Genomic DNA, 121,896 nt, shown 5'->3' on the forward strand with positions numbered 1-121,896 from the left:
TGCACTTCTAGGCTTTTCAGCTCAGCTGTCGTTATAATTGGGGCATTTTGTTAATTGACAATGTCACCCCGACATTCCTTTATAGTGTTCAAGGTCGTTGCGCCGGAACACAAAGTGTTTTAATGAACATTCCAAAATTTAGTTTGGAACTCACAAGTTCCAGTTTCTTCATATAAATACAACATTCTATGACTTTAACCCTTTAATGGGTCATAAAAATATTAGGGACATCACTAGAAACCCTGAACCATAAATATTAATTTGTATCTATTGGCATACAGCCATATTTGAATGTGCACGATGGGGATGTAGGCAAATTAATTGTTGAGGCTAAAGCTGTGTGATGTCAGAATCCAAAACGTGACTTCACAGAATAAGAAGATGAAAATGCATTATATTTGTACTATAAGATGTTTTACAATATTTTATTTTAGATTAAGCTTTTTTGTTAACAGGTCAAAGTGAGAGGCAGGAGGGGACGCGAATCCCTTGGGCAAACAGAGAGTTACTCTGTAGCCATAAAGACATTATTTTAAACACTCTCTTACTAAGGCAAGCAAAGGCTCTTGTGAGCACAAGGAGACAGGCATTCAATTTAGTCTGATATATGGTTCCTGTGTACTGTGTTAGCTATGACCCTCCACCTAGTGGCCACATAAATTAAGACTTGAATATCTGTTTGTACAACGCACCACAAGCACTTTCATTATGATATTGCTATCATATTACATTAGTTTATATAAAACAGCATACACAAGGACATTTTTATATATGCTTTATTAAAGGAGACCTGTTGCCGACAAAGTATTTTGTGTTCTGATAAATAATAAACAAAAAACCCTTGAAAAAAAATTTAAAAAAAAAAATAAATAAATAAATAAATAATAATAAAAAAAATATATATATGAAAGTGGTAGCCATGGCACTTTGAGGTAGCTGCCTAATTACCTAAGTACGGGCAACTCCTGGATATGACAGGTCGCATGTTATGTTTTGATGCTCCTGTTGAAGCGACATATCAGGTGAGTTGGCCACAAGCTCACTGGGCATTTTCCCAGTACACCAGATGGCCAGTTGGGACCACCTTTATTTTTCTACCTCTTTAGGGTGTTTTTTGACTCACGTTACCAGTTTGTTACACACATGCCCCACTCACAATGCCTTTCATTTTCATTCTATTGTCAGGTCACAGGAAGTATTTGTATGTGAGGCACCTGGGATGGAATGGAAATAGATACATCAAAGTATCTTTAAGAGTCCTGGAGAGATGTTAAAAATGGGCGAGGAACCTGTATAATCCAAAACGGTGGTTACTGCTTCCACAATCTTTGTCACTTCCAATGATTAAGAAGAGATGCTTCAGCAGTTATTTGTTGTAAGTGCAGTGACAGATCTATCTATGTAATCAGTGCTCAAGTGCGATTGTTGCCCTTGGATTAGAATAAGAACCTTATCAGTTAACAGGTAACACTTTACACACAGCCCCGGAGCCTCCAGATTTAACAGCTAATTACTCCAGGCCCATGATCTCTCGGCCCCTCTTGTCACTGTAGTATGAGGCCCCAATAAATTAAATACATTAGACATAATGGAATCAAAACATTTTCTACTGCAAACATTTTTAGATGAAAAAGTTCCATTTTATTCAGTGGAACAAAACAGTGATCACATTATTCTTCACGATATTCTTGTAAGAAACTTTTATTTCTTTATTAGTTCATGTAAACTATTTTTTCATATTTAATAAAAGCTATGATTGAGACATTTTTTGGTTTTTATTTCCTTTTATTTGCCAACCTACCCCCCCCCCCCAGTTATGCACATCTGCCCCAGGCTTGCCACTCTGCCCCCTGATATGCCTTTTAACCCCCTATATGCCCTTCTGCCTCCAGAAATGCCTTATAGCCCCTATATGCCCCTCTGCCATATAGGGGGTTAAAAGGCATATCATGGGACAGAGTGGCATATAGGGGGTATAAGGTATTTCTGGAGGCAGAGTGGCATATAGGGGGTTAAAAGGCATTTATAGAGGCAGAGTGGCATATAGGGGGTTAAAAGGCATTTATCGAGGCAGAGTGGCATATAGGGGGTTAAAAGGCATTTCTGGAGACAGAGTGGCATAAAGGGGGTTAAAAGGCATATCATGGGCCACTCTGCCTCCAGAAAAGCCTTATACCCCCCCATATGCCACTCTGCCTCCCTGATATGCCTTATACCCTCCTATGTGCCACTCTGCCCCATGATATGCTATAAGGCATTTCTGGAGGCAGAGTGGCATATAGGAGGGTATATGGCATATCAGGGAGGCAGAGTGGCATATAGGGGGGCATAAGGCTTTTACATAAAACTATTATACAGTTTGTTCAAAAAATAAATTAGTTTACTGACCTTCTACTTCTTGCACTTTGGGCCTTTTTCATCTTGTCCTCCGTCCTCTGGTAGCTGCAGACTTCCCTTCTCTATGCTGACAGGAAGTCACTAAACCGACATCCGGTGCTCCAGCAGTCTGAGTGCGAGGGGGCGGAGCTTCCACCCCTCACGCTGCTCCCATCACTATGCGGCCATCAGATTGCTGAAAATCTAATCTAAACGGGCGTTGCGTGCTGATGCCGCCAGCCGGAGCTGTTTTAATACTTTTTTTTTTAAAATTTAATATGCCGGATCGGCTTGCCATATTAAGTTAAAAAAAAAATAAAAAAAATATTAAAATAGCTCCGGCCGGCGGCATCAGCACGCATTGGCCGTTTGGATTAGATTTGATAGTGATGGGAGCAACGTGCGGGGTGAAAGGTCCGTGCGAGGGGGCGGAGCTTTCACCCCTTACGCTGCTCCCATCACTAGGCGGCCATCGCACACGGCGGCTGGGTGCTGATGCGGCCGGACGGCACTACTTTAACACTTTTTTAAAAAATTTAATATGGCTTGCCATATTAAATAAAAAAAAAAAAAAGAATTAAAGTAGCGCCGGCCGGCCGCATCAGCACCCAGCGAGGATGAGGAGGCTTCCAATCCAGCTTGCAGCCGCTCAGCGGCTGTTTTCAATGTAAGTTTGCCAGCCGCCAGGCCCACGGATCTGCCTGCCCACCGGGAAATTTCCCGGTATCCCCGTGGGCCAGTCTAGCCCTGCTTCGAATGTTTAATGACTTTACAGAAAACATCAAATCTTTTGCAAGTTTCTGATCCCTGCAAATGTTTGGCTCCTTATACTTGGCACCAAAATGTCTGCAATAACTGCGCACATTCAATTTCTCTATATAACTACTGTTTTATTTTGTTTTTAATGTCTAATCTCTGGTTGTGATTTTTATTAGTAAAATTGTTGCCATAGACAAGTTGCTGATAGGTTGAAGACCGTTGTTGCTGTAGCAGGAGAACATAATAAATAAAAAATATATATTTATTTATATTTATATAGTTATTTTACACATTTAAAACAAGGGGAAAAAGAAATCTAGGATGTGGGGTGTTGCACATATTACAGAATTTTTAAAAAATGTTTCATATGGGTGCAGTAGGATTCCGGAGTATTACAAAACAAAGCGAAAAAAGTTATTTCTCCTAAAAAACACAAATTTAAAGACTAGGATACATAACTCCTCAGAACTACAGCAATTCATCAAGAGAGATCAATACATATGGCAGATTCTTTTGAGAGCATAACGCAATCAGGTGAGCATTCAGTACTTAGAAATCATAATTAGAATAAGAGAGCGCTCCAAGAATCCTGATCAACGCCGCACGGATCTGAGAAAGGTTTAAAATAGGATCAAACTTCCATCTAAAACCTTCTGGGACGTCGACTACAAGAAAATACCGGCGCCCTGGATTACAATAAATGTTTATTAACAGAGTGGATGCGAGGCTTGAAAGCAAAAGAGGCAAGCAGCCAAATGATGAGGCTCTTCAAGACCAATACATCATTGTCATGGAGCATGATCTGACATATCTGCATTTATAAGAACAATAACTATTACATATACAGACATTGTTTCATGTGTATCTGATCTTAATATTTTTATTTAAATCTTCCACTGTTCCAAATATAAACATAAAAAAATATGCAGAAATAGAATATATATTTATATAATTATATAAATATATAATTTCTAATTTATATATCTATATATATATATAAAAAAAAAAAGATATATTTAAGAAATCTGTGGGTAATGGGCACTCACTCTTTATAGAGCATAAATTATGCTTATAGAGCTACTCATAAATTCCACCTCAAGATAAGACCCTTAGAGTAACTATTTCTACATAAAAGGACCAGATTCTCACGTTTGTCATTCAAAAAAGGGAGAAAAAGTTCTGGCAATAATAAAAGACATATTTATTATAATAAATACATAGTGTGAATCTATGATGCTCATATTATTTGAAGTTAGAGTCCCCATGTTCCTCTCCGATGACACTACGCGCCTCACCCTCCATTGGGCTTCCTCAGGTGTAAAATCTTATTTTTATTCTATACCTATGTAGGGTATATATCTGAACCATTTATTTTAGTGGTGCTGCACTATAACCGCTTAGGTGGCCCCAAGAACTAGGCCAAGTATTACTTCAAGGCCCTGATACCTTCTCCACAAGACCCTCATACCTTCTCCACAAGACCCTCATACCTTCTCCACAAGACCCTCATACCTTCTCCACAAGACCCTCATACCTTCTCCACAAGACCCTCATACCTTCTCCACAAGGCCCTGATGTCTTCTCCATCATGCGTAATGCAAGTTAAAGCACTTTGTAAGTACTTTAAATATGTCAGTGGTGTCCAAGTTTTTTCTGCAGTGGGCCACTTCATCAGAATTGTATCCGTGCGAGGGCCGCACTCATTTTTCACTGTGAGAAAATATAGCCTTTAATAAAATATGCAGATTGAAATAAAGTAAATGACACAAAACCTTTACTTTTCCTCTCACTGATTTCTGGGCCTAGACATTTTTGTGACTATAAATTCAGCATTCTGGATAAGTAAAAATGAAATAGTTCTCTTTATCCTAGGGATGCACCAAAATAAAAATTCTGGACCGAAAGCGAAAATTCAGGGTTCACTTAGCCGAAAATGACCCTCCACCTTTAAAAATAATTAAAAAATCTCACACTTTTAATAAAAGTAAGTTACACACCAAAATTGTACAAAAAAATTAACAATGTTAATAACAATCATAATATATATATATATATATATATATATTATGATTGTTAACAGCAATCTCAGGCATACCCAGATTCCCGCATGTACTGGTTGGCTGGGCCTGATAGGAGTGTGATTGCTGTCAGCAATCATATTGTCTGTGGTCTGATGGCAGTAGCGGAGTTAGACAGGGCCTGATGCAGGGCGACCGCACTCTCCAGGGTGTCGAGCACCTAGGGTTGTGCAGCCACATACCAGCGCCCTGACATATCAGCGGATGTTATCCAGTTCAAACCAAAGTAATAACTGCAGGCACCCTGGAGCAGGTATGAGACATCACAGAACATAGAGATGGGCAGGATGCTGCAGGCTGGGAGCATGGAAGCCAAGCAAAGGATATAGCAGAAACATAGCAAGCAAGGGGGACAGAGCGAGCAAGATACAGTGAGAGCAAGGAGGACATAGCAAGGAACAGAGAGACCAAGCAAGAAACATAACAGACAAGATATACATGATACAGGGCACAAGACAAGGAATAAACATAACCAGACAAGACATCCATAATACAGGGCACAACAGGGAACAAGACAGGACACCCCGCTGCCGGGGATACAAGACAAGTTACATCAGACTGACACACATAAATACAGGAACTAGCCTAGGACTGTTTGGTAACTATTGGAGATTCCGTCACATCTTATGGCCATAGTATGCTTAGCCCACCACTACGCCAAAGTACTCCAATGACGGTGGGTCCTAACGCTAATCCCTGCTGACAGTGATACGAAACAAACTAAACATGAAACCCAAACACATAGCAATGAGAGACATACCTGTAGACTGCAGCCTGAGACAAACAGAACACACAGGTGGGGCACACCTTATAAAGGAAACAGAGCTGAAGCAAAGACCAAGACTGGAAGCAAGGAATCAAAGGTACAAGACAGAGAATAGGGAAATCCAGGAATGGATTACTGCAAAGGGAGGAAAACCGTAGCAAGACTAGAGAAACTATAGCAAGGCAAGGTAAACTAAAGACATGCAGCTCCGCAGCCCGGATGGGGCCTGACACATATATAAATTAATATTGTTAATTTAAACAATATGGCTTGGCATGATAGGAGTGTGGTTGCTGTTAGCAATCACACTCCTATCATGCCAAGTCTGCCAGTACATGCTGAAACCTGGCTAGCTGCCACCCTTGTGTATTGATGCTGCCAGCAGTATGGGGTCTGCACATCACTTACAGCCACACTGTGCCATGCCCCCCCCCACTTACACATCCATGCTATCACACACACACACACACACACACACACACACTCATTCATTCATATACTCATTCATTCACAGATTCTTTCCCTCAATCACGCATACTCATTCAAACATCATCCCCTACCCCCTTACCTGCACTGCAGTTCTTTCAATGGCGCTCACAGACGTCCGCAGGGGGCGCGGCCTCCCTGTGGGTTGTTTGCATTCAGTGCGGAACCCAGCAGAGTCACGTGAATGTACGTGACATCACATGACTCTGCTCCATTCCTGCTTCCTCTGTGCAGTACAAAAGACCCTCCCACAGGTAAGCAGCAGGGGCCTTGTGATAGCGGTTGCCCTGGTTGCCGATTTCATGTGGGCCGCACCTCGAGGTCCAACGGGGCCGCATTTGGCCCGCGGGCTGCATGTTGGACGCCCCAGAAACATGTATTTATTAAAGGTGGAAAAGAAAAAAAAAAACTTTCTATAAGGTGAAGCTGCAGCTCCAGAGCTACAAAGGAGTGCCTCCCCTGTGGTCTGATTTTTCATGCCACTGATTGGCTCCTGGAAATGTAAAAAATAAACCAAAAAAATATGAACCTAAGCCGATGCATTGTACCAATACAGGTTTATAAATATGTACATGTGCATGTCCCTAGAACACTTGTGTACCCAGAATGCATCATATCAGGGACGTGTAGATTGCACATGTGTGCACCATGTAGTAGAAGAACATGAAAAAAATGTTTCAAGCTTTGTTTTTTTGTTATTGGAGGAGAAATAAATGCTTTTAAAATGATATGTCTGGAGAACATTCAGACAATAAGGATCAGACAGGGGGATGTTCATATTTGTATAGTAAATAATTATATATAATTAGCATTACATTGTTACAAAACTAGAGCCCTTCTAATTATATGTTTTTGGATACACTGGGTGTCTCTTTGCACAAATGATGGATAATGGTATACTTTGATAACTAGCTTATCAATAATAAGAATTCATATTAAACGTTAGGGGGTTCTATGCGCTTAACGATCATTTTTTATAATTTTTAATTACAATGAAACATAGACTGTGTTTTTTGCATTTAGATGAAATTTTTATAAAAAAAACCCCCTTTATTTAACTAGCAGAAGTAACTCAAAAGACCATTTAAACGTGAATTCTTCTAGGGAACAAACACAAAGCACATTAGTTATTCCAGAGAATAGTAAAAGTTCCCCTAGAGAAACCCTGACATCCACAGTTTAAAATTCCCTCTAATCAGCATTAGAATGGAAAAACTTGTATATAATTATTTCCATTAATCCCCGTCTCTGTAAAAGTGATTCCAATCTTTTAACCCCTTAAGGACAGTGGGTGGTCTTAAAACCCATTGAAAACAGTGCATTTTGAGCCCGTACATGTACGGGCTTTGTCATTAAGGGGTTAAGACATGTCGTTTGCTTTGGCCGAACATGCCTAGACGAGCCATGGATTCCAAGTTGCAATATATATGCATTTAATTACTTTACTCAAACTACAATTGTTAGCAATCGGCTAAAGTTCCAATTGGTTAGCAGAAATCCATCTTGTAGCTTCATGATTAATTAATTATTTCAATTTAAGGTAAAATATACCTGCTTCTATTACCCAAAAGGCATTCGTTTACTGTTGTCTATTTCTTTGGAGGAATTATGTACGAAAAGGCGATTGTAGTTTTTTTTAATGTTATCACCATGGCAACCACTGGACTACCTGATTTAGCAGATGCAATCAATTTGGTTGCTATGGCGATAACACTTTTCACTATGAACCATAAGGAAAGGCATATTTTTTAATGATGCCCACTTTCCCATTTAATGTATTTTCTGTTATTTTATTTATTTTTCTAACCCCCCCCCCCACAATTAGAATTTATAAACTATTTTCGTTAATGGGACGCCCCGGTATCCCTGAGAGCTTTGTGAACAAATAATGTATATTAAAGGACTTTAATATGCATTTCTTAAAAAAAAAATAAAAAAAAATAAACCACTCAGCTTTGGGAGAAGCTGCAGCCCCATAGCTGCAGCGGAATGACTACTCTCTGTAGGAACATTTCCTGCTACTGATTGGCTGGTTGATCGGAGGCAAATGAGCTCCTATCAAAATCAGCGGAGGGGGGGGGTCTTGTTGGATCCCCTAAACGCTGGCCCATGTAGGTATATTATGTTGCACAGCATATTGTAGCCAGAGGAGCAGCGTTAATGTTAGTGGTACCTTACAGCTATGGTGAGGTTTATGTGTTATATATAATTTATTTGGGGGGTCATTGTCTATGTGTTGACATGTGGGGAATGTGTGAGGGGTTATATTGTATGTTATCTGTTGTGGACAATGACTTATTGTTTGGTATGTTGCATATATGTTTATATCATATATATAGATGTTATATTTTTATCATGTTATGGTTGTAATAAAACTGTGGACAATTATTTTCCCACATATTGGTGTGGTCTCTGTTTATTGGGTTTATGGTAGAGGAAAAGTTTATGGCGGTTTTTCTTATGCCCTATCTTTCCGATGCGCCTGTCAAGCTAGGTGAGGGGCAATTGCGTATGCCCAATCCCCCCCAATGCATTTGCAAGGGTGGGCACCATGGAAATTTAAAGGGACGTCTCATCTGTCACATGCAATAAACAGGATGGGATGGCTGGACTGTCTCTTTAACTGTTAATATTAAACAGGTAGATTTCATCCCAATGATGAACCCACATAAACCACCGAAACCTTCGACACAAGCAATAATCGCCTGTATAATGCGCGCGTTCTGATTCTTTGGCCATTTCTGTTTTGCCGGGTTTAGTAATTGGGAGGAGTAATTTTCAGGCAATTATTTAGAAGTCAGGTCAGGGGCATGTGAATATATTTTACCACCCACATCTTTCTACCTCTTTTTATAATTAATTGCATGCAGCTTGTTCTAAAGCTAATGTGCCTTCGTTTAATAAGGTTATTTCAATGCAAATTGTGAGGCAATTACCATGTGTTATTTAAAAGTTTCATGCCCAAGTTTGTTAGTTTAAATAAAATGACTAGGACATTTATGTATAATGTATTCCAGGATGCTAGACTGGATTCCATATAACCCAATATATATATAATATTATATATATATATATATATATATATATAGTTTACTGATGTGGAATATTTTGTCTCCTGCTTTTTGAAGAATCCATTACTTCCCATGAGTCCCACCGAGATTTTCCACCAAATGGTTCGAATAATAATTATACTTGTAAACCACATCTTGTGAAAGCAGACATCTCAACCGTGAAATACCAGACAGCAAACGAAAGGTTTGCAGTGAGGATTGTTCATTGAGTTAGAGTGACATTAAAAATACCCTCATCTGCATGCAATAACCACGCATTATATAGGGCCAACTCGGCCCCCCCTTGCCGAAAAAAAATCCACATCGAAATATTGAATCGAAATTACAAAAAATTATGAAATGTAAAAAAAAAAAAAAAGAGTAATACAATAAAACACAATAAAATGGGTGATCTGTTAACAAAAAAGAGAGGAAAAACAATAATGCAATACAATTTGTGTGGGTTGGTTTGCGGAGTTTTAATTGTGCTATTAGTATTAATTATTTAGTTCTGAAGTTGCATGGTTATACTTAAAATATTAGTGTTTCATTTTAATATCTTTATCTATTTTATTTGGGTTCTTTATTGTTGCTGCCCAATTGTATTTTTTTTTTTAAATATTAATCTGGTGTTATAATTATATATTATATTTTTATTGATAGTACCATTTTGCGGTATTTGGGACCACTATACCTGTTCCAGTTGAATACAAAAAAATCCAACCCAATAACAAAAATACAATTTAAATATCTTCATATGTGCGTTAAAAAAGAATAACCATGAATATGGTAGAACTTGTGTATTTTTTTCTAGCATCATGAAAAAATACGTTTTTTCTAAATTACATGTGTTCAAAGATATTTCAGGACCTCTATAATTAGGCGGGCTGGTGGAAGGAATTTCAGATTCATTAGGTCAACTTTAATGGATTCCTCATTAAAAGTTTTGCTGTTAAGAGGATAGGCTACATACCCTTTAATTCTTTGCCCATCTCAATCAAGTCAGTTTTTTTTTTTAATTACTTTAAAAAGGATTTTAAATGAAAATTCCAAAGCCCCAAGCAACGCTGATTGACCAGAGAGTCTAGAAAAATACTAGCCTTCATTTGATGGACTGAGTGTATGTTGCTTGAAAGGTCATTCCTGATTATAGGTGGTCACAAAAATAACCTTAATGCATTTTACTCTGGGGTCCATGCTGGTCCTTTGAGTGGGATTACATTTTGGTGTATTATAGTACTTTGCTTTCATGGACACCTAACATTTTTTATCGATCCATACATAAGGGCTGATTGTTGGATAGAAGTTAAAATTGCATTAATACCCTTGGTCCAAAAGCCTACATGTATCTCTTATAAGGGTATATGGATGTTTCCAAGCACAAAACATTATTTGGCAGCATCAATGTGTATACTTAGACATACCACTTATCCCAGTATATATCCGGCAATGTTCTGTTACGTTAGAAGGCATCCAGAGCTCTAAAGTGTTTGGGAGAATTAACGTGTAGGGTAGTTTTATCTGGAAGGCCAACTGGAATGGGTGGTGGGTGGTAAGTGTTGTCATCATGAGTGTGGGTCATTACCAATCGACCCATAAATGTTGCGGAATTTAGACTACATCAGTTAGACGCAAAGTAGCTGACACTCATTCTCCATGGAAATAGATATTTTGGGAAGAAAGCAGCTGGTAGCTAAGTGGTTTATTCGCAATGTGCTATCATTATACTGTTAACTGGAAGATATTCAACAATCATCAACATTCTAAGGCTGGCCTGACCATCCTCTGATATGACGAGCTGCCACTTGACTTTTGAATCAAGACACATTTTTAATGCACCACGAACCCCTACTCTATCCCTGCTGACATAGTGATGTTGATTTTGGAAATCATTGATACATTTTTATGCTATGCCTTTAATAGCTTTCATTTCACAGTATTTGGAGAGATCTACACTAAGTACATACTTGAACGCTAAACGGAGAGATAAATGAGAAGTGCCACATTTTCTCTGCTTTTGTGGATATCAATATGGATTCATCGCTATTCTACCCACCCCGACGGGACCTTTTAGAGTAAGGCTGGTAAAATAGACATAAAAAGGTATAATTGGTTATCCAACTTTATTATTTATATATTCAGGATTTTGACCATTACTTGATCATTATCCCAGAATATCTTTTTTTATATACCCAAAGTTACAGTAAAGCGGAACCCCAGTAGTAGAACCTTTAATGTCAATGTGTTTGTGGTTCAACTGAAGTATCCAATAGGACGGTTCAGTTTTTCCGTAGACGTGAGATGTTTGATGGGTCTTGAATTGTCTTGCCTATAAGGAAACCCTGCCTGTGTTGGTATCTAGTTAATAAGCACAAGCCCCCGATTGGTACATAAAGTCAGAGGCTATGAAAGATCCTTAGTTCAGAGTAGAAGTCATACGTTTTGAGTATATTGTGGTCTTAAGGAGACATTGATCACACAATGGATATTTTGGGAAGATTTAGAGTACTCAAAGTCCTATGGGCATCCACAGGAACTTTTACAAGGGGGGGCCAAATTGTAGCCCTGCCCAAGGAGTGGGGCATGGACAGGATAAGCTGGAGCGTGGGTGGGAGCGTGCTTTCAGACGAATCTCAAGATTCTGCCGGCATGTCGAACGTGGTTTTCAAATGAATTTGTAAGCAGGAGAGCTTGAAATAGATTTTTTCCTGCCGCTGTGCAGGTTGTCCGGAACCATCTCTGCTCAGTTAGATAGACGAGTGAATTATTAAAAATTCCTCTGCCTTTTTTTGCCCCGATCGATGGATGAAATTTAAGTCAGAACATTTCAAGGTGGGGGCAAGTGCCCTCTCTTGCTCCCCCCTGCGGAGCCGATGCTACGTCCAGAGCCACTCCATTTTCCAGGACTCTTCCAACACATTATTGTATGTTTTAGAGAATGTAATAAATTAATTTATGCGGCAATAATTAATTGCAGACGTATCCTATTTATGTGTCATGGGGCCCTTAGGATGTTACAAAACAAGCTACAGTTTTCCCTTTATGAGCACCAAAGGGGCTTCCTCACGCCAGGAGCCTTGGTGGCAACTAATCTTATGCTCAGTAGTTCCTCTACCCTACGGCATGCATAGAAAGCTCGCTGTCAGTCATTATTTCATAAAAACAGATGTTTCTGCAGTTTTATCCGTAACGGCTATATTACTGAGCTTGCACAAAATAAGCAGGATAGTGTTACAAAGCTGTCACTTTGTGGGGATCAGTTTTGATCCTTTAAACCCACGATAACGTGGCGACATTTTCCAAGGTTACAATGTAACGCTTGTGTACTACACCGTGCATAATCAGGAAATTTCCTTTTCAGCCAATTAGCTTTGAACTTTCCGGGGGTCCAGAACACAACCGCCGCGTTCACATCATAGACGTGTCACGGTATAGCTCGGAAAACCTTTATGCTACATATGCAACGTATGCAGAAATTTCCGCCGCGTTAGCAAAGTCTAGGACTTTCTCGGGCAAATAACTGTCCTTGTGTAATGAGTGATATTATAAATACATTGCCTGTATGTTGTACCTGGAGAGGTCATAGCTGTATTTTGTGTTTGGGGCATCTGTTTCTTTTCACACAACTGCTCTTAAATATTTGTCCTTCCAAACAGTATGTTTGAACTACAAAAAAAAAAAAAAAAAAAAAAAGATTTATTTTCGCCATCCGGGCGTCTGGTCGGCCTGCGCTGCGGGGCATGGTTCTTTTTGCTGGTACTCGAAGGGTTAAAAATGAAAAGCATAAAAAAGAGTTATTAATCTACTGTTTCCCATTTATGGTCATTCTTCCAAGATCGTAAGTAGAAAGCGGGTGAAAGGCTATATGACTTTTAAATAAATGCAGAATGGTTTACAATAGCACATATTTCACAGCTGTGCATATGACAGAAGTATTTAACCGGCCCCTAATATATGGTATAGTAGGTCGTACTGTAAGATCTGGATTTTATATTAATTCCCCAGAAAAATGTTGTGGTTTTAAGGCAGTGGACAAACTAGACATGCATATCGCTCATAGACACATCATTATTACATGGATGCTATGTGTAGGTAGGTTCGCCTATATATAATAATGCTACCCAAACTGAAAATCAGATTAATAATTGATCTTTAAGTATTTATAATGTATTAATATGATTTTTTGTATTACGCATCTTGTGAAACTGAATGCCAAAATGTCCCAAGAGATGCAAGGTGATACCCTCAAGTGACTAAAGGTATAGAAACTTTGTCCAATAATTAGCAGCTTCAAAATACAATAAAGGGAAAATATATATGTGACGTAGAAAAATTTAGAGATAATTATTATGATAATCTAAAACAGAGGAGAATGATCTAGGTGGTATACTCTATAAATATAAATACTCTATAAACTGCTCTTTGACAGTCAACACGAGGAGGAGACATACCAATAGGTGAAGTGCCAGGTACAAGAGATGGCTTACCAGAATTAGATGTTTCGAAAGTAGAGTATACAGTAATGCTGTCATGCCCTTCTCACCCTTACCTACTCTCCCCAGCTGTCCTCTGTCACTGCCAAAAGCGGAGTAGGCTGTAGCCGTGGTCTGTAGTAGCGGCGCCTACCCGCGATCGTGTTCGCAGTAGCACGGTAGGCCAAAACCGCGGCCTACCAGGACTTCCAGGTGTTGCCCAGATATCAGCATAATGTTGCACACCTGTAGAGGGGAGGTGAAGCCTGCCTCCACCATCAACTATCCACCAATAATGTTCACACACAGAAACAGTGAACCAGGTGCTGTGGAATCCTCTCTGGCAACCAATCCAGTGAGGAGCTTCTTCAGCACAGGGAGGAGAAGATACCTGCAGCACTATAATAACTCCTCCGACTGTGACCACTTTACTCCAGTGTTCCAGAACTTTGGTTCCTGTACGTCCTTGGACTACAGATTACTGTTCTTCTCTGCTCACCTTGCTACAGACCTTCCATTGGATTCTCCGTTACTTGACCTTTGGCTTTCCTATTGGACAATTCCCCCGCTTGTCTGTTTCCTGACCCTAGCTTGGACTACCATTTTCTCTGCTCACCTCACCTATTGGACTGTTGTTTTGGACTATCCTCTACTCTTACGCTCCTAACCCAATCCTGACAAATGTAGATAAGCATTGACAATAAACTCCCTTTATCTGCAGACCTGGAGGCCGCCATTGTTGTCAGTCATGTGATATTCCGTGTGACTTTTTGTGTTCAAACTCCACACTGAGCTGATTCTTCATGGCGATACTAATGAAGTCGATTCTTCTAAAGACTTTCATCAGTCAAAGTCTTAGGCTGAGCAACTGTTTGTGTATTCGGATTCATACAAATCAATTTTAAATAAATGTGCCATTTTTTTTCACTCTCACTCTTCCTCACACTCAGTCTCTCTCACACTCTTTCACGTGCTCTCTCACACTCTCTCAATGTTTCCCTACCTTCTCTGCCGTGTCCCTGTCTCCTTTCCCGCAGCTCCGCTTTTTTTCTTTACTGTTCTTGTTCTTCTGTCTTTTTTTTGTTCTGTCTTCTTTCTTCGTCTACTTCTCTCCATGTCTTCTTTCTTCATCCCCTTCTCCGCGAACTAATTCTCCTGGTGAACTTGAATCATTTTTGGTCCATTTGCATATGTCTAGTGATTAAGATTGTGCCATTCTATTGCTTCCCACGGGCAGCATCATAAGAAGTCAGTGTAAATGTCTAGTAGATTGGGTCTCTGATAACAGAGCAAGAACTCATACAAATGGCTAATATGTTGCGTACCTACCTAGCTTTTCCACATACATTTACCAAATTATAGACATTTTCGCCACTATTCCAGAAAAGATGGAAAAGGGCACTGTCTATTATAATCTTTTAATAGGTAAATGGTTGGATTTTTATTAAATTTGTACTTGCTGACCTGCTGACCTGTTACACTAGACATCCACAATCCCACGCAAGAGTTCGCTATTACACCCAAATCCCTTCTACTGACAAACATTTATGAAAACTGTCAAGACAAATTGTAACAGGGATTTTAGGTTTATTTTGTGTCTTTCCTTTAAAGCACCAGATGTTGAGTCTGATTCTAAACAGTCTGAGGGTGTTTATATGACCCTAAAGCAATAAATTTGATAATACTGCTGAGGGCAATAAATAAATTCAATATTTATTCTTGTTAAAGTAATTTAAAGCAATTGGCTTTTTTTACTAATGAATTTTGTTATTTAATCTGCTTCCTTTTGTTATTAAAGCACCCGGCTTTGAAATATGTAATCAATTGAACTTAATATTCTCCTGCTAAATAGGAATCATATTTACGCGGGCGACTGCAATAATTGCGAATGCTGCACAGCTATTAAAAAGCGAATAACCAAAAATTGAACAATCACAGCATTAAAGTTTATTACTGGACATAATTTAGGAAACAGTTGCTACAACTTTTAAAGGAACATTATCATGACATTTTTACTGCACTTTATTAAGGGCGATTTTGTAAATTTTAAATATGTATCAGTTTTAATAAAATTGTTACTCTTGTATCAAATAGAAATTCTTTATAATTTTTGATTCTTTTCTTATACACTTTCTCCCGGGGAAACTTATTAGGATCTAATATTACTGTTTCGTATAAACAATAGAATTCCTGGGTCTATTTAGAAATTGGAATACATTAATATTTAACATGAGCTGTCCAAAGATTCATTAATGACCTGGACATAATTGTCCTACAAGTTACAACATTACCCTATAAAACCCTTCAACGTACAATATTACGGCATTACAATGTATATTATGGAACAATAGCAAATACAAAAAAATTCCATGCTTTCATTTTACCCTAGAAAAAGCCATTTTTTTTTTAACCAAAATGTTTTCTTATACCTTTTTTTTTTCCAGAAGTGATATGTATTCAGCTGCTGTCATGTGTCGGTGTCAGCCTGAGATAAGCCTGATGTGCCATTAGCGGTGATACATAGAGCACAGGCTGAGCGGCTGCATTATACCACAGCGGTAACTCCAAGAGTTAAGAACAGATGCCATCATCATTTCAGTAAAAGCTCACATTCTCACAACTAATTCTGCTTTTCCATCTTACTCTGACAACCCCCCCCTCTTGCTAGCATTTGCAGTAGGGCACTTTTACAGACCAAAATAACATTATTCTTTCAAATTCTATTTCCTATTTTTCATTATTTTTATTTCTATCATTCCAGTGTCCATCCATCTGTCTATATATCATTGTAATCCCATCCTACCACCTCTATCTATCTATCCATTTATCTATGTCTATGAATATTCTCCGTCTGATCACCTGTCTTTTATCCTTCTTTCTCTCCATTTCTATACCCATGGGGCATGTGGATGGAGAGCCACATGTATTGCCACCAATACATGTGGCTCTCCATCCACATGCCCCTTGGATAAAGAAATGGAAGTGACTTAATGGTAGCCTTGCTTGTTGCCTTCAAGAAGTGGCCCCTTATGTTAACCTCATGCCGCATCAATTTTATTTATTTATTGAAAATTTATTTTGTAAAGCATGGGGTGTCTGTTCTCTGTCCCTAGAGGACACCCGGAAAGAGGACCCAGCTCTCCACTCCACCTCTTGGATCCTGGACAAGAAGCTGGCCATCAGATGTCTTCTTGCAGCATGGATGGTCATGAAAATATCATCATAGATAATAACAATCATTCTACTGGATATTTTCCATATGTTCAAAGAGAAATCTGGCCACCATAATGTTGGTTTTAGGTTGATACAAGTTTCACCCTTTTCCCAGCTTTACGAGTGCTTCCAGGAGCTTTATGAGGCTGGTGGATTACATAGATCTTGCCTACCTGCATGGGACCACTATGGATAAGGCACCCATCTATAACCATTAAAAAGAGGCAATACAAAAGGGTATTACTGGAGAGTGAGGCCAGATCTCCTTGAGCAAAAGGCGAAGAGTGGATAGGACATTGACATTGGAGAGTGAGATAGTGAATCAGTTACATAGAGAAGAGACAAAATGGACCTGGAAAGGTCCCACTAAAAAAATATTTTTTTTATATATATATATATATATATATATATATATATAATATACAGTATATGATGAGAGCAGCTAGTTTCATATGCACTTAACCATACCATATATTTTCATGCTTTATATTCTCTGTAGCAAGGACCATGCATTTTATTGCTTATTGAACGGGTTTATGTCCTCCAATCGTTATTACTGCCACACTTTTAGCAGAATTGCTTTTGTGCTATATGATGATACTCGTGTTTTATCATCACTATCATAAGAGGAATCTAAAATGAACCTAGTGAGAAAGAATGCATTTCTGTATTCCACACCAGAGATTAAATTCCGCCTTCATATAGCTATATTTCGATGTATGTATAATCCACTTATCTTCAGAAACACTTTCTGAAATGCTTGTTGTTTCTTTGGCTCTGAACATAAAAGGTCTAATAGGTGAAACTCTATTCCTTCCATTACTCATTAGACAAGAAAATCTAGATAAATCAGATTTGTAATCTGAGATTAACTTTCGTAGTTTCATCTGTCGTTAATCATTTGAGAGGGGGAAAAAAAAGGCTGGGATATTCACATATGGGAAAGCATTACAACATTTATCGACTTATTTTATTTCCATTTTAAAACCATTTCGGTCGTTTATAAGGATGAAGAGCAGGCACATTAGTACGCCAATCATTAAATATTATTGTATAAGTAGAATTATAGAAATGCCACTGGACAGGAAGAACAGTCTCTGTACCTCTGACGCTGTAGGTAAAACTGGGGGAAATTATTTGGCCCTCAACGGAGATTAACGCCAGAAAGAGCCTTATTGCATATAAATTTACCTAAATCCTCAAAATGTATCATTTTTGCTACATCTCCTGATGGCAATTAAGACAGTCCTGGCCAGAAATTGGAGAACTTCAGACCCAATTTTGTGGGTAAAGATAAAACCCCAAATACTACACCAATGATTTTGACTCATGATATTTGGAATAATAAAAGAAATGAATCCTGGGAATATTGGATTAAAACCCTTTCAGAGGGTAAATCAGACTGGTAATATTCAGGAATTTTTACAACAAATTTTTCTGATCATTCTGAAAGAAATAGTAGCAAAAATGATACCTCATATGAGTCAGTAACTAATTTAGAGCGGTTACTAATTGGTCACGCACTGGTCAATGGAATCCCAATATTGTGTTGTCTGTAAATGTCGATGTTTTAAATGTATTAATGTATTTTTCTATGTCTTTTGTACCTTTGTATAAAATAAAATTGAAAAAAAAATTAAAAATAAAAAAAAAAACCTGGGGAAAATATATTTTTTATTTTATTGGTAAAATGGTGGTTGCAGAATTCTTGTTGATTTATCTAGATATTATTATTATATAAGAAGGAGCAACAGGGGAGGAAAAAGGGGAACAGGTGCTGCCACACACTTCCTGGTGCACCCAATTTAATTGCCCCCAGGTTGCTGGTTGTAATGTCTCGTTCTAGGAGAGGTCCTAGTTAAACATTCCAGTATGACAGAGACTCGTGTGTCTAACTTTTCCTGGAGTGCTTTTTTTGGAGATATAGGAGACAGTGGACAATATCCATGTAGTCAAGACAGATGTGAGGGTGGCAGGTTGTTAACTGGGTGAATCTATACTTTAACCACCGCTCATGGACTAAAAGCTTAGTATTTCAATTTATACCCTCCATATATCTTAGAGTGACATGTTATTGTAGGTAGCAGAATTACAGGATGTCATAAAACCATGAGTGGACATTTGTAGGAATTAGCCCCAAACGTGGTGAAGTAAATTGGCCCTCGGGGCTCTGTAGGCTCCTAATTAATTACTCAATTCTCTGAGTTGAAGTAGGCGAAGGCCTGAAAACCCTACTGGGAAATCTAGCTGGAGAAACCTACAAATAAGTCAAAATAAATATATCGTATTGCTTTGAGTTAAAAATATGTAATATTCAATGTCTGGGAAATCAAAAGGCGGTGGAAAGAGGTCAAGTTTCCTGATCTCCGCTGCCCCAGAAGCATGTTAGAAATACACATTTATTAAGAAATTTGAAGACATCAAAAAAATGTACATTAATAAAAACTATGTTTTCAACATACAAATCGGTGTTTGTTCAATCAGTTTTTTTTGTTATTGACTTCCAAATCAAAAGCCAACATCAATGCTGAGAGATGAAACAGTCTTGCTGTTGACTTTCGAATATACATCCCTCTTAATAAGGTATTTTGATTTGGAGATATTATATCTTCGTTTTCTTGTATTTCAATATCCAGTTGACAGAACAAAATATGCACTATTAGGATCCTTTATATACAGCAAGGCTACAATTTTTTAAATATTTGAGTTTTGACGTTACTTTTTCTTTACTTTTGCAACAATTAAACGATTGCATGGCCCCTATTCTTGCCAAACAAAAAATAAAGTGGGAAGAGGCCATTAAGTTTTTTTGGGGGGCTGTTGATATATTTCGATTATTTTTATTAACAGTACAATGAAAAATGCAAAATGAATCATTTTAAAAAGAAACAAAATATTGTTCGTCTCCAACGTTCACTTGTTCAGTGTTGCTTAATGACTCTTGTACCATCAACCGACTGGTATATATTAATGGTTACTGGTCACCCAGTGAACTGTCTTTTAGAATGCATGTAACAATGTGTCTTATTGATATGAATGAACATTGCTCATTTCAATGACAAACACGTGTTCCAAGACTATACCATTAGAAGGAGTTGCTTTTGCAAACAAAATTAAATGCTTGGACAACGAATAAAACACATTTTTCCATTAAGCGTATAAAATGTACCAGTGTGGACATAGCTCTACTGGATTTATTTAAATGTTAATGAGAAAGGCTTTTCAAATAATGAATCTACTAATGAAGTAGTCCCAAAGAAACCACTTTTCCCTATTCAGTCGTTTTATGACGCAATACAGCCCACCATCTGCAGGGCCAGCTATAAGGGTCCACTATTTGCTAATAGACAATGTTCTGCTCTCTGTACCAGCCACACATTTGAATGATTCATTTCTTGGTGAAAAGGTCTTGGGTTTTTTTTATTGGAATGAATCAAATACATTTCACATTGAGCAATTCTCGGACTACTTTACCGTATTATATTCATAGGACGGAGCACATAAAAATTCTGTTGAAATTCTCTGATTCACCAACAGGGGGCGCATTATGTTATCCTCATTGCCTTGGCCTACTTTTTGGTTTAGTAACAAGTACTACTTAAATATAACTATATAGTTAAATGCACTATTTATTTTCTCTCTAAAAATAGAATTTTTGCATTTTTTTTAGGTAACAACATTTAATTGACTTTCACAGTAGATGTTGGGGTCGCTTCAGGAGTGTGAAGAAGCATGGTAATCTAGTCCCCAAGGACTATGATATTTGAATGAATGCTATCGTCAGATATGACATCATATCTGTCATATTTATTCTCTGTAGCACATGACGAGTGAGGAAAGTGGTCTCCATGATCTTTCACAGGGGGCAACCAATGGATGTCTATCTGTCCTCATCCCCTCATCTCAGAAAGGCACGCAAGGATGGTTGTGAGCAATATGATGAAATGGAAGATCCCAGAATATTCAAGGTCCTCCTGCCTCTTCCTTTAGCCGCTAGGTGCTCCCTCTAAAAAATGATTATTATTTTTGTGTTAAATGTCTGTTTAACTTGCTTGCATGGCCGTGATCTTAGTCCATCTGGATTTTCTCCCTTATAATCTAAAGATTCTGTTTACTGAGCTGCAGAATCTCCAATGTCCTGGACAGTTAGTATACACACAGTAACTTCTTATTAAGAAAACATTTCATCGTAGGGTATCAGGAGGTCATATTTTAGACCAAACCAGTCCAAAAAAAAACTGGGCAAAAAAGCCATAAAAAAAGACATCATGAGTCCTCCAGAAAATGAAATACAACTAAAACAAAGGACAATAGCATTATAAACAATAAGTAAAAGTAGATAACCTTAGCAGTAGCTATAATTTCACAGATGACTAACCCTGCCACTTACAATACATCCAGTGAGTCATTTACACTTATTTTTACCATTTCCAGAAAACGGATTGACGTTTTTGACGTCAGATTATTTTCCCCTGGTTTTTTTAAAGAAATTTACTGTAAAACCGTATGATTATTCTTTGACCATTGAAGTCTAACATTGTAACAGCATGAAAATTGTAAACTCTGATTTATTTATTTTATAGGACAAAATAATTTACTATGTTTATCCGATTAAATTGAAATCACCTCAATGTCTGTTTTGGTGTTCATTCTTAGATCAATCATTTTGTTTGATCTGCTTCTTTTTTCCGATACATTATACCCAAGACTTGCTTAATATCCCAGGACCAAAAAGGTCCAAAAGATATTGAGTCTCTCCAATGCCCTAACAAATAAATTTACAAGTGGAAACGCACATTGGTTGGTGGCAGGGCAGGACTGGGCATGGCGAGGTGGTGCTGGCACTTTAAGTTCAGCCATTTAAGTTCAGATGGCCAGTCCAGGCCAGGTTGGCAGAACATAGAAGAAGAGGAGTGGATTGTACAAACGGGTGAGGTTTTAAGACACAAAAAAGTGTCCTAAATTGAGTAGAATATGGATGGATACATTTTGTGGGGTGGTTTCTAGGCACGTGATTAGTGGTTTGAGGGTTGTGGTTTATAATGTTGCACATTCTGGAAATAAGATACGAGAACTTTTCTAGGATCAGTCAACACTTGAGGATGAGCCAAGTAAAATCTGTTTATTCTTTGCATTGTTCTTTGGAATCGGGACTTTAAAACAAATCCTAGGGTCTACAATCAGGGAAGTCCAGAAGCCAGTCACCCACTGCCAACTGTCCCATTCGTTCTTGATATAGCATTTTAGATTTATTATGTTATGTACCTACGTTTTCATAAGCAGATAACTATGAAGCGCCCTGCCTTTCTCGAATTTACGATCTGTCTCAGCTGCTGTTGAATGGCAAAAAAGGACATGAAAAATGGTTATTTTGCCTGTCAGTCAATAATGAGGGGAATGACAAATATTACAGCTGTGGTTTGTCATGCATTAGGTTACTAGTATGAAGAAGCTATTTTTACTTCTAGGATTTCCTAGGAATTTCCTTGTCTAAGTTATAGGGATCTCTACATTAAAAAAGGAAGAGAAATAAAGAGAACAGAAGAAGTAGAAGATAAAAGGAGAGTAATCTAAGAAAAGCAAAGAAAAAAAGAATAAAAGCCATAAAACTGAAGCAACATTTTTATAAAAGTCAAAAAAAGACTCCAAACTGAAATTCCTGTCCTCATTTTTCTGTACAATTTTCTATTTAAAATGAAAGTTTGGTTCATATCAGATCCCTTTCAGAAAATCAATAAAATGTCCACAACGAAAGAGCTCTTCCATGATGTGAGACCTCGCTAACCCGCACAAGATGTCTGTGATGTACATATTAGTACCAAGGGCAGCAGGTCCAAGGGGGCAGTAGTCCCAGGGGTAGACTGCACTTTTGGGTGATCAGGAACACCAGTATCCCACTGCACAATGGGCTGATTGCAATGGACATCTTTGATCTCCCCACCCGGCCCATTTACATTCAGCATAGGGGCAATGCCCTCAGAGGGCGGTGGTGGCGACATTGTTGGTGGGGCTAGCTCCAGCGGCTTTATATTTGTATGGGGGTGGAAGAGGGAAAATGATCATGGAGCATGGCATGTCAAAATGCCGCCCCCATATCCTGGAGATTTGGGGCCACGACCTGGAAATCCAGAAAAGCAGTGCCTCACCCAAAGTCTCTGAGCAAAACCTGGAGATTTCCCATGTATGATGATGTCACATCCCTGCACCCTGTGTCTTAAAGAAACAATGAGAGTGCCTACCATGGAAAAGGCAGCTGGTGGCCCTTTCCTGGGTCCAGCCTAGGTCAACCCCAAAGGTAAATACACCACTGGACAGGACATTTTCAGTTCCACCCATTGGCAGCAACACTTGAGACTGCTTACAAAATACCGTCCTCAGTCTCTTCCTCTCTCTCTAAATTTTATCCACAATTCTGATGCTCAGCCATATCGTAGAACCATCCAAGGGGCTGACTGCGCGGCGGAGACAAAGACCCAAGTCTTTGTTAAAAAGACCGTGATGAGATATCTATTTAGAAAACGAGGAGAGAGTTAAACCACTTAAGGGGCTATAAAAATTCTAGCTGTGTTCATGGCTCAACAAATTGAGAGAAAATTCAGAGCCAAATGACAGGTAGACTAATTTCAATCATGTCTCTTCCTGTGTGTGAGTGTCAGTGAGTGATTGCGCCTATAATTTCATCAAATGTGCAACTATTGCTTTCCGTGAAGATTTACATGGCTGTTCTAAGCCCTAAAGGGAAAAGTTCCTGAAAATTGGTTTGGAAATGTTCTTTTCATTAAATTTGAAGCTATTTTTTCCCTTGAAATAAAGGGCCAATTGTCAACGAGTGAACATCTGACTGACAAAGTCAGCCGAAAAAAAAGTAGATAAGGTTTTTTGGAGCTCAGAAAAGAAAACAAATCATGGTTTTTCCTGAACCGGTTCAATTACCTTACTGCTTAAACATCTTTGAATGTCGTAGTGTTGAGGAGACAAGAAAAGGTTAATTGTGTGCTGAATATAATTAAAAACGATTAAAAATAGAAAAAAAAAATATAAAGGAAACTTTATTGACTACGGTATTAAAGTTTTGATGACTATAATAACAAAGCAAATGTTTGTTTTCTGAGAAGGGACACTTTTTAAAATTGTGGAAGTTTAATTCAATTATAAAATTGCGTGAGATTTAGTTCTGCAAATATATTGACCCCTTAAAGACAATGCATTGGGAGCCCGTACATGTACGGGTTTTGTTGTGAAGGGGTTAAAAACAGGGATATATTAATTTTGTTTTGGCAATGTAATGCTTAATTTTTAATCTACCAGGAATAAATGTTCATCATTTACAAAATAAAATAAAATGTTATTGTGAGAATATGTCATTTTACGTAAACATTCATGCAATTTGGAGATAAGGCAATTTATATTTTTTTTTTTATATTTTTTAGTTATATTTACAAGTTAATAGCAAGAGTCAAACTGTACCAGAAATGTCATTCAGATAAAAAAAGGAATCTACAGCAGTCGTTAATGTTATCAAGACCCTATTCTACAGAGCTGGACAACAGTCACAAATGATAAAATTAGAATTAGACTATTCCTACTATAGTAGTCATCTCGTGTCTCGTGGGGAACCAACTAAGTGGCAAATTCGTGTACCTTAAATGGGAACACCCACCAAAATTTTGTATTATTGATGTGAGATAAAAATATGCTTTCAGAAGAATTGTGCTGTTTTGGGGTTTTAAAGAGTTCAAGTTTTTCTATACTGTTTTCAGCAAGATACATATTTGGCTTTTTTATGTGTTCTAGCTCTATTATTTGAGCCCACGTTACTAGACCAAAGGTCTTCAAGCTATGGCCCGTGGGCTTTATCGAGCAGCACCTTGCCCATGCACTACTGGCCTACCGTCATACCACAAAATTTCCCCGGTAGGCCGTCTCACCTGAGTCTGGTATGGCATATGTTAAGCAATGAAAGAAAGATAGTCCAAACAGATGATTGAAAGGGCCCAGCGCGCCTGAAGATTGTATGCAGGAGTCACAGTGCAGTAGTGGAGATGGAAAGGGCCTGGTTGCAGGGTGACCACACTCACCCAGGTGTTGTGCACCTAGGGTTGTGCAGCCAAACACCAGCGCCCTGATATGGCAGCGGATGTAGTCCAGAATGAAGTGAAGTGATATCCTGCAGGCACCCTGGAGCAGGCATGAAGCAGATCACTAGAATCACGTGCAGGATGCTGCAGGCTAGGAGTATGGAAGCTAAGCAAAGGGTATAGGAGAAACATAACAAGCAAGGGACAGGGAGACCAGGCACGAAACATAACCAAACAAGATATACATGTTACAGGGCACTACAGTGAACCAGACAAGGAATAAACATTACTAGACAAGATATACATGATACAGGGCACAACAAAGGACAGGGAACAAGGCAAGGAACACAGGGGAAGGAGTGAGGAGCCGGAATCCTCGGACGCTTCTCCTTTAAGCAAGGATAGGCCATATTGACTAGGACAAAGGGAGAGGAGAGAGGAACCTCAGATGATACAAGGAAGAAGGGCAAAGGTACATAAGAGACAAACAAACATGAATACAGAACCTAGCCTAAGACTGCTTGATAACAATTGGAGATTCCGTCACATGTTATGGCCATAGTATGCTTAGCCCACCACTACGCCAAAGTACTCCAATGACGGTGAGTCCTAACGCTAATCCCTGCTGACAGAGGTACGAAACAAACCAAAGATGTAATCCAAACACACAGCACTGAGACATACCTTTAGACTGAAGACTGAGACAAACAGAACACACGGGTGGGGCACACCTTATAAAGGATACAAAGCAAAAGCAAAGAGCTGAAGCAGAAGCAAGGAATGGAAGATCAGAACAAAGCAAAAGGAAATCCAGGAATGGATCGAAGCAAAACAGGGAAACTGAAACAAGACAGATATGCAGCTCCGCAGCCTGGGCAGAACGTGACACAGGGAAGATGAAGTAGGGAATTATGGATACGATTTACATGATCACTGCTTTTGATTAGAAAATCCTTTTATTTCTAGAAACAAAATCGAGCAAAGTGTAAGAAAAAATTAAGCTGGTCTTAAAAGGCCAAAAGCGTGGTGGAAAATCGAGGACAAACTCAACATGAGAGGTTCCAGAATGTAGAGGAGTTAATTAAGTAAAAGAGTGATGCACAAGCGTGTTCTGTAAATTAACAGAAGAGATTTTAAGGATTAGGGAGGGCAGAGAGACAAAAAAGCAGACAGGTGAACATGTTGAGAGGAACACAAGGGAGAAAAAAGCTACAGAGGGAAGCGGCAGCTGTGAGATACATTCATCCGACGCAACCAGCTGAGTGGCATTGACAAGACTGAAAGACAAACCTACGAGCAGAAAAGTAGAACAATATGTGATGACAGATAAGAGGTTCGAGTGAATCCAAGATAAGAACAGTGAGGGTATATAATCCAGTGGTTTACCGGGCAGTAAAAGGACTCTCGAGAAAGCAAACTGTAAGGCTTAGAGGAACGTTGGGGGGATTGTAGGTGCAAAATGTATGTTTTGTGCGTGCAAATTAAAAATCAATAGAGTATTAAGGTTATCTGTGGTTTTTATAAAAGAATGACAGTCGGTTATTGGAAATGAGATTTTGGATGAAGCGTCCTTTGGCTGAATCAATGCTGGTCTAGTAAATAAACGTACTTAGAAACAAGAGCCTGGTAGTTGATATATGAAATGTATTTTTAGCAGAAGGAGGGGACACTGAAACACAAAAAATATTTATTTTTATAAAGATGTAACATATATAATATAAATGTAAATTATCCATAAGACTCCAAGCATTTCGTTTGGCAAAGGAGAATGTTTAAGAGTACATACATGGAATAGTATAAGTGCATTCTAGAGTGTGTGTGTGTCTGAGAATTGGTGAGTGTATGTGTAAGTGTGTGTTAATGTGAGTGTGTGTATGCTTTATAGTGGGTGTGTGTACTAGTGTGTATGTTAGTTATGGGGGACAAAGGGGACAAGGTCAAGGTGTCAAAAGGTGCCAGCAATCCCCTGAATCGAAGACCCACAATATTCACCCTGCTGGGGTTAAAATTACAATATTGATAATATTAATAAGTCAAGATCCATCACCAATAATAGTAATAATTCAGGATCCATTTCACATATCACAAAAAGCACTCATTTATTATTAAGATGTTAGAATGTTCTGTACTCAACGAAACTATTGCATTTACAATCCAATATTCAGCTAAAATAATCTTTCCTGTAGAGACCACATAAAGTGCAGATAGAGTTTGGAACGCCTTGTGAACAGAGCTGTACATCTTTATGTTTACAACAGCCCATCCAATTTTCAATGCAAGGAAGCTATTCTAAATTCTAAATTTTAATATTTTAATATAACTGTACTCATAGAAACAGGATGACAACACAGACACGAGACAAGCGTCTCATCACGATGAATCATGTAGACGTTTTACTGTGATTCCAATGGAAATGGAAATTTATCGCCATTGCCTTGGATGTTATTTAATCTGTTCCTTTATTCTTCCTTGCCTTTAAAATAATGCGTGTCTGTGATTAAGCATGAGCACTCCACAGTTCAAAGATTCATTGTCACCCGGAGAGATGTATATTAAACTACAATTGTGGCAAAAACATGCGCATCAAGCTTTTGATATCTACATACTGAATATTCAGTTGTATAATGTCAAAGTGGATTCAATCACAATAATAACCTCTGGCATATCTACGCGCCCTATTACTTATCTTAACAGTTGCACTTGGCTCCCGTTCATACTTAATCACTAAGGTCCATTATGTTTTAATGCACTCAGACTAATGCTAAATGATGTTGACTTGACTGTGAGTTAATGTGGCGTTCGACGCTATGACAGCCTCCGTTAAACACGACTTGGTAGGGAGACAGAAACGAGAATGAAGTCACTGTCCTCCAAGGTACAGGTTAGATCCACATTTTCTTTATTTCTTTCCAATGTCTGTTCAAATTCCCTCATTGCATTAGCCTCCGCCACTTCTGCTGGGAGACCATTTATCTACTACCCTCCCATTGCCTCTAAGCCTCTAACACTCTAGTTTTAGATTATGACCTCTTGTTCTGACATTGCTCTTCCTTTTATAGAAGCTGGCTTCCTCCAGTACTTTGTTAAATACCTTTAAGTATCTAAATGTTTCCATCCCAATCCTTCTCTTCTTTTTCTCCAAGGTATGTATCTTAAAATCCCTTAGACGTTCCCGATAATCTTGGAAACCTCTCGCCATTTTTGTAGCCCATCTCTCCAATGTGTCAATATCCTTCTGGAGATGAGGTCTCCAGAACTGTACACAATACTCTAGGTGACACCTAACCAGAGATCTGTAAAGCGGCAGAACCTCTTCCCTCTTCCCAAGTGCATTATTTTACATTTTTCAACATTAAACTGCAACTACCACACTTGTGAGCATTCTTCTAAGTTACTTAACTAATTTACCATTTGACTTGTTCCACCTGGAAGTCTACCCTGTTGCACACCTTTGTATCATCTGCAAACAATACATCGTTTCCCATTAAGATCTTCTATAATATCACTAATAAAAATATTAAAAAGTACGGGCCCTAATACTGATCCCTGAGATACCCCACCAATGGAAAGTCCTTCCTCTGAATATACACCATTAACCCCAAACTATATGGCTATCCTGTATAAGACAAGACCAAGGACCAGGTAAGGATTTCATGAAGTTCTATGATTCTATGTCTAAGACACAATGGGTTTTCCAGATACATTATCGGATGTGAAGTACAGCAAATGCCCAATAACCCCAATATTAATTGCGTGAGTTTATATTAATTGAAGATGTTCCTACCATCTGGGAAGATTGAGAGCTCTGGGGCTTACAAAATGAACATGTCTATTTCGGATTATTATTTCTAACCTTGGAAGCAGTTCTGAACATGGTGCATTGTAAAAAAAAAAAAGATAACAATAAAAGCTAAAATTGCTCCCGACAAAAGCTATGCATTTCAAAAAAGCCAGAATTATGTATTTAAAGGGATGAATTTTCCATCCTAAATTGAACCTTGAAGTAAGTTGCTTTGAAAGGAAACCACATTTGAGATTGAATTGTTATAAAGTATTACATCTTATAAATAATGTTTTTTTCTATTCCTCTCTCTCTTCGATCCTATTTAGGTAGCTATTCCTTATTCGATTCCCATTATCAGCCATGCACTCAGTTCAGCCTTTCAGCCTTTGGAGAATCCATTGCTACCCTGCGCAGAATATCCAAAATGGAAAAGGGAGAATGCAAGCTATTTATTAAAAGGTAAATCAGGCATTGCACAGAACAGATGCAAATCCCCATCTATGTCAGATGCAAGGAATCGATGTACCGAGGCACAAAGGTGTTAAAAATTAAAACCTACACATGCTTCCCATTGGAGGATTTAATAGCGCATACGACGGAGATTATCTAGGGCTTCCACTGTAGGGAAAGATAGTTACAGCTGAACAGTATGTGAGACACAGCTGCATGTAATTCCGCGAATGCTAACTCTCAGCATTACCACTCGGACCACCTATTCACACACCGTCTAGATAATCAGGGATCTAGATCAATTCCATTTCCAAAGAGGCTAAAACCTATACACCGAGCTAGCGTAAATTGCCCTTAACTGGCCAATGAGCTGGAAAAAATCCCCAGTGGTAAATTAACATTTTCTGCCCATTTCAGAGCAATTTTACAACACATTTCCGCTTAGTGCTTGAACGCGTGCTTAAAGTGAAGCACTTTGCTCATTCACTGCCTTATATCAACATGTTTTCCAATAAACAGAGTTCCCACTGTGTTTGTATATAAGTCAGGTGGCAGGATAAGCTGAACATATCCTTTACACTAAAAAAAATATTTAGTATTTGCCTGTACTTATAAAGTGGACACTTGCCAATGCAGAACCATCAGCCAACCATCATTGGTCTGGGACCATGCACCAATGTTGCCTAAGGTGGACCCAAGTGGGGCTTGCCAGACACAGAAGTCCCAGGTAGGCTCTGGGTCGGCTCATGGTGAATGCAGCCCAAATAATTGAGAAATACTCTACAGAGCAGAGCTGTAACGAGGAAACTCGAGCCTTGGGCAAGATCAGAGGTTGCTCTTGGACTCTTCAACAAGGCATTACTGCCGGGCCGCTCAAGTGCGCCCTTCGCTTTGTGGCACCTAGGGCAGTTGCCCTTCTTGCCCCATAAAACCTACGATACTGCTGAAAAGCCCATGAGCCTTCTGCGATCCACCACATTAGCCTTAATCTAATAGACACATCTTCTGAAGATATATATGTGTATGTTAAATGATATATATCTATGCAGCTCAAGGGGCAAATAAATCGCACTATATTTGGAGGAGAATATCATGCAGAAAAGCTTCGAGGTTTGTGGAATTTAGATGTTTTCTTCTTTTCCATCAACAGAAACTTAAGCAATTTGCGAAAGAGTGTACATGATGAGCATGTCCTCTGTTATAACCCTTGATATTAAGTTTCCATCTACTGGGTGTTCTCAAGGATCTGACAGCTCTGTGCAGCTAGTCATTGAAAACTCACACTGAACACAATAATAGATGCCTGGACTCTGTATCTTGACAGGTTCTATCAAGAACATTTTTGTTATACGTTATATATGTTTAGATGGGTAGATGTGTCCTAGTAAATGCCAGGTTTATTTTTTATACATTTTATTTTGTTGTAATGTGTATTATAGCAACTCATTTTGCTCGTAAGAGATTTTTTCCGCCTCAACCTCGTGAAAGCATCCAAGGTGCGAGCGATTTTGTAATGTTATTTTCTTGTCAACATAATTGAATTATTTCTATCCCTTTCAAGACCTTTTCAACATTATCAGGCTAAGTAAAAATACCGTAGCCATTTTTCATTGTTGATGGCGGTAAACCGAAAAACCACGCAAACTGGCAGAGATATTAGAAAATCATAGAGCCATATTATATATATATATATATATATATATGTAAACATGATGATAAGAAGATGAAGGGTCCAGTGAGTAATAATGACGCTAAATAGAAGGCTAATAATATTAATAATAATAATTATTATTATTATTATTATTGTTGTTGTTCAGTGAGTAACAATGACGCTAAATAGAAGGCTAATAATAATAATAATTATTATTATTATTATTATATTTATTTTACTTTTTATATTATTATAATTAAAGAGATAGGGTTTCATAATTAAGACAATAACCCAAAGCATAACATAAAAAAAAAATCAAGTTTATTGCCAATACACTATGTTTTGGGATATATTTATTTATATTTTCACCTGTATCTACAGTAGTAAAATCATTTTTATATATTTTTTATTTTGCTGTTATTTCTGTATTGAAAATCAGCTCTAGTCTTTATGCACTGATAATATAAGCTGTCATAAAGAAGTCTAAGCCCATTTTTTTTATATATATATATATATATATATATTTTAATGGCCAGATTTATGTGAAGCCTAATAAATCGGGTAAGAGGTTTAACGAATACGCAGGTATATCCTCAAATACTACAAATCTTCTGCCAAAGGAAATAAGCGGTAGGAAAAGCTGATTTCAGAAACAGTTGTTGCTATAGATAGCCGAGTAAGCCTCTGTAATCTTAGTGCTGGAAGCTGGGACACCACAGGTTTTAAATGGCTCCAGGCAGAAATGAAGTATAGTTTTAAGCCAACACTATGTGTCCCTTCTAAACCAGTTTCCAAGTCAATGAAGTGGGAGCTACAAAAAGCAGTTCAGTCGCCAGATTCCACTATCAAGCAGATGGCATCCGTTGGAAGTCGGCAGTGCTGATTCTGGTCAATGAAACTTTACGGTCAGAGCTCACAAATATGAATAAACGTCTTCGGAATCCCTAATTAAAACGACTCTTTTTATTAGTTAAGACCATCTGTTAAACACATAGACTTTGGTGGAACCCGGAGACTGCGGTAGTTAAGGTAAAGGTTATTGTCAAATGTGCTTTTTTTTTCCCCACTCTTCAGAGGTGTAAATGTAGAGTGAAAATGGAGTGACGAAGAAATTGTAAGCCGCAGATATTTTCGTGCAACCACAAAAAAAAAAAAAAAAAAAAAAAAAAAGGAAAGAAAGAAAACAAAAAAAAAAATATTACAATAAAAATGAATTAACCTTAATGAGCTAAAAAAAAAGGAAATTTTTTTTTAAAAAAAAAATTATTAAAAAATATGAATAACCTGAGACCTAGTACTTTAAATAATTTCAAATACCAATAATACAAATAAAATGGGAAGATTTATTTGCTTCCGCAAAAATTAGATTTTTTTTAACAAATATATATATATCCAGAAAAAAAAAATGTAGATGAAGTGAGATTTTGTTTCTGCACTAAATAACATACATGGGGTAGGAGAGGTGAGAAATGCCCCTGCACCCACTTTCCTTTCCAGAAAAGGGGATTTTATGTCAGTGAGGAGCGGGACGTCCCAAGCTCAAAGAGCCCTGGGTCCAGCACTAAGTGGACACCTTTAGTAATGATCTTTTTTTCCATTATATTCTACATTATTCAGTCTTAGAACCCTTATTATTATGGGTGGGTTCCCAAATTTTCACACCTGTTTGGGTTTTTTTTGGGTAGTAGGTGAATTTCCACCTGATCAGAAGCTCTGACCACAAGGATTCCAGAGGACTTCTACTGGAGATGCCATTTTTTGCATGTGTTACCCTTCCATTGTGTGTTAAGGTGGAAAAACATAAGAGAAATCAAATTTGTTTTATTTGTTTTTTAGTTTTGGGATTTTTTTGGTAAACCTTCTACAAATTTGACCACTGGAAAAATTTCCAGAAAGCAGGAAAAGCCATTTTAGTCTGGAAAACATTATCTATCCCTAACAGCTAAGACTAAAAGGTCAATGATCTTCAGTTTACTATTCAATAGTTGTGGCTTCCTGAAATCCACAATATACTTTTTTTAAATTATTTTCTTATGTTTTCACTTACCAAAATTGACTTCAATTCGCTTCCTATGTTATAAGAATCCTCAGAACTTAAAAAAGAGAAGAATAACAAAACGTACATAATTAACTCAGACTAGAGCCTTAATTCACAATTAAAAAAAAAAAAGTAAAAATAAAGTAGATTTCAATTAAAAAAAACTAAATAAAAAGATATTATTAAAATTTCCTAGCAAGGGATATTTTGGATACATTTATCATAACACAATGATAAAAAAAAAGTAAAAATGATTTATGTTATGGTATGTTTTTCCGGTAAATGTAATGTAAACATGTGATATTAAAGTGCAGGATAAACACATTGCAGATTAGCTGTTGGCTTCATTCCATGTCTAGCACCAGACAATGATCCTAGTCAATTAGAATGGCTGGTCGCCAGACAACATGCAAATTCAAAAGGCCCAGAGCTTCATGAATAAACCAGAAAAAAAAAGCCAAATCTCACGTTAAATCCCTGCCCATACCATTACCCACAGGGTTTTTTCACCTTCTGACCATCCGTTAATTTGGTAGAACACTTAAATACCCTGGACAGAAAGGAACGCACGGCACGGAAGCCTGCCTTTTAGCCAAAGCAAATATGTATTCAGGAAGGATCTCATTCTTAATCCGAGCCAAGATGCTCGACTCGTTTGCGTTATCCAGCACGTTTTCACACTTCCACCTTTGAAGCCGGGCTGAATGAGAAGAGAAATCAGCTCAGCCTCCTCTGAGAATGAACATGTCAAGTCGGTAAGCCTCTGACATTTACACTTGTCAAGGTACTATGTTGGCAGTTCGACGTTCCCAAAAACACCGAAGATTGCTTTAAAAATTTGTTATAAAAGCTTATAACCCGTCCAGCTCCCTTTATAGCTGAAAATGAATAAACGTTGAATGTGTATATTATTCACATATTTATATAATGTCTACTAAGTGGCTTTCATGCTCGCTATGTATACGTTGCTTCCGCCATATTGGATTTATCAAGGGAAGCAAAATATTTATATACATAACCCATGAGTTCCTCCCTTCTGTTTGATCTCTCATCCTGTTTGCTTTGAGATCAAATCCAGCTTACTTTATGGAAAGAACCACAGCCAAAACAAATTTTTTAACATAAAATTGAGCTGAACGCTCTAAAAAAAATCAAACAGACCAAAGTTTGTTCCTCTACAAAGGTTACGTTTTTTGTTTTTTTTGCCTATATATATTGAATTTTTTCACAGTATGTGTTCTGAAACTTTAGACATCAAAGGAAAGCTGTGAAAATATTGCTGTATTTTCTGTTTATGTACTGAAAACACAGCCTAGGTTTGCACTCTGATAGCGTTGGGCTATCATAGTCCAGAGTGATGTAAATTAAGGTAACAAGAGTCAGTACTGGGCGATGGAATATACGATTTTATTAAATTATCATGCCAGTAATTTTAATTGCACAGTTATTGGTGAAAACAGGTCCAAAATGGGCATCTGGCACATTGGGCAAATGCCTGGTGGGCAAATGCTTAACAGTGCCCCATACTTACCCTTTCAGCCACTCTAGCTGCAGAATGGCTGGATATGCTCGGGTACATCCGGCCGCACTTACATCAGGCCGCTGGCCTTAAAGTGTCAGGCGCGTCTAGTCACCCCCAGTCTGACCCCGAGTGAAAATAAGACTTAAAATGCATGCGATAGACTCAAAGGATTAGTGCCGTAACATCAGCAGGAAGACACTGGTGGTTTCCACCGGCATTTGTATTTACTGGGGAAGAAGAGTCGCTGTAAGAGTGTCACGAACTGGGTCCAAACAGATGACTGAAAACACCAGTGCCCTGATATAGCAGCGGATGTAGTCCAGAACAAAGTCAAATCCTGCAGGCACCCTGGAACAGGCATGAGACATCACACAAGACTCATATGGAGGATGCTGCAGGCTGGGAGTATGGAAGCTAAGCAGAGAAATATAGCAGACACATAACAAGCAAGGGACATGGAGACCAAGCACAAAACATAACCAGACAAGATATACATAAAACAGGGCACAACGGGGAACAAGACAGGACACCCCGCTGCCAGGGATACAGGACAGACTGATACACATAAATACAGAAACTAGCCTAGGACTGTTTGATAACTATTGGAGATTCCCTCACATCTTATGGCCATAGAATGCTTAGCCCACCACTACGCCAAAGTACTCCAATGACGGTGGGTCCTAACGCTAATCCCTGCTAACAGAGGTACGAAACAAACTAAACATGTAAACCAAACACATAGCACTGAGACATACCTTAGACTACAGACTGAGACAAACAGAACACATGGGAGGGGCGCACCTTATAAAGGAAACAAAGCAAAAGCAAAGAGCTGAAGCAGAAGCAAGGAATGGGAGATCAGAACAGCGCAAAAGGAAATCCAGGAATGGATTGAAGCAAAACAGGGAAACTGAAACAAGAGCGAGATATGCAGCTCCGCAGCCTGGGTAGGGCGTGACAAAGAGTGATCCTCTTTCCGCTTATTCTTTCTTGCTTGCTGTGCTCTGTACAGTGGAGGCTTTTGTCACTTTTGACCCATCTCAAGCAGAATGAATCGTTTTCTACGCACTGCTCAAGATTCTCATGCATAAGCTGTCCCTTCCTATACTGCGCCAAAGAGATCTAAAAAAAATTGAAGAAGTCTTTCTGCGGGTTGAACACTCATGCTCCTGCACCTCCAACCCTACACTATGCTTAAAAGACCAAAACCGTAGACATATGCGGGAGAGCCAATGTAACCATGGGAAAGGAACGGAAATGTGACATACCTAGTGTGTGTGCATCTTATTCTTACACATATACATACTGACACTAAAAGAATGTAATTCAATTTGGAGAAATCAGGCCCAGACCGGTCTTCTTGCACAACGGGCAAACGCCAGGTGGGCAGCTGGCCAACACTCCAGCGGCAGATCGGGCATTGTGTGGCCGCCGACTGGGCATAAAGGTGCAAGGGGCGCCTTGTCAAAATTATTATTAAGGTGACTTTCCTTTGGAGGAGCGACACAGCCTGACGACGTTGGGGAATATCACTCCATCTCCCAACCACAGATTGTATAAAATAGTTTAACAAAATGTGATTTATAAAAAAAAATTTTTTGCAGCATAGCTATTTCCCCAGCTCTCTGCATCCTAACCTTTATCATCATTCCCAAATAAGTCATTTCCTATATTTTCATTCTGAAACACAAGCTGTGCCATCTGGCAAACCCCCGGAGCAAGTTTCATGGCAATCATACCAGCTGGGCAGACAGTTGTTGAGGTTCCCGGGATAAGTAAGCTTTCAGGTTGGTTTATTCTGTGCCATTACGTTAAAATTCAAAAAACATGTAAGCACATCTTAATCTGAGTGTTCCCAATCATAATGTATGCTTAGCTGCATGATTATGTGGAATATGTTCAGAAGGTGGCTTGTTAATAGCTGGTCGTTTATAATAAGACACGAGAAATATCGGTATATAAGCTTGTACGCTAAAATAACTCAAGACAATTCAATTAGCCAATGAGGGATACTTAAAATTTAGGGGTTATGGGTGGCTGGGGGTCAGTAGAATAATGTTTTGTATATACACAATTAATTTATAAGCACATTTTATGCTGTTTCTATACATAATTTTTTAGGGTTCTAGAACCCTGTGATATTCTCATACCCAGCAAACATTCTGAGCTCCTAGAAAAGAGGGGCATTAGGAGAGGTTGCAGAGCTGGCCATGTGTGGAACTGCAAGTAGATGGTTCTTCAAAGAATAGAGTAGTCTGAGTAGTCTTCCCAAAGTGATCATGAGTGCAAGTCACTGCTTTAACATAAAATTTGGTACTCAATGATGTATCCAACTTTTCCGAGTACCCCTATCAATTGTTGTACTTAAAATACCCATTATCCACATGTTCCTACCAAATCATCATCGTTGCCTGTTGATGTATTTATTTAAGGAACCCTTGGCCCATTAGAAGTAGGTATCGAGGTAGCCACCTAGTCTCATGATATGTAGTCTGCTGAAAAACAGCCTATATGTTGTACTTCTTGGTCAGTTCATGAGTATTAAGGATTGTTATCATGAAGGGCATTTGAAGCAAGTGCACAAATATCCTGTTCTCTCCTGATTCCTGCACCAGTTACAGAACAAGTTACAAAGAAAACAGTACAGAATTCTTCGCCGTCCAAATAAATGTTCGGACCTCCGACTCAGAAAAAGAAAGGTGTTTTATCTAAAGAATGCCATGTGTTATGATAATGTCATTCATATAACGTGGGCGAAACTTGGCATGATGTCATAACGTTACCCACACATTGTAGGGAGACCCAAGCCTGGCTTCACACGCATCAAACAGCTCCCTCCTAAGATCCTGGTGGATTGGCAAGCAATCCATTTTGTTTAGATGTATGCTGGGAAATAAGTTCTACAAATCACAGCCAAGGAACATTAATGTAAATGTGTTAGTGACATCTTTTCTGAACCATATTAGCCCTATCGTACAATGTAATATGTAATGGTGACAGGTTCACATAAATGCTTTGCCCTTCCCCTTTAAAGACCTACCTGTTCGACATCTGTAGCGAGCTTGCACCTGAGCCGTGAGCTCTCGTCAAACTATTCCTTTTATTTATTATTTTCAGTAATTCATCAGGCAGCCGAGAGCCTTTTAATTTCTTTTGATTTACATTAAATAATTCCGCAGGCTGCCTTATAGCATATTAAAAATAGTAGTTGGAGCTTTTAGCCAGCATTGCCTTATGCGATAGAAAAGTGGCAATTAAACCTCGACCAGTCTACAAAATGTCAGACCAATATATTTAATTACCACAAGCGTATAAATTTAATACAGTTCTGCAAGTACAGGTTTTAGTACCTAACCTATTACTGCGAGATAATTTGTCCATCGAGCAGCTAGAACTGAATTGTAATTAAGATTGTTCTAATGCCTAATAGACCAGATACAACTCAGCCCTTTTTTCTTGTAAATACAAAATGCGCTTTCCGTGTCTTAAAGCAGAGACTGGGCTGTTATGGCCGTTGGTGATCTCTTGAGTGCCGTCTGGATGATAACTTTGCATGAGTTGATGTTTGATCACCTCAAAATATGAAATGCTTAAATAAGGAATAGGAACAGTCCTTCAAAATCCCCTCTGAATCTTTGAAAAATTCATTCATGTTTTCCAGTTGTCCAAGCAGCTGGAAACAAAATGGTAGTCCATCCCAATAAAGTTGAGGCAGGCAGTTTGAGGGGCAGCGGTGGCACAGGTGGGCTGTTTTAGGGGCACTAGTGGCATAGACGGGCTGTTTTAAGGGCAGCAGTGGCATAGGCGGTCTGTTTTGGGACAACGGTGGCACAGGCAGGCTGTGATGGGAGTTACACTGTACCACCATCAATGTCTGGCTCAATAAATAGGCGTTAAGGTGTACCATATCTGTTCAGTAAATGTTTTTTTTTTTAAACTTATTTAATTTTTTTATAAGTTAATCATTTATGTTTTCAGATCTCCAGGTCGGGTCCAGTCGGTGATAATAGAGATCTCCCTTGTAACCGGCCCATTGAGCATTACCAGACTGGGGATCCTGATCAACCAAGAGAAGCGATCAGCTTCTCGGTTTTGAGGCAGAGGGACTGCAGCCCCCACTGGACCCACCACTCAAGGATACTACGCCGAACACACCCCTGCTCAAGGTGGTTTTCTGTCGCTGGTGTCCCCATCACGTCATCACGTTAATCTAAATAATAAAGTAACGGTTGGAAGATGTGGCAATAGACAACGTTACCACTAGACTCTACGTAATGTATGGCATTTTAGGCCATGGCTTACTTTATGTGGAATCCATTCTTATTTAACGTCCATTTAACAGGACGGTTAAACAGAGTTTACATATATTACTAAGACTTTTTGATGTCGAATTGCAACAAATCCCCTCTCCGAATATTAACGTTCCGCTGGCTGGTTGTCACATCCTCTTACTCACCTTTTTTATAAAATCTAAGGTAGTTAACATTTATAGCCTCCTAAAATCTGGTAGTAACCGAGAACAACCCCGTAATAACGCGCAAAGTCATAATTCCTTCTCCCTACGTTCCTTCTGCGGAAACGAAATTAATTTTCCTATTTTTATAAGCATTCTAGGCTCTCTTGAAAAATCATACAACACAATAAGTATCATTTAATGGTGTAGGTTGGGCGATCATTATTTTTACTATGAGTAACTGGCAGCAATGTTTATCAGCGGAAACGCAAATGTTTTATGAAGCCGAAAGAGCCGTCTTGGAGGAGATGTCGAACAACTATCCCAGCACCTATTAACAATCATTAGGAGTAAAACCCAAGTATGCGCAGGAGATGGCCCCAGACTTAATAAAACAGCAGAAGTCTGCAACAAACATAAAAAAATAACACTAATGTATAGACTAAATCTAGGTAAAAGCTTACGGATTCTAAGGTTTTTACAATCTAGCAAAAAAGGAGCATATTAACATGTCTAGATTGTAAGCTCTTTGAACAGTGGATGACATGTGGATGACATGGATAGGGTGTCATGTAATGGTGGGCTATGTGATTGTGCGCACCACTGCATTACTATTATCCAGTCACTGATGAGTACTTCTTCTTTGTGTTGTTTAGTTGAAATAGAGGAGAGACAGCACTGTACGTGACTCCCTGATATGCCTTTTAACCCCCTGTATGCCACTCTGCCTCCATAAATGCCTTTTAACCCCCTATATGCTACTCTGCCTCCAGAAATGCCTTATAACCACCTATATGCCACTCTGCCCCATGCTATGCCTTTTAACCCCCTATATGCCAAAGTGGCATTTAGGGGGTTAAAAGGCATTTCTGGAGGCAGAGTGGCATATAGGGGGTTAAAAGGCATATCAGGGAGGCAGAGTGGCATATCAGTGAGGCAGAGTGGCAAGCCTGGGGGCAGATGTGCAAAACAATATTTTTCTCAATCATAGCCTTTTTTAATATGAAATAAAATAGTTTAGATGAATTAACATTTACTGGTAAAACTTTTTTCCTATAGGGTCGTCTTATATTCAGGCTTTTTCTTTTTTTTCCTAAATTAATATTCAGATTTGGGGGGTCGTCTTAATTATAATCGAGCAAATACGGTACGCGCGATCTGCAGGATCCTGTCCGGGATTCCTATGGGGCCGGCGTCAGGCACAGGTGCTGAGCATTAAAAACCCTGTTGGGGGAAGAGGAAGCTCCCTGCGCTCCCAGGGCGAGGAGAGGCCCTGAAGACGACCATCCATGAGCCAAGCCAGGCATTACCTCCCCGGACCTTTTGTGTGCTGTCTGGAGGGGGTTTTCCAGAGCCTGGCGTAGCTGGGTCTGGCTGGGAGGTCGAGTTAGTGGGTGATTAGGCCGGTCAGTCTGGGCCAGCGTAGGTTAGTTAGAGAGGGCTCCAATTAGGAGCTAGGTTTTCTTTTTATGATTTGGTTTGGGGGTTTGAGCGGTTAAAAATAAAGCACTTTTTTGCTACAAGCGGGTGTTCCTGACTCTGATTGCCCTAGAGGACTGTGCTTTAGACCCCAAACTGTGACATTTATGGCCCTCGTGCTACAGGGTTTGTCACAATATATATAAATATATGTACTGTATATATATATATATATATATATATATATATATATATAAGTATATTTTCTAGACATTCCTCCAGCTCTGGTAAAATCCAAGCCGATCAGTCGATCCTTGCGTACAATTGCTAGAATTAGCCTAATTCTCGAAACTGGATAACTGCGTCTGCCTGTTTAGAGAAAGATGAGGTCACAAAGGAGCGGATTAACCGTATTTAAATCCCCAAAATAGTATTCTTTCCTAATAGATTCATTACATGCTCGCAAACTATTTGTGCACATATTGTCTTATTTACCATCCAATAAAAAGAAATCCAGAGCGATTGAGAACTAATGTAGAAATACCCGGTTTGCTAGCTTAGCAATATTTCCCACAAGGTTCGCAATCGGCTTTGGGATGTGGACTTTCGAGTTCACAGAGTAAACATAAATAATGTGCTATGTAAGGAAAACCAGTTAAAAGACAAGCCCTGGATACTAAGAGGAAGGGCTGCATGACTGGGCCTATATTAACTATGAGCTTGCTGGCCAGTCTGGGGTCATCTTGGGGACATCCTATGGGGTCCCACATTCTTGTGGGTGGGGTTTTGTGTGGCTATTTAGGGACCGTTTTCCCACCACTTCTCAGGAAAACTTTTATCCTGTCAGATAAACCTGAGATTTTCCCGCCCTCCCTCCCTAAAAAAAAAATAAAAAATTTTTGCCTGTTTATCTGTCTGTTATATGTAGGGCAGAATTTCTGAGATAGGTATGCTGAATTTTACAAAATGGTTGTTATACCAACATTCATGTTTCATTTAATTTCTCCACGGGTTCAGTCCCTGGGGGAATTTGAGGGGTAGGGTGTTCCGACCCAACGGTCTCCGTTTGGAATTTGGCGGGATATCCCTACAAAATTTTATTGGTTATTTACATATTATTGATGCATAACCTATCTCTTGTTTTGAATGTATTTTCTTGCACTTGTCACAGCAATAAAGCGCTGTGGCCTTCATTTTTCCAACGACCTCATGTCTCCTGTGTTTTTTATTTATTTATGTTTTGCGGTATGTTAATATATAGTGCCCAAGTCAAGGATTCACATGTATACGGGGGCATTTAAACATCGCTGCGCAGGCACAATCAGCCAAAAACACGCGCTCCCCGTTTTCACAGTAACTCGGAAAATGCTTTGTTGTGAAAATGCTTTTTTCTGATATTTGTGTCAATCATTAAAGCCAATGGAGAGAATATATATGTACAGATCCTCTGTATTTTTCAGAACCGCTGTATTTGCTGGATGCTTAATAAAAATGGAAATTGACAAAAACAGGAATATTAAACTAAAAAAAATATATATATTTATATAATTTAATCAAATATATTAGAACAGATATATATATATATATATGTATATATATATATATATATAGCTAGATATTATTTTATTGATCCAAGCTCTTCATTTTTTTAAATATAATTTCTTTATATAATATATATCCAAGAGTCAAAGAAAATATCAGTCCTGACTATAGACTCTTAATTATGTACAGTATATAAACTTTGCTTCTCTTTTCTTCCCCATTCCAGAGAAGTTTACCAAACTAACAGATAAAGCTGGTATAACTCAGCAATTTTGACTATTATTCATTAGCAAATTATGTTTTTTATTCTCCGATAAATTTTTGAAATATTTAATCTGCTGATGATTAAAGGAAAATATAATCACAGAATGAATTTGCTCCATCGTCTGTAAGCATTACGCGGACGTGCATTTGAAATAACAGGTTTCTTTGCAACGAATAGTGAATATTGTAAGGATATGGTCATTGTTCTAGAGCATCGTAATGGAACCATTCAACGTGGTGGAATTAAATATTTCACCTTATCTCATTTAAATCAGAAATATATTGATATTTATGGTAACCACAAAAATATGTACCATTTTATAATCCAGCACTCAAGAGAAAGTGTAAGATTGTATATTTCCCTCAAAATGTTTCAATATATATACCATTCCCCTAACATGTTTGTAAAGGCCAGTCACAGGTTCCGTTATACCTCAAACTTTGTTTTATGTCGCTTTTTGCAAACCATAAATTTTTTTGTTTTATACACAAAATATGTCTGCTTAATGGTGTTTATTGATTTATGTCAACAATGTAGAAACCCTCCTTATGTGAATACCATGGGAGCTGCCATCTTAACATCCTTTTCTCAGGATCTGCGTGGTTATTCTTCCGTATTAAGTTATCCCTCATATTGTTAAGTTACTGATTATTGTGGATTGGCTCAGGGCGAGGACAGGAAAGGAAGAGAACTTCAGACAGGGGGAGGATTGGCACCTTCTATCCTGGAGGGCATGTAAAGCCAAGAGCTGCCCCAAAAGACTCACAAACAGGCTTACACGCTCGCTTTCGCACACACAGTCACTCTAACACCTTGCACAGAGCTGGTTAGAGCCGCCATGCCCATACTGGTGTGATCACATAAAGTTGTGTTACGTAAACCCCGCCGATATAGGGCTATAATCAGATGTAGATAATCTACAAAGGATCTCCTTAAAGAACAGACCCTATGTTGTATGTGTAAAGTGTAAACAATCCATTTGGCAAGCCAACACATACATGTATAGAAAGCCGGTACTAACAATAAATGCATCTTTTATTCACAAATGAAAGCCAAATGAAAGTATTATACATTTATACAAAGGCTTTGTAAACCCCATATAAAATCAAGATGATCTGAAAATATGACTCCGTATGAAATGCAGTTAATACACACACATAGACCTTCTCCAAAGTGTTTTGGCAATCATACAGCGAACGCGTCTTAGCGATCCCTTACAAAAAAAAAAATGCACACGATACATGCAGCATGTAGAAATTTATCCTGAGTTTTTGCCTTCTTTAGAAAAACTGTAAAAAAAAAAATTACATTTTAAAAAAATGCCAAAATTGTCATTAGCAAAAGATAACATTAACGTTATTTTCGAACAGGAAAAGTATTCCAAAGACTGTTTATGAACTATTTAGGGGAAATATATAAAATAAGGACATTTTTATTGAGAAAGGAACAAGATGGGAAGCAAAGAAAACAACCTAACGTTAACGAGAAACGTTATCAAACACCCAGATACACGTTCATAAAAATATCTAAAATTTGTAGCCAGGAAAATTATAATACAGTTTCATTTTGCTGCATAAATCAGCTTTTCTATGAAATCAGAAGGCAAATTCAGGTATAAAAACATAATTAAATTATTGCTCCCTCTACAATGTTTTTTTTTTTTTTACATATAATTATACATAAACTGTACAGTATAAAAAATTAATAGCAGTAACATTAAAGTGTCTGCTTGGGTTTGCTGGCTTTTAACTTTAGCACCAAATAAAATAATAAAAGTCATATGAAAAGAAGGCACTTCACGTAATATCATTTTTTTTTTTCCATCTCCGTCACATGTTCTTCTATAATCTTCTTCCCCCGAGGGTCCTCCTATCCATTGCATTGGGTTGCATGACTATCTGGTTGCAATGGGCTTAAACATCTTGTATAGTTAAATTCTAGAGGCACCATACTGGTTGAGAAACATTACAATTCATCATCAATAACTGACCCACAAACATTCTTTGCAATTTTCACATTCCAATGTACAATTTTGACACAATGCACAGACATGCATGTCTTCTCATTCGATTGTCCACCTGGTTTTTCTTACTCTACCTCTAGAGATGAGGTTTTTTTCTGGATTATCTTGATTTTAGCTAATACAAACCACTATTAGAAACCTAAGATTTTATGTTTAGGTCCATATCGAAGGCAACTAACGCACAGTCAGCACTCATGTTTCACTTGCGTTGGCTCCAGGCTACGGACGTATTGTGTCGGTTCAAGATCATCCATACAAATTCCTCCTCTCTAGCCACGTTTTCAAACTTCTACTTCTCTTCCTCCATCGTGCTGATCTAAGGTCACGCCAATATCGAAACAGGTCACCATCATGACATGAGACTTGCATATGTTAACACATAGTTCTAGATCCTCAGTCACTTGTTCTAGCATCTCCAGATACTCTTGAGATTCTGTATCAAGAGATGGGTCCAATTCAACTGTTGGTCAAAAAAAAAAAGAGGAAATAAAGATTAGATTACTGCTAATGGTGTTTAAAAGAATATCTTGACAACTGTCAAAAAGAAGAGGATGCCCAGATAGTTAGGCTAAATTGAACCTGTCTTCAAAACGTTCTAGAGCGATCGAAAACAGTCTATGCAGGTTGCTGATATAATCACAAAGTCAGCATTATATTTATTGTGATATATCGAGATTTATATTTAATTAAGGTGTATTAAAACGCAGACATTACTGGCTGCTCACTAACATCTATTATGTATCATATATGGAAGTTAGTAGAATTAAATACATACATTGTCCTCTCCATTTATTTGGATCCATCATCAGTCTTAATTTTGTCTCCTCTAGCTCCTCTTTCAGCAGCTCGTACTTTGCCTTCATGTCTTTGATTTTCTGTTGGCGCCTCTCTATAATCTTCAGCTTGTTGTTGAAGTACGTCAAACCCTTTAAAAGAAATACAGAGTTGCTTTTGATCAGTTTGATGCCAGTGTTCTTCATATTGTATTTTTGGGGATTCCTTCTGGATAATATCCTAAACTGACTGCGCTAACGTTCTCCTCCTCCTGCTGACTTATGTATGCCTTGTAACTAACGTTCTAGATACAGTATATACAGTTCTAGAAAACCTACAAAGTATGGTCCGAAAACCCATTAAGAACAATGCATTGTCACGAAGGGGTTAACACAACCATAAAGATCGGTCTATAAATTACTGCATCATTTAGGGATTGGTATGTTCATTTTGGATGAATTGGCTATAAAGCAAAGAACCATTCTGGGGCAAGCTGCTAAATGTGTTGAATGTCCCATTGTTTTTAAGTTGGCACTTAACCCCATAACCAATCCAGTTAGCCAAATTAAATATAATTCCAAAACCAGATCATTTTATGGATGTGAAAAAAAGAGATCATCTCATATGGCAAGGATGTACATAAATGAACACTATATATATATATATATATATATATATATATATATATATATATATATATATATATATATATATATATACCGGCCCTTTGAAAGGCAAAAGCCAACCAAGAATTATTATTATTATTATTATTTTCTTAAGGCCGAAAGAGTTGAAGGCTACTGGAATAATTGAAGTCTTAATTTGACGAACGGGCGCAATTAGTATGCAAAATGAGATGCTCGTTATTATTGTAATGATTAATAATAAATATAAACTACAAAGCATTAAAATAATTGCAGTGAATACTACACAGAAGAAAACATTTCTTTGTCATAATAGTCCTTACCTTTTCCATATCTTGGAAAGGCTGACATAAGATTAAAAAAAAAAAAGAAAAAGAAAATCAGAAATTGCAAATCAATTTATGTAAAAAAACTGTTTTCTAATTACATCAATTTAACTATGTCTTTAAAATATCAATTTAACCAAGGTATACGGTATTGTATGATTTACATAAAGAGCTAACGATCTCAGCACATGCAGATAGCTATAAACTTTTACTTAGCTAGGTTTAAAAAAGAAAGACTTCCTATAATATGTTCATTGGTATTCTTTGCGCATGTTAAAGACTATTAATTGCAGAAAGCTATTATATTTTCTTCTCCTTGGAATGCACACACCGACATATGAATTATAAAATTAGTGCTTATGACATTTTAATTGCAATCCATTTCCAAAGTGCCTTGGAAGTCTAAAATACACTGTGTTTGCTAAACAAAGATTCTTCTTGCATTAGAACATGATTAGTTAACAACCTCCAGATCTCCAATCATGAATGAACAATAGCTCCTAAGATTTGGGGATTTGGATCCCATTGATCACGGCAATCATTGCTTCTCAACAGATAGACACAGAACTAGTTCCTCTAGAAGATAAATGCTCACCTCTGTTTCTTCTTGCCTGCGTCGCTGAAGTCTTTCTACATCATCAATCTCATAGACCTTTATTTCAAATGGCTCTTTTAAAGTGCCGGGTAAGGGAGGCAAGTCGACCCATTGGCCGGTAACATTTGCCTTCCTTCCCGTCGTCGAAGTCTCGGGCAGAGGAGCAGGTATGAGCCTTCGTCTCTGAAGACCTGTAATAAGTCATGCAAGTCTGAACAGGTAGGTCCAATGTCCTTACAAACGTTCACGTAAGTAAATAAAGTGCAGTCGATGACCATATCAAAGGACCTGTACCATAGAAGGCCTTTTTTTATATAGGTTTTAAAGTTACATATTTTACAGAGCTTCTAGGTATCCGATTAGGTTGCTTCCGTCTCAGCTCAAATATTTAAAACACCTAATATTTACGGCAATTCACCCTTTCCATTGAGTTCCTTAAAATAAACTAAAATCTTATCAATTTTCAAAGGAACATATACTATGCATCAGTAATAAAGAAATGTTACAGAATTATTTGGTGTAAATACTGTCAAAGGGATACCATGATTGTTTCTCTTACCTCTTTTCTTGGGGGATTTCAAACTTCTCATACGGCCAGATGAAGACATTCCACTTTCGCTCATGGAGTCATGAGCAGAAGAGGCACTTCCCGTGGCTTCACTGTCACGAATCATACTCTCATATCCACTGCTTCCACCGCTGTGATAGAACAGAGCCGTCCTTCCCATTGCCGGTGGCAACTCTCCACTTAGAACACTGCTGTTATCACTGCCGTGCCCACTGCTGTATCTTTGAGGTCGTCTTGGTGCTGTTATTTTGCTGTAAGGTGATGGTAGCATAGGGGTTTGTGGCTTTTCATCACCCAGGTTAATGCCACTATCATTCCCACTGTCTGAGTCGGCTGATCCTCTTAAATGACCCATTTTACCGGAGCTTCCAGAGGCTAATTCATTGACCCGGTTATTGGCTGCCCTCAAAGCTTGCTTAGTGCCCATAATCGTTCCTCTGGCTGGCTTGCTGTTAGTGGCCTGCACAGTTCGAGAAGCCACTCTTCCACTTGGTGGAATACCAGAATTTTTGCAGTTTGTTTGATTTAGCGACTTTACTGAAGAACTGAGTGACTTTGAACCATTTGTCGAGAGACCACGGTTTTTGTTCATATTTGTCGATGTTTTCTGAGAAAGAGAACTTTTGGCCTGATTCATCTTCACAGGCGTGGTACATGAAGGCTGTGAGGTGCCTGCAGAAGACGCTGGTGGAACTCCGAGTTTTGGTACCGTTCTCCCTGCTTTGTTAATACTTGAACTACTGTTATCACGGGTTCCACTTGCTCTTGGACCTACAGATGTTAAACTATCACATCTTTCAAGAGACACGTGACTCCCATACCGATGGACAGATTCTGTTTTGTTTGACTTAGCCTTCAAGCTTGAAGCCGCTTTAGGCAAAGAATAATCACCTTTGAGGTATGACTTGCTGCTAAATTGTATTTCCGAGTCTTCTTCTGAGTATGACCGATTACTTGCCAACCCTTCTAGTTTGCTGAGGCTATCTGCATGTAGGGGGATATTTTTCTGGTCTAGGCTTGACTTTCTCTCAGGAGGGGCAGGAGGTGTTACTCCACCAGGTCGTGGCAACATGCTTGCTTTTTGAGTAACTACCTTCTTAGCACCCAACGATTTAAGACTTCCATCAGAAAATACAACATCCGACGAACCCTTATTCATGGTGGATGCTTGAGAACTATAGTTTGTTACAACTCCCAGGGTTGTGGCACCCCTTTTGAGCTGCGGCACTTTTGTCAGGGCTTCAGTCTTCTTTGAAGGTGGCTTATCGTCCACCTCACACCCGTCTACCACTCGTTGAGAACATGCCAGCATGGTTTGTGAATTCATGGCTTTGCGAGCCCAGCTACAAGTTTGTGCAAGATTTGAGTTCTGTCTCAGCTGATTGTCTGTGGCCAAAATGGAAGATTTTGTAAACACTGGCTGATTTTCAGTATCCATTCTTACCAACCACGGATCTTCAAACACGCTTTCTTTGCTACACGATGCGTTAGTATGTGCTGAGGTAGATTTATTTTTTCGAGGAAGACTTGAATGAAAGGTCTCTCCTGACAAAGTACCCCGGGTGCTAGAAGCTTTAGGCTGGTTAGTTGCAGGATAAGCAGCTGAACATGCTTTGGTTAGGTCTGAGGATTTTAGGCTTTTCTCATTCTTGGAAAACAGGGGACTAGAACTGGCACTATCACTCTCCATTTCAGAAAAGCAGAACCCACTGTCATTAAGAGAGCTTTTGAGGCTCTTACGCATCTGATCGGTTGTGTTTTCCGGGTCAAGGTTCAGACACTCTACAACCTCATTGCGCTTATGAGGTGTGTATGGGATATATGTCTCATACGTTTGGGCTCCATCACTTTTTATTGTACATATACTCACTTCGCTAAGCCAAGAACTGACTGATGAACGTCTGCTGCTGACCGTGCACTGATCCTCAGAAAGGGGAAAGACAATATCGATATTCACTCCAGCAGCAGTCACCTGAGAAGTGTATGCATCAAATTCATCATTAATACTGCTTATAATACTAACTGGTCTAGAGCCAGAAGCAAGGGCTTGTAAAGAGCAGTCACTGTTAAAGCTAATGATACTGGAGGGTCTTCTTCTTTCAACCATGCCACCAATGGACAATTCTTCTACAACGGTGAATACAAGTTCATCTTCTCCATTTAGCTCAACAGGTTTTTGCAAAGTTACAGTGGTAGTTAATATATCACGGTCAAAATGCTTGCCCTTGACTGCTGAGCAAAACCTATGAACTTCTACTGGACCCGGCTGTTTAGGAGTGCTACTGCAAGCAGGAGATGTGCTGTCTATTAAATTGTGCTTATCTTGGCTCTTCAGTTTACTCATTCCAACAGGAGGCGTCCTCACCCCATTACTGCCGCTTGGTGAGGAGCAAGTTTGAGAGCTCAGTTCTGGAGGAGGTGGAGCAGGGCTGGGGAGATGCTTTCTTGTCTGAAGACTTTTCCCCTTCTCTGAAGGTTCCATAACTAATTTTGGTTGTTCCTTTGATACAAAAGCGCTTGGACCAACAGATTTATGCAATTCCATGATTGTCAGTTGATCTTTGTCCGAGTTGCATTCCAACTTTATGTTTTCATCTTTGGCATGTTGTTGAGAGTGCTCAAACTTGGGCTGAGGTGCACTTGTTTCAGAACCTGAACTATTTTGCTGTAAAGAAGCTGTTGTATCAATGTGCTGTCCCTTTTTGGGAGATGCAATTTCCTGCAAAGCAGTCCATTTGCTAGCTCCAGAATGTGGCATATTTTGCTGCTTAAAATGTCCATTTTCATCACAGCTAATGGTTCTACCGCTAGGTGTTCCAGAGACTGGACCCTCGCTTGGAAATCTAACAGGTTCCTCGCTCCCATCGATGCACTCTAACCGCTCCTGCAACTCAGCAAAAGTGTTGCACTTGAAGTGATCGTTATCCGAGCTCCTGATACTTGATAAATTGTCTTTGCTTCTTTTCTTGAGGAGCGATGGAATTATGGGAACAAACTCTGGAGGTCCTTCGTTATCTGTTAGGTCTCGATCAGATAACGCAGCACCATTAGGGCCAACATAGATAACTGTATCACAGGACTGTTCGCTGCTGGATGAATAATCAGGATCACTATGCATCCCCAGAGCCGGAAAATCAGGGTCAAGTGCTACCGTTCTCGGATGAAAGGGCCTTATGTGGGGTGGTCTCCGGACCCGACCTTCTTCACAAGAGCTTTCTCCACCAGACGAGCTGGATGCATACTGAAGATGAAATAAAAAGAAAACAGAGCGTCAATCACACAACAGCTGCGGGCTTCTCTGTCGCACACACAGCCCTTTTCAAGGAGACATAAAAAAAAACTGTGTTATGTTCTAAGGGGTTTCTTTAATTTACAGCCAATGAAAACTGACGTTAAAACCTTTTTGGGCAGTATTCTCCAAACATCTACTTTAACCCTTTCAAAGATACAACCTATTTCTTTGTTTTTTAACCAGAACAAAAAAAAACATTAAACTAAATCCTCCTAATAGATTTTAGGGCAACAACAAAAAAAAAGTCGGATATTTGTGTAATGCATAAAACACGAAATTAACTACAAAATTAACGCAGGTGCGAAAGAATAGACAATGGTTATCCTACCGCAGAAGAGGCATGCTTTCCAAGAACAATTTATGAATGAAGAGAATTAAACTAACCCTCGATTTCTTCTTTCTCATTCTGTGAATTCTAGAGGCAAGCTGGACTGTGGTGAGCGTTTCTGGATAATTTGCCGGAGAATCCGAGATGTGAGCAATCATCGTCGTCCGGCAGTTGATATTCCCCAAAGATTCTTGCAAGAGCATAGTTAATTTGCTATCCCTGTATAGCAAGAGGAAATTAGAATTAAAATCTACACCGGGCACTTGCAGCGCTTAAAAAACAAAAAAGACATTCCTCATTGTTATTTCGGTATTGTAAGAGCACAACCAACAAGCACGTAGTGGGATTTCTTTATGAAATGCCAGCTGTTTGCCGTACTATAAATGACAAGTCCCTGTAATTTAACCTGGCCAGCCTGCTTTCCACTGCAAGGAAACTTGTTTAAAACCCCTAAGGCATCAAAGGGATTAATTATTCCCAAAATTGACATCGGAATTTGCAAACAATTCAGGGAACGAAGCAATTAGACCCTGTTAATCATAATATTGATGGGTAGTATATCTGTTTAGCATATTTTTATCCTCACTTTATTATTCGGCTATTTTTCCTTAGCGCTTGGTCCGCGCTGGGGTGAAACCTCAAGTAAGCAGAGATGTCTATATTTTTACTGTCATACAGTGACCAAAATTATTTTTGAACCCTTCCTCACTCGATATGTAACCACCATTATTATAGCACTGCTGCTAAAATTCAAGCTGGTGGTGCACTGGGAAGGGTTTAGTGTAAAACATGAGCATGAAGAACCTTGACAATAGAATGTAAGCTTTGTTGATAACAGCAGTTCGGTCTGTTAAATTCGGTCAAATTTCCAAAAGTTTGGAATCAAGCCTGGCTCTGATGTACCAACAAAAACTAGAGATCGCTGTGGCGAATGGTGTCACTGGGGTCTTCTCCCCAAAGGTCAAGACGAATTGAGGTGCTGAGACCAATTCAATTGAGTTATATGTATCAGTTTCCAGTTGATTTGGCTTCTCTACCAACTCACTTTGAGTTGCAATGTTTTGTAAACTGCTCATTAAACGAAACTTATATAAAAACTCAACAGCCAACTCAATGACAAAAATGGCTACCAGCTCTACTGGCAAACCTACCAACCGTGGAGTCTATCCCTTGAGGGCCACTAGCCCATCAATATGAAAGTAGAATTGTGACAACATTCATTTCATAAAGCTGGACCTACCTATATGGTATATGTTTTGCTCCATTGACAAGAGCCAAGATGACATTCCCCAGAGCGGTCAGAGATAGGGAGAGTCCTCCTCCTCCCTCGCGGCTTTTGCTCAGGACTTTTTCGCAGCTTCCTAGGTCGATCAGATGAAGACGGCTTCGACCTCCAGACACTGTCAGAGAAGAAGGATTGACAATGAACGTCCATTCTGTGACACACAAGCAGCTATATATCGCCAACATCGTATCGCATCGTTGAACACAAAAAATACATCCTTTTTTTTTTTTTTTTTTTTTATACATTTGGAAGCAATTTGGCCAACACGATGCATAAATTAAAATGTATACTCTCTAAAAACACCGTGTTTGGAGGGCAGGCGCTCGTTAAATGTCTATGAACCTGTGTATTTTTTGTAGAGACTGTATCTTTAAATTGTAATTTTCCTGCCTAAAATAATTGGCAGGACCTGATTGTTAGCGACAAGGTATAGATTCCTCTATTTCTGACTTCAATCTTCCTGTAGGCAACTTAATTTACATTTAAACATCCATTCCCACACGATTGTCAGAAGATACATTCATTATTCAAATGCTTCACTGCCGTTATTTATTTTAATGATTTAAGGACCAACTTACCAACAAAGGGTTTTATATCCCAAGAGCGATATTACAGGTTTGACTTTTTCAATACTGCAACAACCTTCTCCAACCTTGTCATTGTTCCAGCCTACAGCAACTTCCTTCCACTTCCTATTCTCTCAAGACTAATCATTCTCCCGAAATTTACATGCACGCCGTCAATAGTAGGAAACTCCATTTTATTCTCATTCACTTCCACGTAACCTGGCTTTGTTTTTGTGTAAAGTACCTTTATTCGCAACCGAAAGGAAATTGTAAGCTCCTAAGAGCAGGGAACCTGATTACCCCATGTCCCCGATTTGCATACATTTATCCAAACTGCATGTTCTGTTTGTCCATCTGTTAGAGAAAATGCCGGCGATGCGTGACTTAATATGGATTGGATTTGCACTTTAGGAGAAGCTGTTTGTAGGAGGGGCTTAGGCATATGTGGGTGGGTCCAAAGGAGAAAATGGGTGGGAGGTGATCACTACCCACTCCCATCTTTACTCTGCCCATTCAATGGAATGTTAGCCTAGCCCTTTTTTTGTTCATGCCCCACCCATTTTCCACATAACTCCACCGACAAAGCCTGTTTAGAGTAAGTAGAGTTGGCACCTATGGTTGGCTGGACTCAAAGTTGGGCCACGACTCCAATGATGGTTGGTCAACCAAGAACTTAAAAAAAAGGTGACTTACTTCCTCCTTTGCCACTCTTTTCCATCCGATACTGGTAAATATGAAGCGTAAAAAGCATATGGGAATTCCGTCGATCTTCTTCCTCGCAGTCAGGTCGACTTGTGCTTCTGGCGGCGATCGCAGCATCAAGGAACTGAGCTGCCTTTTCTGCGGTCGGTGCTCTCAGCTCACTCTGGTTTTGGAGCTAAAATCGTTAAAAAATAAATTAATTAGCATCAAAAACACAGAGGTTACCAATTAGGATAAGGCTGCATGTTTTTTTCTTCCTCAACCAATGAAACCTCTAGGGCAATAAGAAGAAAATAATAATAATCTCTGCGTGAGAGTCGAGGGGAATCTATGCTGAAAGGAAGACTTTTATAGGGTTTAAAAAAAACTAAAACAAAGAGAATACAAAAGCAGAAGGTCATGGAGTGTTAAAAAAAAAAAAAAAAAGCTATAAATAAATAATTTGAGACGTTCCATTATACCTGAGTTCCACATATTGGATCCTCTCTCAGATACACTCCCGGTGACTGCCCGTCTTGAAGACTTCCAGTGGCTACTTCAGCTAATAAATCCTTGAGGTTTTCCTCTTTACCAAAGATCTCAACGGCAGAAACCCGAATGGAGAAGCGAGTTCCGGTTTTTTCTTTGCGTTCGCTGATTAGCTTGAAAAGCCAGGAGATTGCACAGGGAATAATGCCGAGGCTTTGTGTAGAGGCATCTTTGCCAATCATGGTGTATGTTTTGCCTAAAATAAAAGCAATCCTAGATTTCAATTGTTGTGCAAGACAATGGGGGTAATTTGAACAAGCAATCTGCCTTTCATTAGCATACAAAATCTCCAACTGTGAGTCAAAAAACGTGTAAAATGATGAAAAATCCCTAAACTGAATTTCTATAGAACAAATAAGGAGCAATTATAATTTCGAAAAGAAAGAAGAAATGTCAAAAAAAAAAAATCATTTTTTGGCCATTACTTCAGCTTGGCTTTCAAAGAAATCATCTAGTTAATTCACAATCATGTCTTCGAACCCTTGATAGAGCTCTCCAGCATGTTAAGTAAATAAACCGTATGCGATCTATTACTTTCCTCTGAAAGTTTAATAATTTATATTTTTGAAGAAACTTTTTCAGTTTATCCTGCAACAACCTATGAGTGCCTGTTTTCAGGTCAAATGACAATCAAGCGTTCCTTGGAAATTTATGGATGATGCAAAATATCTCAAGATTGACAAATTATTTCAGGGGATGTGGACAGTTCTAGGAATGATGTATCTGCTGCGGCATGAGTCGGTGGAACAGCATCTTTAAAAAAGGTGAACAAATATTAAGATGTGACTTTGTTAAAGTTTCGATTTGTGGGATCGTCCTTATACTTCCTGGAGATATTCATTCAAGGTACGTAGCTAATTAAAAGCTATCATCAATTCATATTCTCTGTGTTTGCTGTACTGGAAACGTACAGCGTGTAATTATCATACCGACACGGTCATTAACTGTAACATATCTACAAGCTCACCGAGGTTCACGGGACCAAAGCAGAATATGCAGCCATCTGCACCGTTCACTGCTGACTGGATGACTTCAGCAACCGTCCCAGAGCAGACCTCAGCCTGAAATTCAATGAAGAGTGGATTCAAAATATATTATGTACCGAAAGGTGGAATTTATGGAATATTAACTTAAAAGAGAAGGGATTATGGATTGAAACTATACTGAAAACCCCTTCAGTATCTCGCTTGTAGAACGGAACTGGCAATCCTACTAATGGTTGGTCGAGGTGGCACGAGAAAAGGTTCATCTTGGGTATTCACTAGAATGTTTCGAGAACCAACCCGGCAAAATAAAAATACACGTATGTCGATATCAACATGTCTAAGACACGGACAGAAAGTATGTCTTATTACCCAAGGTTTCAAGGGCTCACTCGTTGGCATATGGCTGCTATATTTGACACAGCGTTAGGACATAGCATAGGGTTGAGAATGTATGATCCTGAACATTCCACCTAGATACAGATGTCTAGATCTCATGAGTGCAGGACAGGAACTCATGCAAAGGGCGAAAATCATCTAAGGCCGTCAATAGCGCAGACCATGGATGGTCCTATTGAAGCACATTAAGCAAGTTTCATGAGTTGCCCAAACTAAGGGAACAGTGGGGTAACTTGGGTACCATAAGTGTCCCATGTGTTGAGTTTGTAACGTCAACAGGATCTAAAGTCAAGTCGTCTTATAGAAGCTGGCACGTGCATAGTGACTTAGCCATGGACAACCTGCCACTCAAGGATTTCTACAGGTGCTAAGTATTAAAAAATCAAGAATATACGCCAAATGCTCTTGTAAAATGTTCATGAGGTGTTTGAAACTGATCATTTTTTTTATCAAGTGATTAAACTATGCATTTCCGTCTTTGTGGTTCAAGGAAAAATATAATTACTAGGTTGGAGCATCACTTAGGACCCAATGATTTCAGAAACAAAAAAGTCATTCAATCAGTTCTACATCTAAAATCAACGCTGACATTTGCAAAATGGGCCTTGCCGTCGAAAATTGATCAGTGTTGGTCAAAATTGACTGTTTTCTCAAAAACAAAATTGATCTTGTGTGCCACAAAATCAATGAAGTCACAAGGGTATATTTACGAACAAACTACTCGGCTGCTGACTTAGTAGAATTTAGAAGAATTCAACACAGAGATACAATGGAACATTAACTTTTTCCAACTCTAACCGAAAGATGTTTGAGAATGATTGTAAGATTGTAAAAAGAAACATTCCACACGCTTAAATCGTCTCCAGTTGCCAACCTCCAGTTGTGAAGGTAAGATGAAAGCCAATAAAATAATAATAATAATAATAATAATAATAATATTATATAATAATAATATATATATAATAATAATAATATAATATATAATAATAACAATAATATATATATAATATATAATAATAATATATAATATAATATATAATAATAATAATAATAATAATAATATATAATATAAGTTTTGAATCTTACCTGTGAAGCCTCTTGAGGGAAGACGGAGTCAAACGCAAATATCTTTGGGGCAGCAACCACGGCTTTTCTATGGCCTAAAATGGATTGACCACAAAAAGATGGATCGTAAAGAGTCACTTGCTTCTTCCGGGAGTCTACCTTCAAGAAAGACATCGACTCTGAGGTATGGTGGGATCCTTGTGACGGGCAAATTCTTACCATCACCTTTACCTGAAATCACAAAGAATCACAATGTTTCTCACATTGAAGCAGACAAATATTTTCCTTGCACGGGTGATCGTCATCTCCATTTAAAATATTGTGCTTATTAACACTGCCAAAAAGCATCAGCTCAGTGTGGTGTTTGAGTCGGGAAAGTCACCCAAAATATCACATGACTGACAGCAATGGCCGCCTCCAGGTCTGCAGATAAAGGAAGTTTATTGGAAGAAAAATGCGATAGAAGCAGGTTTTTTTTCAACACCGACGTTACTGTATACAGCGCTGGGGGGTTATTACTGTATACAGTGCTGGGGGGGTTATTACTGTATACAGCACTGGGGATAATTACTATATACAGCACTGGGGGTAATTACTGTATACAGCACTGGGGGATTATTGCTGTATACAGTGCTGGGTGTATTTCTTTATACAGCACTGTGGGGGGTATTGTATACAGTGCTGGGGGTATTACTGTATACAGTGCTGGGGGTATTACTGTATACAGTGCTGGGGGGGTATTACTGTATACAGTGCTGGGGGGGTATTACTGTAAAAAATATTTTCTTATGAAATTTCCCCTTTAAAAACAAAACTATATTCCGTTTGTCGTACAGTTGGAGTAAAAAAATAAGTGACAGTCCTGTTTTTTTAATCCCTTCATTAAATATGAAAATGTTGGTTTCTAGCCAAGAAAATAAAGTGCAACCAAGTCGCTCTGTTGTATCTCACATCAGGAACCTGATTGGCCGGTTGCATAAATAAATTCTCTTGTGGTGCTAATTCTATCTTTGCCTGGGGCTTAACCTTTGGCTACACATTGGGGAGAAAAAAAAAAAAGAGACTGGAAAAAAAAAAGGAAAGTGGGGAGAACAGAACAAAGCCAACAAAAGAAAAACTAAGCAGTGATTATCTTTAATGGTTATTACCTGGGCGTGAATGTGTTATTATTATGCACATTTTAATTGCAACCTCTGCCAACCCCTTCACTGCCACAGGGTTTAAAAACCAGACTGGATGGCGAGCGAGACGGCGGCAAAATTTAACCCCTCATGTGCCCAGAGGTTAAGGAAACTCACCAAGGGTTTCATCAAACCCACGGGTACTTAAATGGTTAACCAAAATGTGCAATTTCAATAAAATCCCATGTATTTTGTTTTCTCGAAGTAATTCATTGCTCCTTTTTTTATTTGTACATGTTCTACTGTTTTTTTTTGTTTGTTCTCCTTAGTGTAAAATAAAATGTATTAAATAGAAAATAAATTCAAATAAATAAATCAAATAAAAACAACAGTATGCGATTATGAGTTATTCTACGTAATGTATTTGTATACATTTCCATAAGTAATTATAACAAATGTAATTCCGCTAATAACTTCATGTATTTTCTCTTTTTTTTCTTTTCTTTTTTTCTTATTACCCATTTGCCTATTTTGTATGAATTGGCTTTTTATATTTGTGATTAATAGTATTGATCTGAAGGTATATCCCCTGCCAGTATCTATATGATAAATTTACTATACTATAAAAATGACATTTTTGGGGTTTTCAGTATAAAATAACCAAACGGACTCGGTAGGGATGGAATGGTGGGATTTAAGGCACTATCTTTATTTTCTTTCAGCCAAAAATTGTATAGTCAGAGACTCAATTAATGGGCTTCAATTTAAATCAATGACAGCTAAAATGAAATAAACGAGCTAGGTTAATTATTCATTAAGATCAAATCTATACGTAAGTACAGGAGCCTGGCACGTAGGTTAACTTCAACTCTCACCCAGAAACACACAAAGCAAAGACGGCATTAATAGCGCTCTAATTAATTAGCTGTATTCTGCCATAAAAAAGGCAGTACATGCCCAAATAATTGAAAAAACAAAAATCACTTTTAACATTAAACAGTGGGATGGATAAATCTACCAAAACTAATTGAATAGCAATCCTTGCATAGACTGCAATGGGAAAAAAATAGATAAAATAGATATATTGGTCGAGTAATACAATAAAATGTATTACTGTTATTTATCTCATTCTTTTTCATTTCAATCTCTGCGATGATTGCTATACGATTACTTGTGTAGAGCACTACGGAATATGATAGCCCTATATAAAACAATAAATAATAATAACAATAATAATAATAGATGTATCTCTGAAACAAGCCCTATGTTATTGCATTATATATATATATAAACCTCATAGGGGTGGAATATATATATATATATATATATATATATATATTATTATATTATTATATGGAGTCTTAATTTTAAAACAGATGAACAGGATCTACCTTGTCGTGAAACAAAAGGTTTTTAAGCGTAGTATTTTTCACTAAAATCAGGACATTGTCAAAGTTTTTGATATTTCTGAAATCCTGGAAGTTGGAACTTGGATACATGTGTCTTTTTGAACCTGTTACAAAATAAAGATTTATGACATCATTGCCCTATAGCTAGGTGTGATCATTGTTAACAGCCAGAGCAGCCCATAATAAATACTTCCCAGTTTTACCTACAAAAGAGCGGGTGTCACCTGCCTGAACGTAAACCGATTAAACCGCGACCTGCTGCCCCTGGAGTTACAGGGTAAGTGGAAATGGCACTTTAAGAGCCTAGTCCTCCTGTAATTACCACTGGTCCCTGGGGGTAAGAGCTGACACTCATTTCCTCCATAGTTTAGGGAATGCTACATTGTGAGTTCTTTGCCATAAGCTAGAAGGTACTGTACTGTGCAATTCGGCTTCGAGGATCCTTTAGTTGTTAGTGGAAGAATTAACGAGCCCAAACGACCAAGATATTCTAATGACGGTGAGGAGGCGAAATGCTTTTAGGGTCAACTCTAGTCTGATTAATACTGTAAGTGGGACTCTCAAATGCTTGTTAATTAATAGTTGTTACTGAAGGTGAAATCTTTTACAAAAATGTCTATTTTGTGTTAAAAACAGAATACTTTCACACATTCGAGAGACTACCCTGCTGGCCACACTTATGGAGATGATGAATGGACAATTGAGAGTTTGGCGGGATAGAAGTAGGGTCAGAAAGAATAGAAGATAGGATCGTGCCTGATGGAGTCTCCGATTACTGACATTTGACATTGGTCCTTGCCATGAGTTATGATGTCATTCACAGGTATCTAAGTGAAATCATCAATGAATAAGGTTTAAGAAAGAACAGTTACATACAAAGACTACATGTACACACAACAATAAAGTATCATTTCATCTAATGTACAAAAGTATAAGCCAGCCAAAAGCAGGAGTAGGTAAAACGCATGTGAATAAAGGATCTAGTCTGGTCAACTATTTGTATGTGAGCCCCTTGTGGCCAGATGTGGAACTTCATGTAAAAAGAAATGTTACCTAAAATATCTTTCTAAGAAGAAAATGTAAAAAAAAAAATGTATCCTGAGTAACTTCTAACAAACTTCTCCAAGCAATGAGCTTAATAGCACCCAATAATTATTTTTATTAGTATTATTATTCGGATGATAATAATACCTTATTGTATCACATTAAATTCTAAGATATTATCCTTAAGGATCTCCCGTTCTATATATATACTTTATTATGTGTGATTTAATTTATTACAACCCTTTTTTTTTAGCACAAGAATATATGTAGGTTTTAACGTCGCAGTAGAAATAACATCAAAAGGGCAAATTTCCATGGAGCCAGCTTACAATTTAGCACCGTAGTCATTTCGGACCATATAATAAAATGAGAAATTACCGGCAAAAATGCACTTTAGAAAGCCTAAAATCATTTCTTACTTTCTTGGCAAAGAAAATAATGATTTAGACAGCTTCCCCTTTTTTCCGAGCTTCTAATAAGTCTCTTATTGTGTAGGGCACCCCCCCCCCCCGGATCACGCCTGTACATTATAAAACATATACGCTGCCTCCTGTTCGCCGCTGTGGTAGGGAGATGGATGTGAAAAGACAGTTCCAGAAATTAAGTGAACCTTAAAATAAATGAAATAGCTGTTTCAAAAGTGAATGCGCATTGTTGGTGACAGATTCAAGGCCGGCCGTCTATAAAAGCTGCATGAATCTCATCTGGCTTTCCCTTCAGCGTCTAAGGGAGCTTTTTTTTATATATACATGAAATATTACAGCTACAAATGTGTTCAAATAATATATTCAAAATGACTAATTAAATGTATTTCAACCTCTTTGTTAACAAAGAGACCTTTAGGAAGATAGTGAGATATACAATGGGAAAAAAACCTTTAGTACAATGGTTATTCCGTGACAGCTTCATTTTTAGAATGGCTTTGTGTTATGGGTTCCTTGGGACATATACCGTTGCTCGAGCAGACAATCTGCCATCAAAACCCACTTAGCGGCACCAATGCTCCAAAGCATCTAAATAATATCCTCAAAAGCAGCCGAGACATCATGCGCGTAAATTTACAGTAAAATCACACATCTTACTAACCTATGATTCCCAACGCATCGGTAATACCCTTAAGGGTTCTAGAACATTGTACCCGAACATAAAAGGATACAATATGTCCTGCTGAGCTTCTCAAAGGACTATATAAGAAAGACTTGGCTACTGACCAGACCCTGTCCAGAAACCATCACTCAATTATAGTCCAGAGCTCATCACTAGAATGGGTGGGAGGTGAGTCGTTTTCCCTCGGGCTTCTCCGAAATAGGGCCAGAGGGTCCGCTACTTTCCCGTACTTTTTTAATTAACTTGGAATTCATACCCAACCCCCCAAAAAAACTGTCAAAATCCAGAGGCGGCATGTTGTTTAAGTAGGCCGGCTAAGTTGAATCCTTTCTATGCTTTCTACAAGCTATTGTAACAAGAAGGGCTGTAGAACACTCTGATTAACCCATATGAACCAAAGATTCTGAGCTCCTAGAAAGGAGGGACATCAGGGGATGGAAGAAGAGTACCGCGATGTTGGTGCCCATAGGGCTATCTGCCCGTGGCAAAGTGGTCTGAAGGCTGACACCACTAGGAAGAAAAAGCCCGGCACCCCGGGAAACTGCAGCTCATACCATGACAGCCCTAATAGGAATAAAACAACCTCATGAACTGTATATTTACTATAAAGGATCCTGTCCTGGTGTAAATGAAAGATTCACAATACCCCAAGAGCTTTGAGTCTTATGACTTCCATTAGAGTCGTTTACTGGGTTCGCTCGCAGAATGCGAATTGAGCCGCCCCACAAATGTCACCGCGCAGAATCGTTCCCGCGGCTGTATGAACTCAAGTATTCCAGAGACTCTTTTTCCAATATGTATTATGTATAATTGCAGCACTCAGGTCTAAATAATGCTAACTGACTCGAGATAAATGCATGTATGTACTCCCCTTTCATCACTCTTACGGCCGTTATTAGATTACTGCATCCAGCAACGACACAGAAAGAATTCTCTATTGATCCTGACCTTACTCATCAAACGTATCAGAAGCCTTCCTCTCGCCCCAACCAAATCCACCCCCAGCTATAAAGGGATTGTGTACATTTCTGTAACGTCCTTCGGAGCGTCTCTCCAGCGCTAAAATCTCACCACATAATGCACCTTGGAATAGGAAAATTGAATGCGCCAAGGTCACCTACATTAAACTAACGAGAGCTTTCAGGGGGAAGAAAAACATCGGGTCTTTTGTGCGTTTTTAACTATTTAAGCCCTGCAAGAGCCTGCAGCACAATGCCGCTTCAACACGGAATTTAACCATTTCAGTGACAGGAACAATTATTCAAGGACATACGAAAACTACTAAGCCTACATTTTACACAAACACTCACACACACACACACATATATATATATATATATATATATATATATATATATAATTTTTATTTATTTATTTTATTTTTCATCTCACGCGGCGGATATTGCGGTAAGGCGGACGACTGAGCCCGCCTCCTGACCTGCCCACTTGAGAGGATGGATCCACCCTTTCCCGCCTCTTACCACACTCCCCAACCCAGAAATGAAGTCCTAAAACATTGATGGGATATAATAAGACTTTAGATTGTAAGCTCACGAGTGAGGCCCTCATAAGCCCCAACATTCCTGCCCGGAACTTTGTATAAAGTACCATAAGGATACATTCATGTATATTTGATATGTATGTGATAACGTCCCCAATTAAATTGTACAGTGCTGCATATGTTGTTGGAGCTTCATAAATAAAAGGTAATAATAATAAATAATCGACTTGAAAATGCCTAAACCTATGAAGCTTAAAGGGACCATCCAATCCCCCCCAACAGCCTCACCAAAGATCTAATCACAGCTTAGTTTTAATTTATGTTTAGGCCTGTGTTACACTTAATGAGATGCAAACTGCAGCCGCGCTCCCCTGTACCCCCCAAAAAATTTAGAAACCGGTGAAAAATTATAAAGAAAGCTCAATTTCTCTTTATCATTGCAACCAGCGTCGCGTTCAAAGCTAAAAAAAAAAACCAAGAAAAAACGCTATAAAACTCTTTCTATTCCCAAATGTCGCCATTCCTTTAATTCCAGAATCCAATCAGCGACATGATGCCATTTTTCTAACGTGAGCTCATATCTGTGCTCCGTTTTATAGCGATGTTTCATTTCTACCGTTTTAAGAGCTAGTGTTTCGCTCTGCAATTATACGAGCCATTCCCCTATGAAAGTTGCAGTTCCTTCGGTTGCGGCGTGAATCTAATTACGGAAGAGATCGCGCGCTGCCAATACGTTCCTCCGCATTTAATTGAAACTGACAGATATGCATAACCCTTGCAAAATTGGTTTATGGAGGATGTTTTGTACAAGTTGTTTACTTGCTTCCATGACCCGCAGCTGGCAAATGTTATTTACTAAAGAGAGAACGCAGGTAAAAGTGGCTGCCGTTCAAGCAATATGGGGGTTTCGCTCGAACATTTTCAATGTCAGCCTAGGATGAATGACTGCCATTTTTTTAAAGGAGCTGTGGGATTTCTAAAACTATCCTCAGATACTCCTACATCATATAGAGAGAAGTAAAAGAAAGCTATTTGTTCATTTTGTTTTTCGCTTTAATGCTCCCAATTTTTTAAAAAACTGTTTAAAAGTTTATTGAGTTACCCCAGCTGCCTAGAAACAGAATCCTGTCACTCCTTCAAAGCCCTCCCCTACCTATTACATCACAGCAGCCCGGTCACCTACAGCCACGCCCACCTACCGGTTCATGCTCATGCATTTGAAACAGCAAAGCTTTACAGATCCACATTGACAAAGTGATGGGGAGTGACTAATAGGTGCGATGAGAGCGATTAGAAGAGCCCTCTCTGTGACGTGAGAGGTGGGCCAGGCTCAACCGTGAAGACAGACAGGATTCCGAGACGCCGCTGAAATTAAGATGCATGCAACATTTGTACATATTAATATGAGAATCTAGGAATTTAGGGAAAAACCGACTATGTGGAACAGCACCTTTAATGAATAGAGCCCATAAAAACGTAGGATTTGATGGTAGATGAGAACTTTACTCTGCCTGATTTTCTCTTGCTGTAGGACACAAGGACATCTGTGAAATTAAATGCCCAAAATCACTGAATGATTTTAAAATTGAGACCCTAAACACACATGATTAAGCAAAAATAATAAATAATCAGCAAACAAGCGCCCCCAATTATTGCAAGTCCGGTTCTGAAATTAACTGATAAAATCCCAATAATGACATGTCCATGATCAGTGTCTCTAACGAGCGTTATGTCTACCCCTGTTTGGTCCAGAGGGCCCTTGGAAACCTTTTTAATTCCCAAACGTACTGGAATTCTATAAGGAACTCTCATAAGAGGAAAGCCAGCACATCGACGATATTTAGATAGGAATTCGAATACCTTGCTATAAAAAAAAAAAACAGGAACTCAAACAGTTAACCAGATTTTGCCCAATAAACCCCTTTTTTATTATTTATTTAGATCCCCTTAGTGTTCTGATGCTCTACCATAAACATATATGATTTTTATTTACTTCTTTACGATACAAAGAAACTGTCACCGATCCTCGCTAATGACGGCACTTATGACCTGCTTCAATGTGCGGCTCAGATAGACCCTCTTTAAGAATGGGGGGGGGACACATTTGACAGAAAAATTTGTCAGCCTGCGCTGTAGTCAGGAAATAGAAAATTAAGACGCTCTTCAGCGTTCTCGATGAAAGGATGTCTTTTTAATGCCACCGGATGATAAATTACTCTAAGTAGCACATTAATGTCAGAGATTGAGCGTAATCCAACTTCTTTCCAGTGTCATCATAAAACTGCTTTCAGATATCATTTGTACCGTTCCAACATTAAATTTAATAACATCCAGAGAGACCACAGGGGGGGAAAAAACTCAGTTAAAAGAAGCACGCCGCATTGCCTCATTGCTTTTAAAGGGTATGTTTATGTAAGCGGATGGAACTGTTTGATGTTTCCAACATATGAATACACGGGGTAGGTCGTTTGCCCAATTATATTTATCAACGGCGGGTGGATTTTGCAGTCCTTACAAGAAAATCTCAGAAGGCACACACAACGTTGTATCACATTTGTTTTCGATTGGACACAATGTCAATTACAAAATTGCCCCAAGTAAGATGGCGGGAGATGTGTCGATCAACAGTAGCAGTTGATGAATCTGGATGGATACATCTTTGTTTTCTATCTATTTTTCCCATTGCAATGGATGGGTGGTAGGGCTACCATCTCAAGTCAACCAGACCTTGACCCTATCACTTTACTTACTCCAAGGTGCCCTCTATGTTAAAAAGAGCCCACCGCTCTTCAAGGAGGTAGGGAAGTATAGCTTTACCCCATCCCCCATGCCCGTACCTTGAACACAATACTTCTGTAGTCAAGGTAGGGATCTGGAGGTACATCTACACACCCTACGGTCCCCTCCCCAAACTGCTATACCGTACCCCTGATGTCAGCTCTCATTGGAGGATTATATATATATATATATATATTTTGAAAATGACATCATCACTTTAAAAAGAAAGACATTAGATGTATACGTTATATGACCCAAAGTATTGCGAGTTCCATCTTTGATGTTCTGGAAATAAAATTATATATAAAATACTAAAATATCTTCATTATCTTAGGACACGTAAATTCCTTTGGATATGACATTTTGTGTGCATATAAAACGAGCACATATTATACGTGGATATTATATCTGGATTTGACCCCTTACGAACATAGGGGTCAAAAAATTTTTTTTACATCTTACCTTTCCCATTCCTGGATTGTCCTTGATCTTTGATACAGCTCTCATTAAACACGGAGGTGTCGGGGGAGGGCATAACTGAAGGATCCCGCTAAAATTTGTCGAGTACGTCAAATATTCTCTGGAACGAGGCAGAGGCGGGTGATACTTCTTGCGCTTCGAAGACAAGTTGAGCTTCTGCGCCGCTCTGTACGAAGAAACAGGAATAGAACAGGGGGTTTAATCTAGGCAATGGAAACAGATGTTCATTGTCATCTTCGGCTGTTTAACAAATCAAGCAATTTTATTCTAATCACATTCCGTAAGAACACGCTATCAGGAGACCCATACAGGCAAATACGGCTGAAATATAACTGGCGAGGTATTGACTTAATCTGTCCCTCAGCTGCGTTTTAATTATTGCGTAACTTTTTCACACAACGGCTCGACAGCTGAGTCCAAGACCAACAAAATCTCATTGACATCATAAAACGCTGGAATGGTCCCACAGGAACTCACGGGACCAGATGGGCACGTGCGATCCGGGCCGTTAAAAACTATACCGCGCTACGGCGAAACGCGTCATCAATACATTGCATTCCCGTACATAATACGAAGACTCCGGTGGAAATGAAATCTCTGCTCCAGCCATATTCTTTGTATCTGATCTAGCAATTTCCATCAGCGGCTAGACATTTTTTTCTTCATTATCTGACTCTTTAGAAGAATTGTCTCCAAACAAAAAAAAAAACAAAACAAAAAAAATAAGCTTCCATTAAAAAATATGTAAACTGAATGAACGAATTCCTTCAGATTCTACAGAAAGAGAAGCCTGGATGTTAAGGTGGACGATTAAACTGCAAGGCGTCTTACCGATTTTATTTATTTATTTTAGTTTCAGATCCCTGCAAATAAAACGTTCCATTTTTGCATTAAGCCTATAGACCCTGTTTTTTTCCTAAAGTAAAAAAAAAAAATAGGCATTTATTCCATTTTATTTGGTAAAAACCCTTTTTTCACCATTAAATATTTTATTTTATAACGTTGGACGCATGGGTTATATACTTATATACTAACGGTGCTGCAGGTAGCTTAAGGGCTATTTAAATTTTAAATATTTCTGTACATTTTGTAAACCCCGTGGACGGCAGAGGCTGCCAAAAATGTATTTGAAGTTAATGATTGATCAAATTGATCTATTTATATTATGATGTTAAATATTTTATGTATAATGATGTGTTTGTTTGCTCTCGACACACACACATACCCTGGGGAAACCAATTACGGGATTTCTACTTTATTCTCAAATTATCTGTATATGTTTTTCTGGACTAGTAGAAATAGCTCCAAAGATCCACCAGAAAAAACCTTTAAATATTAAATGAAAAAATACATGACTTCCGAGGAAAAATTAGGAAAATATATTGGGCAAGCTTTTTCCTAAACTGTCACTAAATTAAACTTATCAAATATCATTAAACTGAAATAATTTGTGTTATGGGAATCCTCACTAGAAATACCAAATGCTGATAAAAAATGCTGTTATCTATTATAAACAAAACAATTTTTATTTAAAAAAATATTAATAAAAAATATAAAAACAAAAAAAAAATCTAATTATAAAATCTTAGTCTTTCATACCAAAAAATGATAATGATCTCCATACCTCCACACTATAAATATGATATTAACACATCATATTGCTTATTCCTCCAAATGATGTCATCATCAGCAAGATGGGAGAAATTATAAACTTCTTAATAATGTGTTTTTAGCCTTAATGTATTGACTTATATTTAGGTATAACTCCATATGAAGATAATTTATTTGTCATTGACAGGGTATATTTGTCTTGATGATGGATTCCTAAAATGATGCGAGTGCATAGGCATTACCGCTGTGGATCAATAAAAACCAACGGAAAACTGAAACTCACTTAGAGACGCTTAGAGTCCATCATTCGTTTATTACGCATGCCAGATACACACAGCCAATAAATCTCCGTCATTTCACCCGCTGTGTGGTCCTATGAAATCATCTTAGATGTACAACGCCAGAGCGTACTTAAGCTTCAAACGCAAAGGTTTATACATAGAAACATAGAAAATCTGTTGGCAGATCGGCCCCATTCGGCCCAACTAGTAGCCCATTTTAGCTGCTTTAAAGACTCAAGCCTTAACCAGTCCTTGGTCTTGTCTTAGATTCAGGAAAGTCATATATATAGAGAGAGAGAGAGGGGCGAGAGGGAGGGGAGAGAGAGAGAGGGGGGAGAGATGAGGAGAGAGAGGAAGAGAGAGGGGGGAAGAGAGAGGGGGGAAGAGAGAGGAGAAAGAGAGAGAGGGGTGGAGAGGGGAGAGAGAGAAAGAGAGAGAGGGGAAAGAAAGGAGAGAGAGAGGGGAGGAAGAGAGAGGAGAGAGAGAGATGGGGAAGAGAGAGGAGAGGGGGGGAGAGAGAGGGGGGAGAGAGATGCCTACATCGAACCCTCTGGTTTTAGATTAGATTACTTTTTGTTCTAAAATGTATCCTCTTTTTGGAATAAACTCCCCTCCTGTACTTTGTAGGTAGATTCCAACAATATGTTGAAGTCTCTGATGTTATATATTACAGCCGGTTCTTTGCTGCAGTAGCTAAATTATGTTTTTTTTCTGCTTTTCCTCTTGGAACAAGGCATTGTTGACTAAAACACTTAAGGAGGATTATATGCACACATTTCCTGCTTCTCCAACTGATCTTCCGCTTTAACTAAAAAAAGAGCTAATTCCGGTGCTATTAGTACCTGACTATTAGATCAGCTTCTGTTCATCTGCTTTTGTTATTATTCAACAGGCAGATTAACTTTAATCCATTCTAATTTGTGTTTCTCCGAGCAACAAATGCCCAGGCACGATCTCCACATACGTCTTTTGTTCTTTTTCTCATCCTAAATATTCTCTCAAAAATAGGCTTTGCTTCTTACAAAAAAAAAAATAGAGAGTTACCAAGTCTGTTCAACCAAGAAACTGAATGGACAGCTGATGTCCCAATTGATTATCCCTTTATCCGGCTGGTTTTGTTTGAGAAGTTAATTAAAAAGAAAAAAAAAAAACTATTATATGCAAAAACTTGATGCTTCACTGCTCCGATCAAGGATCCAGTAAGGATGAGAGGTCATCAGTACATTCAGACTTCTTGCCTAATCTCATTCACATTCTTCATTTCCACCCTTTCTAGAGAATTTAGAGACTTGTATATTAGAAGGTTTTCTTGAATTCTTATATTCTGTGATCTCATTGACCTCCGTAACATACTGTCCATGGTGTTTGTTATATGAGGTCTTGAATTCTTAATTGGCAACAAAGTTGATAATGTGGGAGAAAAACATTAAGATTTATTGACTAAACAGTGAGGTGACACAAGATAAAACATCTAATCAATGTGTTCTACAAGGCTACCTTGACTCTTTTTGTAGAAGAACCTCAACAGGTTTTGCCCTTCATAATGCATTTCAGTAGATTAAATGTTTCTTCTCAACTCATTGCAATGAGTTTAGCGAATATACAACATCATGAGTTGTGAAGATGCAAGGACCTCCAGGTTTTACTGCTTCTCCTCTTTCGCTGGCTTTCTGTTTAATTAGAGAGACTAAATAGAGTGTCAGTGTTACGGCCGAAACATTACAAAGTGAAGATTACCTCTAGGATGGCAAGAGTATAAAGGGTTAAAGTATATGCAGCTCATTCATTCAGGGTGGCAGTGAAAATCAGCCTGGACCCAGGGTAAAAAATTATGGTGGTCCAATGCCAAAAAAATATGTCTCACCAGCTCGGTATGGTTAAAAATGTTACATTTTCCGCTGGTTACCCTGTTGTACCCTGAGGCCACATGGTCTACATTGCTTAGTTTAAAATCCAGTTCCTGAAGTCAATTATAATAAATGTTGACCCCCAAATTTTGACTCCATGAAAAGACAGAAAAGACAAAGCAAAAATAACGAAAACTGCTGGTTTCCCGTGTGTTGCTCTGTTTACATTCATCAGGTCGGAACGGGGCGCCAACGGTAACATCAACATTCCTTGCGTGTAATGGCAATTTGTTGATAGAAACACGACACCGTCTATTTTGTCTGTCCCTCTACTTCAATCTGTCAACAAAATATAATTACGCTGACAGATATTGTAATAGGTCAAAGCTTTCAGATGTTAAGGTTTCATGATGTGTCGTGTCCAGCGGTTTACAAATGGGAAAATGATATCAGAGGTTGCATTGGTTGTTAATTTAGATGAAGACTGGGACATGCAATAAATATCTTTGTTGCCATATGCTGAAGTTATTTGTCATCGTTCAAGTTAATTTGGTATGTCCATATGGCAGCTTAAAAAGGTATAGCTGGGCATGCCAGAGTTGGCTTGAGCCCCATGCTCCACTCAGCCAAGTTCGACAAAAGTTGAGGAGTGCAAGCAGGTTTTTAACTACCTCAAGCTCTTCTTCTTCTTAAGAATGTTGGTCCTTGTGGTCTTCCATACAAGTATCTTTCTTCTGTTTCTCTATGTTCAGCTTGTCTACTTCTCTATTCGAGTCATGATGGGAGAGGCTTCACCTTGAGTGGACCACTCTCACGTGTTCCTCGTCCACATCTTACCCTTCACGCTTTCTGCCCTGTACATTTTCTGCCCGTAACCTACCCAAAATAGCGGTCATTATTTTTTTAGTACCCCATTGGGTGGATTGGCTCTCTTCACTAGCTACGTATATTTGCCCAAATAATTATTTGATAGAATTTCATAATTTACTTGTTCTTATTTACTTATTAGAACAACTGTAGGGTTTTCTAATGCCTCATTACGCTAGAAACCAAGGAATCATTAAGGCATTCCCAGCATATATTAAGCATAAATACATTTTATTTTTAATTTCCTCATCATCGCTAATGGAGTGAAAATGTATCTTAAATAGGAAGCACATTTTAATGGTCTCTGGTAATTGAATGGCACCAATAATGACCCAACTGAAAATTAAAATTATTATCTGCAAAACAGAAAAGAAAAATTGTTGCCATGTCATAGGAAAGAAAACAAAATCTAGCTACCATTTTTCTGGATGATATATTGAATAGATTGCAAGCTTGCAAGAGCAGGGCCCTCTTCTCGCTCGGTATTAGTATGTCTTAATGTGTGTCAATGTTATCATCAATCTTGTATATCATCAATTTTAATCTTTAATTTTCTTTAACTTTAATTTTGATATGGCTATGGAATCTGCTGGCCGTGCTATAAATGCAATGTAAGATAATATAAAATATTGAGCTATTTAACCCAACAGGTTGGGGTTTTCTCTTCCCTTGAGAACAGCCGGTTTATTCTCATTCATTCTGAGAGAGCCACCTTTGGAAATTGAAGGCAATCCTGGGCATTTGTTAGATATTCCTGAAAACCTATTTTGTTGGAGGACTTTGAGGATTGAAGTTGAGGACCATTGGTCATGGATACCTAATATTCAGAACTCCGACAAACTCCCAAGGTGCTCCTCCAGACATTTTGAGAGTCATAGTCCAAAACATTTAGGAGAACCCCTTAATCTTGACCATAAACGAGAGACTTGTGTCTTAGAAACAATAGGAAAAAAATAGAGGAGGGCACAGATTCTTCTTCCATCATGTGAAATAATTAAGCGCTTCTATCCAAATATCATCTAAATAAAAAATATCTACGTGTAATAATAGTGTGGGCGATAGAAAAGACTGGATGAGAGCGGAGCAGTAAAACAAATTGAATCGTTCCAAGACTGTAAAATGAAAAGCACATGAGAGATCGCTCCTCGGGAACCCAAGGAAATGCTTTACAACACCGTTAACGATGTCCATTCAGTTTTATGGGTCTTGTGGGTATCTCAATTCGCTTGTTATATAAAAGAAATTAATTTGTTCGGCTAAACACACTTATGCTCTGCGAGCGCTCCCAGCACACAGAACCCGCGATAAATGTTACAACAATACAACAATGCGACTTTGATAAACTAGCAGCGAATCCCACTTCCGACATTGTTTCGTATTGGCATATTTTATAAACACATCTGAAACAATGCAAGCATGTGTTTTTATCGTCTTCCTGGTATACAAGGTTACCAAATACCTCATTCTGGTTTTCATGTAAAGGAGAATTGTCTTTGCTCCCTTATTCCTCCCATGACCACCACTGAAAGATCACCCTGGTCTTCTACGCTGCATTCTTTGGAATCCATTTGGAGAAGAGTCAACGATCAAAGTTCGATCGTGAAGATTGTTCCTTGATTATTGTTGTTCAGAATGTGGCATATGAGACAAACAGCCAAAAAACAGGACTATTTAGGAAGCACAATGTGAACAATTAAAAGGGCCAACAAACAGATAGCTCTCCAACTGTTGGCTACCAATTCCAAGCTGCTCAATTGGGTCGTTGGCCCAACACCTCCTGATTGGGGACCACCAGTCATGGGAACAGTAATTCAACAAAAGCCATAGAGCAACATTATTCGATGTCATATAATAAAAAGTGCAAGCAAAATGTTCGCCGATATCATGCAGGGCATGTTAGAGGCAATAAGTTATGGCTGTCTGCCTTCACTACCCAGGCTGTTTAAAATGTAACATATTTCCCAATCCCATCCAAGAGAGCTGACACATAACCAATATTTGTCCGATGTTTTATAATAATAACCCTAACCAAGAGGAAATTGCTAAACTTCAGTCTTCCAATTTGGATTTCTGCTAAGGAGGCGCACCCAACGGATCTTTCCAAAGCATTCTTCAATAGTGATACAAAAAAATGGTCAAATAGGTTAACAATCAACTGTTTTAAGGGTCAAGCACATAAAACTCTATTTGTAAGACTCTCTCCACCTGTACCGAAAAAAAAACAGTTTAACCGGTCATAGTTCTCGGGAATTTATGTACGTCTTGACCACAGTTCATAAACTTTCGGTGATTCCCTCTTACCAATTAATGGCGCCGCACAGTTTATTTTTCCCTATGGTTGAAGATATACTGACTGCTTTTTATTTAACTCTTCCCCCGGTTTAATGGAAGTTGTCTTTTACGACACCCTGGAGAGGATTCCGCTCAAAGCTCAGTGTCAAAGCCTGAGATAAAACTAACATATGGTGGCTACCAAACCTTTGAAATATAAAGTAACAATGGACAGTTCCCGACCTGGGTCTTTATTACATTCTGGGCTGCGCAATTACTCTGTTTGCAATATAAATACATATGAATGGTCACCTTGATAACAGAAAAGGACTTTTTTATATAAAATAATAAAATTCTCTTTTTATTTTAATTTTTTTACCAGTGAGATCCCGGCAGAAGACCCAGTTAAAGTAATATTTATTGAGAAAATAAACCAATCATAAAAATATAGCATGAAAAATTCATGAAAAAAAGGAGCCAGCAAGGATCCAATCGGTGTGTAACTTCTGCCTAATGTTCTTGTCATGCCTGGTCATGGCGTACTCCAATGAGGCATGTTTTCAGGACCTCCCCAGATGTGCTGATGTGGGAAAAAAATAGCCTGTCCCAATGCGGGGGGGAGGACCTGTTGGGGGTTATTTGAATATTGCCTTTGAGAAATGACAAATTATTAAGAATCTCAATTTCTGTTAATTTAATTATCTCTATTTTGTCTCAAAAAGGTCTTAGCTTGGTGTAGACTACTATGTTTACAACTTTCATCTCTTCCACGCATGTGTAATAAAGCGGCATTGTGGGGAAATTCCCATTGTATGTTCCTTATTGTTGTTTCATTCTTCGCACACACACATTCTTTACACACACAAAAAAAAAAACCTTCCGAGGAACAATTACATTTATTTTTACAAGTACGGGAACACTAGAAGAAACATTCCAGTACGTAAAGAAATACTTTCAGAATTGAGGCATTTTCGGTATGTCATGCAGCGTTACAGACGGCGAAACCCGGCATGCAAGATCAAAATCCAGGCAGCAGCTGCCAGCACGGCTTTGACCCATGAATGAAAAATCTATAGGAGCCGACAGTTAACGTTCCAGAAATAAATGCAAAGAAACAGCTGAAGCAGACTTGGAAAATAGAAGAGCTTGTTCTGTCCGTATGGAAAGCGGTCTTCACCCAGTATGAGACCTGCAAGGAGGGGACGTACCTGCCCAGAAACCTGCTTAGGGGGCAACCTCCTGCAGCCAGGGGCAAAAAAAGTCAATAATGTGCATCAAGGTACAGGGGTTGCATTGGGGTCTGAGCAGTTTGGCCCTGTTGGGATTTGGACCTGACCCAATGTTTGGTCATATCAGAGACATCCCTCTCAGCCTTTAAACCCCCCGAGGCATCAAGAATTAAAGGAATCGAGACATATACAGTAAGACGTCCAATTTCGACCAACGGGCCAGACCTTTAGCCAATCAGCGCTGAGACAGACTCACATCGGAGACAGACTAACGACTGTCCTCACAACGAAGGAAAGCGTTTTCGAAGATCTATTATAGACAGAGAACTCGACGGACTCATGGCTTTGTCCATATCTGCAAAAATGAACGGATTTCTCCAAACCACCCCCAAAATAGAATGTAGAATAAAAAGCATTGGTTTTGCCTGCATTTCTATATTATTTTAGCCCATTCTTTTGTTAACCACTGAATGTGCGCAAGCAAAACAGACTAATTAATCATTGGAAACAAGCAGGCTTCTTCTCTCGCACATTAATCATCTGCTGGGCGATGGTACCCACTGATTGTTTATTTATCCAGCAAGTCATGCATTTCTTGGGGGGGGGGCAAATAAAGGAATCTCTCTGCTGCTTCATTTCCTTTTGACTCTATGATTCACTCTCCTGGTCATAGCCAGGAAATGAAATTCTGACAATTTTACTGTGACCGCATAATTAACCGTTTCATGTGGATTATGACATTGTCACATGAACGAGCGACAGACGCGTTAAATTAATACGTTCTCCGGGAAAGTCACCCAGAGTTTCCATGGTTATGGTATACAAAATCACTCCGTTCTCCTATATATATATATATATATATATATATATATATATATATATATATATATATATATATATATATATATATATATATATATATATAATTTGGTTTACTGTTTTTTATTATGTGGAATATTTTTTTTCCCTCTGTTTGTTTTATGTTTTTTGTTTTGTTTTGTTTTGTTTTTTTACTAGCTTTTAGCATCATATTGCAAGTCCGCAGTACAAAACACCTAATCCGACCTAGACAGTGCCCACTACTGTTTGCTTTGGGCAAAAGAGCTATTATGTTCTTTGTAATCTCATCACAGAGACAAAAGGCTATAATCACAAATAGTCTGCTTGCATATGGCTACTTAAACCTGAAAAACAATAGCCTCTCTGTTCTTACCATCCAATTATCATGATTTAGGTAATCATTTTCCCTTTAAATTTCGATGTTACTGTCCCTTTTACTTAATTAGAATGTAGGGTTATTTTCTTTAACCCTTTGGCACCTGGCCAATACATTTCTCACCATTATTACTTACATGTAATATGTAAGTATATTATATATATATATATATATATATATATATATATATATAACGGTATATATAAATATATATAATATATAAGTATATTATAACAAAAGAACCAATGGTAAGTAAACATGTATTACTTACATGTAATATAAGTATATAATATAATATATGTATTAGAACAAAAGATCCAATGGTAAGTAAACATGTATTACTAGTATTAATGCGAGTATAGCCTATCTACTAGAATTATTTCCATAGAGTAAATTTAAACGGTTCTGTCTCGGCGTTCGAGCTCCATGGCAATGCCGGAAGAAAGAAGGAAAGAACAGTTAAAGATTTTTGATGAATCAAGTCCCACGGGCTTCTTAACCAATTCCATAACCATTTGCCATACATTCTGACCCTATACAGTGTGACTTGTTAATCAGGTTGTGCAATTTCCCTTTAGACTACCTTTCATTTTGACCAGATAAGGTTTTTCGTGGCACTTTTCTATAGATAGAAGCAGAAATCCTTCTGGGAAGGAAGGCGAGTTCCTTGAAACATCTCTTATTTCCTAGGCTATAATTTTCAAATGCAATTTTTTTATGTATCGCTGACTTGATTTCAAATGAGAAAGCAGCGCGTCTTACGAATCGTCTCTATCATTGAATTGAGATCAGGGGCCATGGAGCTGAACGACCTGAATCCGCCTTGTTTTACAGCAATTCCTTTAACGGAATGTTGCACTTTTCTGAACCGTGATTTTCTTTGTTTGTTCCCGTTTTTCAGCCCTTCTAGATAAAACGTGTTGTCTACGTCTAAAATAAAATAAAAAAAAGGACAAGGGATGACTTGGGGCACTTCAAGGCTAGTGTCCGTCACATAACATAGACATGGCTACCAGCTGGATACGTGTGACGTTACTTTTTATACTAAAGGGCATATCCATATCTGCTGGAAAGGCAAATCGGCCAAGTATGGGACCCTGATGGGTTTAGGGACCGCCCATTGTCCTTAAGGGGTTAAAGGCAAAACATGGCTCCCGTGTTAAAAATGTGCCCACCTACGGGACATTCGAGCTGCACTTCGTTCTAATCTACAGTTCATAATTCAATAGGCCCTTAAAGGGCGAATCCTAATCTACAATCAAAATAACCACAAAGGTGACTATTGTGTTTTAAAGATGCTGTTCCACTAAAGACAAAACATTGATCCAATCCGTCACGGTATTCTTTCTTCTGAAGGTTTGGTCACCTAAAAAAACATTTTCAACGGCAACATGGCAGGCAAAAATGATGAATAACGCAAAATTTTACATGTTTAACCCCTTAATGACAAAGCCCGTACATGTACGGGCTCAAAATGCATTGTTTTCAATGGGTTTAGGGAGCACCCATTGTCCTTAAGGGGTTAAAGAATTATTTCGGGGGAAGACTTTTTTAAAAAAGTGTCATTTCAACAGAGGATGTGGGAAAAGGTCCTTCAAAAAAGACCCCAAAGTAAAGAAAGTGTCTCTGCTTTGGTTTTATAGACATATGAAACTGTTTGAGCGCATCAAAGAGCTCATCAAAGTATCGATTGCATCATCAATTGCAAAAAAAGTGTGATATCGCGTCTCTTTAAATAGAACAAAGGCTTTGGTTGGCAATGCAATAAAAGAAAAATAACATAGTGCGGACAGCTCTTTCAGGAAATAAGTTTTTTACACAAACAAGAAAGAGAGAAACAAGAAAAATCTGTGAAAAATAAACACTTCTGTTGTGTTAGATGAAACGGCATCTGCTTGGCACACGCCAACATGCCGACAGCCGCGTACGCCAACATGCCGACAGCCGCGTAGCATTCACATACAAATGGGATATTTTAAGCTCCGTATCAATTATGTGTCCAAATCTAAAAAAAAATGGATTCAGCCTAAAATCAATCTGGCCTTTTTATAACCTTTACCTTAAATAGCACCATGCATGCCACAAATTGGGGGGGGGGGGTGGAAGAAGAAAATATTTAAAAAAATATATATATTAAATAAAAAAATGGAAATGTGATTTTTCTGTTAAAATACCAGTGCCAAAAATACTTAAAAATAAATAAAAATAGAAATAAATTATTAATATAAAATTAGCAGTGTAAATAAAACAGCTCATTTCCATTTGACAGATTTTGAATCCATATGTTTTATACAAACCCAAATGTTCAACGGAAAAGTAATTTTTTTTCTCTTTTTTGCTAGCGGTTCTAAATTTACTGGCGGACCTGGAGTTTCTGATTAGCCGCAGTGAGAGATTTTTGGTTTCGTTCTGAGAACCTGACCTCATTAGACGCAGAACTTCATAGAAGAGAAGTAGAGGAGAAGATGAATCATGCATCTCCGTAACGTTTCACAGCGACGGGACAGGTGGTAATTCGCTCAAAAGTGAAAAGACTTAGACATAAATGTTATCTTTACCCACTAATGTATAGATCGAAACATATCCCAGACTCATTTCATATATAGCCCAGTGCAAAACGGGATAAAGTCACCTTGACGGACAACTATCGCACTAGGATTGTGAAGCAACCTCATAAAAACTCTCTCTTTGGGATAGATAATACAGTAGAATCTATAGGGAACATCGCATGTTGGCACATCATTGGTCGAATTAAAATTTTGAGAGTCTAAGAATGAGTATGATGTCATCTCGATGACTTCAACCAGCTGAAGGCATTCCCCTATCTTACTGTGGGCTCCTCGGGACGTCATAATACAAGAACAAGCTTTAGAACGCCTGGGCAAGGTTTCAGGGATAAACCCAACAAGTTTAATAGTGTCAACCCTTGGGACCTCCTTCAGTTATCGTACCAGATGAAGGTTAAATGAGAGGAGAACCAGGTGGTATTGTAATATCCCTTTTTGAGAAGACTCCTCACAATGCATTCTCTGTTCCTTGGCCAACAAAGGAATGAGTAGAAGAAGCAATTTACCGATGGATCTAATGCTCAATGATCCTCAATCAACACATCTCATCTTTGTTATGGGCAGATGACCCGGCAGGAAAATGATGGATAATATCTTTTTTTTTTTAATTTACTTTCCTTAAACTCCATGTTTTCCGGGTGCAAAAGACAATAACCCTTTATTTTTTACATTTGATTTATTTTTGGGGGAGCTCCATGGGGTGTGCAAAGAGATAAACGTTGACAAAATTGGTTTGTAGGAAATAATTCTTTAGAATGTGCGTGTGTTTGAGTAACACGTAGGTCTATCCACTGAATTCTCAAAGGTTTGCCAAGTTCTCTCCAGAGCTGACAGTTCATGGATTAAAAATTCCCTTATTTAAAATATTTAAATGAGTCTTTACTTAAATATTTATTTAAATTTATATTTATTTCAATATTTATTTAAATTTATATTTATTTCAATATTTAAATGAGTCTTTGCGTTAAAAAACATAATTTTTACGTGGGACCACGTGCTACAGGAGAAGGCTTTCTTAGAAGAGCCGCTGGTCAAGAGGTGGTATGGACACCATAGGTTCAGAGACTAGAACTCCAGGTTGTTCTGATTCTTATAGAACTAATTCCTATTTATTTCAGTCGAGGAGAACCTCAGACCAGGACGTATCTGGGACTCCAATAGAGTTCTATGCTGTTTCTTTACTATTTATTTCCCAGTGAAGATTCTGTTTCAGTGTTTCCTCCCCAGGTGCTTGTACTTCAAAGTAACCAAGAGCAGCTATTATTAATAATTTGTATAACCTCTTCCTTTCTCAAACGGACCTCTTCTTCAATTATTGTTAAGTGCTTCAAAGCGTCTATAAAGCTCTTCCTTTGTGTTTTAATTACAACCATTTAATCTGAGGTAGAATGGCGTCGTTGATTACATATTTTTTAAAAAATATGACACTCGTAATTATAACATACATCAACTTCATCGTGCAAAATATACGGAGCGGACTCTCCTTCTGATCAGAATATTATACACAGGGTTGGACCCAGGGTTGACTAAGCGGCCCTGGCCCAAGGCCAAATGACACACATGCGGCCGTCGGCTGGATACATTTTTATAGCCTCACAGTCCGTATCCCTGGGGTAAAATAGTAGACTGCTATACAACCAAACATCTCCATAGGTTCCTCCATAGGCACAGGCTATAGGCTGCTTTAATAAGTTTGGTTACAAGTTGCGATGGAGACAAACTTCTTATAAGACCAACAAATAAGCCATTGGAACCTAAATTAATCTACCTTGCTTCCAGGCCACCACATTGCTAATCAGCACCACCGATGAGCCGATAACCATACCCTATCGGTGCTCAAAGCAAGAAAACACTCAGTCCCCGTTTTAAGGGTTAAATTTCTGCAACAAACACACTTTCTTCTGCAATCTGGACTGTCGCAGTAACACCGACAGAATACACAAAGATTTGTTTTAATCACGTTAAGGGAATATTAAGGCTTAAAAGACGAGCGAGCCTTCTTCCCGGGGGAGACGGAGCCGTGTTCATTTGTTATTCCTTTCAAGGTTCAGTGGTTGTTTCTTTTTTCGTCTCGGTGCAGGAAAGCCCTGCTAGGGGCAAGATCCACTTTTGCTAATAACGCTATAAACATTTAGAGGCTTTTTTATTGTACGTCCTAAAGGCCGCTTCTGAAACCCGCATCATATTTAAGATACGCTGGGATTCTATTCGCTGCGGCACTTTAGAGGGCACCATATGAGACATAAAGGTACGGATGAATCTGAGACCGATCTCTTTCACCAGCAGAGCCAGAAGGACTAGGATGACCCTGCCGCCATATCCAGCAAACTGCCACACACTGCAAAACCCAATGAGCTGCTGCGGTGGCAGCATCGGTAAGTATGCAGCCCTACTGGCCACCAGCCAGTGTGCTTTGTGGCCAATCTGGGCCTGCTCACCAGTGCCCTAAACCTTTTACCAACATCCCAAAGAGTTTATTAAAGCTCCGACTCCAATCTAAGCTACTCCGGAAGAAGCCTTTACATTTTTAATTTTTAAAAAGTGATTTTTTTGTGGAAAAACGCAAAATAACATATTTATCAATCAAGTGTAACTGCTAACCAGAGAGAGTAGATTTTTTACTATTGGATTCCATTAATTAAACATTGCGCTTTTTTCATTGTAATACATTAAACAAGGTTCTTCATAACTTTATATTAAAGTCACATGGAAACACACATGTTAAACAGATGCTTTTTTTTTTTTTAACCACAGTTTCCATAGTAACACCCAAGGCCATCAGACCCAAACTCTGTTCCTATGAGCAAAAAAAAAAAAAAAAAAAAAAAAAGAACAATCGCTACTATTATGTCTCTGAACAAAATACCCAAAAGTGTAAATTACGAGAACAAAAATTAATTTAGGGACGGAGCCAGGCGCCGTGACTGATTATTATACGAAAAACATGCTTCGAGAAAATCTGAAGGCAAGACATTTCAAAGAGTCAATAGAACGATTGGAAGGTCCAAAGAGTTATTAGGTGTTTGTAAGCGTCTGTGCTCGACGTCTACGGGTAACTCATAAACGTCTCCTATCATCCAGGATTGATTGATGGTCATGAAAAGAGCACTTGTACCAGCTGGGTTTACTTAGCGGAATTTCGCCTTCTTGATGTACGGACATAGACGCCGTTTATTGAGTCTAATTGAAGACTGAGATGTTTGGGTGAAAACGTATTAGCTCTGCGGTAATATCGTTGCATATAGATCAGCGTTTCATTAACGGCTTATTGGTCGCGATGCCCTAATCGTATGCTCAGTCACAATCCGATCAGTCTATGGAGTTCTTCCAAGCCTCCTACCAATGCCGAGCGCTAATAAGATGCCTGCTCCATCAGTAACCTCAATTATGGACGCTGTTTTATGGCTAATATAATGACCAAGAGCCTACAACTGAACCATCAGGGAGACCGCGATAGCATGGTGACCCATAGATTATGTCTACCATTATTGTTCATTAGTCAATAATGAGATGGTTTAATCCAGAGACTAAAATGGGATTCTGTCCTATTAATCCATCCAAACCAGATATATGCCTCGGTACAGAAGCCCAACATGCATATTCAGCACACAACCCCGCGCGCTTTGGGAGATTCAAGGGCATCTTATCTCCGAGAAATTAAAAAAAAAAAAAAACACGGTCTCACCTTAAAATAGAACGCAGTCTTGGCCCCGGTGTTTAAATAAAATAATGTGTCGGGGGACTCTGGTTTATTTGAAATAATAAATGGAAGAGCGAGTCGACATTTCTGTAGAGGAGACAAGGAAAGGGTTCGGGGGGGGGGTTTGATGGAATGTTAATTAGAGAAATCCTAAAATTGTGGAAGTGATAGAAAGGACCGAATTTGACACTTTAAGACTGGACTTTGAGAGCATGCAGTAATCTATAAAGCGCGGGTGACAAGGGGGGGGGGTTAAAATGTATCTGTATATTTAGCCAGTGAGAATTCTAGCAAACGTATAATTAAAAAAGTTCAACTTATGGTAAAGTTTTATTCTGCCGAGAGGGCCCCTGCAAAGCTCTTTTGCACGATGCGATGCTTGCAATAATGCACCCTGGACGATGTGACAGTTTAGAGGACATCGCCGAAAGACGCACGGTTTTATTTGCGTGCCGACAGCATAAAGACAAAAGTTTTTTTTTTTGTTTTTTTTTCCGGGGACAAAAACATTTTTAGAAACAGAAATCAGCCCCATCCGGCCCCCCCGTCTAGTCGTTCGTTTCTCCTGCTGTAACGACTCAAGCCTTAATCAGCCGTTGGTCTCGTCTTAGATTCAGGAGCCGTATGTCTATCTCATGCATGTTTAAATCCCTTCGCTGTATTATCCTCTACCACCTCTGCTGGGAGGCTGTTCCCCTTATCTACATTAAATAAATTTGCATTACCTACCGAGCTAGATCTTCTTATTCAACCAGAGGAACAGACATCATTTCTAAAGTTGCCTTCAAGCCTTCTATATAACTTCTGTAGGACACACGTTCTGTATCTGAAAGTATTGATGTTCTTTTCCCTACCAAACAATCCCTTCTGTACGTTTTCAAACAATGATCTGTCCATACCTGATGAAGAACGATGCTGCAGCTGATGCTCCGGGTGACACCACGGCTGGTGAAACCAAACTTGTAGCTCGATCTTCTAAACTCTGGACGTTGCCGTTGGTAGAGTTCAGGTTCTCCTTTCCTCCGTCTGTGGATGGAGCATCAGGCTAAAAAAACACAAACACACATAAACTGAATGCAAGCCATCTGTCTGCGTACATTTCCACGCAACCGCATCCAAGCTCCAAAGTCACATGAAGGCCAAGGACAGATAACGAATGTGGACATGCCTGCTTTGTTACGTTGTATCGCAGGGAAATGCAGCAAACTGTAGAGACAAGAAGGGAAACGCGGGCCACTTTTTGTTACGGGGCGATACGCGGTTACACATTTTGACAAGCATGCAAAATAACACAGAACGCGATAAGCGGTGATATTTTACGGCTTGTGGAACGCCTTATCGGGCTCAGTAAGAGCTGTCAAGAAGTATTCTACATCAGTAATTCATATCTGCGGATGTCCAATCTGGTCTAAAAGTACATGTCAATCACTTCTTTTAAAAAAATCCATTGCGGGTAAAGAAAGTGATTTATTGGCAGCAAATAGTGTATCAAAAAAGAAAAGAAATAATTGTATTAAAAAAAATATATAAAATCTATATAAACCCTTAATGACAAAGCCCGTACATGTATGTGCTCAAAATGCATTGTTTTCAATGGGTTTAGGGACCGCCCATTGTCCTTAAGAGGTTAAATCTTTATTTTTGGAGCCGGGGAATGTTTTGGGGTTTTTTTAGCCTTCCATATCATAAAACGTAGTTGTTTTAAGCATATTTACCACTTTAAAGGCATTAGTTATATATTTCGAATGGCCGACTCTGGCGATCATCTCCGTGAAGAGATCCTTGGTTACGGCCAATAACTCAAAAACCGCACCGACGTTCAACAAAGAAAATCAATTTTATAGAAAGCCACATTTTTTATGTTAATTACCCAAAGTCAATTTTCATTTTTTTTTTATATAGAAGTTTAAGCTTAAGATTTGCTGCCAAGCGACGTAAAGAAAATAAGATTAAATGGCTCTAACTCATCTTGTCATAAGTCACGTAAATTACAAGGCAGGTAAATATTTAAAAGCCTGTAAAATAAATGATGTTTGCTTATGGCGATATGCTTTTAACTATGCAAAAGAAAAAAGGGGGTTTGTGCAATAAATCACGCAGAAATATTATGGTGTTAGGAAATACTAACAAGAAATACGTTTCCTCGGTCATCAGAAAAAAAAAAAAGGAAAAAAAAAAGAAAGGTTAATGGATAAAAGTTCTTTTAGTCCCTTTTTAGCATTGTTTTATATAATTTTGATGCTTTGAAACATGCAATGGAATAAATTATATATATATTTACATTTATATTTATATATATATATATAAATATATTTTTATATATATATATATATATATATATATATATAATTAAAAAAATATATATATATAATTAAAAAAAAAATATATATATATATATATATATATATATATATAAAAACAAATACAGATACATTCCCCTTTCATTCTTATTGACCCACATCACTCCTATAATGCTCAGCCCCTCCCCTCGCAAAACATATATAGGGCTCAAAAAAAAAAAAAAGTTTTCACCATAAATTAACATTAGCTTAAAGTGATGGATTGATTTTGTGGGCAGACAGGAATTACAAAAGATTGATATACAACCACAACTGAGTTTAAAAAATTGCACTTAAAGCAAATCTATACATGTCATTGTCATTCCAAGTGACTTCATTAGTAATGGATGGTTAGGTTAGTGCTCCGCTCTGCTGGAAGATGTTAAGTTGCTAGTCTTAAGAGCGAAGACCATATTGATGATTTAAAAATGCCTTGTTCCTTAATGTGTTTCGGGTTAAGCCAGCGAAAGATTCGGAATTTCCTGTGTAGGTTAGGAGCCAGAAGGACACGTTTAGAAGGCAGGGTGGGATGTCTCCCCAGAGATTGATTTGTTACGGCCAGGTGAAGTAATGTAGGAGTTATCTTGTCAGCTGGGATTTATCCTGTCTTGACTGAGACTGCTTTAGAAATAGTGATATGGGAGCTTTTGAAGATCTAACATCGACCAGTTATGGTTTGGAACCTTCAAACACATATTGTGATTGAGGTCATTTATGGTTCATGGACCATAGATAAGGCCACCAGCCTTAGCTACACTCTCTTGCAAGAAGAGACAAAGCGATGGAATGAATGGAATGAGACATCATGTATTCTTGGTTAAGATGTGATGGTTCACATAGCTGAGCATCCTATGAGCCACAGAACAGACTGTCTGCGATGAGGTCCCAATGAAGATAATTCCATCAGGTTCTACAAATCAACGTAGGATGCTTCCTAAGCGGTGGATGAAAATATCTCTGACTGTAGCAGAGAACCTTCGGGTTGTTCCTGTTGTCACAAGGAGTAGACATTAGATCTGATCCTTCTAGGAGAGGACCTGGAAGGCCCATTACCTGACAGCCCCCGTCTCATAGAGCGCTCGGACCAACGCAAGGTCAAGCCACACAGAGAGTATATTTGGCAGCCTAATGGGAGCTGCCGCAGATGAGTGAAGTAGGGGAATGTAAAGTGAAGAGGCAATTTGGATAATTGATTTTTATCTTTTCTTCTTTTACTTCTGTTTCTCCATAAAAGTGATTTCTGCTATGTGACTCAATTGCTTAAAATAACAGTTTGCCTAGCTACCATTCTGCGCTCCTCATTTAAATTTTAAAGTCTAGTCATAAATTATTTATGTACTATTATGTTCAACTGCAGCATGCTCTCAAGGAAGAAGGAGAAGGATTCTGAAGGGGGAAAAAAAATAAAGAGACAGAACAGCTTTTAATCTTTGCTAATGGATGGGAGTTAATGACTGCACGTTTCTTCATGGATTCTTGGCAACATCTTTTACATCCTAACCACGGAAAATGTCGTATCTTGCATTTGGTTGGATTTGCTATGAAATAAAGTAGTCCGTGAGCCCCCAACAGAGTACATTTGTGGGGATATTGTCGAATCATATCATGTAGACCTTAAAAAACTAAGAGTTTAAAGGAATCTACAACTGGTTACAGGTTGTACCATTAAATTTAGTGGTATTTGGAAATAGTAGTTGGATTTCGAGTCTAAAGATGAGGTCCATGTGCTGCTTTTATTCTGTGATAGATTCCAAGATGTATCTTGAATTTACAGTTGAAATGGTGGGTGGTCTCAGTTATTCAGACTGTATCATTGTCTCTAGCATGCTTTTAACATCGAGGAACTCGATAATTGTCATAGGTCGAAACCCATGTCCTTTATGTACCCGATAACTGACCAGAGCCGTAGGGTATCCAAAGATGAGAAGGTAAGACTATCCAAACCTCTTTCTTAAAGTTACATGAGAAAGTTAAACTTATTTTTCTAAAAAGTTCCCTCTCTCCAGCAGTATGGGTGGTGGCAGCAGCACCCGTACCTAAAACCATGAGGATCTGGCAACTTGGTACGGACACTGCCGCCACATATACTGCCGGAGAGAAGGAGCGGCCAGCTGGAGATGATCAGCAGTAGGGTAAGTAATATAGTTTTTTAAACGCATCTGCTTAAAATTACGATCCTTACGTTCTATGTAAGAGTCGCCGAATATTTTCGCAAGGGTTCAAAAAAATGTAATGATGCTTTAAGTTGCAGATGGACCTTGTGGACGACTCTTAGCCTTTTGAGGCCACATTGTGTTTCTTTGTGTAACTGGTTGAGACATTTAAAAGAAGAATAATCCTAAAATATAAAAAATTCCAGCCGTTTCTATACCATTATCGGGGCTTTTAGGGCCGTAGAACCCTGTGATACCCTCCTAGGAACGAGGGGCATCTGGGGAGGAAAAGGGGACAAATAAGTTTGGGTCCCTTCTAAAAAAACCTATGTGATGTCCACATTAAAATTTTAATGGCTAATTATTTTTGCTTAGTTGTTTAGCTTCGGGTTCTGTAATGTTGATAATCTATCAGCACAGTTAAACCCGATTTATGTTTACACAATCAATAATGTCTTTTTTTTTTTCCAGAGAATAAAACAATATTAATGGGTTATCTCTAAGAATATATTTCACTCTTAAAATAAATCCCGTCTGACTTCAGCCATTGATTCTCAGTAACCCTGTGAAATTACCTCATCTTAAATGATCGGGTTTTTATTTACATGGCTAATAATCTCACTATTGATTATTGTGACAATCTTCTAATTATAAATCCATTAAAGGAGCCGCAACTGAAATGAAATCAATTATCTACAACGCGGAGAAGAACCTTAGAATCGCCGTTTTATGCTACGGCAGAGAAAATTATTTTGTGTTGATATCATTCTTCTGTTGCTCAGGTTTAACGCATTTGCCCGTAAATTCAATTAAAGACATTTCCGGGGGTTTATTCAAGGAATCTGATGATCTGTGTGATTTGGAGAGAGGTGTTGAGGGTTGGATACATTCCTTGCTGGCTCTGGAATCCCAGATATTGCGTCACTGCCGTTCTGTAGAGCAGATTTTCTGGAAAGTCTACATTTAAGGACATTTAGTAAGACCTCTCACCATGGAGCTAACATGGACATTGTGTGAATCTTTGTGGAAAGTAAGTTTAGGTCCAAAACCACAGATCGCCTTATTACTCCAAACCAGGCCACCGGTTACTGGTGCCATCAATCAACTTAGGTTTGTATACTAATTTCAGAGACGAAGATCCATTATTGAAGCCAATGTTGACTCACGCATGGATTGATAGATTGTCCAAAGCAAGTTCAAGGCTTCTGGAAGTCCACGGTACATATCTGGCACTTTAATGTCCATTGCAAGGCCTGTAGTCATATCAAAGCTCTATTGCTTAAACTCAAGTTCCCAACTCCACTCCATTACAATTAAAACATCTCAAATAAACTAAATCTTAGTGAAGAAACCCTATATTCTTTTCAATGATCTACTATTTCTGTTGAGCACAAAAGTTAGGAAGACCAGGTGTTCCAAGTACCCAGGCATGCCAAAAATCGGTGCTGGTTGGGTACCCAAGTGGACATATCTACCATGATGAATCAACATGCTGTACATGTGAAGATGGTAACTTACTAGTGGACCTTTTACATGTCAATCTAGCTTTGGGGACATGGTTGCTAACAGTCCAAAATTGGTGGGAACCGTCCCAACACTGTGACTTAACCATCCTGCTTCTAGGCTGTCTACGACGGTGGTCCAGCTTCTGGCAAATTTGGGTGGACAAGTGTGAGGTGTGAGGGCAAGATCAGGATGGTAGAAAGAGCAGGTGACGTCATGCCGCTGCCATTAAGCAAGATGGCGTTTAGGGAGTTTCTAAAAACTGCCAAATAATATCGAAAGAATGCTGACATGCCTCCTCTAAAAACCAACGCAGAACGCCTTGGGTCCGATTCCAAGCAAAAACCAACACAAAACATAACGGAATGTTTATTGTCTTCCAGTTTGGATGCCGAAGAAATACAGAATCGTTAGCAATAGCTTTCAAGGCGATATCTACGCTCTGTATATCATATTCATTTCTTTTCCTGTATACGATCGCTAACCCATCATGATTTGCTCCCCGTGAAATTGCAACATTCTAGACGGAATGTGAAATCCTTCCACTGGTGACATCAGATGATACATTTTAAGATATATATACGCAAGATTTTTATTATACGGCAGAGGGAAAAAGTTCTTCGGAGAGCAGATTTCTCTTCCCCTGCTGTTATGCCTTTGATTGCACGCATCACTACATATTTCTCCGGCAATCATACTTACCCTAATATTATTCTTCATAAAGCATCAAATTCAAACACAAAACCGTGTTTAAAATTGTACTCCATTTCACTAGAATGCTTTTTATGTTCTCTAAAGTCGTTTTTTTCTGGCTATTTTTAAGTAATATATGATGTGTGTGTTCCGGAAGGCTAAATCTTTTTTCATCATACAAAACGCATTTTCATACGTCCCTCGCTAAATAATACATTTATGTGAATCTGTGCGTCCATTGGTAGGCAATGTATGCTTACAACGCACTCCGTAAAGGGAGTTCATCATCCAGACAGTGTTTAACCCCTTAATGAGAAAGCCCGTACATGTACGGGCTCAAAATGCATTGTTTTCAATGGGTTTAGGGACCGCCCATTGTCCTTAAGGGGTTAAACACACATACGTGTTATAAATGGCAGCGGCGTGTGTATACAGTATTACGTGGCGCATTTCAGTTATGTTCCAGATATATCATTTAATTATTGATATAGATGTTAATATAATTCTAGGCTTTTCCAGTAAGGCTTTCTATACATTATTAACATATATGCTACAGCTATTAACCCTCCAGCGGCGTGGCTATGAATGCGATCGTTACCTTACCTCCTGGGTAGTGTCTTTATCCCCAGGCAATGGGGAGGAATAATGTTTGGCTCTACCTGTATAACTCAACTAAGACTTAATTATCTACCTCTTTCAACCTTCTGTAACCTCTTAATCCCATAGATCCACCCTTTAGGGACATCAAAGGGCTGCGGGGTTTCCTTGCAAGTTTTGGTAAAGGGGACCATGTGTGTCTAGGAAGATCGTTCATGCGTTATAATCATACCTGGCGACTGGGGTTTTTTTGCCCCAATTTTAGGGTGAGGGGGGCAGATTCTTAGGGCACACAGTCTGGAGCTGACAACTTCATATTCTACCCTGTTCTGATCATATATAAGACTCCCTGTTGGGGCTTTTGCTCCCAGTATCTTATGGTTGATATTCCTGCTTGAATGCAGGTGAGTCAAATAGGTTTATCTTTAAATAATCAAGAAAAGTCAAGGTTTCCATGAGGACCATTTTTAGAGCCATTTAGGTAAAACATTTGGCGAGTCACTACCTACAATCTTCATGATGGGCTATTAAAGGGTTAATATTTCAAGAGGACCCCTACCCTATCACCATAAATAATACTCAAAGCTATTTAATGACGAGTCAAAACAAATAAATTATACAAATCAAATTAAATTATTTGCAGTTAATCTTTAAATTCTTGGCCGTAGTTAACCCTTAAATTTAAAACATTCAGAACGTAAAGATTTTTGTTAAAATTAAAAAATTTATACATATTTTTGAAGGCTAAACTTAAAATAAGCATTTTATTTTTTTCCCCCCTCTAAAACATTTTAAGGAAAAACAATTTGCTTCGCGATAATGGAAATTCTGTTCTGGTAGCTTTTTGGCCTGAAGTCAATATCATTCTGTATTTTTAATTCCACACAATCGACATCCACTGTCCAATATTTTCAAGACGTCCCCCAACCCGTCCACCCAATTAAGATTTTCAACCTTTGACATCTATTCTATACTCTGCTAAAATATTCATGGCTTCATTCCTAAGAAGCAGCAGATACAAAAAAAAAAACAAAAACAACAACAACAAAAAAATGAAAAGAAAAGAAAAAAAAAAGCAGATTTAGAATATTCTTTCTGTTGGGATCTGGTGGAATTAAGAAGAAAAAGGATGATTGTATTTCCAAAGCTTTGATTATCTTTGGACAGATGGCATGTTTCAAAATCTAAGTTTGAGGAACGTTACTGATTCATTCTTTGAACTTGTCTACGCGATTTAAGACGTGAATGAATAAGCTAGTAGGAAATCAAATATAGATGCCGAGGAACGCCGAATCCTCATAGACAGACTTATTAAAGTGCGGAGCGGATTTATTCTACTGTCTACCAATAGATCCAATACAGAGTTAGGGGATTCTGGAGTTCTATTAGAACACATCCATATACGTGGCAATTACTGTCACCTAATTAGAATGTTCTTCTGCAACTTATAACCAGACGAAGGCCAATGATCAAACCAAGAACGTCGCTTCCAAAAGTTGGAACTCATGAAATTGTCTCTAACCGAACACGAAATCCACAAAGAAGAGCAAAGAACCCACCGCAATTTCCATTTAGATTAATTCTGAATTACAAATGTTCCAGCGCACAATGGAGTGTAATTGTAAGTGACAGTTGACAATGTACTTGGATTCTGTTTACTTACTTGGCAAGCTGGAGGAAGAAAGCTGTTAACTCTGGATATACTCCACATGCCTTCAAGGTATTGTTGGGCTTGAATAGTTACTGAACTGAAAGTTCCACCAAGGCTGCTAGGAGCCACCGTTACTTGAACACTAGAGCTTGGGAAGCTCCCGGGTCCCTGAGGCCACCCGATGCCCTTCTTCTTCTCCATCCCAGGGAAGAGAGGTGTTGATTTACCCGGCTGCCTGCCCACCTGCCCGGCGATCACCAACAATTCCTTCTGTGATGAAACAGTAACCATGTTCTGGGGTATAGACAGCCTGGGTATGGCACTAGCCCCGGTCGCCGAAGGTTGGGGGCGTTCTAGAATTTCCGGGCAACCGGTTTGATTGAAATTGTGGATCATCTGAACGGCCTCCTGCTTCAGCTGATTCAAGTGAGTTGCACATACATCACACCGACTTTCTCCTTCATTCTTGCTTTTTTGCAAGTAGTCAGGCACTTGAAGCTTGTCGAAAATTAAAGCTGAAAACTGAGGATTCTGCAGACAAAACATAAACTGGATCAGTGGTGTAGAATACACAATAAGCAGAATATATTTAAGCGTTGGAGCACTGCTCCTAGGAGAAGTCGCCCAAAGACTTCTCCTATTTCATGTCTAACGCTTCACCCTGCTAAATATTGCACCTTCTTAACATGTAACATACTTTCCTTTAGTTTCTTAACTACGTGTCCCGAAACACACAAATTATTTTCAACACATCGTTACACTTCATGAGTTTCGGGGGTCTTCAGGACGTTAAGGAAGAGCCACGAAGAATTCCATTTAGGAAAAGTCTTATAAACCAATTAAGCCCTTTTCTAAATTGTAGATGTTTCCAAGACAGTACAAAACAGTGAAACAAAGTACTAAAGAACATCAATAAGGGACAAAAATATAGCCAAAGTATAACAAGAACGGTTAGATCATCCCTACCAAATATCACTTTTTAAATATGTCGATGATTTACTTTACACCACCCCTGCTGGAAGACTATTCCATGCACCCAGCCTTTTATATATATATATATATATATATATATATATTTATTTATGTATCTAATGTTCTAAAATCTGCCATTTTTTTATCAAATCCTATTTGAAGCCATTCATTTTCTGGCTCCCAATATGTTTTTTTACCATCACGATCATTAACTCTGCTTGATCTATGCGAGTTACCGCACGAACTCCAACAATCTATTTTGCATATTAACGTTGTTACGCATTCCAGGTATTCCATTTAAAATCCTTCCATAAGTTAATGAATATGAGGCATGTCGAAAGGATTTATCTTATTTTCGGTGGTGGCATGCACATGTTTCAGCGTAGCCGCTTTGATCTATACACTTGGTGTAACAAGGATCTTACAGGTCATCTGAAAATATTTCACTGCGGGAATTCATCCGTGTTGGAATTTTGATGTGTTGTGTTTTGTTTTTTGGGGTTTTTTTTTTTTGCTAGAAAGTATTTAAACTACTCATCCAGTTTTTATAACCAGGTTTTTATAGAAGAGACCTCTCCTGCTCCTGCATCTTGTTGATGGACCAGCTGCGTCCTGATATCGCCCTGGTGTGTCTTTTCCCCAATGAATGTGACAAAACACCTGGTTCATGGATGGGCGTTAAGGTTAAAAGGAAACACACACCATGGATATAAAAACATAGACCTCATTAAAACTTAAAAGTCAAGTCTGGGCTTTTAAAATGGTTTTATGATTCCATGGCAAAGTCTTGTTTTATGGAGTTACCTCCTACCGGGGAGGAAGGATTATACGAAGGATATGAACTCAAGGAAGGAAAGTGTCAGAGCCCAGGAGAAATAAGACGTGTCAAACCCCACACATAGATAAAGTATCCTACTGGGATGACCTTATCCTACTGGGATGACCTTGAAGTCTTTGGGCAGCGTTCCAACGCTGTTATCAAGCTGGTTCCATGCCTTCTATCGTAGACCAGAGGTGGCCAACTCCGAGCTGCATTCTGTATAGTTCCATTTCAGATAATTGGAGATATCCATTAAGATGGAATACAGAAAAACTCTTATGGGTAATAAAACTGAGGCAATAAATACAAAAAATCTAGACCTCAACTAATTAAACTGGAAAAAAAAGAAGACCAAAACTGGACAGTACTGGACACGGTTTACTCTGAAACATTATTATGACAGTGGGGCGTGAGGTTGATTGTTTCGTTACAGAATAATTGAAGAAACAAAAAAAAAAAAATCAAAGTAACAAACGGATAAACTAGATGTAGAATTTGTTAATATTACCAAGTAGACCAATTCTAGCTTCCAACAGACAATAAGCGTAGACATTAAAAGTTCTACTGATATCTCGGTTGGCATCATGGCCCTCATTAAAAAAGAAAGTATAAAAGGAGATAAGAGAGAGATAATCCCTGTCTGTAATCTTATATCACTTCTACGTCTGGCATATTAAAACAGAACGATAGATGTGGATTTAACGAAATTAGAACGTCCGCGTGTCGCTTGTAAATATCTTACCCTACAGCAAGAAGCCACGGAAATATGAAATGCCAACTGTTCCAGCAATGAGCTGAACACCGGTCTTCCTTGTCACAACGGCCGAGCCTCAGCGTGCAGCACTGGGATTATTCCAGGGCTGACGACTATCCTATAACCCAAATTATCATCCTGCTCTGCAAGAACACCGCCGCTTTACTGAGCGTCCACACGAGCGCTAACCGCGCCACTCGAATTATAGCAGCACATTCCTTTATTTAAGAGTTTACGATCGCTTTTGATTTGATGACAAATAAAACTCCAAAGGACTCGGCGAGGAAAAGTTATTGCTTAATGAATGAAGGGAGCACAGGGTGACTTTTTTTTGTTTTTTTTTTTTGTTCACACGGGGGGGGGCTACATTTATACATTTTCGGGGATTCCAAACCCCCCCCCCTGCCAAATTTAAAAGTCTTAAACAAATACAATGTTTTGTTTGTAAAATGTCAATGGTACTGTGACCTAGTTTTAATGGAAATTATTATGTTTAACCCCTCGAACCCGTTAAGGAAAATGCATTGTGAGCCCTTACGTGTACGAGACTTGTCACGAAGGGGTTAATATAATATAATGCTGTATTCGGTGAAATGTCCCTATTGAAGCATTCCTTTAAATCTTTTCGTTTTGCAATGTGTTGCCTATGAGAGGGTTAAATCACTCGCTTTTCCTCATTGATCTAAATCTCTGCCTTGCTTTACGGCTTTGCTGTCGTACAAATGACTTATTACAGTCCGTACTTTCCAGCAGCGGCTAAGAAACCCTATGATTTCCATCTGTAAACTGGGGGAGAAAAAATCTATTATAAGAACTTTTGTCCTAAAAAAAAGACACTTTCAGCGCTGCTTAATTTCGGAACGAGGGCTGTCGATATTTGATTCTCTTCTTTTTTCCCCAAATCTCTGAAAATAATGGTGTGATATAGTGAACACTACACATCATTCACAGATAGAGGACTAGTAGCCTTTATTTGCTCAGCCAGGTCTTTGTCTGTATCGTCTGTATTTCCTCCCCAGGTAAGTTGGTAACCAAAGCAGCATTTAAGTTAACTTTGAATCAGGTGCCCTTTAATTATAATGGCCTTTATCTTTGAGACAGAAGCTGCTTCTGTTTATAAAAAGGCTCAAAGAGGAATCTTTGTAATGACAAGAAGCCAATAAACGTGTCACACTTGTGTGTCTTCGGCCTTTTGTTTGGCTAAATGCCCTCTTCAAAGAAGTTCTCTAAATATAAACATGTTTGCTGAATGCGTTTGAAGCCTGTGAAAGAACGCAGGTCACATTTTGTTATCCCAAAGCCATGCGCGGAGAGGCAGCCTATGTCATTCTATGCAAATGGCTTACGGTTGCCATATCAGCTGTTTTATTCTTATATCTAAAAACGACGTTACTTTGTTGCAGCCTCAAAACATCAGATCCCATTCAAGCTTGAAAGTAGAAAACAAAGTCCCATTATGGGTTAAATCCAAATTTTAACCCCCCCCCCCAGCTACACACAAATATTATCCCTCTGGAAGGCAGATGGGTGAATAACCTTTTTCAGTTCTCTCTGACATCCCGAGGGTTAACCAGAGACACAAGCAACCCATCAGTCACCATGGCACATATATAGTTCATTAAAACAATCTTGTAACTAATTAAGTAACTCAGCCCCCCTTTCTTCTTTTGGATTAAGAGTCATAATATTTTTTTTTAAACGTCTCCATGGGTATTAAGGTAGACTAAACAAAAGATCCCAGCCAATAAAGAATAAAAGAAGGAAGTTACATGCAAAGTGACCATGTTAGCAAAGCCACACGTGGACAACCCATTACACACGCTTACCCCATGAAAACACGTCTACAGGTTTTGGCTACAATGTTACTCAAGAAACCCTTCCCAAACTGGTACCTGACAGCATTGCTTTATAAAACAGAAAAGGAAGGGATTTTAAATCATGAAGCTAAAAATACATCTTTGGTTTGGGATGATGTCATAAGAACTCTTCCTTTAAAAACGATGTCATGTCTGGCTGCAGAGCGATAACGATGGGACTCGAAGCCGGAGCTACAGATTTTGCATCATTTCTTACCTAGTGAAACGTGATGGTTTGGAGAGAAGCTCAGAACTCCTCGTCGGACGCTAAGGAACATCTGGTATCCTTCTCGGAGGATGTAACCGATGTATTGACGCATACCTTTGTAACCTTATCCTCCAGGAGAGATGACAATTGGATGTGAAAAGATGTTGAAAGCTGATCTAGCCCTAATTAGGTCTCCTACCCTGTTATTCAGGACTTTCAGAAACAGTATTAATTAAAAAAATGTAGTCTTAAATTATTCTTATTATTATTATTATTATATTTATATGGTGGAAACGATTTATGTAGCGCTTCTTACGTTTAAAGGGTCTGACAAAACTAGAACCGACAGTGAAGACACTCTTTCGAAGTTTAACTCAAAGTTTACATTAAAAAGAACTATTGTCTTTTTTTTGTTTGTTTGTTTTGTATTGTTTCCCTCTCTGAGATACAAAATATTAAGATAAGACAAGAGGGAATTGTTAAATGTGTAACACTTAAAATTTAAAGATTTATGAAAAAAAAAAAAAAAAAAAAAAAAAGGACTATTGTTTCTATGTTGTTCTTTTTGTTATCCGATAGAATAGGTCATTTTGTTCCAATTTTATCGTGTAAATAAATTATTTAGCAAAATGTGACTTTTCTAAGATATTTTCTAAAGCTTAAAATCAGAAAATTAACGCTAGTTTAAGATAAAAAAAATAATAATTCATGAAAATAATACAATAATAATGTGAATAATGCGTAGAGTGTATTATATCAGAATGATAGATTGTGTGGGATACTCGATGGGAACACATGATAGGGTTTATATACCAAGTGCTTTTATATATACGATACACACAGAGACGGCGGGAGTATATAACTGATTATAACAAGAATTGGGTCTGGACTTTGTCTTCGTAGCTGAAGCATATGAGTGTTTCTGCCGTCTACTCATGGAGTGGATCATACCACGGTTAAAAGGCTAAACCCTTTAATCATTGTGAGGATAGAGATAAAAAAAAGAGAAAAAGTTAAGCCCTTTTAAGAGATCCATTACCGAGACACACCAAAGGACCCATGACGCTATCCATGCCTCCAAATGGGCGAGTGATTGTGGCTGGCTTATTTATAATGGTGTGGTCAAATTCCATGGCTTGGGAGCCACCAACAAGTATGGGCTTTTTATGTTTTGGTTTTTTTTCTCGTTAAAAAGTTTAGTCAATCTTTGGGATCAAAGGACAGGTCCTTACAGACCCTGACTACTGAGATTTTTTTGAGTATTTATTATTTAGGATTTTTTTGTAAACTGCTTTATTGGCACCTCGGAAAATCAAGTTGGGTCCCCCCATTGATGAAAAAGAATTTATTGATATATATCAATAAGGAATGTCTGCCTACATTGACATTCTGTCGTCCCCCCCCCCTCGTTTATCTCAATGCACTTTGGCGTGACGTTTTAAGGATAAAGTTGTAGGTTTTGTGTCGTAAAAGATGAGTCTTTTCATCGGAATGCATTTAACAGCGAAGGCAGGAAGCCGCTTTGTTTGCTCTTCTCCCGCTGTCAGCAGACTCGGATCCATCCATCCTATTGAGACTTCCCTTTTCTGTTTGTCTCTTCCAATAGACCCCCCGCGATGAGTGGGTGCTCACACATCTAACGATATCCAAACAATGGTCTCATAGGTAGAAGGGGCGTGGCACACTACGGTAATTAAACTGTTAAAATACTACTCAATAGCGAGAAAAAAGTAATTAAATGGTTAAAATACTGATGAACTACATTATGGAAGAAAGACAGAGGGGAAGTCTGGAGCGACTAGGCCTGGTGGCAGGTCCAGGTTGGCAGCGCTCCTCTGCTGCATTACAAGGAGCCGGTGGCCCTATTGGGTGACCAGGCTCCCCGTTGAGCCACAACTGGTTAAAAGGGAGACCCCGGTCTCCCCAGTTGGCCAATTACCACTATGGTGGACTACGTCAAGTCAGCGCAGCCTTCATAGTTTACTTCTGCCCATCATCGCAGGTCCTTGGCGTATCCCGGCACAGAAAGGGAGGCTGTTGGTGCTCCTGTGGATTAGGCCTAGGGCAGCACTAAAGATTAATACACCACTGGCCCTATTGGTCCGGGTGAAGTCATATTAAACATTTTGGGGCCTCAGGAACCTATTCTTCAGATGATATAACCCCCATTGTGTTCACAAGGTGCATTTTGTTGTAAACTGGAGATTGTAAGCTCCTCAGCCAACTCATTCGACCCAGATAAATACTATATTTCAAAGCAATAACAATACAGAAAAGATAACTGAGAGACGGGCAGGAGACTAGGATTTGGTCAAAAAAATTAACTCGGAGAGACACATGAGGATTAAAGCAGCGTAAGCCTCTCTAAGTGCTTCTGGAAATGGATGAATACCTAGGTACTTATCTCCCGTGAGCATCTACGTCATTCCAAAATGTCCTGCTCAGTAGGGCAATCACCCAAGTAGATGATTATAAAGTCAATCGCCCGGGTTAAGTCCCCCCCGCCCCCCCCCCCGTATATTAACAGTACTGTGTAAATTTACCAAATTATACCCATATGTTGCTCCTCACATAGATATTCAAATAATGGACAATTAAGGCGCAACGTATTTTTTTCACAGCTTGCTACAAATTCACGGGTAATGATGATAATGATGATGACGATGATGAGACCGAGCAGTGCGGAATTCTAATGTTACTTCTCTATTGTTCTTCTATGTTATCCTCATAGCCCTAAACATTCTGTTTACATTTAGCGGATCGGGGGGGGAACGTGAATCATAATAATCCTCTTTATAACCTTTTTAGTATTCTATCATTATCCACGGTTGCTCAGCAAACGGTCGTTTGAGGTCCTTAATCTTTCAGGGGGGGGTACATTGCGTGCTCTTTCCACGGCATTAAACCCCCCCACATAGAAAGTCGTTAGCACATCAGGTAGTCTATCTCCCGACACGATACTCAACACCCCAATTAGTATGTCACAGCTTCTGTTTAACCCCTTAATGACAAAGCCCTTACATGTACGGCCTCAAAATGCATTGTTTTAAATGGGTTTAGGGACCGCCCGTTGTCCTTAAGGGGTTAATTGGGATTGCTCCAGCCCAATAGCTGCCAAGTGGCTTCTAGAGCCGTCTTTCACTCTTACTGGAACTATGACTACAGCATCTGCTCCGTGGCAGTCGGAAGGTGTTATTTCAGAACTGAAGCTTAATTGCTAAGAGGGCTAGTAGCCCCCCCCACCATCTTTTATTTTTTTTTCCCACCCTTCCAGGTCGAAGGTATTTACAATCATACTAATGCTTTTTTTCTTTTCTTTGTCTCTCACTCTCTTTTTTTTTTTCCCGCCCATTATCCCCTAAGGGTGTCTCGTTTCCGATACAGAATATATTTGCACCGTCTTGAAAACACAGAGGGGTTTTTTTTAAGACACTCGAGTGCAGACAGCTGCCTGTAAAATGTAAGGGTTGGAGAACCGGCCAGACTCAACAATGGGATTTTTTTTTTTTTTTTTTTTTAGGAGACGGGGTTTAGAGATCTTTTTTGGCTAACGCTTTCTTCTGTCATATTAAACATCATAATTTATCTGGACAAAAAAAAAATATATGGACAAAAAAAAAAAAATTGGATCCAGTTGGTCTGAGAAGGAAATGCGAAGAATTCCCAGGAGATTATTGGATTAATGAAAAAACACGGAGGAAGAAATAAGAGCCTACTGGATATTTGTTGTTTTGCTTTAAATCATAGAAAATGACCTTAGGTGACTTAGGGTCTACACCCAAAGCTTATATTTTTTTCTAGTGTTATTATAGTCGGGATCCTTTAATTCCTGTCCAGTTTATGTTACTGGCACCAATCACATCTAAGTTTTGGCCAATGTCTATGACATCATTGCGGAGAGCAGAATGTAGGACTACCGGCACATGGGGCAAAGACAGAGTCCCCAACTCCAGCTGATGTCACATTCGCTTAAGGGGGCAGGAGGTGCAAGGACATTGTTGCCAGGTGGCTCAAAAGTGTCCCCCACTTTGTTGAGCCTGGGACTCTTACCCTTCTCACCCCAAAAACCTCAATCCTTTGTTCTTAATCTATGTTCCGTGTTTAGGAGTGTATATTCCGGCTTTCTTACTACTCTACTAGCCCCAGATGCCTCTGATGGTAACGAGAAGCTGCCCGATAGATCCCTGGAACCACGATTCCATCAGAGAACACCAAGGATCCCAACACACAATACCAGCGCTGACCAGTCCCTGTCCAAGAAAAGCATCGTTCACTCAACAGCACAGCCCAGTAGCTCAGAAAGGATCCCCCCCCCCCCGAGGACAGACGGCAAGCTTTCCGATGCCCCTGTGGACAGATGTCTGCTCTGCTCCCCCGCTGTCTTTATACGGTTACCGACCACAGCATTCCAGTATAGAACACTTAACACTTGGCTGCCATGTTGGTGGTAATTGTTAAATGCCACACATACATGCAGATTGAGTGGGCTATCCCCGCTCGTTATTAAGAAAGCAGAGTAACAACTTTATAATTGACGTCAACAACGTAGGACTTTCTTCATCTCCTGCTGGGTGGCCGGTCCTGCCAGAGGCAAAAGCTCTCTGTTCCTGGTCCTTGGCTATTAAACACATTTCTTCTGACTTACAACACTAGGTTATGACATCATAACCCTGCACCTGAATCATATTCTAACTCTCAAGAGCGGGAGGAGAGGGGTTTATGACCAGAGACACAAGGCCACATAGTTTCATGTTCACTCATGCTATCCTTGTTGCATGTTTCTACACTTAACCGAAGTTTTGTCCTGAGGACATGGAAGTCCCAATCCTCGCCTCTTATGTCTTGGCTTATGGTTTATTTCCGAAGGTGTCAAAGAGTTGCAAGTCGAGTTGCACTTAAGGGGTTAAGCTACGGGGAATGAGAGCGTACCAGATGTTCTAACTCATTCCCATGCTAAGGCATCGCATTTAACGCCCTCCACAGCTACTCGCCAAAGTACAATGGTTTTAATCTTCTAATTTCAGAAAACTACAGTACACTTTCACGTCCGAATCCTTTCAATCCGAAATATCGCACGCCGTTCTAAAGTAAAGAACATAATTCCTTAACTGTCTTCACCCTACAGCCCACTGAGTGCAGGTGCATGAGCAACGAATTGCAAAGATCTAGAACTTGTAACAGTATAGATATGTATGAATAGCTGTTTTCCTGGAACACAGGAGTGATGGGAGTGATGGGAGTGATAAAGGGCCATTGGAACACGGGAGTGATGGGAGTGATAAAGGGCCATTGGAACACAGGAGTGATGGGAGTGATAAAGGGCCATTGGAACACAGGAGTGATGGGAGTGATAAAGGGCCACTGGAACACAGGAGTGATGGGAGTGATAAAGGGCCTTTGGAACACAGGAGTGATGGGAGTGATAAAGGGCCACTGGAACACAGGAGTGATGGGAGTCTCCGTACTCCTATGAAGATATTCCATTAAAAATCAGCTACAATAGTCAGTCACAGCATTAACTATAATGTGTGTGTGGGTGTCTATGTATGTATGTGCATGTGTGTATGTGTATATGTGTGTGTGTGTGTATGTGAATGTATGTGTGTGCGTGAATGTGTATGTATGTATGTATGTATGTATGTGTGTGTATGTGTGTGTGTGTTGAATGTGTATGTATATATGTGTGTATGTGTGTGTGTGTGTGTGTGTGTATGTATGTATATATGTGTGAATGTATGTGTGTGTATGTATGTGTGTGTATATATGTGTGTGTGTGTAAATGTGTGTATGTGTATGTTTGTGTATATGTATATATCTGTGTATGTGTGTATATATGTGTGTATATATGTGTGTGTGTGTGTGTATGTGTGTGTGTGTCTGTATGTATGTGTATGTATATATGTGTGTGTGTGTGTGTGTGTATGTGTGTACATGTGTGTGTGTGTATGTGTGCACATGTGTGTATGTGTGTGTATATGTATATATCTGTGTGTGTATGTGTGTGTATGTATATATGTGTGTGTGTGTGTGTGTGTGTGTGTGTGTGTGTATGAATGTGTGTAGATATATAAAGGCTCCTTGGCTGTGTACATCTTTTACAGTCTGTGCAGTCATTAACTGTCAGCCCTGAAAAATGTTCAGCCACCCCTGCCTACCGAACCAATTTTTCTTTTTCTTTTTTAGAATGTAGTTGGAGACCAGAAAACCATAAAGTAGAATGGCGTTTTTACTACTCCTCTCTTGCCCTCCACTTTTTATTTACACAAACAAGTGCCTTCTCTCCAGCCCTGGATTTAACTAAAGCTGCAGCCGAACGCTCGGCAAGCGCTCCCAACGGGCTATTCCGCTTGGCAATGGGCCGTAATCTGGGCGTAACTGGTAATGGCTTTTTTTTTTTTTGTTTTTCCTGAGTTAACAACAGAATCAGGAAAAGGGTAGCGTTGCTTAAACAGGTTGATATGACCTCTGCCAAAAAAACAAACTAAACAGAGACAGAATAGGAAATTCTTTCTACGCACAAACACGAGCGCTTTAACGCTCGCAGACTTGGTGAAATCCAAGCTCTCCTGCGGTGAGGGCCACATTTTCCATTACTCAACGGGTGGAAAAATGACATATGGAGCGCCCCGCAGAGATAACCTAACCTTCCGAAACCCGTGGCATACACGTGATGAGGCTTCGGTGCTAAACGCATTCTTCTTGGTGTTTTTGGGCCAAAATAGTTTATTTCGATCAATAGAAGTCTAGGCGTGAGGTTTTCTAAGCGAAGGGCGTTGTCTGAGCGTTGATTAGTTTCCCGTTGGTTGTCTTCTGCACAAGATCTTCCTGAAGCAATTAAGAAGGAGCAGAGAAGTTAAAAAAGTAGAAGGGGCGGTCCATCCATATGGCCAGACTAGGCAGTTGCCTTAGGGGTAAATCTGTGTTAGGTCATTTTTTTTAACCCCCAGACAAATCTTATTGGAAGGAGGAGGGTTTGAGGCCAAATCCCAGATGGTCTTGGAAATCAAGACATCTTTACCAACCCCTAGTCATAAGGTTCACAGCTCAAGGCGGACCATCACTTCCCAAAAGCTTACTCCGTCGGGCAATCCATCTTGACTTGGCTTTCATGATTATTAATCCCCATTAATTTACTCCATCCCCCTTTTATGGGGGGGGGGTGATTTATCATCGTGAGTTCGGAAGGAGGAGTGCGAAGATGGGAGGCAGACATAGGGCAGATGATTGAATACTCACGCAGACACCAGAAGATATCAACCAGAATTATCTATAGGAAAATAAAATCCCGGCTGATTCCTCGAATTTGGAGTTCAGTAGAATTTTAAGACACATTTTATAAGACAAAAAAAAAAGTTGAGTATATGGCTGACTTTCCAAAACCAAATGTGTTACAAATACAATGGATATTCGCAGGTTCCTTGTTGAGAACCACATTGTACTCCATGAAACTGCGATGCATTCTCTTTCATTCTTAATTTTTTTTTTTATTTGTAGTGTATTTTTTGTTTAAATAATGATGTTTTAGGTATAATATTTCCAAATATATATATATATACCCACTAAAAAAATATATTTCTGGTTAATAACTTCTTGGTTTAGAGAAAAAAAATAAAATGCAAGCAAATGTTTCAAATATGAGACGGGGGGGGCGTCTTTGTCACATCAGGTTCTATCCGTTAAATAAGAGGGACGTGGGGGGGGCAAAGCATGGATGACAGGGGTCCTTAAAGCAAATAAAGGAAATATCTTGAGAATGGCAAGGATTCTGGAGGCAGCAGACGATTGATTAGACAGTTGTCTGAACTTTGGCTTTGTCCCAACTTATTTTCCGTAAGTGTCCTTAGTCATCGTTATAGATTACGCTTAGGATCCCCCCCCCCCAAAAAAAAACCCAACACAACCGATGTATATTTCTGGAACTAGACGCGCAAAGTTCCCCCCCATTAGTTGGATTGGAACATTTAATCGAGTGGAAGGTCTGGTTTGACGAGGGTCCAAACACACAGCCAGGAGACCCCCATCAGCCATAACTAAACCCTGTAGAACCCTGTGATGCCCTCATACCCAGGAAACATTCTGAGACCCTTAAAAAGAGGGGCATCAAGGGAGGAAAGAGGGCCACAGGGGTTTGGGTCCCAAAGTGGGACTGGTCTTTCTTAAGAGGGCTACTTGGGAGGTGTGTAGTAGGTGATCCGTAACGCGTATATTTATTTACAATAATACATACAAATTGATGAATATTTGATAAATAAGCTGCATTCAGAGTCCGTTTAAATGTCACGAGCCGCGTATTCATCAAATATTAACAAAAGTTGTTTTTGGCAATTGTGCAGCAACAATGGCAACTTTCCACGCCAAACAACTTTAGTAGCTTTGTTTTGTTTATTTTCACTCTATTCTTTCTATTCCTTCTAAATCCTTAAGTATTTTTTTTTCTCCAGGCTTTGTTTGAGTTGGTATGTAAAGTACAAAAATTCTTACAATAATCTGTATTTTTTTTTTTTACTATTCCATTTCTCTGGTTTTTTTTTTTTATTCTGAATTACTAAAAGCCCTATATTAATAAACATCAAGTTATTCAACGCATGGGCACAGTCCTCGGTCTGCCAGACCGGCCCATGTGGGACAGTAGGACTGCTCAGCGGGACAGTGCCTGAAAACCAGGACTGTCTCGTGGACAACAGGACGCTTGGGAGGTATGTTTTATAGATATCCTATTGAAATAGCCAGAGGCAATGTTGGTAAGAAACCGGTTTTTAGTTGTGAAACGAACCAACAAACCCATCAGAACCAATTCAGATGCTCAATTAACCCTAGAATGACCTGTATCAGACTAAGCGATTGCAACTTTGGCCTTCCAGACCCGTAACAATTGAAAAAGGCCGTCACAACAGGCGCAGTTCACTTTGCCAGGACAGACAAAAAAGTGAGAAATAAGACAGGATGTGGGGGAAAAAAGACAGACGACTGATCCAACGCGCTAAATATGTATATAAATCCATTTCATTTTTTTTGTATTTTTTTTAACCCCCTTAATGACAAAGCCCGTACATGCACGGGCTCAAAATGCATTGTTTTCAATGGGTTTAGGGACCGCCCATTTGTCCTTAAGGGGTTAAGTCATTTCCATTCTGGTGTGTGTGTGCCTACGATCTTTAGCGGCTTGAATAATGAACTTCACATTATGATTAGCGGTGGGAAAGTGTGTAACGACGTGAACAGGAAGGGACTTTTTAAAAGCAAGCTTAACAATAGTAAACATCGTATAGCATGGGAACGTCCAACCCGGTAATTACAATGAAGCAGCCGTACGTCGGCGAGACCATTATACAGTCCCCAAAAAATAATAGAAATGTAATACTATGACTTCAAAGGAGCGCGTATCAAGTTCAATTGGCGTTTCTGCGGTTAATTTGATGCAAAGCGATGCCAGTTACTCACTTAGTGTATTTCTTAAGTGTTCCCGCTACAGTTTGCCAAATTCCTAGCTGGGGTCGATTATTAGGAAAGAATGAAATAGAATTTTGAGTAGAGTTACTTAATGCTAATCAAATGCTGAAACGTCTCATTTTTCGTCTGTGCCTACGGTACGTTTGAACTTTGGTTGGCGTGAGCTACTTCTGATCAATATCAATTTCTATAAGTAATGTAAAATAAAGTGTCTTTTATGCCATATGTCAGAATAAACGGTGTTCTTAGTGATTCACTGTAGCCCGCTAGCCAACCTATCAACAAAGTGATCTTTAATCCTTTGACTTGGCCCTATGCGTTGTGTCCCAAGTGGTTTCCCAAGTGTAGGGCACATCCCTCAACAATATGGACAAAGAAATGTCGTACCCCGTAAGGAGAATCATGCGCCATGAGCCAAATGGTTTCCGGTGCCAGGCATGATTCCAAGTACCGGATTAATCAAACAGATGACAATGACACCCATCGCGACAAAGAGTGAAGGGCTGCACCAGGAAAACATGGCATATGTATATGATTATTAATCTTAACTGCTCCATTAAAACAGGTGTGGTGAAGCCAACATCACACAGAAAAAAGACCCAACATGTTTTGCTCCACCAGTTCTGAGCGCAATCTCTGGCGTGAAGCTACGTTACATTCGAAAAAGGCTAGAAGAACATCTCGGAAACTGCTGGGAATTCTAACATTCTATACGATTAATATGATTAGCTGTGGGATTACTTTGTAGATATTTTTCAGACCACATAACCTACAAAGATTCCACACAACGCTATTTGGTTCCGTTAAAGCATGAAGTCTATTAATTTATGAAGTCTTCTGCTGATCCAAATGAATTTTTTTAACAACACATAAAAAAATGAAGTTATCACCCAGAAATTAATATGTTGGTTGATGGTCTACACAGAGCAGAACGTACTTAAGGAGACCACAAGAAGTTGTTTAGCGCCTTTCAGGGATGAGGCCTATTTATTTGTGAAGTCTTCTGCCAGTCCAACATAATGTTTGATGATATGTCCAAAAATAAAGTTGTTATGATCAGAATAAATGGAACAAATAGGTTGGTTGATGGTCTCCACAGAGCAGAAAGTACCGAGACCACATGAAGCTATTTAGTACCTTTAAGGGATGAGGTCTATTCTTTTATGAAGTCTTCTGCTGATCCAAATGAATGTTTGATGAGACATTCAACAAAAAGTTGTTGCCATGAGTTATAAAGGTAAATCTCTTAGACAAACCACAGATCTATACGAGCGAAGAAAACAGGCAATTTACAACATACGTGTTAAATGAATCTCTGTGCTACAATCCATCAGCGTAAAAGCCTGTTTAAGCATTTATTAACTGTGATTAAAGCTGTATTTCACCGACGTCTGTATCGCCCTATGCTTTAAAAGTTTTACCAAATAGAGACAGGGAATAAATTCGGAAAATACCAGAAGCAGGCAACTTTCCCATACTGCGGTGCTCATAATTTCTAAACGATTAGCTATGGACATTGAGAATAATATGTTCCATAATCGTACCATTTTATAATTAGGAGAAGACGGGTAGTACGAAGTTCCAGAGGTGCATTCGTTAGACTGGGTAATAGTTACAAGGTAATTAAAAGCTATAAATTTGTCCCCCCCCCCCAAAAAAAGAGAGCTCTTATATTTATAGGTCATCAATATTGAAGCCTATGTACTAAATATTAACTGCGTCGGGATCTGAATAATATATACAATGTATGGGTGTATTCTAGATCTTTTTCTTTAGAAGGCACCTGCGAGGAGTAGGGGGGAAACATTAACCCTTCCCAAACTATTCTTAAAATGCACTTATTGGCCCAAAAACATGAGCAGGATTTAGGTCTCGAGGGACAGAATCTAGGCAGAATTTTGACGTTAGTCTAATTTATGTGCAATTAACTAGATAACTTTACAGATCGCTGAAAAAGGGGCGGCTCTAGACCCATAAACCTTGCAAAAAAGCCACCAATTATGACATAAATCGTTTAACCCTTTCATTCCGAGCAAGACGACAACTATGTCCCGTCCGCTCCTCGTGGTCAAACTTTGGTGGTCTAAGGCACTGGATTTAGAGTTTTTAAAAAGATTTTTTATCTAAGTGAACTATTCACATAACACAAAGTTTTGTTCTAACATCACGGGTGGGTTGTGGTCTACGTCCGATACACAACTTCCACTGACTAGGAGTTCAAAGCTGTTGAACAGAGGGACTTAGTGTTCTTTCCACCACAGTCTGGCCCACTGGCATCCCGGTAACACAATGTAGGTTTGTGTGCCTGAAACTTTATCTCTAAACAATATTGTCAAGGTTTAACAAAATGACAGAATATTACATCATGATGACTCTACACAAAGCCTAACGTAATGGAGAGGGGATTCATTTACCGATCATCGGGTTTTTAGAGAGGTTTCCTTTGAGATGTACACAATTGGGACCACCCAAACTAACCTTAAAGGACAGGTCTTCTCTCCTGAACACCTGGGCAAAAGCTATTGACTCTACAGGTGTACCTTTTTTTTTTTTTTTAGGACAAAGGTGTCTTTACCACCCAGCTAGAGATAAGAGCCATGAAGACCATCAAGAAACAAACCCGCCGAAGAACATGTCCATTGTTAAGTCCCCCCCCTTTAGCCGTCATTTGTCAATGAAATACCGCTGCGATTTAAACCCCATCCACATCGGAGGGAAGGAAACCCCCTTAAAATGATTTTTTAAATTTTGTTTTCTTTCCTGAAACATATCCGATAATACGAAAGAAAAAAAAAACGTACAATCAACGTTTAGAGCTCAAAAGGACAATAGCCTGAGCTGGGATATCAAAATCATTACGCAGGAAATATTTCAATTGAATCGAAGGTCAAGGAGCGCTGGTTTCCTCCGCAGACCTCGGTTTCACTAAGACTTTTGTAAAAATTGCATTGTTTTTTATCCAACCAAAGAAAACAAGTAAAATACGACGTATCCTCCAACAAGTGTAAAGGTTCCTTCCTCATTCTAAAAAAGGTGTGAGGACCCAAAAGCAAGCCGGCTGCATGAAGCCAGCTCCAGACATGGCATCTCCAGAAGGATATTGACACATTGGAGAGAATATGTACAGCTTGGAGGAATGAAGGGGGGGATGGGTGGGATAGAGACATTTAAATACTTAAAGGGATTTAAGAAAGTATAGGAGGGTTTATTTCAAAGGAGCAGACATATTAGAATAAGAAGCTATAATCTAAGAGGCTGAGATGGAATGGAAGGAAGTTTTACTTACTGAGATGGTGGTAGATAAGAGGAACAACCTGCCAGCAGAAGCGGTAGAGGCTAATACAGTGATGGGATTTAAACATGCATGGGATCGGCATATGGCTACTAAATCTAAGACGAGCCCTTTACACAGGGAAGACAAGGAGACTAGACGGGGGCCGGATGGGTCTCATCTGCCTGCACATTCTGTGTTACTATGTAACGAGTTTGATTAGTTTGAGGTCGGTGTTGTAAGTCAAGGTTGGCTTTTGTGAAAGATCTTCTAGCCAACAGTCATGGGACCACAGCAACCATGGATGATATAAGTGGCCACAACGGATGGGAGGCTACGAGCCGTTTTAAAGGCACGTTATTTTATATAACAGGTCTATCAATCAGTTCTGTTGAGCAAACTTTTTGTAACAGTTTTAAAACCAGGAGAGAATAGACGTAACCGCTGCCAAAGTACACTTTGTGTCTCTGCCGTGTTAGCTCTCTTATCATCGCTGGGTCAGTTTGGCCATGTATCAAGGAGTAGTGTAAATAATGTAATTACGCACTATAAACAGGTCTTTATATGGAACCTACACGTCCGACAAACGGCTACAAAGTACAGTCCATGAGGACTGTAGAGTCGTTTAAATGGAAATGAAAGAGGCGATTGTTTATCTCAAAGAACTTCCTTTCACATGTTTGTATTAAGGGACTTTTGGTGACATGAATTATGTCTGCACTTGGTTCAACCCTAAGTGGAACTTCAGCCCCGACCTTTGCTAGTAGATCAAACGCCGCTGTGCAAGCGAGAATTGCAGCCCTGGTTTGTGGGCTTCATTCTCTAAACGGTGCTTTTCCATGTGAGTTTTGCTGAAATGGGGGGGGGGGGGGGAAATCTCAGTGTACTAACTATGAGGGCCACTCTGGTCAACCTTGAAAGAGGAACTCGGAGGACATGGTCCTTCCTAGTCCAGAGTTGTGATGAGATTGAATGTTTTATCCTAAATTTACAGTTTGGTGAATAAAGCCTGGCATATCTCGAGTGCACAACCTTCTGTAACTGCTTTACCGCTGAGTCGGTTGACCCGTAAGTCTTCCAAACCTATAAGCTCGACAGAAATTGCCATCTCCAGTAGGGCTCCAATGTCCAATAAGACCCAAAAATAAAATGAACGCTATGTCTACTTCCATTGTGATGAAGTGGAGAACAGAGCCTCGGACATGACCTATATAACTAAGTCACCATGTGACATCATACTTTTACAACATAAAGACTTCATATTCACCAAGCTCTGAAAAAATATGATTTCACCCCTTTTTAACTATGGAGAGATCATTGCCCTGATATTCCAGTGTGTAAAGAAAGCTCCTGGGAATAATACCATCTTTTGCCTTTTAGACTTGGACCCAACTTCAATCATTCCAGGCACCCCAAACGCCTTACAAAAACTATTCGTCTGCGTTGGATTTACTTCCAAATAGCACACGAGGAAAATATATGTCTAAGCAGCGATCACAGTTAATTAATTCACCGCTCACTCCCATGGCACCGCGAGAGGTCGGCTTCCTTCCCGAGCAAAAATCGCAAACCATCTTTCTGGGTCACCCAGCCATTCACTGTGACACCAGACTTCGTGTATGAACAGAATGATAATGGCATCCTAATTATTGCCTGATAGCTTTGTGGCCACCTACCTTTGTGGCAAATACCCCATTACCCTGGGTATACAGTACTTTATCTATGAAATCATGGTTATAAAATATAAGAATTACCCATTTTTTGAACGCCACAAAGTGCTAACCCAAATACTACCTATTAATTGTTCCTTGTCTAATACTAAATATTAATTAATAAATAATAATAATACAGACAGCAAGTGGTTAAAATGATTATAGAAACATAGACTTGGCAAATATGAACTATTCAGCCCCTATAGTCTGCCTATTTTTAGACTGAGACTTGTAGGACTCAGGTCTTAATCAGCCTTTGATATTGTCTTAGATTCAGTTTTTTTGTCTATCCCATGCATGTTTAAATTCCCTTACTGTATTACCCTCTACCGCTTCTGCTGGGAGGCTGCTCCAATTATCTACCACCCTCTCAGTAACGTAAAACTTACATTCATCTAGACCTCTCACCCTCCAATTTTAGATCATGGCAACTTGTTCTTTTTTAACTATGTTTCTAATGCATGATGAAAATCTCCACCTAGCCTTGCAAGAGTTAATGCATGTTCTCTGGCAGGATAGTGAGATTTCCTGGCAAAAGTCCAATTTTTTGCACATGTGTGAATTTTGTGTATTATGGACAAAAAAAAAGCCAATTCTTGGGTGCATTGTGACCTTACAATAATAGGTGAGAAAGGTAGTGTTTACTGCCTCTCTACATGTGATGTATAAACATTTAAAGGGACAGTGTCCTTTTATCTCCACTCCACTCTTTAAATTTCCAGTCCTTTTATCGTCACATTCATTCTGTTGACAAACAAACTGCTCCTGACATCATCCTTGTTTATAAACATGTAGCATAATGCGTCTGCATATCGTCATCATGTCATCTGTGCGCTCCACATACATTTTAACTCTTAAAGTGCCAGAGGGGTTAATCCAATTTCCTTCTAGCTACGGATATTATTGTGATGGGGTCCTTACCGTGCTGGAGCCGGGAATGGCCAGTTTAAGGGCTTGCTTCTTTAACTCCGCCAGCTTAGCCTGACAGTACGGGCACCATTCCCCAGATCCTGCCCCCTCCGGGTGTCCCAGCTCCGACAGAGAAGCTGCCCCGGCTCCCTCCGGGGGCGGGCGGCTGCCTCGCAGAGCTTCATCCGCAGACTGCAGCCTCTTCCTAGGGGACGGTGGGAGCTCCCTGCCGGGGAACCTGTCCGAAACCTGCGGGGGAAAGTAAGAAGGAGCGCCGGTTAGAGATCACAGAGATGCGCGCAGTGGGTGATACATTGTAACCGGCGAACGTTCTATTAGTAAATAAATCAACACACACAGCTCCTTCACACCCCATCGGGCAAGGGAGATCGGAGCCTCCCGAGGATCTCCAGAAGACTTTCTCTTCTTTCTATGTTTTATGGTTAAATGTGTCTTTAAAAAATGATTTTTATTAATCCTGGCACGCAGGGGGCTAATGGATCCCCACAAGGTTAGGGTAACCCACTATGACCCACTGGGGGTCCGGTCTTTCTTTGCAGTGTCTGGAAGCCAAAGTTTTGCAACTTACCAGCCCGAAGTGAGTGGCAGAGCCTGTGCCCTCCAGGGCAGGAATCATGTCTGGGGCAAAAAGCTTCTGATCTATTCCTCTGCTGTGGGCTAACAACTGGGACTCAGTCCGTGGCCACCAGGGATGCACAGGGCCCACATGGCTGCTGTCCTCTCTCAACTTGGTTGTGTCTCTGCCCAAAGCCCCACACTTCACAGCAGCATGTCCCTTGCAGGGTCTAAGTCATCTTTTCCCCATCCATGCCTTTTTTTTTTGTAGGCATAACAAAAACTACAAGTTGGAGGGTCTGTGCTATGGGAGGAGCCCCCCCTCTCAGCAGCTCTCAAACAGGACAAACTAATCACTCAGGAAAGAGGTTGTGAAACTCCATCAGCAGGGGAAAGGAAGGGAGGGAGGATGATTATTAGCAGAATGATCTCAGGATTTCCCACTGGGTCCAGGGACTGGATAAAGGAGAAGCCCCCTCACTGGAGACAGTCCTTGTTAGCCTTACAGCAAGCAATGGTCATCAGTGTTTCCTTTGTGTCATCTGATATGTCTCATGGCTAATACCCCAAAGAGGAGTTATCTTTATGATAATACATAGGAAAGGGAATGTGTCATATCAGGGAACCTAACACTCCATTCTTATCCACCCCCTTGTCACAGTTCCCCTTAGACAAAACATTAATATCACTGTCTAGTATGTTAAGCAAATAGACCTTAGCAGATCTGTAACTTTTATCATTTCCACTAAATGTTTAATCAAATAAAAAAATAAAAAAAAACACAGAAAATGTTTTATGTGTCTATGGCCACAACCTATCAGCGCCTACATTTCTATCACGTGACAATTAAGTGATCCCAGCGAACACGTGAATAAGGCAAAATGTTATAGGATTAAATAGTTAATTCTAGGAAGGGTTCGGACATTGAACAGTACAGGGTATGATTTTGTCAATGCTACATTTAGTTGTAAAATTGTTGAATTCAAGCAATGACATGACATCAAAACCAAGGAAAACCAGGCTTTTTAAGATAAGTCTGTTCTTTAAAGCCTTGGTGTCCATAGTCCAGCTAAAATACAATAGACTTTGACTTGGGCCTCATACCTCGCGCATGAGCTCAGTGCACAGCCACTGTCATCTTATCAACATGGATAATGATCTCTGAGCTATGGGCATGGCTGGTTGGAACATTCTCAACACAGCTCATTTAGTGAATAATCCCCAGAGATGCTGCTTGGTAGAATGTGTTATCACCTTGAAGTTATGTTAGAATTAAACCTTTTATCATACGCTTCCATGGTTCTTAAACCTGGCCTAACTTAAACCAAGGGTTTAAGCAAAATCACTGGGCTCCACATTCCAAGACAGAGGGCCATTGTGGGAAGTATTCTTCTTATTGTAATTAAGAGGTAGGTATTCCATTGGTGACACAGAAGGTACCTATTGAGGACCTCTTGGTAGAGCCTGCCTCATCTGCCGATACCTTGGCTAGTAATTCTTGGGTAATGATATTTGGATATTAAGCTTTTCTTCTCTACATCCATTGTCTAACCCCATCCCAAAATCGTGTGACACTTCAGAAATTAAGGTTTTGAGCACCTTGGTGTCCAAATCTGTTATGTAGCAAAGTTGGGTATGCTCCACATAGTGAGGTATCTCTGAAGGTTTTATCAATGACATTGAATCCACCCCAAAAGATAAAAAACTGGAGTAATCACCATTGGAAACAAACAAAATTAATTAAACCATCACAAATATCAGTTTTAAATCATGAATTATTTTTTTTTTTGAAATTTATTTGGAAATCCTAAAAATACTTTTGTTCATGGAGAATTAGGGCTGACTTTGGAATTCCAATTGTCTTTGGAAAGGATTGTTCTTCTGCATTAATTACCAGGTCCTCTTAATTGCTTTTTCAGCAAGATGTGAACACTCGCACACCCTGCAGGACTTTCACCCAAATTCTGCTGCAAAATATGCGAGCCTCATTATTGCGAGCAATGATCACTCAATGAGCCAGAATTCAAACAATTATATCCCCTTGTCATGCCTGTGATTTTGTGGTCGGGGGGGGGGGGGGGGGCTCTGGATGATTATTTGGAATGCATGCTCTTAAGACAAGGAATCTGGGAGAATAGAACAGCCGAGACCATATCCGTTGTGTGGCTGTCGAAGTGATGCAAATTTTGTATGGCACAAAGAAGCCCAGTGGGGCATTTGCTCTCCTCTCCCCCCATGTCTGTCTCCGCTCTCTCATACCTACACATGCATATGTTATATTCTGTCAAATGAATCAGTTAGTGCCTGGAAGACTGTATGTCAAACACAGAGAGAGACTGATTACATAGTTAATCCCTTGAAAGATTGGATGTGTTCCTGGCTTGAAAAGCTCAAAGATTTACAATACGGCAACTTTACCCACCAAAATAAATTGGCTATTTCTGGTTCACTCCATCCCCTGCAGAAATCAGATCTCCTGGAATTTAAACAGACTCACAAATCCTACCAAACAGATTTAACCCATTGAGTTTCCGAGACCCTGCTGCCCCCACATGCTCCACTCATGCTGTTCAGACAGCACATGGTGGTAAGATTGCGAGCCGGATTTTACCTAATGTATCTCTTTGTCTTTGTCTGTCAGTTCTAGTTTTGTCAGACCCAAAGAATGTAGGGACTGTGAGAAGCGCTGCGGGATTTGTTAGCGCTATATAAAACAAAGATAATGATAATTAGTAAGAAGTTGTTGAACATTAGTATAGGGGGTTATGATAGAAGAAGATGTAGATTGGTTCATAGAAGTTATCGGTTTGATGTGAATGAATGAGTGATACACTCTTGGGAAGACATCAGATTCCTTTTTGGAATGTAAATAACTGTGTATTGAAGATCGCCGGAGGACGATTTTGTTAATATTTTGGGATGTTCTCAATGAAAAGAACGTGAATTTCTAGACAAACTTGTGGAAATGTTAGACTGCTGTGGATGTGATTGCTATAAAGGAATAATAAGACATCAAGATGTGGTTAGAAGATGACCCAGACGTTAATGAGGATGTGGCTGGGTTCTCACAATATCTAATTAACGAGGAGGTACCAAATTGGTCTTAATTAAAGTCTGCAGTCATAGGAGAAACCTTAAAATCTCAAGTTTGCAGGCAGCCTTCTGCAAATTCAGAAAACATTCAAGTATCCATGAACTGTGTTAGTAGATACAGTCCCTTCTTTCTCCCAATAGTTTGTCTTTGCTTCAGCTGTGTAGTAAAATTAACTATTATCATTTATTTATGGGATTATATAACCCTATAGGTGTTGCTTTAATCCCGTATAGCACAATGTTTCTCCGTATGTGATATCTGAATCCTTGGGGTTCTTCTGGGGTGACCGGGAGGCATTGAAGGGCATGTTTCATGATATTTGGTAAGAAAAGTTTACAAGAGGAGATAAACGGCTAAAAATAAGGTGTTTTTGGAGAATCTCTGCTCTGGTATTACAGCTGTTGCGGACTATAACCAGTTCTGGTTTAAGTGCCTGGAGTTGTCTGTTTTGTCTTGAGGTCTCACTTTAGCTCTGCAGGCCTATGGGATCTGGAACCTATTTTCTAGATATCCCAATACGTGATACAACAGTGCCATCTACTGGGCAACTGGAGGAACTGATGGAGAAATATCATTACAACCTGAGAGCTCACATTCTCTCCATGCACTTTCATTCAGACTTAGTCTAACACAAGCTGACAGTCTGCAGGGTCACCTCGGGGAAAAGAGAAGCCTTAATGGCACACATTCTGTCTCGACTAAATTCATTAAATGTAGATAACGCCACCGAAGTATGGTTTCCCCCGAACATGTTTAACCCATTGAGCACCAGAGGAGTGGAAATATGTGCTTGCGCCAGGGACAAATTAAAAAAATCTCTGTTTTATTGATTTTTAAATCAGGATTTTAAGTTTAGGGTATCACATTATGTCTTGTCTTCTGCAAAAGTAACAATTCATTGGGCTCCGGCATGGATTTAAACCATGATGGTGCTTTCTACTCTGTAGTATATGTTGTATCCTTACTGGTTTGTATTAGAGAGTTAATCCATCTCAGTGGAACAGTGATGACATCACATATTACATGCTCTGTTGGACCCATTACATTCATCCCCCTTGATACTTTCTCTATAAATAATACACCTGTGCTATTTTAAAGGCACAGCGGCTCTGTTTTCTCTAGAATTTACATTTGATCATCATGTTTTATTCAGTACATTAAGAATTTGCCATGGTATCCCAGAGGATGCACTCTCTTTTTTTTATTGGGTTGACAAGGGGTGTGATAAGCCCCTCAATGAAAAGAATTTTAAAAAAATGTATTAAATATAATATGAGAGACTTCCAGTGTCCTTGAGGACTTCCACTTATCTTAATGGTCATCCTTGGGGCAGATGCAGTGCTCCTGCTGTCACAACTCTATAGCAAATGTATGTGCCCCTACTGGAAGGGGTTTAAAAAATGGATAATGAGCCTTTCTAGTTATTGTAATGCCCTAAAGGGGACAGCAGCAGTGAAGGGGTTAGCCGAGGCTATTAAATTTTCATCTGCTCTCCATTCAATACTCAGTCCTTCTGCTTCACTTCTTCTGCTGAGTGCACACAGGAGCTGTGTGTTCTGCCTTGATTTGAAGGTGAGCACAGTGCCCCTAGTGGTGGTTTGGCTAAACAGCAGTCCTAGACAGCACTACACTTGCTTACAGACCAAGTGAAGCCACCAGCGTATTACTGGACTATTGCTGGTCGGAGGGATTTCTGTCTTCCACCAGTCTGGTTGTGAAAACTAAATACATTTAAAATCGTGAAATTAGCATAATTAAGGATATTTCCCACGAAATATCACCCATTCATAAATATTGTTGGTTGGAAAGATATCTGTCTCCCAACAGGTTGGGTGTAAAAAATAACTAATATCTAAAACATGGAAATGAGCACAATGATTGACTTTTTATAAAGGAACTTATGCCTATTCCTAAAATGTGCCTTGCTTATCTGTATTAAGAGCAAATGGGACAGCCACAAGCACTCATTAACACATTCTAGTGCTAGACAAATATATCAGATGGTGTGAAAGGGTTAATACATTCCATTTTCTATGAAATATATATATATGCCACCCAAATACTGATCTAAACCCTTTTGGGACAGAGTAGTATTATTAAATACATTCCTTCCTCACACTCCCATAATTCTAGCACAATGCAGTTTGAAGAATATTCTTTAGGAAAAAAAAAAAGATTATCAAACAGTCCCCTGGTGCATGTCAGACAGGATCCCCGTGAACCTGTAGCCACAAGGCTTTCTTCTCAGGATATCTGACTGCAATAATAATGAATTGTTTGCTTTATTCATTTTCCCCCAAGGAAAGTTTGCTGAAAATTCTAAACTACAAGTTCTAAGATTGGAGCTTGCAGACTGGTGTGGAGGGGGATCAGACCCAAATGCACATCCCCATAGGGCTGCAGACTCCTCATTATTAACCCTTTAACAGGGAAGGATGCTGTTTGCAGAGGCAGTAGGACCAGGAAGACCTCCTTGTATGCCAGCTCTCCCCACCCTGCCAAGCTTCACTAACTTGCTTAAATATTTCATGGCAAAGAGAAATGGTCTTGAGATGGCAGAGAAAGCACCAGGTGGGATTTCAGATATGTCTTGACTGGAATGGAGGCAGTGCCTCCCAAGAGCCCCAGCCTCTCCCCTCATACCCAGCTGCTGCTAACTCACATCATGCTCTGCCAAGAAAGCTTGCCCAAGCCCTGTAGAGAATGCAGCATCAGAGGCTGCCTTGTGAAAGCAATAACCTCTGCCAAATTTTCGAGTTATTCATATTTTATTTGTTGAATTTCCTTAATTGTGATCAGAAGCAAAGCAAGATACCCTGACACCTAACTGATTTTGTTAGAAGAGACACACCTTATTTTATAAGTCACAGAGCCCTGGGCAAAGCAGCTGGTCAGTTTTTTTCTGGGACAACAAATAAAAAAAATTTAAATAAATATAAAGTCTAATATTTGCTTAACTAACATGATAATGTACATAAACTTCTCTTTGAATTTCCATCTCATTCTAGTCTGCGCTATACAATTCACTGTAATCTCGGTTATACTGTTCCATCATATTCTGTATTACAGCTTCCCATTCAATCTCCAGGATATTCTGTATAGTACATTAAAACTCTGTATTGTAGAGCCCCAGCTATGGCACAATACTCTGTATTGTACAATAAAACTCTATTCTGTATTATAGAGTTCCACCCAATCTGCACCAGAATCCTCCAGCCCAGTCTGTATTATACTACAGAACTATCCTTTAATCTACCATCAGCTGTACTGTCTGTTAAACATATGCCATTTCTGTACCATATTTCTAATTATATGATAAAAATGTGTTCTCTATTATATTCTTTCATCTGATCCCAAGTAAAAAGCCCGTTCTAGGTGTCATCAACCTGAGATCTCAAGGCAGGAGCGCTGCAGAAGGTGCTGTCCCTGGTGCTGAAACCCAAGTAGCTCACCAAAATAATCCCCAATATCCCATCCCCACCCAAAATAGCCCTGGGTACAAACCATGCGACACCCCTCCTACCTTTGACTGCAGCCCCTATCACACTCAGCCACAACCTGTAGCCCACAGAAGGCTGAAGCTGCTTTCAGACCCCCATGAAGTTACCTTGTGGGGTTTTTTGTTTTTTTTATACAGGTGGGATTTAAAGGTTAAAGTGATAGACAGTTTGGGGACTCACCTTGCCTCTCCTTCTCAACAAATGACTGGTAAATCCAAATATGATCTCAGAGTCCAGACACAGAGCCCCTAGCTCCAGCAGGCTGGGGTTCTTCCTTGCTGGGTTCGAGGCATCTGATGATTTTTCACAAGCCATAGTTTGGTTTTAAGATATCCTGCTCCCTGAGCGATGGAGAAATGAAAGAGATTTATCCTTTCATCCTGATGGGCTGTGTGTTGGAGATGAGGTTTTGTTCTGTCCATAAACTGTGAATCCGGGATGATGACTCTCACTTTTTCCTTTTTCCTCCCCTAGACGGACCTTTGCAATGAGCTCATAGTGTCTTATGCTCCACTCCCCTTAATGTCCCATCAGGGTAACTCTCCGATCCAAGAAAGATACCCCGAGCGATCAGCAATCACCCACCCTGGACGAACCCCTGCTAGATCCATCAGCAGCTACAGTAACATGTGGACACAATGTTTCCATGTGATCTTCCATAGAACGCCTAGCATCGGGGCATCACGCACCAAAACTACCCCTTGCCAAGCACCTTGCATATAGGATGCATGCCATGTGCCAGCACTGAGCAGCTCTTCCAGATGGGCAAAGAGCCAGGGCAAAGCAGGCATGCATAGAAACACCTGAGGGACAAGGTAAAAGCACTTGGAAGGGTTTGCAAGTCCAAAGCAAGAAGTAAGCACTTGGATAGTCACCAGTGCAATGCATTCGATCTGATCCAGTTGATTAAAAGCTTCTATGCAAACAATGCATGGCAGATGATGAGGGCAGTGTGCTCCTCTATGGGCTGTGCATGGAAGGCAGTGCTTGCTGAGATGTGCTGCAGTGCATGTGGCTGCAGAGCCAGCAGGGCTGTGCTGTGGAGTGTCTGCATAGTCTGCCTGCACACATGTGATGGGACTCCCAGGCTTAGGACAGATTACTACAAGACTGGTAATTGCTGGCTGTCAGAGCTCAACTGATGAGCCAATCCCAGTGGGGCTGTCCTGAGGGTGTGACGTCATTGTCACACCAGCAGCAGAACCCTCAGCTTTCACTTATTGGCTTGTATCCCACCTCCATAGCCAAAAGATATCTATTGGCAGGCAATCCATTGCTTCCCTGTCATCTGCTTCTTTTTCTTCTTTTTTTTTTTTACACATTGCAGAGCTAGGGGAATGCACTGCCTGCACAGTACTGAGTATACTATGCTTGATTAGCTGTGTAATAGGAGTTATATACACCACACCTCTCACACCTATTGTCAGTGGAGCATGTGTGTGTCCGCATAAGCTGCAAACCTAGATTTTAAGAGGGATTTTAAAAAAATATACCATTTAATAAAATTAAAATTATACATCGCTGAGGAATATGATGACGCTATATAAATCAATAAAAATAATAATAATAATAATAATAATGCAATGTTAAAATCTAAAGGACGTAGAGAGAGTGTACAGAGTTCAAAGAATATACATTTTAAAAAGGTTCCAGTGGAGAAATTTGTATCTATAATCCAGATAATGCTGATTCTGGTATTTCTAGCTCTTAATAGCTCTATGGAATGGGCTGTAACAGGTTAATTCACTGCGATTCAGAGAGAGTTATGTTTAAAGAGAAATTAAGGTGTAACGTTCTAAATGAAGAGCAGGAACATTCTGACGGTTTCCATGGTGATTGCATCACTTTTTACTCCCAAACTCTAAAGAGGCTCAACAAAGTAAGAGGGGGGAGGAATTGTCCCAAACAGGAGGTCATAGCCTGAAAGCAGAGGGTCAGATGTAACGTAAAGAAGTTGTATTTCACTAAGTGGGTGATGGGTAAGTGGAACAGCAGCCCAGTAGAGGTGGGAGATGTTTATACAGTTAACAACATAAGACGAGGCCAATGGCCAAATTATGTTTCTTTTGAGTGTCTAATATGAGAACTGCAGTCCAAGGTCTTATATTCTAGAGCCACTATATATATATATATATATATTATATATATATATATATATATTATATATACGGGAGCAGCCGTTCTCAGGATCTACGAGATCGCTCATCACCGATAAGTTATTCCTCGATTTTCGTTAAATGACTGTCCATCTTTCTTATCAGCTAATTTGATCAGCGCCCCTCTTAAATGTTGAGGAGGAAAAGGGAGATACAGTAAAGGAAATTAGAAATCCCACTTCTACCACCAATTAAAAAACGTAATATCTCCGATTCACAGAAAGTCAAAGCTCGGGTAAGTTTTATAAAGTGTTTCAACGATGCTAAACGTTACGTGGGTGACAGTCCCACGTTAAGTCGCACAATAACCTCAGCTATTTATGAACGAGCTGGCTTGTTGTACAGTTTCCTAAAAGCCTTATTTATAGAATGCCTATTGAAACACTTGTTTTGTTGGGTTTTTTTTATATATTTTTTTTTTTGCTTTGTGCATTTCAATTATTTTTACCAATCCGCGATCGTTGTAGAGTATTTTTATTGATGTAGTAATTGGCGTTTAATTGTAACTATTCTCTTTAACTTTACAGGAACAGTGAAAGAGTATAATTAGGTACCCGGGGCTGGCATTGTTTTGTGTGTTTATGGTTCTGTTGTGGCACGATGCCAATAAACATCATTTAACTTGGACAGCTTCCAATCCGCAGACACGAGCCGGTAATTCGCATTGGTGAGTATAAAGCTGCACAAATTAAATAGTTAAAAAAAAAAAATTAAAATATTTCAAATACAACTTTGCTAACAATAAGCACTGGAGAAAAAAAAAAAGTATATTCTATAAATATTTATTTTGATTGGTTGAAAGATGTTTTATTATTATTATTGTTAATGGGTATGAGTGCTTACAGAGGTGTATTTACCTTGGGTGTTGTCTTAAGCTTGACCCAGGGTCATACGCTGACTGTGTTGCGCTGCTACTCAATGGGTTGGTTGGAAAGAAGGTATCTGATCGCCCCAACTGTTCTGTTTACGCTATGAACGATGGTGCCTAGCCTGTCTGGGAGATGGCATTACACCCTGGCATTACGCAGTAAAGATGGCGGCCGTAGATGGTGTGGCTGGAGTTTCTGCCTTGGGTCGCTGGGTAGGACCAAACCCAATTAGCTTCTCCTACAAGAACAGCTCAGGTAGCCCTGAAGAATGAATAGATAAATCAAGTCTAGTGGTACTAGGTCTCAATACGCCATATTTAACTATAGCCAATTTTTCCAGAATTTTTATAAACATGGAGTGGTTGTTAAGCCTAGAGGAACCTGGAATGTAAATGTAGCCCTAGCGTCATATGGCTTGAACTTCAGTCCAACACCATCCCCATCCACCGTAAGTCTAGTCATTAAAAAAAGGTTCCTCTACATACTTATTATTGACTAAATTATCCATCTTTGGATAAAATGCCGCGTCTAAACATCTCTTAGTTGGGTAATGGTCCAATCCAAGCATATTATATTAGATTTGTGTTCCTAATGACAGCTTAATCTTATTTTCATGATGTATCCAAGACTAGTTCAAAAAGCCTTAGCTCCATTACCAAAAATGCATGCCCGCTAATAATATTACCCACCCCATTTTCATCCGTTTACTGCATTTCTCCATTTCTGTATTAGGATGACCCCAACGGCCCCTGACTACTGTAAAAGCAATGGAGATTCCTTTCTTATAGACAACCCGTGAGCCAAAATATAAAATGTGATGGATTTTATTAACTGATCCTCATTCTTTTCGTACAGATCAGTTAGTTTAATGGGCTTTATAGCATAAGTTGTTTTTTTTTTTTACAAAATACTATATTAGCTCATCTTTGTTTAAATAAGGAAACCTTCCAGGGCTATATCTGATTATTATGTTATGTGATATACATAGATTATCAAATCTGCATTCATGCATACATTTTCTGCACAAACAGGGACCTAATTAAAGCTAAAATGGCATCCGTTTCAAATGGTACAATAATTTATAATCTACGGTAAACATAGAAATATTTTCCTTGGATTAATATCATTTTAATGACTCTAAACAAGAGTATGAGTGTCTTTTTGGAATCCAGTAGATTAGAGCACTGGGATGTGTATCTAAAGCTCATAGACTACTAGATTCCCGAGATTTAGCATTTGATCCATTACCATTAACACTTTTAACCACAGAGATCAGCCTTGTTGAGACAGAGTTGGGTTGTGAA

General features: G+C 39.1%; 1 protein-coding gene across 1 annotated transcript; it reads right to left on the reverse strand.

Moving 5' to 3' along the window:
- Positions 1-44,706: 44,706 nt before the first annotated feature.
- Positions 44,707-117,882, reverse strand: LOC149283191 (kinesin-like protein KIF26A). Its single transcript, XM_089497846.1, has 18 exons — positions 117,748-117,882; positions 110,431-110,646; positions 99,035-99,064; positions 90,425-90,976; positions 88,203-88,218; positions 82,409-82,535; positions 65,903-66,086; positions 56,502-56,711; positions 55,001-55,094; positions 53,967-54,229; positions 53,497-53,680; positions 52,193-52,352; positions 51,009-51,171; positions 47,324-50,573; positions 46,765-46,955; positions 46,167-46,187; positions 45,201-45,351; positions 44,707-44,885 (listed from the first exon to the last, which is right to left on the reverse strand). Exons 1-18 carry the CDS (start codon positions 117,880-117,882, stop codon positions 44,707-44,709), a joined length of 6,126 nt encoding a protein of 2,041 aa, XP_089353972.1.
- Positions 117,883-121,896: the final 4,014 nt, after the last annotated feature.

This window comes from Sceloporus occidentalis, unplaced genomic scaffold (genome assembly GCF_023333645.1).
Source record: "Sceloporus occidentalis isolate IW3139 unplaced genomic scaffold, rSceOcc1.0.p SCAF_109, whole genome shotgun sequence".
Classification (NCBI taxonomy): Eukaryota; Metazoa; Chordata; class Lepidosauria; order Squamata; family Phrynosomatidae; genus Sceloporus; species Sceloporus occidentalis.

Bases quoted from the DNA above. Each gene is read 5' to 3' on its own strand.
- LOC149283191 (XM_089497846.1), bottom strand. From the start codon at position 117,882: ATGGCTTGTGAAAAATCATCAGATGCCTCGAACCCAGCAAGGAAGAAC. The intron at 53,681-53,966 runs GTATAATGGAAC...TAACGATTTTAG, and splicing joins ATCCAATATGTGGAACTCAG to CTCCAAAACCAGAGTGAGCT. The intron at 44,886-45,200 runs GTATGTATTTAA...TTTGACCAACAG, and splicing joins AAATAAATGGAGAGGACAAT to TTGAATTGGACCCATCTCTT.